General features: G+C 55.7%; 6 protein-coding genes and 3 long non-coding RNA genes across 19 annotated transcripts; 6 read left to right on the top strand and 3 right to left on the bottom strand.

Moving 5' to 3' along the window:
* The first annotated feature begins 3,095 nt into the window (after positions 1-3,095).
* LOC139074060 (histone H1.9-like) lies at positions 3,096-7,708 on the top strand. Of its 4 annotated transcripts, none has more exons than XM_070562205.1 (3): positions 3,096-3,235; positions 5,563-5,632; positions 6,926-7,708. In XM_070562205.1, exon 3 carries the CDS (start codon positions 7,078-7,080, stop codon positions 7,621-7,623), a length of 546 nt encoding a protein of 181 aa, XP_070418306.1. In that variant the 5' UTR covers positions 3,096-3,235; positions 5,563-5,632; positions 6,926-7,077; the 3' UTR covers positions 7,624-7,708. The 4 variants fall into 4 exon arrangements, with proteins under 4 accessions (XP_070418306.1, XP_070418304.1, XP_070418305.1 ...); XM_070562203.1 differs by having other exon boundaries at positions 6,865-7,708; XM_070562204.1 differs by lacking the exon at positions 5,563-5,632 and having other exon boundaries at positions 3,097-3,235.
* SGCA (sarcoglycan alpha) lies at positions 3,222-12,587 on the bottom strand. Its single transcript, XM_070562201.1, has 10 exons — positions 12,409-12,587; positions 11,416-11,535; positions 11,159-11,313; positions 10,914-10,986; positions 10,361-10,559; positions 9,753-9,915; positions 8,586-8,791; positions 8,327-8,353; positions 3,663-3,868; positions 3,222-3,400 (listed from the first exon to the last, which is right to left on the bottom strand). The coding sequence occupies exons 1-9, from the start codon at positions 12,443-12,445 to the stop codon at positions 3,688-3,690; spliced, it is 1,161 nt and encodes a 386-aa protein (XP_070418302.1). The 5' UTR covers positions 12,446-12,587; the 3' UTR covers positions 3,222-3,400; positions 3,663-3,687.
* Positions 12,588-21,718: 9,131 nt separating this feature from the next.
* On the top strand, positions 21,719-22,610 carry LOC139074059 (uncharacterized). Its single transcript, XR_011523374.1, has 3 exons — positions 21,719-21,859; positions 22,296-22,363; positions 22,471-22,610. It is a non-coding gene; the product is annotated as an uncharacterized lncRNA (long non-coding RNA).
* A 2,965-nt stretch (positions 22,611-25,575) lies between these two features.
* PPP1R9B (protein phosphatase 1 regulatory subunit 9B) lies at positions 25,576-41,828 on the top strand. Its single transcript, XM_070562196.1, has 10 exons — positions 25,576-27,144; positions 31,080-31,212; positions 32,533-32,653; positions 34,529-34,633; positions 35,701-35,836; positions 36,409-36,561; positions 36,672-36,725; positions 39,397-39,626; positions 39,959-40,055; positions 40,218-41,828. Exons 1-10 carry the CDS (start codon positions 25,762-25,764, stop codon positions 40,269-40,271), a joined length of 2,466 nt encoding a protein of 821 aa, XP_070418297.1. The 5' UTR covers positions 25,576-25,761; the 3' UTR covers positions 40,272-41,828.
* A 3,120-nt stretch (positions 41,829-44,948) lies between these two features.
* SAMD14 (sterile alpha motif domain containing 14) lies at positions 44,949-60,363 on the top strand. 3 transcript variants are annotated; one of them, XM_070562198.1, is made up of 10 exons: positions 44,949-45,753; positions 49,122-49,176; positions 55,365-55,526; positions 55,934-56,222; positions 56,980-57,067; positions 57,164-57,238; positions 57,344-57,503; positions 58,780-58,899; positions 58,986-59,141; positions 59,979-60,363. In XM_070562198.1, the coding sequence occupies exons 2-10, from the start codon at positions 49,165-49,167 to the stop codon at positions 60,132-60,134; spliced, it is 1,218 nt and encodes a 405-aa protein (XP_070418299.1). In that variant the 5' UTR covers positions 44,949-45,753; positions 49,122-49,164; the 3' UTR covers positions 60,135-60,363. The 3 variants fall into 3 exon arrangements, with proteins under 3 accessions (XP_070418299.1, XP_008518565.1, XP_070418298.1); XM_008520343.2 differs by having other exon boundaries at positions 55,365-55,531; XM_070562197.1 differs by having other exon boundaries at positions 45,400-45,753; positions 48,257-49,176; positions 55,365-55,531.
* A 1,613-nt stretch (positions 60,364-61,976) lies between these two features.
* On the bottom strand, positions 61,977-77,693 carry PDK2 (pyruvate dehydrogenase kinase 2). The gene is made up of 11 exons (XM_070562199.1): positions 77,435-77,693; positions 75,415-75,556; positions 68,685-68,756; positions 68,043-68,227; positions 67,396-67,485; positions 67,117-67,194; positions 64,888-64,964; positions 64,697-64,795; positions 64,409-64,516; positions 63,638-63,751; positions 61,977-63,033 (listed from the first exon to the last, which is right to left on the bottom strand). Exons 1-11 carry the CDS (start codon positions 77,550-77,552, stop codon positions 62,893-62,895), a joined length of 1,224 nt encoding a protein of 407 aa, XP_070418300.1. The 5' UTR covers positions 77,553-77,693; the 3' UTR covers positions 61,977-62,892.
* A 3,898-nt stretch (positions 77,694-81,591) lies between these two features.
* Positions 81,592-110,352, bottom strand: ITGA3 (integrin subunit alpha 3). 6 transcript variants are annotated; one of them, XM_008520347.2, is made up of 27 exons: positions 110,197-110,345; positions 109,552-109,759; positions 102,310-102,437; positions 101,905-101,984; positions 99,830-100,079; positions 98,022-98,108; positions 97,436-97,643; positions 96,775-96,971; positions 94,972-95,060; positions 94,721-94,857; positions 94,473-94,559; positions 93,445-93,512; positions 93,238-93,374; positions 92,492-92,641; positions 92,293-92,390; positions 91,813-91,960; positions 91,484-91,552; positions 90,818-90,897; positions 90,630-90,707; positions 89,992-90,094; positions 89,652-89,834; positions 89,332-89,454; positions 88,479-88,592; positions 87,535-87,633; positions 84,234-84,359; positions 83,728-83,870; positions 81,592-82,975 (listed from the first exon to the last, which is right to left on the bottom strand). In XM_008520347.2, the coding sequence occupies exons 1-26, from the start codon at positions 110,297-110,299 to the stop codon at positions 83,760-83,762; spliced, it is 3,261 nt and encodes a 1,086-aa protein (XP_008518569.1). In that variant the 5' UTR covers positions 110,300-110,345; the 3' UTR covers positions 81,592-82,975; positions 83,728-83,759. The 6 variants fall into 6 exon arrangements, with proteins under 6 accessions (XP_008518569.1, XP_070416761.1, XP_070416764.1 ...); XM_070560660.1 differs by lacking the exon at positions 83,728-83,870 and having other exon boundaries at positions 110,197-110,349; XM_070560663.1 differs by lacking the exon at positions 91,484-91,552 and having other exon boundaries at positions 110,197-110,348.
* Positions 99,444-109,097, top strand: LOC139073913 (uncharacterized). Its single transcript, XR_011523079.1, has 3 exons — positions 99,444-99,627; positions 99,838-99,953; positions 108,734-109,097. It is a non-coding gene; the product is annotated as an uncharacterized lncRNA (long non-coding RNA).
* LOC139073912 (uncharacterized) lies at positions 110,312-119,103 on the top strand. Its single transcript, XR_011523078.1, has 4 exons — positions 110,312-110,607; positions 111,204-111,319; positions 113,298-113,474; positions 113,991-119,103. It is a non-coding gene; the product is annotated as an uncharacterized lncRNA (long non-coding RNA).
* Positions 119,104-136,508: the final 17,405 nt, after the last annotated feature.

The raw sequence follows: 136,508 nt of genomic DNA, 5'->3' as shown, positions 1-136,508 counted from the left end.
ATAAGGTAGGGGCCAGCCCAGTGGAGCAGCGGTTTAGTGCACACATTCCACTTCAGCAGCCTGGGGTTCACTGGTTCGGATCCCAGGTGCAGACATGGCACCGCTTGGCAAGCTATGCTGTGGCAGGCGTCCCACATGTAAAGTAGAGGAAGATGGGCACGGATGTTAGCTCAGGGCCAGCCTTCCTCAGCAAAAACAGGAGGATTGGCAGCAAATGTTAGCTCAGGGCTAATCTTCCTCAAAAAAAGAAAAAAGAGAATGAGGCAGAAGGGGGCACGTGGGGCTGAGGCCAGTTGTAGGGGGTGCTCTGAGTCCCCATGTCTAGCAGGGATCCCTCTTGTCCATTGAGACGTGGTGAGGAACTGTCCAGGGTCAGGCCATGCATGGGGGCTGTGTTTAGGATGAAGGTAGAGGCTGTGCACTGCGTCACAATGGGCAGTGCTGGCTGTGGGACTGGAGGAGACAGGGTTGGAGTGGGGCGTGAGGTCCAGTCTCAGAGTGGAAGGAGGTGGACGCTGGGGACGCTGTGTCTATTTGTCCTCGGCTGTTGGGGGTGGGGGGGTGGAGTGTGACTCCCGGGTGGACTCTTACCCCTCAATGAGTCAAGGGGGGCTGGGTGTGTCCGTGCCCTCCCCATATGCTGCCAGGGGTGGCTGAGCATGCTCGTGTGTGTGCCCAGGCACGGCTCAGTGTCCTTTGCAGTCACGCCATCCTCCCAGCTGCTTGTCTGGGCCACTTCCTTCCAGGCTGGCAGCCAGGCTCCCGTGCGCTCCTTGGAGCTGAGCTGGGAGGAAGGCGCTGCCAAGATCCCAGGGCAAAGCTGGGAAGCAGAGGGAAGCGAGGGCTTGGCCTTGAACTCTCCCATCCCTGGCTGGCATGGGAAGCGCACAGAGGCCCTGCCTGGCTGCAGGGGGGTGGAGCACAGAGGCAGGGAGAGGGCAGCCCCCTCCTCAAGGGACAGGGATCAAGGAAGAGCCACCCTAGACAGCAGGCTGGCTGCTACGAACCTCCATTCTGAGCAGATTCTGTGCAATGCTTCGTTTTCACCACACGAGGCACCCCCAGGGACAAGAGTAAATCCCAATGAGAAGTCAGAGATGCCCTTTGGTCAGAGAACCCAGGTGGTTGGGGGGTGAGCACCTGCGGAACCATTCAGTCAACACATCTCAACAGAGATGAGCCAGCACTGGGCCTCCACCTGCCTCCAAAGATGCTTATGGGGTTAACTAATTAATGGATATGGGATGCCCCACAGGGAGGTGGGACAGAAGATAATGGCAGAAGCTTGAGCAATAGCTTCTTCACCCCCTTTGCCCAGAGAGGAGGAGCAACCCCCTTAAGAGCTCTGAGCAACCCAGACCTGATGGCCTGCCTCTAAGTGTTCCTTTGGAACATCTTTCCTGAGCGCCTGCTCTGTGCAGGCACCACGCCCCTGGGAGCACACAGAATCCTGTCCTCCTGGAGCACATCGAGGGCAGAAGCCAGCCCTGAGCAGCACCCATGCAGAGCATCTTCTCAGGAAGAAGGAGTGCTGTGCAGGGTGTCTTGGAGGCCGGGGTGGAGGGGGCTGTCTGAGGAGGGGGGAGGCCTCCCTGAGGAGCTACTATTTGGATGGAGACCAAAAGGATGGTAGGGAGCGGGGGAGTTGTGTGGATTTGGGGGCTGGGGGTTCCCGGCAGATGGAACAGCAGAGGCAAAGGCCATGAAACAGGAGTGTGCTTAGAGGCAGCATGGCGGAGCAGGTGAGGGAGGGGAGAGCGGGGTGGTGAGGTCAGAGAGGTGGATGGGGCCCGCACGCCTGGCCGGGGGCTGGATTTTACCCTCATGTGAAAGGAAGGCATCAGAGGCTTGAGAGCGGGAAGACAAGACACCTGGATCTTTCCTTTAAAGACTGGGCCTGGCTGCTGCAGGCATGGGAACCACTGGAGGCGGTGGCCGGGGTCCAGAAGCGAGGCCCTGGGGCTGGACTGGGAAGGTCAGATGGAGCCTGGGAAGTGGCTGGATTCAGGACATGCAATGAAGGTGGGGATTCTGGGGAGTGAGACAAAGGGGAGGGGGGTCCAAGGACAATTTGGGGCCCTCAGGACCCCTTGCCTACACAGCTCTGAGCACCAGGAGGCGGTATGCAGAAACTCAGCCCTCCTCGGGGATCCTTGGCACAGGAGGCACTTGCACCCCCCACCCCTGAAACAGCCCCCAGGCTGGGCCCTTGTCTCCAGGTGGTGGACACTCCCTGTGGGCCCCAATCTACACCACCCACACCCCAGGGAGAAGGGAAGATTGGGAGTCAGCCCCAGGACGGAGAGTGGTTCCAGGACCTGGCGGGTGCAGCACAAAAGGATCTAGAGGCCCAGGGCTGTCGGCGTCTTGCCTTTGTTAGGATTCTCTTGGAGTTGCCACCTGGGTCAGGGGCCTGGGCCATTAGTCCTTGCTCCTCTGCTCCCTCTCCTTTGTCCAGGTCCCCTCTGGGCCTTGGTCTTTGGCCTGTCCCCTCGAGGAGTCAGATGTGAGACCAGGTGTGGCTCAGAATGGCAGTGGATGGGGGAGTGGCCTGTTTTGGTTGTAGCCACCTAGGAAACAGGAGCTGGGGCCGCTCCCTAGCCAGCTGAGGTGTCCAGGGCTCACATGGACACCAAGCCAAGCTGGTGACACTCAGTTCAATGTCCAGGCTGTGCAGTGTCCTCCAGACCTCAGCTCTGTCCCTGGAGGAATGCACTGGAAGGGGGTCATTGAGCCTGGGCACTCAGGGTCCTGCCCCCCACCCCCTCTCTCCGTATCTAGATGGGCTCATCTCCCTACACAACTACCCAATGGGTTCCCCCTCCAGGGGATCTGGATGGGTAAGAGCCTGGATCTCCTGCCTCCAGGACCCTTCAACCCTCCAGAAGGCAGTGTGCAGGTGGACACGCCACAGTGGGATCCATACTCTGTGACTTGCTAGCTCTGTGACCTTGGGTGAGTCACAGATTCTCCCTGGCCCTCAGTTTCCTTGTCTAGAAGATGGGAATAATGATCCAGTAAGCCCTCACTGTTGGCGTGATGTGAGGATTAAGACCAGGGCCACATATGCATGTCGTTCCTTCTTTCTTCCAGAGAATTTGAGAAAACGGCAAAATGGCAGGAGTCCACAGGGCAGGCTGGCAGCCCCTGGCCGCTTCTGCAGGAAACAGAGGCAACAAGGCTCGGGTGCTCCTGAGAGGAAGGCGCTGGCAGCAAGGGAGGAGCAGAGCAGCAGGTATTTATTCTGGGCGACCCTCTCCCTGCCCCATTCCCATCTCTCTGCTCATTCCAAGCCTGGGGTCCGTCGGGCTGGGAGCCGGAATCAGGAGGAAGGGTGTGCCCGTGGGCTGTGGCTGCTCTGTGAGTAGGGAGAGAAGGGAGGACGAGGCCAGGGCTGGCACTGGAACAGCAGAGGGAAGAGAGAGTGGGGGCCTGTGAGGACCAGGCCTTGGTTCTCCTGCCTTCCCTACCCTGACTCTCTGACCCCAAGAGCTTGGCACTGGGGGGCATAGCCCTGGCACTGATGAGCCACCCCATTAAGGGGCAGGCAGGTCTGTGTGCCTCTTCCCTTGACATCCCCCATCCTCCACCACCTGCCCCAGCCTTGAGACGGAGGCCACCCGTTCCCAGAAATGAGGCTGGCACTGCCCAGCCAGACCCACCTGGGCGGGGCCTCAGTGTGGGCCCTCAGTGCTGGTCCAGGATGAGGGGCACCTGAGCGCTGTCCACTTGGGGAGGCAGCCGCTCGCCTGTGCGCACATTGAACATGGGCAGGGTGGAGAGTGGCCGGGGCACCTCTCGGCTAGCTGCCATCTGTCGCAGCTCCTCCGTGTTCCCGCGGATGGTGCAATGGTGGACCATCTGGATGCTGGGGCACAGGGCGGGCAGAGTCATCAGCTCTGGGAGTCAGCGCCCCCCTTTGGGGTTCAGCCTGGCACTCCGTCCGAGCCACCCTGCAGTCTTCCCCCGTTATGTTGAGGGAGACTCACACACAGAAAGCTCTGTGGTACCAGCTCAGTGCCCGGTGACTGAGGCCTGGGCTCTGTGTGTCAACAGCCTGGATTTAAAGCTGTGTGTCCTTTGCAAGTTGCTTAACCACTTCTCTGCCTCAGTTTCCTCAACTGTAAAATGGGGATAATAATAGAAGCTACCTCCCAGGATTGTTGTGGGGATTAAAGGAGAAAATGCAGGCTGAGTGTTTAGAAATGTGCCTGGCACGTGGTAAGAGCTCCCGAGATACCAAGACATGGATAGATATCCCCAGTGGACATATGTCTCCAGTGGATATACGACCCTCCAGTCCCTTCTGGCACTCAGCTCCCTCCGCTAACGCCCTCTCCCACCACTGAACTTCAGTCCTCCTCAGCTCCCCCATCCCTGAATCTGGCAAACACACTTCCTCCATCTTTTCCCACCTCCTAGCTTTTGCCCAAGCTGTTTGCTGCCATGCCTTGACCTTCTCATCTTCTGGCTCCTCAGACCTGTCCCTCGCTCCCTCCATACTTTGACCCCTCCCACTCCCACCCCAGTCGGCCCCCAGCATGGACCAGCTCCACACACTGAGTCCTGTCTCCCCATCTTTGTTTCAAACCAAGGCTCCTGGAGGCCAGCACCAGGCTCCACCCTCAACAGGCTGGAAATCCCAGCAGCTCTGAGTGGACTGGTGGCCACACACCTCAGGAAGTCCCTCCTGAGCTCTAGCCCGTTTCTCCCCAGAAGGTTCAGCTTCGTTCTCATTTGACTCTCTCAGTCTTGCTTTCTGCTGTCCAGGGGCAAGCTTTAGTTCATTCTGAGAAGTAGGGCAGCATAATGGTTAAGCATGAGGACTTGCTTTGGGTTTAAATGTAAATTCTTCTGCTTACTGGCTGTGTGACCTTGTGTGAGCTAGTTAACCTCTCTGTGCCACGATTTTCTCAAGTTTAACGCAGTTGTTACATGAATTAAATGAGTTCATTCTGGAAAAACACTTAGAATGTCTTCTGGTCAGCATGCAGCAAGTGGTAGCTATTATTCTAGGGAGACTTCAGTTACTATTATCATCATCAGTATTATCTTATTATAGTAGGCCCACTGATGAACTTGGCCTCCAGTGGAGGGATATTTCCAAGCTCTTTTGCATGAAACCACTCACATTTGTGGGCTCAGCCTGGAGATGTCCTCCCAGACTACCTGGCTGCTGGGTCAGACAGACGGCAAGGACTTTTCATTACCAGCAATAAGAACTGTTTTTTTAAAGGGGAGGGGGCCCAGGTAGGGCAGAAACAACCCTGCTTGTCACTGGGTTACTGGTCAAATAAGGGAGGCAAGTGGTCGTCACCCATGTCCACATCTCCATTAGTGGCACAGGCTCCAGCTAGAGCCTGAGAGATTAGACTACTGGAAGGACTTTCTAGCTTCCTGCTGAATGAGCCATGCTCCTCCTTGGGGGGAGTAGGACCAAGTCCCGTCAGGCTGGCGGGAGGAGGTGGAGTCACCCTCTAAGGCCAGGGGAGGGTCAAGATGAGCTCTTGATTCTGGAATTTGGCAAGCAGAGTTGTCCAAAACACTGTTTTCCATTCCCAGGCAAGGAAGGCTGAGGGGGGAGAGGAAGTAAGGAGCGTGTGGATGCCGAGGGCCACAGGCAGCCAGGCAGGTAATGCCCCCAGTGGAGGAAGGGCCTTAGTTAATGGGCCCCTCCCAGCCCCCGGCCCCACATCTGGGTCTCATTACTCTGGCAACACACACAGGTGGAAAAATGTTCTGAGGATGTTTTTCTAGAGCAGGAGCAGGAGCCAGACCCGCAGTGCTGCCCCCACATCCTTCCACATCAGCACTTGGGCAGACACAAATGGGCAGGCCTTCCTGCACATACATGCCTGCACACACACACACACACACACACACACACACACTCTCCACCACCAACATACAGCCTCTCCTCTGGCACACAGACCACAGGAGAGGCTCATTGGGCTGGAGAACTTTCTGACCAGATAGAGGTGAAAACAGGCAGCAGAATCACAATTTGCAGATAATTTGAAAAATGATAGACATTGAGCAAGAAAAAAAAATGGATTTTGTAGAAATAAATCAACACAAAAGTCAAACCAACAAGGGCCGATATTGTACACGGTAAAATTGGTTATTGATTCAAAACTGATGGAGGAAGTCGATTTTCCTGACACCATCAGGGCTACAAACCTGACCCAGAAAAGCTGGATGTAGTGGAAATAGCTGGTCAGAAGAGAATATCCACAATAGCACAAGATACAATTGATCAAATTTGGCACAGGACAAAAAAATTGAGGAATAAAATCCTCCTCGTAAAATTTACATAGAAAATCACTCATCCCAACACGAAAAAAATTCTATCTAAAAAAAAATGAAAACAGAAAAAAAAGCAAAGCCTTTTCATTGCTTTGTATAGAAAGTTGATCAAAGAATTAAGTTGATTTAAGTAGAGCAAGGAATGACATTTCTGTTCACTCTGGAAAATATATTCCCCACAAAAATTCATAAATGCTGGTATAATTCTGATTCTAAAAATGTTTGTATTGCTCAACCCAATAGGTTAAGTTGGTGGGGTCAACACAATGGGTTTAAAGCTGGGGTCTCAGAAGACCCTGGAATCAGTTGGCACTCACGCATATATGCCCCTGCTTGTGCACGCACACATCATATGGGTCTGCCTGTCTGGCCCACACGGCCACAACCCTTCTTCCCAGGGTACCTGGCATGTCAGATGCCCACACTATCTGGCATCTCCCGTCCGTCCCTCCCAGGAGGGAACAATGAGGCCACTATGACCCTCACAGGATTCTGGTGGCCTCACAATGTCCCCCTGAGGTCACCACAGAGATAACCTTACCATCCCCTATGCTCAAGGCACAAGTCTGCTGAGGCCAGCCGTGGGTGATCATCCTTGGTCCTCCTTTTGGCCACCCAGGGGAAGGCTGGGGCCAGAGCCCTGAAAGCAAGCCTCTGAGGGAACCAGGACCCAGGGCACACCTTACCCACCGAGGAGCACCCCAGTGAAGACTTCCAGCTGCCATCCTGGAGGTCCTCGTACCCAGTTCCCTTCACCCACCCCAGGGAGAGATGCAGAAAGACCCTTCGCTGCCACCACCATCTGCACCCTTGGCCTCAAACACCCCCCTGGGTGCAGGCCAGCAGGCCAGCGTGTCAGGAGCCCCTGGCAAGAGCGAGCCTGGACACCACACCTGCCAAACCAAGCCCAACATATCCAAGGTGATCCTCGGGGTTATGGCGGACAAGGGGGCGTACAGCCGCATATCCATGACCTCGCTGAGGAAGGCCGTCGCCACCTCCGGCTACAACATGACCTGCAACGCCTGGCGCTTCAGGCGAGTGCTCAAGCGGCTGGTGGACAAAGGCGTGCTCAGGCAGGTGACCGGCAAGGGGGCCTCAGGCTCCTTCTGCATCAGGAAGAAGCCGGCCTCCAAGTTCAAGCTCAAGGCCAAAAGCCGGCGGCAGCGGCGACAACAGTCTGGGCCACGCCAGTCTGGGCCACTCCGGCCTGAGCAGCGCCGGCCTGGGCAGCGCAGGTTGTTCCTGGGCTCCAAACAGGGGCACAAGCGGCCAGTCAAGGGGGTCCGCAGAGCGGCCAGATGCCGCCGCAATTAACAAGGCAGGCCGGGCAAGCAGGCAGTGGTGCCAGGCTTGCCACAGGCTCCGCGCAGCGGGAATAAAAGGAACCTGACTTATTTCACACCTGCCTCCTGGAATCTCTGGGGTTCAAGGGCGCAGGAGAGCGAGAGGGCTGGGTACACAGGAGGGGTGAGGCCACGGGTCAGGGAAACCTGGGCGAAATAAAGGCGAGATGGATTTGGGAAGGGCTGGAGGAACTGAAAGCATCCACAGACATTAGCTAGTCCGACCACATCACAAGTGGAGAAACTGAGGCCAGAAAGGGTCACAGTGATTGTGTGGCAGAACTGGGTCTGGAACCCAAGTGCCCGCCTCACAGTGAAGTGGGGGTGTGTGCATTTCTGTGTGTGTGCATGAATGCCAGCGGGAATCCTCTTAAATTGCTTCTCAACCCTTTCCCCCAGGGTGGCAGCAGATCCCCAAAGCCTGGCCAGGTCCCCTCCCCTGTCTCATTCTACTTAGGCTGTTCCATGGAGACCAGAAAATGAGGAGCCATGCCCTGGGATTTCAGGATAGGCCAGGCCCAACATCCACCCAGCCCAGGGCAGGAGCTCAGTGGCCAAAGGTGGTCCCATCATCCCAGAATAATCTGGTTTGTCTACGATGCTCATGAAGGCTGGTGGGTCCAGCTTGACAGCCTAAGGGGGCTCCCACCCGACCCCCAGCTTCCCCTACTCACTCAGAGGTGGCCAGGTCTCTCTTCAGCCTGTAGAAAAGCGAGGGAGGGGATTAACTATTATCCACAAGCCCCTCCTGGTGCCAAGCCGAGCAGGACCCAAGCCCTGAGCTGCCCAGCAAAGGGTCCCCCACTCCTTTCCTGGCTGAGGACCCCACTCCCTGAGGGGTCTGGGTCCCCACACAGCACAAGTGCCACAAGGAGTCCCACAGATTTGAGCACCAGCCACAGGGCCCTCCCTGCATCCGTCCCCCACACTCACCGTCCCTCCCGCCGGCAGCACATGACATAAGCCAGCAGCAGGGTGAGCAGCAGGGCCACCAGCAGAGGCACCAGGAGGGTGACCAGTGCGTCAGTCAGGAAGTCTCTGGCTGTGGCCTTGGTGGGCGAGCAGGACGGGTCATGCTCCAGGATCCCGTCACCAGGGGTGGGCACCTGGTCTGCAGGCTCTGGCACTGATTTATCCACCTGCTCAGAAAGTCCATGGCTGACCCAGGAGCGGCTAGCTGGACACAGAGACCCCCGGGGCACAGGGCAGGGGTTCTGGGGCCACTCTACCTATTGCCCCTTGCAACAACAGGGTTTCCTCCTGCCTGCCTCCCCCAGCTTGGGTGACTAGCAGGACAAGCCCGGGAGAGGATGGACTGTACAATGGTTAAGAGCACAGCTCCAGGGTCTGACTGCCTGGGTTGAATTCTGTCTCAGACAGTGCTTTGCTGCAATGATTTACGTCTCGGTGCCTCAGTTTCCTCACCTGTAAAGTCGGAATGCTAATAGAGGCACTGTCTCCTGGGGTGATTTGTGAGGATAAAACATGTTGATTGCATTGTACCCAGTGCGGAGCAAGTGCTCCAGAATGTGGTTGAGGACCAGGCCCTGGCTGCGCTGTCAGACACTTCACAGGACCAGAGTGCTCCGGGGTTCCCAGCCCCGGGAGTCAGGGTCTCCAGGGACCCCGGATTCCTCAGCCCCATATACCAAAGAGCAGTAGTGAGCGTCTTTGGCTTATTACATGGGGATGAGAGCTATCTGTTCCTTGTGGGCAGATTTGCTAGGTGACACGCTAGAAGGAAGCAGACAAAGCTGTCACTCAGAGGCCCTTGTTGGGGAAAGGGTTTTGGAATTGCCCTGTGGGAGAGACTGTTCTAGCCCTTGTGTTGGGTATATCTGGGATTTCTGAGTCTGTGTCTGTCTGGATTATGGACTCTGTCTCCCTCTTGTGGGAGAAGATGGAACTTCAGTGCGTGCGTGTGTGTGTGTGTGTGTGTGTGTGTGTGTGTGTGTGACAGACACAGAGAGACAGAGACAGAGAAAGCAGATAATCAGAGAAAGAAATGGGGACAGAAAGACTGGGATGGGAAGGGGGGTAGGGAAGAGACTGTGATGGGGCCACGGGACACCCCCACCCAAAGCCAGGGTCCCTCCTCACCAGGGACACATTGCACCAGTCAACACGGAAGTGAGGTGCCAAGGTGTCATAGCAGGACAGAAGTGGAGGCTGGCCCTGGGCACAGCGAGCGTGGCTGTCGGGGGACGCCACCATCTTCAGGCAGGAGGAGAAGGGTGAGGCAGAGCCCACCTTGATGTACACCCTGGGCCCAGATAGAAGCTGCCGTCAGCGAACTGGAGGGATGTCTGGGTGGGGCACTGGAGATTTGGAGGTTACAGGCCCATCCTGAGATCTGGGGTTATGTGAGAGGACACAGGAACACTCTAGTCTTCTAAGGGGTCTTATCCCCCCAGGATGTCCTTTAACGGATGGATCTTTCATGTCCTTGTGGGGCACCAGGAAGTGCAGAGTTCAGGGTAACTAGGGTTTGGACCCAGGAAGGGCAAGAGGGAGATGAGGGGCGGCCGGAGGGAAGTGGACAGTGGTGTGAAGCAGCGAGGTGCAGACGGGTGTGGTGAGGGTGTGCAAAGGTGGGTAAAGCCCCACCTGGAAGCTAGGGAGACCCATATTCTATGCCCTCCACACAGACAAAAGGCAAGCTGCCTCCTCCTCCTCCTCCAGGAAGCCCTCCTGGGCTGCATACCTACCCTTCCTTGCGGCCCTCAATGGGAAGAGGGACGCGGCCCCCACGGTCCAAGGCAGAGGTGATGTTGAGCAGCTGGAGCTCCCCGGGCTCCCAGAGCCCCGCCGAGGCAGTGAGGAAACGGCTGGCAGGCGACGAGGGCAACACTTCCTCCACGTCATGGCTGCGCACCAGGAACTCAGCCTGGTATGGCAGCGGGGGGCCTGGAAGGGCCGGGTTGGCACCTCAGGCTGCACTCAGCCCTGCATGGATCCTTCCCGAGCCTGACCCGACCCAAGCTCCTCCCCGCATCCCCCCAGACCCTTCCTTCCTCCCTAACACCCCGCACGCACGTCACGTCGCAGGTCCCAAAAGCTCTTCTCAAACACCCAGCCTCAATGACTCACCCAAGGCCCCAAAGACTGTCAGCAAAGCAGCCAAGAATACACCTCAGAGTCTTTCCAGAATGCCCTGCTCCCCACTACTCTCCAAGTCTCTCCCTTCCACACCCCACCTTCCAGGAGAGATCCCCCAGGACTGGTGTTGTTGGGGTGGGCGTGGGGTGGGCCCGGTGGTACCTTCAGGGTCCTCAATCAACAGCAAGAGCTTCTGCCGGGTGGTGTCAAAGCTGTCCCGATTGTAGGCTATGACCTGGGGGAGGACGGGGAAGAGGGCTGAGAGGTGGGGTTAGTGGAGAAATGGTGCAGCTGGGGCCTGCCAGGAAAGGACTGAGATGCCACCAAATTAGAAGCATGTAAATTATGTAAATGAACTTGAAGGAGCACACACATGTGACACAGCCCCGTGGGGTCCCTGCTGATACCTCGATGACCTGCTGTCCGCGATCTTCTGGTGTGGGGGTGCCATAGAGAAAGCCGGGGTGGTGGGGGCTGCGCTGGGTATAGCGGAGCCACCGGGGCAGGTCGGGGTGTCCCTGGAGGTGGGCGTGGTAGGTGACAGGGACGGTGGGTGGGACAGCTAGTGGAAGGGAGGAGAGGGGATTGGAGACACGACAGTAGCCTTCACCAGCGCGGGGCCAGGCACCCCCAGCTCCCCCGGGTGCCCATCGGGCCCTCTCACCGACATGCTCGGGAAGGTGCAGGAAGGTTTCGTGGTCCAAGGTGTGCACGAAGACGCGGCCCACAAGCGGGTGCAGGGTGGTCTGCTGGGTCTCGGTGTCCCCCAGCCCTGCCAGGAGACCTGTGGGGACCCAGAACCCCAAACACACGGACCAGCCTCAGTTCTGAGCAGGGGATAAGCTCCCCTTCCCAACCATGTCCCTGGTGCCCCTCAGGGACCAAAAGAAGCATGTGAGGGAGGGGGGCTCCTTTGCTGGCTCCCAGGAAAGGACAGAGAGAGGCCTGCCTGTGCCACACGCTTTAATCCATGACGAGCCCCAACCAGACCACCCCCCACTCCCCATTTTAGGCCCCTGTTGGGGTCAAGTGGGCAAGGACCGATGTTTGGCTGGAGGCGGTGTGGGGGGGTGTGAGTGAGTGTGGCGGATTTGGGGGGAGGTTCAAGCTAAGTTCACTTGGAAAAGAACCTCATGCTGAGTGTGTGGCAGGCTGGAGAGGAGGGGGAGAGAGTAGGAGCCTTTGGAGGAGGAGGGTAGCCATTCTGGGACCCCCGCCAGCCTCCTCCAACATACAGGGGAACAGGGCCCGCACTAGAGGCCACTGGGAGCCGAGCAAAGGGGATCCGGAGTCCTGGGAAGAGGATCTGCACCAGCGGCCCCCACCCTCCCAGGGCCAAATTTAGCCTGGGCCTGGGGAGAAGCCGTCCCGGTCAGCCCATTAAAGGGCCCACAGCGCTCCGGGCCTGTGCTGTCAGGCCCACCCCGACTAGGACACCCCAACTCTCAGAGCTCCCAGCCCCACATCCCAGAGCCCAGCTCCCAGCCCCAGTTCCCTGGACCCCCTGCCGAGCATGGCATTTATACCCCAAAGTCCTTCTGGCCCCTGCCTCAGCCCCCCAGACCCCTCTCTCGAGGAACTTCCATACTTCCATCTCATCAGCCCTGAATCCCACCCCCTCGTCCTGGGCCTCTCCCCTGAGAAGGCCCCAACTTGCCCACAAGGAGAGGAATCCAGATTACTGCTGCAGCCATGGCTGCCTCGGCCTGGCCTGGCTGCCCATGAGTGACAGAGACAGGAGCAGGGAGGAGGGAGGGAGGGAGGGAAGGAGGGAGGGAGGAACGGGGAGGTGTCCCAGAGCAGCTGGGCCCTGGCTTTAGCAAGTGGGCCCCTGTCCATCCCCACCCAAAGCAGGCACCCAATCTAGGCTGGACATGCTGCTCATGTGACAAGGCCCCTCCAGTCGCGCCCTCCTGGTGGCCAGAATAGGTTTCCTAAACCACCAACCTGACTGCCTCCGTTTCCCCTTAAACCCCTAATGGCTCCCATTGCCCTGAGTTCCCCTGCTGCTGCTGGCTTTCAGGCCCACCCTATGCCTGGCCATCCCGTCTAGAATCGCTTCTCTACCCACGCCCCCACATACACACACACTCACACTCACACTCACACACCACCCCCCATGCCAGGCTTCTGCCCACCTCCCTCGGCTGCCCTCCTACCTGTTATGCTCTCCTAAGTCTATGCACCTTTGCACAAGCTGTTCCCTCTGCCTGGAGCTCCCTTCCTGCCCTCGTCCGACTGATAAACTTCCACCCACATTTCCAGACTCAGCACAGGCATCCTCTCCTCTCTGAAGCTTCTGTCCTCCCCCAGGCCGCGGGGGCCCCTGAACCCCTGTGCACAGCACTGGGGGTGGACTAGGATCTTATTACCTTTGTGTCCCTGGACCTGGCATGGGGCCTAGCAACTAGGTGCAGGGGGCTGGGCGACCACTTCATTACGGGCACACGAGGGTGCCTGTTCACCCAGCCTCATCCTCAGACCAAGCACCCCACCTCGTGTAGCCCAGGTCTGGGAAGACAGGTAGAGACAGGGGAGTGGAAGAGGGGTGGGGCGGCGGCCACAGGCTTTGAGGCCTGCAGGCCTGGACATGAATCCCGCCTTCACCACTTACTGGATATGTGTCCTTGAAAGACTCAGTCGCCCTCTCTGGGTTCTGTTTCCACAACTACAAACTGGCAAAAATAGTGCTCGCCTTGGTGTCCTTGTGAGGAATCCACAGAATCATGAAGCCAGCACACATCTGTAAAGCACCTGCCACGGACCAGGCATGGAGGACACAGAGACGAGCAGACCGCTGCCCGTGTGGGGCTTGCCTGCTTGGGGTCATGACAGCTAACCCCCGCCTGCACCTACACCAGAGGTTTTATCTGTATTTAGAGAGAGTAACTCATTCCATGCCCATAGCAGTTCCATGAAGAAGGTAGTACTATTGTCCCCATTTTACAGACAAGAAAACTGAGGCACAAGGGTGTAGAACTTCCCCAAGGCCACACTACTGAGTGGCTGAATGCATATAAAGAGCTTAGCCCAGCGCCTCCTCAATCCATGACACCGCTGAGGTACTGGGTGCTGGCTGGCCCCGCTTCCTCTTTCTTCCTGCCTCTGCCAAAGGATCTGAGTCCAGGGGTGAAGGGGTGGGGTGCCCTTCTCTCCAGGGGCTGAGCAGACAGAGGGGTACTCTGATGCTCTGAGAAGGAGGCAGGGGCCCATGGATGCCACGGTTCCAAAATTCTTGGTGGCTGTGTGAGCAGCCCTCCTGGGCCTGGGGACAAAGAGTGCTGCCACCTCACCCCCATGAAAAAAGGCCCCAGGCAAGGATGTCTGGGCCCTGCCCTGAGGCAGGCCTGAGGGGGAGGGTGTTGGCCTGTAGACTGGGGTGACCGGTGGGCAGTGACTTAGTCCTTGTCCCTTCCTCTCTCTCCCCACCTGACCGTCCACCCGTCCCTGGAGAGCCAGCTAATTCCAGAGTCAGCATCCGCTCAGGTTCTCAGACAGGGCGGTGTTTGTCCCCGAGTCACCTTGGCACCCCTCTGCCTTCTCCAAGATGGAGGGAAAGAGGAAGAGAGGCTGTGGAGGCAGAGGGAGAGCCAGAGGGCTCGGGGGAGCAGGCAGAGGTGCCGGAGCCCGGTCAGTCGCCAGGCCTCAGCCCCTCCTGGCTCCATGTGATTCCTGCCCTCTCCCCTGCTGCCTCCCCTGCTATTTTTGGAGCCACCCACACACACCCTCAGCTGTCTTAAGGTGGCAGTGCCTGAACCCAGTGTCACCAGGCCCACAGCAGCCAGCCTTCCTTACTAGTCCTTCTCTCCCTCCCCAAAACCAAGGCAACCAGGGACTGTGCCAGGAGCCAGCTGGAAGTCCCCCGAAAGTCTCCTCTGGCCCTCCAGAGGACAAACAAAAGTATATAGAATACTCTAATGAGCCTCCATATATCAATCACGCTTCACCCCGTCAAGAGTTCTCACTCGTGGCCAATCTCATTTCATCTATACTCCTCTTATTTAATTCCCCCCCCCCACTTAATTTCCTGTCAATATTTCATTGTCTATCTTTGAAAGATAATGACTCTTTTTTTAAACATAATCACAATTATTATACCCAATCACATGATCATACCTTAAAGTTAAGAATAATCCCTTAATATCAGATCTATAGTGTTCAAATTTCCAATTTCTCATAATGTCATTTTTTTTTTACAATGTATTTGTTTGAATCAGGATCCACATAAGGTACACACACTGAAACTGATTGATAGGTCTCTTTTAAATCTCTTTAAATCTATGTTACCCCGCCAACTCTCTCGCTCTTTCTTTTTCCTTGAGGGAACCAGGTCATTTGTTGTGTAGTTTTCCACAGTCTGAATTTTGCGGATAGCATCTCTATAGTGTTTTTTAACATGTTCTTCTGACCTCTGTACTTCTTGTAAATTGCATTTCCTATACATTCTTTTTTTTTTTTTGAGGAAGATTAGCCCTGAGCTAACGTCCGTGCCCATCTTCCTCTATTTTTTTCATATGTGGGATGCCTGCCACAGCATGGCTTGATGAGCCGTGAGCAGGTCCACACTCGGGATCCGAACTGGCAAACCCTGGGTCACCGAAGCAGAACGTGCAGACTTAACCGCCGGGCCACCGGGCTGGCCCTTCCTGTACGTTCTTATTTCCTGTAAATTGTAGTTGGATCGAGAGTCCTGATCAGGTGTAGGTTCCATTTTCTTTGGCAAGACCGTTTCATAGGTGGTAGTGACACTTCTTTCATCCAGAGGCACAGCAGCCACTGGTACTCAGTGCCTCATCCCTCAGTTCTTTTTTTTCCTACAAAATGGTGATATTCAAATTCCATCGCTCCTTCCTTTATTAGCCAGAATAATTCTAGACAGAGAAACTGCCCCTCGCTTACTATCTGGTTACTGAGTGGAATACAGCGCATATAGGAAAGATGGGATAAACGCTTGATTCTGTTCTTGTATTTACCAATTTCCAAATAATGAGTTGATTCCCTAGCATCCTCCAAACTGTGACTAATTAGCTTTTTTTAAATTAGTAGTATAATTATAAATTTATGGCTTTAAACATATCTGATTGCTTCAATCCATTGCAACTAGTGTCCCTCCTGGTGCTACATTGTCCCATCTTGAGTGCCAATTTGATCCTCACCAGTTGGAGCATCCATCTGGGGGACTGGAGGGTCAGGTCTCTGCATCTTGGTCTCTCTCATCCTTGTCTCCATGAGCCCAGCCCAGGTTCCCGCGTCTCTGCTTTACTCCTGCTACCCCAGCCCCGCTCTCAGCTAGCTGGTTCTCTGTCCGTTATTTTGCCATCAGCACCTGTCTCCCCAGCTTTCTGCCTGATCTTGGCCCGTCAATGTCTCAGTTTAATACCTCTGGTCCTTTGTCCCTGTCTCTCCCCACCACAGCGAATGTTTGCTGAATGAATGAATGACTGAACGAATGAATGCATCATCTCCTCAACTCTGTCTCATTCCACTTCTGTCTCTATGAACCTGTCTCTTGATCTCTGAGGGTCAGATTTTCTTCATCTGCATCTAAAACGGGGGGTTATATATTGTCATGAGGGACAAAGGAAAGAGATTCTCGTCGTTGCGATCTGATTGTCGCATCGCCTCCCAGACTCCACCCACATATTTCTCCTCCATCCTCTTCGCCCGCCCCCAGCGCAACAACAAAGAGTGCGATCTGTCAGTCCGCCACAAGAGGGCGCGTTCGCCGGCTCCAGCCAGGACCTGCGCCTGCGCAATATTGGGGCGGAGCCGGGGGTGGAGGGGCGGTCTGGCCGTGGAGCGCCCCGCCTGGGGTTGCACATACGCGTCCGAAGTGCGTACTGAGCGCGGCGGCTGGAGGAGGGCGACGGAGGAGGGAACCCACGATCTATAGCTCCACCTCGTCCTCTTTTTCCGGGTCCAGAGGATGTTCTTCTAAACGGGCAGGAGAACCCGCGTGGAAACAGCGGGCTGGACACAGTCTCTTCCCATCATCTATATCAACCCGCCGACTTCCAAGGACATTTCCATTATTTCCCCACCCACTACGACATTTAGGGGCACCAGCCTGAGGACCTAAGTGTACCCAGACGCCTCCCCCGCCTTTCTTATCGGTGAACTTCAGCCTTCAAAGAGCTTCCTGGAGCCTCGTGCCCGCCCAAAGCCGTCAAACATGAATCTGAGAATGCCGGAGACAATCCCTCGCCAAACTTCGTAGCTTGCGGGAGAAACAGAGACGGGGAGGGACTATCTGAGGTCCCACAGCACAGTATTCTGCACAGCTAGATCTGTGGATGTGGAGCCAGAGCGCTTTCCACCGAGAGACTCCCTTTCTGTAAAGTGGGGGTAATAAAGATCAATGAGATAATGGAAGTGAAAGTGCTTTGTAAACTGTAAAGCTCTGGAGAAAGTAAGGGGTCTTTTATTTATTTATAACTGACAGTGCAAGGCGGTAGCTGCCCAGGGCCAGCCCACTGGCACAGCAGAGCTGGGAGAAGTCAGATTCAGAGGCCACCACTCAGTGATAGAAGGACGAGGAAAATAAAAGAAACAAAATCTCTGACATTTTTTGCAGGTGGAGATTATTTATATAGAAAATCCAAGAGATTCTACAAGCATGCTATTAGAGTTTTTCAGAGTTATCAGTAAGGTTGCTGAACAACGATTAACATCCAGATACAAATAAACTCCAAAATTCCACAGTGTTTCCATACCCTAGCAATAATTTATTAGAAATTGTAATATCTTTTTAAAAAAGAAATTATTCACAATAAAATTAAAATCGTACAGAACCCAGAAAAAAACTTGCAAAAGATATTTATGAAGAAAAACTATAGGCTATAAAAGGAATAAATGGAGAGATGTCTTAAGTTTAGGAATGAGCAGCCTCAATGTCATAAAGACAGCTCTCTTCATATGAATCTAGCGATCCAGTGCAAGTCCAATAAATATCCCAACAGGAGTTTTCAGAGAGCTAGGCAAACTGATTCTAAAATTCACATGGAAGAGCAAAGGACCGAGGAGAGACTAGACAATTCTGAAAAAGAATAAGCCCGTAACAGATACCAAGACTTATTTGAAAGCAACAGTAATTAAAACAATGTGGTATTAGTGCCGGGCCAGACAAAGAGATCAATAGAATAGAGTGCCCAGAACAGATCTAGGCATAAGTGGGAATTTGATTTACGACGGCAGTGGCATTGTAACTCGGTGAGAGCGAATAGACTATTTAATAAGAAGTGGTGTGACAATTGGCTTTTCATATGAAAAATCTTCACCCCATCCATAAATATTAATTCCAGATGGATTAAAGAACTAAAAGGGAAAAACAAAACTTTAAAATAATTAGAAGAAAATGTAGGCGATCTCAGGGTAGGAAAAGATTTCCTAGACAAGAGTCACAAGTCACAAAAGACTGATTGATTTTACTACATTACCCCCCCCCCAAAAAAAGGCTTTCTGCTTTAAAAATGACATTATAAACACAGCTAAAAGACAAGCGACAGCCTAGGTGTCAATGTTGGCAGCACATGAAACAGATAAAAGGTTAGTATCCAGGATATGTAAAGACCTCCTACAAATCAATAAGGAAAGCGCCGACCTTTTGAGTGCCAGATGGCGCGCTTTCCCCTCTTCCTTGCTAATGGAACATTGTTCTGACTCAGGAATCAGGGGTCTAGGCTTTGGGGGAGGTGCGACCTTTCCCAGCCCCCTCAGGTGAATGGTGATTGGTCTAAATATAGCATGATAATTCGGTTCCTCTGGTCCATAATTGGTTTAGGTATGGACATGTATGCAATTCTGGTCACCAAGATGAGAAGGGGGATCTCCTGTATGGCCTTTGGGAAAGAGACACTGAGAAGGAAGCATCCACTTTCTTCTGCCTCTGGACATTGTTGTCTGCATGAGACACCCAGAGCTGAGGCAGCCAGCTGTCTTGGACCACGAGGGGGCTAGCCTAAGAGGCAAGCCAACATGATGACAAGCTGATGGAAAGAACTTGGTCCTTGATGTCACAGTTGGAGTCTCCAAATTAACCAACCCTAGGACTTCTTGTGATGTGAGATAGTAAAATTCCTTTTTTTTTTTTTTTTTTTGCTTAAACCACATCTAGTTGGGTTTTCTATAATTTGTATCCAAAGCTGCAATAGATGGCAAAGGATGTGGACATAAACGATTTGCCTGGAGCAGACCCAGATGACCAAGGAACATGGTAAGATGCTTCACCTCATAGGCAGGGAATGCAGATTCAGATGAGATACCACTTCACACCCAGCAGATTGGCAAAAATAAAAAGTCTGACAAGAGCAGATGTTGGCAAGGATGTGGTCAGACAAGACGTCTTGTACAAATGCTGGTGGCGAGAGCATCAGTTGGTGCAGTCTCCATAGAGAGCAGCTTGGCAGTACTAGTCAAGTTGAAAGTGCGCCTACCCGACAGCTCTGGTCTTCTGCTCCTAAATATACACTCTAAGGATGGGTTCAGACAAGTACAACGGTGTTCGTTGCAGCCCTGCTTATTATAGCAAAACATAGCCACAACTCAAATGCCAGCCAGTAGAGGAACTGATAAATAAATATGATGAAATTCACATGATGAAATAATAAACAGAAGGAATCAAAGCCATATGTATCTACGTGGCCCCACTGCGAAAAACCAAAAACCGTGTCAAGTGAAAAAAAGACACAAAATGATACACGCAAGATGATGGTGGTTATATACATATGAATGATAGAGAAAGCATTGCTATGTGTTGCTTTATGAATATTTAAATATGTAGGGAAAATATGAAATTATGGGGTAGACTTTAAAAAGGAAGGAAGTTCTGACACATGCTACAACATGAATGAACCTTGAAGATATTATGCTAAGTGAAGGAAGCCAGTCACAAAAGGACAAATTCTGTATGATTCCACTTACACGAGGTCCCTAGAGCAGTCAAATTCATAGAAACAGGAAGTAGAAGGGTAGTTGCAGGGGGCTGGGGAGAGGAGGACATGGGGAGCTCTGGTTTAATGGGTACAGAGTTCCAGTTTTGGGAGATGAAAAAAGTTCTGGAGACCGATAGTGGTGATGGTTGCACAACAACGTGAATGTACTAATGCCAATGAACTGTGTGCTTAAAATGGTTAAAATAGTCCATTTCATGTTATAAATGTTTTACAATTAAAAATAATAATACAAAATTATAGACTATACAGGATGCATCTCAAATTTGTGAGAGTGGGTGTGGCAGGCAACGGGATTGGGGCAAAAGGGCTGCAGTGCAGACTCTCATGTTCTATTTTTTTTTTCAAAGATTTTATTTTTTTCCTTTTTGTCCCCAAAGCCCCCCGGTACATACTTGTATATTCTTAGTTGTGGGTCCTTCTAGTTGTGGCATGTGGGACGCCGCCTCAGCATGGCTCAATGAGTGGTGCCATGTCCACGCCCAGGATTTGAACTGACGAAACACTGGGCCGCCTGCAGCGGAGCACGTGAACTTAACCACTCAGCCACGGGGCCGGCCCCTCATGTTCTATTTTTTTTATATGAAAGAACTTGAAGCCAAAATGGCACAATGGTAGCATTTGTAAACTCTGTTTTATGTGATTCTCTGAACTTATTCTTAAAGAATCTTTTCAAACTAAAAGAAAAAAGAGTTTTCTGAAGTAGAGCTGCCCTGAAGTGGCAGAAGTTGTCCCCCCAACCCTCACCCCCAAGGTCACCTGAAATGCAAGGGGTGGAGTGTGGGAGACTGGAGAGCTGGCCTTATGGAGGCTGTATGTGTGCCAGGTGCCAGGCCAGCCTGGCAGAGCCTGGCGGTGCCTGTGGGGAGGGGAGCAGGCAGGGGCAGGATGCTCTTTTCCTTGACCCAGCACAGGTGAGGCAAAGGCTGGCGGAGGAAGGTGAGTCTGAGAGCCAGTCTCCTCCTCAGGCACCCACTGCACAAGACCCGGAGAGCAGATGAAAATTAGAAACCGTCATCAAAACATAGGAATGTGTATTATTAGCAGTTGGAACAGACAGTAGAAAGAGTTCTTCGAATCTGCTGATGACAAAATACATTGCCCAATCTTTCCGGTTATTTTTTTTTTCTTTGACCTCCCTGCATATCTTTGGAGCTCTCACAGCTATGGCTGTCTGCATTGCAAAATACATATTTACAGGCCCTCTAAGCCTGGCTAAATATAGGCTTTCTTTTAAAGCAAATGATGATTTGGAGAAATCTTTCCTCTGTCCTACCCTCTCCCCCTCCAACACACACACACACACACACACACACACACACACACACTGACTCCTGCTTGGTCTCCCTTTCCAAGTGGCACTAGAGTGAAGTATGGAGGGTGAATGACAGAAAGGGGGCAGAGCAGAGGGGCGCAGGCAGCAAGGCAGTCTGCCAGCTGCGGGAGGACCCCAAGGGACCCCTCTCCCTGCAGGGGCAATGGGGGATTTGGGACACTAAGAGGCAGGAATGAAAAATCCCTGGGAAGGAAGAGAAGGGAGGTCACCTTTACTCTAGGGATCATCCCAAAAGATCTGGAGGAGCCGCAGGCAAGGGATGCTTAAACTTCAGAATTCCACATAATAGGCCGTAGAAGGAAACAAGAGGCCCAAGGTCCCATGAAGACACACATAGAGATGCAAACACTGATGTCCATTTTTGGCCACACCTGCCCACACATGTGCACACATGCGTGCACACCCATACATGTAATCAATAACAGCCAACTCACCAAGCCCCTACTTTGGCCAGGAGCTGTTGTTAATGCTTTATGCGTTTAGAACTCGTTTAATCTTCACAACGCTATGAGGCTGGTACATTATCTCCGTTTCACAGATGAAGGAACTTGTTGAAGTCTCTTAGCTGGGAAGCAGCAGGTTGGAGATTCTAAGAAAGACTGTCTGGCTTCAGAGCACACGTTCTGCTCTGCTCCACACAGAGCAGGGGAGATCAGGATCGCTCATGCTCAGGAGACACAATCAGACATTCAAACTGAGCATTTTGAGGAAATTAGGCTTAGGGAGGGGAAATGACTGGCCCAAGATCACGCAGCAAATGAATGGAACTAGGACTCGATTCAGACCTTGTGACCCTTAGCCTGGTCTCTTTCCTCCAAGACTAGGTAAGCCACTTCCCTCTCCATGTCTCAGCCTTCCTCATTCCCCCTGGGAAGGGGTCAGCCAAGGGCCACTAAAGGCCCTCCAACACTGACATCCTGGATTTGAGTTCTCCTCTGTGTAAGTGTGTACACACACGCATGCCTTTCCAGCATCCTCATATCAACCCAAGTTCCTGGCAGAGAAGGACAGATGAAGGAGAGTGATGGGGGCAGGGACCACTGGCTCACCACAAAATGGCCGAAGGGCAGGGTCTAGGCCAGCCTCTGCTCAGATGACCGTGGCCACGGAAACACCACTTTCAGAGGCTGAGTTTCAAAGCCCCAGGGCTGGGAAGAGAAGCCAGCCTTGGCTCCCAGCCCGGGCCTGAGCCCAGGGTGCTGAGGGCTTGGATTTATCACAAATCAGGTCTCTCTCTGCCTTCATCACCTGTCTTTGCAGTTACACCTGGCGTTTAAAAACAGCAAGCCTTAAGGAAGAGTCCCAGAGGGCCCTCATCAAGTTTGCGGGTAGGTGGGAAAACAGGGAGGGGCTTTAATAAAGGACCTCCAGTTTTTTTTAGCAAGGACTGGGAAAGGCATTTCCTTTCCCACAAACCCTATCTTCTGTGTTCCAGACACTTTCACCTCAGTCCATCCTCTCAGAGCACAGAGAGGTTACCTGACTTGCCCACGGTCACACAGCTCTAGTAAGTCATGGGAGGTAGGATTTGAACTCCGGCAGTCCGGCTTCTGGGTCAACTTTGGGAACCACTCTACCCTCACTTCCAGGGCAAAGGTAAGAAAAGAACTTCCATTCAAAGACCACCAGGCAACTTGGGCATCCAGGCCTCCTCCACAAGGGACAGTGGCACGAGAAAGAATGGTTAAATTACCCTGGAGTACTGAACAGGAGGAGCTAGGTGAGGCCGCAGCCTGAGGAATAAACTAAGTTTAAATCCTTCCCTTTGGATGGGAACGAACCCTCCCAAATGTAGCCACCCTCCTGGCCCTCCCAGGTGGGATTACTGCTCCAGGCAGGCAGGGAGGGGATGGAGGAGATAACACCCTCTTCCCTACCCGTCTCACAGGCCAGCCCGGCTGGGTGCCTGACCCCAGGGAAGGAGGGACAGATGGTGAAGCGCTTATTGCTCCAAAAATCTTCTTCGGGAATTCTGGCTGGGGGTGTCGCTGAGCTAACCGGGAGCCTGTGAAATAATACTCCCATTCCTTAGTCTCAGCCCTCCAAGCTCTAGGCTGGCTCCCCCCTCCTGCACCCCAAAACACTTAAAGGGGTTTCACTCTTGGAGTCTCAAGAAAGGGAGACCCGAGCACCCCAATAATTCTCATTCACTCCAAGCTGCTACTGGAGGTGTTGTTGGGGGTCCCAGGGTCGCTGGGCCTCACAGCTGGTTCTAAGCGCCTCCTCCCACCCTTAGAAGCCAGCTTCCCCACCTGGCCAGAAGCGTGGGCACGAACCCCTTGGGCTGGGACTAGTTAAGATGACTCACCAAAGGGTGTGGGAGATTCTGGGCAGAACACTCAGGGGCCTGCGCCCTCCTCCAATGCACACAAGAGCTTCTGAGGACACTCTGCCCAAACCCCCAACCCCAGCTAGGTGAGATTTCTGTCTCACCCAAGCAGGGTTGAGGGGTCTGGGAGGGAGGGGGGGTTGTGTTCAAGCCCCAGCCTTCCCAAAGCTTCTTCTTGAAAGTGGTCTTCTAAGAAGGGTTAGGAGGGAGGGGGGGATTGAGGCTGGCTTCTTTACTCTGCCCCACCGCATAAAATTGGAGAGGGGTAAGTTCCCTGGGCATCTGGGCAAAGAAGAGGCAGGTGGCACTGGAAAGTCTGAGGTCTGGGTTCATTTCCGGCTCCTGCTCAGAACCTAACCCTTGCCTCTCCCTTAGCCTCGAATCACTAGCCTCAGGATCCAGTGGTTCCCGGCCCCTCCTTGCCCCAATATTCAGGATTCCCAGGCGGCTTCCCGCACCCCATCCCCCATGCTCTTTTGCACGTGCTAACCGGTTTATATCCCACAAAACGCACACACACCGGTACACTGGAGGGGTGGGAGGATTCCCTTCGACAGCCCTTCTAGGCCACGGGTAGGGGAGAGAGTGGGAGATTGGGAAGAGGAAGGGGATGGAAGGGAAGAGGGCGGGGGAGGAGGCAGAGGCCGCAGGAAGGCCCGAGATGCAGGAAGCAGCTGGGAGTGGGGGGGAGGCTTTGTGCCTGAGTTGTTCTCTGGGTCCTAGGGTCCACAATGTTCACCATTTTCTGGGATCTGTGGAGTGAAGCAGAGCATCTGGACCTGTCATGGTCTAGGGGGTGGACTTTCACTCCCAGCCCCTGGCAGCTGGGGCGAGGTAGAGGGCAACCCCAGGCTCTGGGTGTGTGTGTAGGGGGCGGGCGGGGATCATCAAAACAGCTTTCTGGGTTGCGCGGCCGGGAAGTGCAGGTCACTGCCTCCCTTCCCCCTCCCTCCTTACACACACTTGCACACGGTGGCCAGGATCTTTTTTTCTCGGATGAGACCCAAGCTAGAGCTCTCCCTGGTCAGACTTTGGCCCCAGGCCTCCAGAATTCCTCCTCCAAAACTCCTTCTTCCTGTTTGAGAAGCAAGAGTGCTCTAGTAGGGGCATGAAGACAGAGTTTCCGCCCCTTCTTCCAGCCTGGTGCAGAACAGGCAGGTGACAGGACACCCTCTTCAGATTTAAAGGGCAAAGGCCAGCTCTGGGCTGCCACTTGGGTGCTAAGGACCATCTTTCTCCATCGCCTTTCCTCCTCCAGCACAAGGCCAGCAACCCTGGGCCAAGGTTTCACACCTTAAAGGGTGCAAAAAGTTCCCAATGGGAAAGTGTTAAATGCAGATTCCCAGCCTTGCCTCTGAGATTCTGCTTCCCAAAGTTTGGGGAGGGCCCAGAAATTGGAATTTCTAAAATTTTTGAAGCACCCAGATTTTGATGCTGATGGCCTTGAACCACACTAGGGAGCTCAAAAGACCTTCAAGGAAACGACCCTTTGCCCCTCCCACTAATGTCCCTTCACGTTGGGGTGGAGAGGGGCCGCCCTCAGACCACTGTGGCTGGGTTGCCTCTCCCCAGTTTGAAACGGGGTGCGGTTATGTGGGTTGTGATAGCCGCCTTCAGAGGTCAAGATGGAAGGGCTGAAGAGAATCGGCCCGGGTCGAGGTCAGCGGAAGGCTGTCAGCGAGGGCAGGGCAGGGGAGGGGATACCTTCGGTGGAGGGGAAGGGGAGGGCTCAGACTCCGGCCCGGAAATCCGATCCCTTTAGGACCCAGAGGTGCCAGTCCCCCAGCGGCGGCGGCGAGAAGGGCAGCCGCTCGGTCTCGGGCAGCCGCCGCTCCGGCAGAGCCAGAGAAAGACCGAGGCTCGGGGCGCGGGGGGGAGGGAGGGAGGGAGGGTGGCGCGGCGGCAGAGCGGCCCGGGCCGGCCGAGCAGCCATGGGCACCGGGGTGCCGGGCCCCCCGAGAGCCAAGGCCCCCGGCCGGGGTGGGGGGCGCCCGGGCTGCCAGCCCCGCTGACACCGCCTCGGACGATGTGAGCCGGCGCCTCCGCCGCTGCTTCGCGGGCAGGGCGCGCGGTCCCACCGGCCCGGCCGCCGCTTTTCTCCTTTGGGTGGGGGCGACCGTACAGGCCGCTCGGGCTTTGGAAGAGGGGCTGGCTGTCTTTGGCAGCTTGATTGGGGGAGGCGACCCACACAGGGCGCTGGGAGGGTTTTTTTTTTTTTTTCTTTTCTTTTTTAAAGCAGGGTTAACTGTTTTTGGCAGCTTGGTTTGGGGGGGAGCCTAAAAAGGCCTTTCGGGGTTTCTTTTTTCGGGGGGAGGGGGCGGTGGTCCCGACTTGGCGAGCCGCCTGTTGGAGGGGGGGAGCGGGAAGCGGGGGGATGCGAACCCGGCTCCCCCCATCATGATGAAGACGGAGCCGCGGGGGCCCGGGGGTCCCCTCCGGAGCGCCTCCCCGCACCGCAGCGCCTACGAGGCGGGCATCCAGGCGTTGAAGCCGCCCGACGCGCCCGGGCCCGACGAAGCACCCAAGGCGGCCCACCACAAGAAATATGGCTCCAACGTCCACCGCATCAAAAGTATGTTCCTGCAGATGGGCACGACGGCGGGGCCGCCGGGCGAGGCGGGCGGCGGCGCGGGCCCCAGCGAGGCCCCGCGGGCGCCCGAGCGCGGCGTGCGCCTGTCGCTGCCGCGGGCCAGCAGCCTGAACGAGAACGTGGACCACAGCGCCCTGCTCAAGCTGGGCACCAGCGTGTCGGAGCGCGTGAGCCGCTTCGACTCCAAGCCCGCGCCCTCCGCGCAGCCCGTGCCGCCGCCGCACCCGCCGTCCCGGCTGCAGGAGACGCGGAAGCTGTTCGAACGGAGCGCCCCGGCGGCCGCGGGCGGCGACAAGGAGGCCGCGGCGCGGCGGCTGCTGAGGCAGGAGCGCGCCGGCCTGCAGGACCGGAAGCTGGACGTCGTGGTGCGCTTCAACGGCAGCACCGAGGCGCTGGACAAGCTGGACGCCGACGCCGTGTCGCCGACGGTCAGCCAGCTCAGCGCCGTCTTTGAGAAGGCCGACTCGAGGACCGGCCTCCACCGTGGGCCCGGGCTCCCCCGGGCCGCGGCCGCCGGGGCTCCCCAAGTCAACTCGAAGCTGGTCAGTAAGCGCTCCCGCGTGTTCCAGCCGCCACCGCCACCGCCCGCCCCGTCGGGGGATGCCCCAGCCGAGAAGGAGCGCGGCCCCGGAGGGCAGCAGCCCCCGCAGCACCGAGTGGCCCCCGCCCGGCCGCCCCCCAAGCCCCGGGAGGTGCGCAAGATTAAGCCGGTGGAGGTGGAGGAGAGCGGGGAGTCGGAGGCCGAGGCGGCGCCCGGGGAGGTGATCCAGGCGGAGGTGACGGTCCACGCGGCCCTGGAGAATGGCAGCACCTTGGCAACCACAGCCAGCCCCGCGCCGGAGGAGCAGAAGGCCCAAGCCGCCCTCGAGGAGGCGGCGGCGGCGGCGGCGACCTTGGCGGCGCCTGAGAGAGGGGTGGGCAATGGACGGGCCCCGGACGTGGCCCCCGAGGAGGCAGATGAGTCCAAGAAGGAGGACTTCTCGGAGGCGGACTTGGTGGACGTGAGCGCCTATAGTGGGCTGGGGGAGGACTCTGGGGGCAGTGCCCTGGAGGAGGACGACGACGAAGATGAGGAGGATGGAGAGCCCCCCTACGAGCCCGAGTCGGGGTGCGTGGAGATCCCAGGGCTCTCGGAGGAAGAGGACCCGGCCCCGAGCCGGAAGATCCATTTCAGCACGGCGCCCATCCAAGTAAGTGAGCCCCCCTCCCGCCCCCGCGCCGCCCCTGCCACGTGCGCGCCGTCGCCCCCGCCTCGCCAGCCAGCCGGGTTTGGCAGGCTGAGTCAGCCCCTGCCACCCAGCCCCCTTCCCAGAAGTTACCACCCTGAGGGGGGTGTGGGGGAGTTCCAGCTGTTTGTCAGAGGGGGAAGATTTTCAGGCCTGAGACTGGGGGTGGCCTGCCCTGACCTGCCCTCAGGTTCCCCTGCCTGCTGCCCCGCCCAGCGTTCGGGCCCCACCCGCCCTGCCCCACGCAAGTCCTGGGGCACCTGCTTTCTCGTCCTTTCCCAGACATTCTTCCTCCAGAAACTGGAATGGGTGGTGGGAAGGGGTGTGTGTGTGTGTGTCCTCAGGAAAGTCTCCCCACATTGGTCCTTACTCCATTCTGGGCGGGAGGGGTCAGCGGAGCTTAGAAACACCCCCTGCTTTCCCCGTATTGGAGCTGCTTAGGGGGAGGGAGGGAGAAGGCAGCAACTTCCCAAAACGAAGGTGCAGGGGACCGTGCAGTGGACCGCAGCCCTTCCTCCATCCTGTGTGTACCCCCACCCCAACTTTGCAGAAGTGAAAGAGGGAAGCAGGTCTGTGAGGGTGAGCTGGGCTGGGGCCATGTGACTGGGGTGGGGGAAAAGCCTGGGCTGGGGCCCTGTTCCGTGGGGTCTGTGCTGGCTAGCTCCCCAAGGTGGAGATGTTGGGTTCCAAAGGGAGCAGGCACTTTGTGTGGCCCTTGACCAGGCTGGGCCTTCCCCAGGGCTCAGAGGAGGAGGGGGTGGGGTTGGGAACCCCCCCAGAGTTCCTGGCAGCACCTGCCAGCCTTTGCTCTTGGCCACTCAATAGGACAGCCCCCCGTGGCCTTGACAGGTTTCAAGTGCTCTTGCCACATTCTCTGGGTCCCCTGAAAGAGGAATGAGAACTGTCCATTTTGGGGTCTCAGTTTGCCCCCCCACCTACCCCCACTCTTGGTGATTGTTTTGTGGGTTGTGCCAGTGCCTGAGATCCTCAGAGGGGTGCTGATGGGCCAGGGGACATCCCCTGGGAAGAAATAAGAACCCCAGACCCCCCCCCCCCAACTCTTGGCTGGCACATTCAGCCTCAATGGCCTTTCTTAGTGCCCCAGGCTCAGCTGTGCCCAGCGCCAGGTCCGCTGCATGGCGGTGTCCAGGCGCCTGGACTTTCCCTGGCCTGGACCCTGCCTTTAGCTCTCCCCAGCCAAACCCTCATCTGTTTGCTGGCAGTTTCCATAACTACTCCCAGACACTGAAGCTGCCCAAGTTTCCTCTCCCCTGCCCTGGTATCTTAACCTCTGGCCCTCTCCCACCTCCTGCCCCAGCCAGAGGCCTGAACCATGCTTGTTGCTGCCAGGCCAGCCCCTTCATCGGGCTATGACCTTACAAGTCCTTTCTTACCCCCTCCCCTCCTGAAGAGGATGGGATCCTGGCGGGAATGGAGGATTATGGTGTTTCTTAGGATGTTGAGGAAGCAGGTGGGGACCCCTGAGGGAGTCAGGAACCCCACCTCCACCACCACCACCAGAGATGATCCCCTCAGAGGCAGAGTTTGGTCCTTCAGTCCTGGGCCTCTGACTGTCTATATTTGACACCTTATCCTGATTTTTGTGTAAAAAATAGCACATGATTTGGAGCAGTGCTCCCCGACTCCCTGGTGACCGCTGCTCGCAAAGTGTGGAAGCCAGTGGTGTGTGGTGCTGCCTTGGTGTGTCTGACTTTTGACCTTGCTGGGAATTTCCTCCTCCCCACCCTGGCGGTGGGTCCCAGTTTTTCCCTCTCCCTGCCCCTGCCCTGCATTGATACCAAGTCCAGGGGCTTGTGCCCTGCCGATGACCCAGTTGTTGCCTTTATGGAGGCTTCTGCTGAGGACAGAGAACCCAACTTCAGATTGTCACCTGGGGTCGGGGGGCTGGGCCCAGGGCCCTCTGATAGGTTGGGCACATAGGGGTGGGCAATGTGAGGGGTGATCTGGGGCCTCTGAGCCTGAGGCCTGGGTTTGCTGCACGGGGCGGGATTTGACAGGCTGAGAAAAGAGAGGAGGGCAAAGCTCAGGACAGGCTGTGAGGGTGTTTGGAGGTCACAGTGTGTGTGTCACTGTACGCCACCACAAAGCCTGAGGGATGAAGGGACCCTGTCTGCCAGAGCAGAGGGTGAGGATCAGGGGACTCATGCAAAAGTGGGCCAAACCTCGCTTGCCAGGTCCAGGCTCACGCCAGCCTCTGACCTAGGGCCTGGGGCCTGTGTGCAATAGAGACAAAGTCACGGGTGACCCCCCACGAGGGCCCAGCTGGGCCCAGTCTCATCCTGCTCTGCCACTGGCTAACCCACGTGACCTTGGCAGCAGACCTGGCGTCTTGCACTATGTGCAGCCTGGGTGGCCCGTCCCTCCAGGGGGGCTTGGAGGCCGCTGGCCAGGTGTCAGGAGAACAGTCCCACCACTGCACAATTGACGATGAGCTTTAAGGGCCTAAGCTCCAGTTTCTCTGATGCTGTGAAATTGAGGGCAGTGAATTAAGTGACCACATAGGCTTTTCCCAGCTGTGCTTCTAATCCTAGGAACCCCCCACCGTGGGAGTGAGCCTCTGTGGTGGGGGCTGGGGGGTGACATGGAGCGAGCCCAAACAAAGGCTGGGACACAGGAGTGCCGCTGTCCGCTGGGATGCCCATGGGGCCTGTTCCTGGAGGAGAGGGGGCCCTGGCAGGGGCCTCGGGGGAGACGGTGCCCCACTCCAGCTCCTCAGGCCTCAGGCCCAGCCGTCTGAGAGAGCTGCTCCCACCCTTCCTCGCCCCCACTTGGCTCCAAATGGTGCCAACCTGTCGCTGCAGGCAGTGAAGCATGAACACGTCATGGGACCCCAAATGGTGCTCATTAACCTCCCATTGGGGGCACCCCTGCCTGGGCCCAGAATTAGGGCCCTGCCCTGCCTTCTCTCTTTCTGGAAGAGGGTCAGGCTGGGGAATTCCCCTTTGTGCTGAGAGACAGGAAGAGGGAGACAGGTGAGGGGTCCGGGGGACAACAAGGCAGGGCTGGCCTTAGGGTCCCCACAGAGTCTGGGTTCACTGTGGACAGTGTCAGAGAGGCTGCCACCTCCTTGCTCCTGCCAGATGGACCTCCTAGTGCGCTGGGAATAAGAGGCAGACCTCAGAGAGCTGCAGTTCTGGAGGGAGGCAGAGGCCTGGCCATGCAGGCAAGGCCATGGGGGCCTGGCATTCTCCCCGCTCCTGCCACCTGAGGGCCACCTCAGGTGGAGGGCCTGCCCTTTCTCCATTGAGGTGGAGGTGGTCCTGCCCTCCGCCGTCCTCTACCCCGGCCTCAACTTCACATTCAGGTTGCACTGGGTCCTGGGTGCCCCTCTGCCTCTCTCCATCCATCGCTCTCCCCTCCCCCTCCCTGCGTCTCACACCCGCTCCCTCTTCTCTCCCCATCTGGCATCCTAGCCATCTCCTCCATTCTTTCTCCCCTCCTCGTCTTCCCCTCTTCTCCTGCTCAGCCTGTTCCTTCCACTCTCCTGCCGTCTGTGTCCGTGTCCACCCTCGCCTCTGTCTCGCCCTCTGGGTCCTCGTCTCTCACTGTCTCTCTGCCCCTGACTGTTGTTCTCTCTCTGACCTGAGGACCTGGGTTGCTGAGTCTGACAGTTTCCCCAGGATTGCTCTTCCTTTCCTTCTACAGCTAGCCGTGCCCATGCAGGTTGGGGCTGCAAGAGAGAGTAATGGCATGAACTGGGCAAGGCTGCATCCCCTTCTCTCTTGCCCCACGGACTCCAGAATGAGAAGGGCCTTCGCTCTGAGCTGGGGTCATTGTGGGACCGGGGGAGGCCTATGGCAGGAGTGGAGCAGCCATGGGTGGCGCAGCCTGCCCTGACGACCTCCCCGTACCAGTTCTGATAAGCGGCCCCTCCCCAGGTGTTCAGCACCTACTCCAACGAGGACTACGATCGTCGCAACGAGGACGTGGATCCCATGGCGGCCTCAGCTGAGTACGAGCTGGAGAAGCGAGTGGAGAGGTTGGAGCTGTTTCCCGTGGAGCTGGAGAAGGGTGAGAGACCGGGACCAGGCTGAGCGGGGCTCCTTTCTGTGCCAGCTTCTGCCCTGGGCCCTCAGGGTCTTCCACAGGGATGACCAGCTTCTACCTCTGACTGGGCCCCAGTCAGCGCCCTACAGCCACACGGGCTGCAACCCTGTCATGCAGCTCTCTGTGCTTCTTCAGTTACCAGGTCCCTGAGGAGCACTGTGGGCTGCATCCTGGGGGTTATGTTGGCCATATCGTGAGGGGAGACCTAGGGGGGAGGCAGAGGTCAATGGAACAGTCACATGTAACTACGTCCTTAAGCTCTGTAATAGGTGCTGGGAAGGGATTGGGGGGGGGGGTGCTATAACAGCATTTAACAGGAGACCTGACCAGACGTGGGGTGGGGGTTCCCCAAGGAAGAGATACTTGAGTTGAGCTCTGAAGAGGAATTCAGGGGAGTATGTGGGAAAGAGAGAAGACAGGCTTGGCTAGATTTGGACAGTGAGGGGAAGTAGGGTGTGCACATAAGGCCTCGTAGCTGGAGACCATTGCAAGGCAGGGGAAAAGTATTCTAGAAAGACCACACCAGGCTGCCATGTGGGGAGAAGGGTCTTAAGTGGATGGAGGGAGACCACTGTGGTGTGGACAAGATGATGGCCATGCCAGAGGTGGGTGGCCTTGACAGATCCTTGGGAGGTAGAATCGGCAGGCTCTGGTGGTTATTTGGCTCTGGCAGAGGCTGTGAGGAGCAGGGGGGAATCCAGGTGACTCCCAGGCATGGCAGCCAGTGACAGTGCCATCCCCCCCTGAGGGAGTGGCAGACGGGAAAAGCCTGTTTGTGGGGGAACATCAGGAGTTTGGATGTCAGAGGCCCATGAGACAGGTTGGGGCCGCCATGGAGAGGGGAGTGGGCCTCGGGAAAGAAAAGCAGGAGGGCTTTGGTCACTGAGGCTGTGAGTATGGATGAGACTGCTTAGAGAGGGAGAAAACCAAGCCCATTGTGGCCGCCCCACCCCCACCCCACCCCATCCCCAAGGCCACCATACCCCCGCATCTGCATACAAATAGTCTCCTGCCCCTGCCTCCCTCAGCTACCCATTTGTTCTTTGGGCGGGGCAAAGGACAGTGAGTGACCCAAGGGCATCCTAGTTGGCTTGGCCAAGAGGAGATGGACAGAATGATGTCCTGTCCCCAGGTATGGGACATTCCCTAATAATAGGGACTGCTTTTTGAGGTGGGGCTGTGCCCAAGTGAAGGTTGGGGATGGGGAGGTCTCTCTGTTGCCTGCAAGCCCCGGGCTGGTGCTCCCGACCGCCTACTGGCGTCTCACTACCCTCTGTTCCACAGACTCCGAGGGCCTGGGCATCAGCATCATTGGCATGGGGGCCGGGGCAGACATGGGCCTGGAGAAGCTGGGCATCTTCGTCAAGACCGTGACTGAGGGTGGCGCAGCCCATCGGGATGGCAGGTACCGCCTCCCCTGTCCCCGAGCGACCGTCATCTGGGGTGGGCCACCAAGCCAGGATCTGCCACTCCTGGTGTTGGGGTCAGTTGTTCCTGGGGTACAGCAGTGAACAAAACAGATGGAAACCCCACCCTCATGGTGTTTGCATTCTGGGGTCCGAGGGTGGGGGCTGTCTGTAGGCATTGTGTGTCCTGGTTTTGGGGGTGTGTTGGGCCATAGTAGGCAGAGCACGCGTGTGGAGGCTGTGTGCCTGGTGGAGTGCTTTTGAGAATTTGTTTTTCCTTAGCAAATATCAATTCCCTGACTGTTGTAGGGCTGGTGCCAGGCCCTGGAGAGTCAGTGATGAGGGCCTTAGTCTCAGGGAGAGTGCTGTGTAGTGAGGCAGACAAACATTCAAGTGGACACACAGAAAATGGTGAAATGGAGAAAAAGTACAGGTGCCACGAAGGAATAAAACAGGAGGGCCTGACCTCTCTGGGTATGAGGGAAGGCTTCCTGAAGGAAGTGACGTTGGAGCTGAGACCTGTAGGATGAACAGGAGTTAGAGAGGCTGAGGGAGTGGGTGCGCAAGATGTCCCAGGTAGGGCACCGAAAGTAGGCAGGTATGGCTGGAGCCCAGAGAGCAAGGGGGATCCAGGTGTGTGGTGTGGCTAGAGAATTTGGTGGGGGTTGCCCGGAGATGAGGCTGCTCCTTGCATGCGTGCCTGTGTTTGGCATCTAAGGCTGGAGGGCATGAGTTCTGTAGGTCAGAGTATTCTAAGAGGGCTTCCTGGAGTCCTGGGCAGCCCAGTGTCCCCTCTGTGGGCTGCTCTACTGTGTGTATTGCAGCAGACAAGTGGGAAGGGCTTTAGGGCACCTCCCAGGTTGTTGTAAGTTGGACATTGGGGCAACCTTGAGGTGGTCTCTCCAAACCCAGCCCCACTCTGTGTGACAGAAGTGAGTGGGTGTCCTTGTGAGGGCTGAGTGACTTTAGGGTCATGTTGCTAGAGGTGAGATGGCCTCATTCAGGGGGCTTCTGCCCGCTGCAGCCCTAGTGGCATGGGGGGCAGAGAAAAGGATGGCGACTGCCCCTGCTCTCTCCCTTAGCCCTCATTTGAACTTTCCAGAGCCTCTCCCACGGTCGCCTGGCAGCAGTTGGGGGAGTGTGTGTGCATGTGAGAGAGCGTGTCCACAAGCTTATGCCCACATGCGGGGCATGTGGGGGTGAGCTGTTCACAATAAGCCATTTCCTCCACTTCCGTGGGGGAGCTCTGAGAGAAGGCCTGCAACCCCGGGGGAAGTGGGAGTGGAGGAAGGAGGTGGCCAAGCATCCCTCCCGCCCCTTCATCCCCCTGTGTGGAGAACAAGGGCTTCTGGAGCCACAGCTGCAACGTGTGGGGAGCTATGCCCCCATGTCAGGGTGAGGTGACCCAGTGGGACTGCGTGTGAACATGAGAAAGTGTGTTACGTGGGTCTCAGGCATTTGGGAGGAAATCTGTGAGCTCAGGTCTGTACAGAAGTATGTGTGTAAGAGGGCTGTGTGTCACATGTGTGCTGCGGGCCCTTGCTGGTGTGCATGGCCGTGATGAGCTTTGTGGATGTCACACCAATCTGTTGGATGTGATGGAGGAGGGGACAAGAGTGTGATTGTCACAGGAAGTGTCTCTGCCACCACTCCTGGTCCTGGAGGCTGCCTGTGTCTGCTTTGCTTGCCTGAGTCTCAAAGTCCACAGGTGGGTCTGGCTGATAGCTGATCCTCCGGCTCATGCATTTCGTGCAGGTAGACAAAATACCAGGTCCCTGTGGGGACTGAGCCTTGAGTTTCTGATGGGAGGGGGGCCACCTCTACTCCAGCCACAGTTCCCCTGGTGACCCCCTAACCAGTGTCGCTTCCCCTAGGATCCAGGTGAACGATCTCCTGGTGGAGGTGGATGGAACGAGTCTGGTGGGAGTGACCCAGAGCTTTGCAGCCTCCGTGCTCCGGAACACCAAGGGCCGCGTGCGGTGAGGGCTGGGAGGGTGGGGCGGGTGGGGAGTGGGAGCAGGCAGGAGGCTCGGTCCTCATCTGGCTACTCTGCCCACCTGCCCACACCCAGTTAAGCTTCTGGGTGGCCCAGTTTATAGAGGAGGTTCCACTGCCTCCCGGCTGGAAGGAATTGCTCTGTGCGTGTCCCTGCCTGGTGCCTGCCTTCCCACCCGGAGCCCCTGACTGCTGCTGGGCCCCCACCTGCACTTGGGCTTCAAGGCCCACCGTCCACCCTGCCTCCAAACTGGCCTCTTGGGCTTTTTCTCCTTCCCTCTTCCTGTTCCCAATTCACTCATTGAAGAACCAAGCTGTGCAGGGAGAATACCATCCAAGTTGGGGTTCCCCCACCGGGCACTTCATCCCTCCCTCCTCACCAGCCCTGTGTAATCCCAGGAGGACTCTCCTCCCTGGGCCTGTCAAGGGGGTTGGGTTTGAAGTGCCCTGTGTCCCTCTCCGGCCTAACATTCAGGGACCACTCCCTGTCCCCCTCCAAGAGGGGCACTGCCCCCCGGAAAGGGTGGTAGAGAGAAACAGGATGTGGGTGGCCACGGAGAGGAGGGGCTGGTGCCTGGAAGTTCCACTATTTCCTCTCCATCCTAATCTCCAGTCACCATCATCCTGCCCCTTCCTGAAGCTCAGAGCCTTGGAGCGCACATGAGACACCCCTCCACAGCCCCAGCCCTGCTGGGATGGGTCAGCTTCGCCATTGCTGCCTTGTCTTCTCCCACGTGGTGAGGGAAGAGCCCCTACACTGGCAGCTCCTGAACTCGTGTTTCCTGCAGCCCAGCCTGAAGTTTGGCTGACATCGCCCCTCCCCCGAAACTGGCCCTGAGGGCTAGTGGGCCTCTACTCTCCTGGGAAGGAAACACAATAAGGGCCCCCAGCTCCCCCATTCATTATTAACACTCTGTAGCCTCTGGACTCAGCCCGCTCGTTTCACCTCCCTTGGGAGGGCCTGGGTGTGGAGAGGGGAGCACCAGTGGGAGGATGGTGGCATTACCCAGCTGAGGACAGAGGCAGGGGGATGACGATGGTGCCCCTGCAGGTTTATGATTGGCCGGGAGCGGCCAGGCGAGCAGAGTGAGGTGGCCCAGCTAATTCAGCAGACCCTGGAACAGGAGCGATGGCAGCGGGAGATGATGGAGCAGAGATATGCCCAGTATGGGGAGGATGACGAGGAGGTAGGAACTCCTGGCCTGGTTGGCAGCATCATCGCCCCCTGGTGGCTAGATGGAACGTTACAGCCATCCCCTGCCTCTGCCACTTTCCCAGGTCTGGTAAAGAAGCCCAGAGCACCAGTCCCTATCCTGGGGGAGCCCTCAGTCTGAGGGAGGCGATGCAGGCCCTTCCTTCAAAGAGCCCCTAGTCTGAGGGAGGAGTCACACCCTCTGTCTTCAGAGAGCCTTCCTGGTCCTACAAGGAAAACACAGTTCCCTCAAGGAGTCCCCCTTCTGAGGGGAAGGCATAGCCCCTAACCTCAAGGGACCTAATCTGAGGAAGGAGACAGCTCCAGACCTCAGGGGACCCCGTAGCGTGAGGGGGAAAGCTCGGGCTGTTTCTTCAGGGGTCCTAGTCTTGTGGCGGAACTACCTGTGCCTTTAGGGGACCCCCAGTCTGATGGGCAAGGCATGAACCATACCGTGGGTAACACCCAGACTGATATAGGCAGACTCCTGCCGGTCCGAGCCTTGGCCATCAGGGCTGAGGGAGGCTGGGGAGGGCAGGGCACATGGCCTCCGTTCTCCCCTCGCAGACTGGAGAGTATGCCACTGACGAGGATGAGGAGCTGAGCCCCACGTTCCCGGGTGGTGAGATGGCCATCGAGGTGTTCGAGCTGGCAGAGAATGAGGATGCCTTGTCCCCTGTGGACATGGAGCCCGAGAAGCTGGTGCACAAGTTCAAGGAGGTGAGAGGAGGGGGGTCCTGGGGCGGTGGAGGGCAAAGGCAGGCCAGTGTCCTGCCCTGCAGCACTGTCTGCCCGCGGCGGAGCTGAGCACCTGCTCCTCTGACCCACAGCTCCAGATCAAGCATGCTGTGACTGAGGCCGAGATCCAGCAGCTGAAGAGAAAGGTAAGAGTGGGGGCGACCCCCACCCTCACACTGGCACATGCCGACACTTGGCCACCACCTACCACCAGAGGCACATACAGAACAAGCCACTCTAGGCAAGGGAGCTTGCGCTCTGGACCCATCTGCTCCATCACTCGCTGCTCTGTGCCTCAGCCTCCTTCCCTATAATATGGGCTAATAACAGTGCCAGCTCCGTGGGGTTGTTGTGAGGATTAAACAAGAGAATCCACGTAAAGTCCTTAGCATAGTGTCTGACACACAGTAGGTGCTCAATGCATAGTTGAGCTATCAGCTGTTACCCTGAAGCACACCAAGTCACACTCCAGATGTCTTCGTGTTCACACTGTCCCACACACGTCCTCTACATACAGGCCTAGTGATAAATGCACACTCCCCACAGGTACACACTGGCCCACACCCGCCTGAACCCCAGGCACACAGTACCCACAGACCCACTCACCAGACACCAAGGGACATCCCCTCCAGGCAGACATACCACAGAGACACTGGACCCACGTTTCTCGTGACACTACACCTAGTTGCCTCGGCCTGGATGTGCAGACCCCTCTGCGTTCGTCTGTTGTGAGACACACAGGCGTGACCGCCACAAAGGAAGAGTGTCACGGGACGTGCATTCTCACAGAGGGGCTGGTGCTGATGCCACCAGATGGTGACACACATGACATACACAAACACGCATATGGGCCATGCACAGACACCCACACAAGCAGGTTGGGTGCCAACACGCTCACAGGAGTGTAGATACACAGACGCCATATTAGAAGCCTGTCCTGGGCCCCTGCCGGGCCTGCACATTAGGAGTCCCAACTCCTGCGGGGCTTCCACTGTGGTGGAGAGAGGCAAGGGGACACGGGCCGTGCAGACATGGTGCCTCCAGGTACAGGCGTGTGTGCACTCCCACCTGTGGGTTTACACCCATGCACAGAGAGAGAAGAGGGTAAAGCTGAGCCTTGCAGGGAGGGTAGGGTTTAGGTGACTGAGGCAGAAGAAGGGCGTTCCTGGCAGGGAGACACGCGTGAGCTTGGAGGCTGGCTTTGGGAGGAGGCCCGCTGCCTGTAGCAGCCATTCCTGCAGGGGAGAAGCCGGAGGCAGAGCTCGTCTGGCAGGGTGGGCTGTGGCTTGCAGCATCCTGACTCCCCGAAGGACTCTAGCCTAGGTCCTGTGGCCATATGGTGGCCATAAGTGGGAAGGTCACTGTCTGCAAAGGAGGAGGGCGTGAGGGTGGGCAGGACTTGGAGGTTAGAGGCCCGGTGGTGTCCTGGCAGGGGCGAGCCAGGGCTGCCCAGAGTACAGGCCAAGGGTATGGCTGGGAGGGGCGGCTTAGAGCTGCATTTCTGAGGCCGAGATGACAGACTGCATTCCTGGGTGGATGCAGAGCCTGAAGGGGAGGGGTGAGTCAGAGGTCGTAAGCGTCTCTTGGGTGGCCTCTAGGTGCCTGGCACCGCTCCAGTCCCTGTGACGGGCAAAAGCAGACTTGATCCTTGCCCTTGCGCAGCTTAGAGTCCACACACCGATGACTGTTCCATTGCAAACTGACACGGGGCTCTGCAGGAGAGGACGGGGTTACTGAGCTCCTAGAGCAGACAGAACCTAATCCAGGTGGGGAGTGTGTGGGGCTGGGCTGTTGGAGGGAATCACAGGAGACTTCTCTGGGGAAGTGATACCATGAGCAGAGAGCCGAAGGGTGAGCTAGTGGGAAATGACGTGGCAAGGGGGAGGGTCGATGGGGGCATTCCAGGCAGAGGGACAGCATGCCAAAGGCCCTTGGCAAGAGGGAACGTGGTGAGTCTGCGTGTCTGTAGGAAAGCCCCTGTGGCCGAGGCACAGGGAGCAAGTGGCGTTTGCAGCCACTAAGGCTGGAGGGGCAGGCAGGGGTGAGGCTGAGCACTGGAGTGGCAATGAGATGCTGGCACCTTCTAACAGGTGGGCTGGTCTGGAAAGGAGGAATAGGTTTGTGCAGGTGGGGGTTGTGTTTGGGGCCTGGTGCCTATGAGCAGCTGGGAGACGAGGCTGGAGTTGGGAGCAAGGCTGGGTTGGAGCTGGAGAGTTGGGGCTCTGAGTGCATAGAGGTGGCGTGGGAGGTGAGTATAGAGAGAACAGAGGCTCCAGGACTGAGCTCTTGGGCTGGGAGGTCTGCACTCTGGCCTGGGAGCTGGGAGAGGAGCCAGGATTGTTCAGAAAGCCACAGAAGCAGGGACTAGTCAGCAGGGCCAGAGCTGCAGAGAGGGGCCAGAGGGCAATGGTGATCCTCACCTGCCCTGCTCTTTCATCTTCCACATTTACCATCTCACTGTAGCCTTTGTGAGCTTGGCAAGGCAGGAATCACTCCCATTTTACAGATTGGAAGACTGAGGCTTAAGACAGAAGTTGCCTTGCCTAAGTCACAGAGCTAGTCGGTGACTAACCCAGGCCTCCTGCCTTCTAGGAGTGTGGTACGTTGTCAGGGACCCTGGCTAGGATCTCTGAGGTGCCACCTCCTCCCTCTCTGGGTTTCACTTCTCAGGCTCAGCCAAGGAGAGTTAGTAGTTGGGGGGCACTGGGCTCCATATCTGCAGGAATCATCTCGAGACTCTGGCCCTGGTGCCGGGATGGGGTCCTCCTTGGCTCCCTCTGGCCCCCATCAATCCAGGGCTGCTCCTTCCTCTCTCAGCTGCAGAGCCTGGAGCAGGAGAAGGGCCGGTGGCGGGTGGAGAAGGCCCAGCTGGAGCAGAGCGTGGAGGAGAACAAGGAGCGCATGGAGAAGCTGGAGGGCTACTGGGGCGAGGCCCAGAGCCTGTGCCAGGCTGTGGATGAGCACCTGCGGGAGACCCAGGCCCAGTACCAGGCCCTGGAGCGCAAATACAGCAAGGCCAAGCGCCTCATCAAGGACTACCAGCAGAAGTGCGTGGCCAGGCTGGCGGCTGGGGGTCCTGGGCCCAGGGAGGACTGAGAAGCCTGGTGGCAGTCCCTCCTTGCCCCTAGCTGAGTAGGGAGGGGAGGAGCACAGAAGTTGGGGGGCCCCATGGTGGGGGTACCTGGGTTCGGAATGACTGGATGCCAGAGCCAGCTTAGCCAGGCCCCACAGGCTTTAGGGAGACCTGGGGCCTCCCACCGTGAGAGCAGGGAGAGGGGCAGAGCTGCCCAGGTGGAGCTGAGGCCCCTGAGACTCCCTGGATGGAAACCAGACCACACACCCTTACCCCCGCCCCCGTCTGTCCCCTGCCCATCCCCAGGGAGATCGAGTTCCTGAAAAAGGAGACTGCACAGCGCCGGGTTCTGGAGGAGTCGGAGCTGGCTAGGAAGGAGGAGATGGACAAGCTCCTGGACAAGGTAGGACCAGGGGTGCCCTGGGCCAGGCCCTATGGAGGGAGCAAGCCCCCATGGATCCTGGAGGGAGAGAGGGGGAGTCATCATGTGCCTACCACGGGGAAAGCCAGGGCAGCACCCATGCCTGGTGCCCAGGCCTGACCCCCTCTCCTCCTTGTTTTCTAGATCTCAGAACTGGAAGGAAACCTGCAAACACTGAGGAATTCCAATTCCACTTAACAGGAATCATTCCTAACCGGACAATAATTAATCCCCTCCCATTGTCCTCCCTCCCCTGTCCTCAAAACTCCACCCCGCCCCCTACCAGCCTGGGGACAGGTGCCCCGACTCCCCCACCCCTCCACCCCACCTCCCCCAGCTTCAGGGACCAGAGGGCCCATATCACAGGCCCCCTTAAGGTGGCCCGGGCAGACAGAGGTGGCTGGAAGGACGGCCTCCTTGCCCCATGGGGCTGAGGCACAGAGGCCAAGGGATGTCGAGGGTGGGCCTGGGTGGTGGATGGACACAAGGACCTGCAGACGAAACTGCCAGACTTTACAACCTCCAGCCTTTGTCTCTGGACTGGAATGGGGCTGGGGGCTTTCCCAGCATCTCACCACCTGGAGGCTGCTTCCTGCCCATGGGGCTCCTGGGTGACCCCTGGGCCTCTTGACTTGAGATTCTACCTTCTTGGCCCTTCCCCCTCCCCCCATCATTGTGCTGTCTCTGTTGCATTCTGACCCTCCCGCTGGGGAGAGGTTGCCTCCACACCTCCTCCCGTCCCTGTCCCTCCTCCTGGAGGGAGAGTCCACCCCAGAGCCTGGAGGCTGGGCCTGGCCCTGCACTGATTTCTCACATATTCTTCAGGAAAGGGGGAGAGTCCAGGGCATCTGGGCCCCAGCTCCCCCTTTCCTGGGGCAGCAGCCCTCAATTTCTCCTTGTGCCTCCCTTCCCCCAGGTGCCAAATAGCCATAACCTCCTCCTGGAACTGTTCTGTGCCCTCTGGGGTCCTGGTTTCCTGGCCAAAGCTGGGAATGCCAGAGAGAGAGGAGGTCAGCTTAGGAGGCCTGGCTGCAAGACCCCGGCCTTAGGCAAGGGGGACATTTCTCGCTGGAGAGCCAGGCCCTGCCCTGCCCTGCCCAGGGCCACACCTGGAAGCCTTGTACTAACATCGCAGAGACTCAGCCTCCCCCACCCACACTGTTTTCCAATGTTTTGACTGGAGGGCAAAATTTTACTACTTCGCATCTTTTTGGAGACCAGGGCTGCCCTGCTGGCAGCCTGCTTCCTAAGTGAAATTGACTCCGTCTCCCCACTGTAACCCCAAATTGGGGCTTGGACCAAGGGAGGTGAGACCCCCCCCCCCAGGTCCCCTCCCCTTTCAGAATCCATCTCTCATTTTGCCTCTTTCTCATGCCCCTGCCCCAGACTGGGTTTTTGTTCATTTTTTAACAACAGACAACCCCTAGCCCATCCGTTTGGCTTCTCCTCGTCCCCTGTAAATAGACCATGCCATCAATCAGTATTTCTCAGCCCCTCTTCCAGCCCCCAGACATGCCCCCACCCCCTGAGGAGCTGGCTGTCACAGTGCCGGGCCCACGCGCTTAGCCTCCTGCGCCCCGGCAGATGGAGGGGGCGGGGCCGCGGGGCGCTTCCGGTTTCTCGGCCGGTGGCCGCCCCTGCCCCGCCCTCCGCAGGACCGCGTCTCTGTATATAATATATATATGTATGTATTGTTCCCGGTTTTGTACGGACCATGCCCTCTGTCAGGTCGCCCCCATAAAAGCAGCCCCCAGAGCCTCGCTGCCTGGTTTCTTGATTCGCGGGAGAGGGGAGTTGGGGGAGGAGCAGAGATGCCTATCTGAGCCCAGTGTTCCCCTCCCACCCGTGCTGCCTCTGACCCTGAGGGGCTTTCAACAGAACTCGGTTCCCGGTTCCAGCAAACTTCCTCTCTGCCACCATAACTCCCATCAGCACCCATGCTCTTTTATCCGGTGCTCCTGGGCAGGGCTGGGGTTTAGAGAGTTCCTTGGGCCCATCACATTACTCTTTCTTTTGAGGCATCTGATGGAATTCAGTGGATGGGTTAACTATGGTAAGGTGAACCCCAAGTCCCTCCCCTGAGAAATCCTATAACCTGATGGGGATACCCAGTCCCTAGTCTCACAAGGCACCCTCTATGAGGTACGGAAATGATCAAAGATTTCCTGGAGGTGGCAGCTGGGGCAGGAGGAGTCATGTCAGAGCAGTTTTGTCCCCAGGGTCCTACAGGATCTGTTCCGTTCTAGACAATTCCTGAGGGTGGCCCAAGAAGCCTTAAATAGTCCTAGCCCTCTGCTTTGTGCAAGCAGGTCTGGTTGCAAACTCATCAGCTCTAATACGGAAGGGTTTGGGAGTCCAGATGCGTGGGCTCCAGGGACAAGCTTTGAGGAAGTCCTAGAGCGGGGTGGGTGGGGGTAGTGGGGCCAGGGCTTATGGTCATCCCTACCACCAGCCTTTCCTTGCTTTGGGTGCTGATGTGCGTCTGTGTGAGAGAACTGAAGCACCAGGCACTTGTGTTCCGTGGCCTGGCCCCCAAGGGGATTCTTATCTTCCCCTTCCTTCCTCTTGCCCTAAGGAATGGGAGTCCCAACATCAGGGCCTTGAAGGTCACCTTGGTGGGTACCTGACAACACCCAAGATGAGTGGCCTGTACCAGAACTCCAGTGACCGTCAGCTCCTGAGGCAGCCCCTCCCTTGTGGATGGCTCTGTCACACAGTCTCATTCTTGTAGAGCCAAATTCTGGCTTCCCATAGCTTCCCCTCAAAAATCATAGTCTACACCTCAGGGCCACATAGGACCCATCCAGTCCTGCTACCCACCTGAGGGTCACCTGGAAACCTGGGGATGGTGACCATGCCTCTCAAGGCGTCTTTTCCAAGTGGATCATCCTTGGGACACTTCAAGGAAGACAGAGCCAAGTGGGTGAATCCCAAGATCAGAAACCACCAAACCACAGGGTCACAGATCATGGCTCCAGAGTTAGACATCACTGAGGCCCTGTGCAGGAAACCTAGCCAAAAAGTCCCAGGAAGCAAAGTGGCCAGACCTTTCTGGGTGGGGAGTCAGACATGGGGGGTGTTGAGGGTTTCTGCTGGTCTGACGGGGTAAACAGCCATGTTGGGGTCCTGCTGCCCTCGTCTGTCCTGTGTATTAGGTGAGGGGCCTGTACATTGTATTTCCAAAAGGCGGGCCAAGTAGCCACCCAGGTTCACGCCTGAGTGTATTAAGGGGACTTTGCTGTAAGTTTCTGAAGCCTGAGATGTGACTCACCCATAGGATATGTCCATGTTTGGGGCTGTGTCAAGTGGCTCTGAGCAGGCCTCTGTAAGGCTTGTCACCTCAGCCCTGCTCTGTCACCTGCCCAGTTCTTAGAAGCTTGAGCAGGTTTGCCACAATCCTGACACTTCCCATAGGGAAGGGAAATCAGATGAGGGGGGTTTCTCAACACCCAGAGCTTGAGCATCACGAGGAACAGGGGTCCTCCCAGGTCCTATGGCCTAGCAGACACCCTCCCACAGAACCTGCCCCCCGCACTGACATTACATACCCATCTTCTCCCCACTCCCTACCGGACTATATAATCAATCCCCCCGACTCCAGCCTACCACCCAGATCTCACCAGATGCCTGAAAACCACATCCTCTTTAAAGACCCCAGACACAGCCCTGACTGGCTGTCACCCAGAGACACCACCCATCCCCAGATCCCCACAATCTAACCAGCACCCATGGGTGCCAGAAGAGTCTGAAGATACCTGGAGACCTCAAAACTCCCACAGATCTCCTCGTATACCTTCAGCCCCTAAAGACCATCCTGGCTCATTGTGCCACCTCTCACAGTCCCTCAGAGACCTGGGACTACAGACTTAGGCAGGCCATCAGGGAACTCGATCCTTACAGACTGCATACCTCTCTCCTGAGCACTAGACCCCCTGATCCAACCTCACCACCTACTCTTGAACAAACCACTTCATTCTTCTAAGTCTCTGTTTTCCTGTCTTAAAATGGGGGTAATAGAAACACCTACCTCGTGGGTTTATTGTGAGGGTGACACTAATGTGAGAAAAGTGCTCAGTACAGTGCCTAGCACCTCCGAAGCCATCAGGGTATGGTAGCTAGTTGTTATTAGGTCATCTTCCCTGGCTGGCCTGCCACCACCTCCAGCTTACCAGGTCCAAGTCTGATCTCATTGCTCCCCCATCCCTGCCGGCTCCACCTCCAGGGCTCCTGGCCTCAAGCCAAGACCTAGGTCATCCTAGACCCCTCCTTCTCCCTCCGCGTCCAGCCAGTCCCCAGATCGTGTCAGTTTCTTCAGTTCTACATCCTGAATAGTTCTCAACTTGATCTTTGATCCTCATGCCCACCGCCAACATCTGTCCGCAGCCTCATGAGGAGTCTCCCTTCCTTCAGGGGGCCCTCTCCAGTCCATTCTCCACAGAGGAGCCAAGGGGTTCTTCCTAAAATGCAATTCTGAGCTCCTCCCTCCTCTGTTACTTTTCCCCCACGGCTCTTAGGATAAACTGCAAGCCTTCCCTCCACCCCCGGCCCCTCCGCAGCCTCGCTCATCTTCCTCCCTTGCCCACGCACCCCGCCAAGCCCCACTAGCATTTGTACCCTGCCCTGGCCTGCGTGAGTAGCCAACGCATTACCTCCTCCGGAATCCTCCCAGATCGCCCCCACCTCCCTCGTCCCGCCCCCAGGCGGCGGGCGCCCTCCGGTGCGCTCTCCTCGCGCTGAAGTGTCCTCTGTGAACCAGGGCTCACGGCACTCGGGCTTATGAGGGCCTCCCCCTCGTCTGTCCCCCGGACAATGCCGCGAGTCCCGATGGCCTGGACCGGGTGGGTTCTGTTCCCTGCGGCCCCCTCAGGCCTCGGCGCACCCGACGGCTCGGTGGATGTCGGTGGAATCGATGAATCGGGGGGAGCCTTCACAGACCTTGCAGAGGAGGCGGAAGGCCCGTGGGTCCTGAGGCGGGGCCGCCTCGCTGGCCGTTCCCACCCACTGTGACTCCCGCGAGCCGAAGAAGTAGCGGCAACTCAGAATCCCCTCGCCTGGCAGCGGCGCGGGGCCGCCCCCTCCCTCCTCGGTGCTCCTGCCGCCTCCGCCCCCTCCCTCGCTCCATCCCTCCCTCCCGCTCTTTGTCTCCCTGGCGCCTAGCCTCCCCGCCACGCGCCCCCCGCATCGCCCCTCCCGGGGGACGCCCGCGGACCCCTGCGGACGCGACGCTAAGCATATCGGCCTGCCAGGAGGGGGCCCCGCGTCCTCCGGGCCTGTAGGCGGGGCGGGGAGGTGGGGTTCTCTCTCTCTCTCTCTCTCTCTCTCTCTCTCTCTCTCTCTCTCACACACACACACACACACACGCACACATACACGCGCGCGCGCGCGCACGCAGCATCCTCCCGTCAGGTCTCCTTGTCCAGCCCCGCCACCGCCTCCTGCTTCCTGCAAACCTTCTCCTTCTCTCCCCACACTCCACCCCCCGCCCCATTCCCTCTAGCTCCAGGACCCTCCTCGCCGACCCCCACCCCCACTCCCGGGATGAAGCGGATCGAGCCAGCCTGGAGCCCCCCGCGGCCGGGGTGACGGTCCCCCGCCCCTCTCCCGCCTGGCCCCCGCCCCGAGCACCATGGGCCTGAGGGGTTCCCGAGGCGCCGGACGCTGAAGATGAGTGATGCTGGAGGTGAGCGGCCGGGACCCCAAGGACCCTGAGGTGGATGGGGAAGCGGAGCTGGGCGTCACTAGGGCTCGTGGTGGGATCCCCGAGTGCGGTTGGATGGGACGAAGTCGACAAGGGCCTTTCTTCCCCTATCCCAAGGGGGACCGCACGGAACTAGGGTGTTGGGCTGTCAGGGGAGGGGGCGGAGATAGGATTGTGTCCCTAATCCTCTCCCTCCTGCCTGCCGCCTGGAGAAATTAATTTAAAAAAACTGCTGTGGGGGGAGGGGGAGAGGACTTAACTCCTTCTTGCCCGGCGCAGAGTTGAATGGATGGATTGGAGAGAAACTAGCCACCCGGCTCTGACTGGGGGATAGGGGCCCTGGGAGTGCAGTGGGTGCCCTGTCCTGCGCCCCTACCCCGTCTCCAGCGGCGCTTGGAGGGGGGATCCGACTCTTGCCGGCTGCCTCAAGCCTGGGCCTTATGGGAGGGGGCACTGCTTTCTCTAGCCCCACAACGGCCTCCTCCTACCCCCAGCCCCCTCTCCCGTCCATTCCTTTCCTTCCCCGCCTTTCCCGGTTGCATTTCACTCTTGGTCTCTTTCTCCTCTTCCAGGGCCCATTTCCTCCTGCCTGCCCCGCTGGGGGCCTCCCCTCTCCCTGCCCGCGGATTCTCCTTCCCTCCTGGCCTTCATCCCTTGGGCCTCACTCAGGGCTGCTGGAGCCCTGTCCTCAGGACTACTTGCCCTGGCCCCATTCTCTGTCTCATCTCTTTCTTCCTTCTCTCTGCAGCTCTGTGGACTGACTCTCCACCAACCTGTCTCTCTCTTTTCCTACTCCCCACTTCCACTCCAGGGCTTGTGCGTCCTTTCTTTCTCTTTCTCCTTCCCCTGGGTCCCAGGAAGCTTTGAGCTCACCGCTTCCCATTCTCCCAGAGAAGGGTCAAAGGTGCTCCTGTCTGGGAATTGGAAGCTTTGGGAGGAAGGAGTGGCCTGGTAGTCAGAGCCCAGACTGTGTGTGTCCAGAGGAACAGGTTCATTTCCGCCTTGTGGCAGTTACCTGGTTGAATGTGCATGTATGAGTATGTGTGTGTGTGTGTGTGTTTGTGTGTGTGTGTAGGAGTGTAAATGGTGGGGAGAATTCGGTGTCTCATTTTCCAAGGCTCAGCTTTGGAAGGAGGGGGTTGGGTGGGAGGGACCTGGTGACCTCCTGGATAATGTGCTTCGGACAGTGTAGCAAGGATCGCCCATACACACCCCAGGGACTTAGTTGTTGAAGAGAGGAAAAGAAACCAGCTTGTGCTGAATCAGGATGGATTGGGTGCTGGTGGGAGCTGGAAGCCCCAGCCTACCCCAGAGGGAACCTGAATGAGGACTCCATCCATATGAGGGTCTCCACCCTGGCCTGGGACCTTAAATAAAGAAGACATGGGATCTCTATTCTCAGGTAGTCTAAGAGAGGAGGCACCACTACTGTCCTCAGAGAACCTCCATTCTGATGGCAGAGGCAGTACTTATCTTCAGAGAGTCCCTCCCCTCATGGGGAATACTGGCCCCTCTCCTCAGGGAGCTCCCATCTGATGTCAGGGAGACATGGCCCAATTAGGGAATCAATGAAGTATGAAAAATCCCGCATTTCCCAGTGGTTGGGGAAGAGTGGATTTAGAAATTACGTGGACGAATGGGAGGAGAGAGGGCTATCCAAGGCGGCTGTCTGGAGGAGGTAGCAGCTGGGTCCTGGTTGGCTGAGGCTTTGTGGTTGAATGAGGGACTTTAGTTCATTCTTAGGGGCAGCCTCCCTTCCCATCTGGCCCTCCGGGATAGGAAGAGAGGTTCTAGAACTTCTTTGCTACTAGCACCCAGAGTTCAAGAATGGCAGGAGGGTTCTTGAAGGCCCATATCCCTGGCCCCTTTTCACACCTCATTTCCTGCTTTCAGAGGCAAGCATCCGTGGAGCCTGGGTGGAGCTGGTTTTGAAGCCCCCCTCCCTCGGCCCTTTCCTCATGAGCACCCCACACAACTGCCGATCATCACCCAGGATAGGGCCGAGGGGAGGAGACTGGAGTCAAGTTTGAGTTCTGCCTCTTATCTCCTGCATCCGTTTTCCCATCTGTAAAGTGGGGATACTGAGACTCCCAGGCCAGGCCAGCTCACAGTGAGATGATGTCTATGTAATAACAAAAGAGGAGAGTTGGAAAAGACCCCAGCAGGGGGCAAAAAAAACCCCCAAACCCTAGCTTTCCTACACCTGTCAAATGTGTGGTCTGGCCCAGTGCCCTGCCTTTTTCGTGGGGACCTGAGTGTTAGAAGTAACTGGAGATCAGGTCTCAGCCATGCTGTATGCTCCTGCCCCTGAGCTTCCCTGCCCCTCTGACCCCCAGGCCTTGGTCTAGGGCTGCTGCTATCCTACATCTGCTAGGAAGCCTGCCCCAATTGTTTCAGCTTCATAGATCCAGCTTCCCGACCCGCCCTCCCTTCTTGCTTCCCACAAAAGCAAACCAAACCCCTACCCATCCACACTTCTTCCCAGAACATACTTGATGCATCATAGAGATCTGGCTGTCCACTGTTCTGCTGAGTACTCCTCATACCCTCCTGCATCTGTGAGTCTCTCTAGAACTGTGAGAACTGTGAGTTTGTCAAAAACAGTGGCCCTGCTGATGGTGCCAGCTTCCTGAACAGCTCGTGTTCAGGAAGACAGGTGGTGAGCACACCCGTGATGGGGGGTGGGGGAGGCAGAACTGGGTGATGGATGGGAAGATGGATGGGTTATGGATGGGGGTGGATGTTGGATGGATGGGTGAGTGAATGAATGGACGGATGGGCAAGCAGGTGGATAGATAAGTAGGGAGGGAGGGAGGGGGGTGGATGGAAGAACCTGGGTTCTGGTCCTGATTTTGCCGTTAAGTTGTTCTGTGATCTTAGGCCAGTCATTCTGCCCTCTGTTTATTTGTAAAATCAGAGGATTGGATTTAATAATCTCCAAGATTTCTTCCAGATTTGATGTTGGACAGTTTATGATGATTCAAGTTTTTAGGGAATGCTGATGATGGAAAGGCCCAAGACAGTGAAGGGGAGAAGTTCAGTGACCCATGTGGAGGCGCACAGCAGATCAGCCCAGAGCAAGACCGCAGGACACAGCCTGGGTCTACAGCCTGGATGTGCTTCTGCCCCTACCCTTCTGCTCCTGCCTCCTGCCCCAACGCCCTCCCCCGCCAGGGAGAGGTGTGGTTCAGATGACTTCTCTTCCAGGGGGCCCGGAAGAAGAGTTCTAAGGGGAGGTGAGGGGCCAGAAGGCCCAGAGCAGGTAGCCATTGGCGGCTCCCTCGCCTCCGCCAACCTGAACCTTTCATCCACAGTCTTTTTCTCTCTCTCTCCTCGCTTGTCCTCCCCAGCTCGCTTGAGTCATGGCTTCTTCAAAGCTCCGAGAACCCGCGGATGAAGTTTTCGGTAAGTTCTGTTTGGCTCTTTCTCTAGCCAAGGCCACCTGGCATGTGGTGGGGGGAGGGGGTTCCCTTGGGGACTTCAGTGTGTGTATGTGTGTGTGTGTATTGTGACCTTCCAGCCTGATTCTTTGTCACTACTATCTGAGTGGACATGCCATTTACAACAAAAATAATAACAACCGTCCTCGCTTAGTAAGTGCTTGTCTCCCTGCCAGGTACTCGGCTAGCATCCCCACCTCACATGCACTGTATCATTTAACCCTTGCAATAATGCTAAGAAGAGTGCGCATTTTACAGACAAGGAGCCTGTGGTACAGAGTGGTAAAGTGACTTGCTTTAAAGATCACACGGCAGGTTGGTGGCAGAGCTGGGACTAGAACTCCAGACTGCCCAACTCCTTGCTCTCAGTCACTATGCCGTAGAGCTGTATCCCCCAGCACAATGACACACATTACCTCCAAGTCACATAAATAAGGAACCTCACCCTGCATGGATGTGCATGGAAATCAAAGGCATAACACACTCTCAGCCTCAGTACTCCCAGGCCGGCCCGTCCATGCACGCTGGGGTGCAGATACACTCTGGGGTGCATGCACACACCGGCTGCACCATCATTTACCCCCTGTAATCTTTCTATTGTGTGGACTGGAGAAAGACCACTCCACCTGACTGGGCAGAGCTCCCAGCATGCACTGGGTGGAAAAGCTGTTTCCCAGCTGGATTTGGTGGAGGAGTCAGTGAGCAAAGGCCATGGAGGAACAGGAAGGGAGAGGTGGAGACAGAAAGAAGAAGCTGTCTGAAGCCTGTAATATGTGCCGCCTTCAGGGCGGTCACATTTGTGCCTATGGCCTCAAGGGGCTTCCAGTCTCTCCTCCCTGCCTTCTCCTCATCTCTACCTTCCTTCCCCTCTCCTCCCCCCCTCCCCTGGGCACCTCACTCTCCCCTGCCACCACACATGCCCTGGCACTGCCAGGAACTACTTCCTGCCCTGGCCTCCCTAGGACCTGTGAAGTGGAGGGTTTGCCTCCAGGATGCCCCCAGCCCTGGACTGCATCTGGGCCTCAGACTCTGAGCATCTCCATCTCCACTCAGGAGGCCCGACCCCTGGCCTGACAGAGATGAGCTCCCCCTTCCCCAGCTTCTCAGCCTCCACTCCCCCACCCTTCCTGTTTTCCTTCTCCCAGACCTGCTGAGGTAGCTGGCTGCCTCGACTGCTTCCAGATGCAAAAGGCAATTAAATATTCATGACTTCCCACTGCCCAGGGCTGGGCTAACTCCCGCAGGGGGGAGAGAGAGGGAGAAAGGGAGAGAGGAAGAGAGGAAGAGAGAGAGATGGAGGGAGGCATAGAAGGAGGTGAGAGAGCCTGGTAGAGTGAAGCACGGGAGGAGAGGCTCGCCTCACCTTGCCTCAAAAACCCACAGACCCCTTAGGAGTCCCTTTGCTCCCTAGACCCTCCAAGGTAAGACCACCACAGTCTTGATGTGGCCCAGAGTCAGGAGCAAAGGGCCCTCTAGCCCAGGGTGGCTGGGCTCCACCTGAGTGCCAGAGGGGTAGAGAATGCTCATCAGCTCCCCCTCTGCACCCTGGGCCAAACCTTCTGAGCCTCAGTTTCCCCACATGTGAAACGAGGGGTTGGACTCACAAGTCGCTCCCATCTCTGCCTCAGAGGAAGTATAGCGGGCTTGGTAGTTACAAACTGAGCCTCCAGAGCCAGGAGCCAGACTGCTTGTAACCCTGGCCCGCTTTTTCACCAGCCGTATGCCTACAGGCAAATTAAGGCTACCCTGGGGATTCCTGGAGTCTCTTCCTCCAGGGTTGTGGGGAGTTTTAAATGAGCTAGTAATTGTAGAGCACTTAGAACAGTGCCTGGCACAGTGAGAGCCCCCTAAGTGCTAGCTATCATTATTCTGTGTTTCAGTCCCCAGTCCTTAGTGTCAGGGAGCAGGGGGCAGAGGGCTCCCTCGCCCAGCTCAGCCCCAGGCCTGGAAACTCTAGAAGTGAAGCAGGGGCAGTTAAGGCAGCAGAGCAGCGGTGTCGAGCCTGGGGTCCAAGATAGCAGTCCTCTGACAGGACCTCTTGCCTCTCCAAGCCACCACCCACGGTCCCTGGATGACTGCAACAGCCTCTCTGAGTCCACCCTCCCCCTTCAGCTTGACTATTCCCTTTCCTTGCAGGATGCACTGGTCCCTGGTAATCCTCAGACACTCCCCGCCCAAGGCCACACCATCCCCTCTCCTTAGAAAGCTCTCTCTTGTTCTTTCTACAACCTTGGGTCTTTATGGCCACCCAGACTTCAGCCTGGCCACCTCCTCTAAAGTGGTAGCCCCCCCACCACTCCCTGTCTCTTTTGTCCATTCCGCAATATTCCTGAGCTCCAGCTCTGTGCCAGGCTCTAGTCTAAACCCTGGGGAGACAGCACAGAACAAGCCAGATAAAGTCACTGTCCTTGTGGAGCTTGACTTCTAGTGCAGGGGCAAGCAGGGGGATGGATAATAAAGTGCACATAACTAAAGAAGGAACATATCAGACGGCGAGGAGAGGATTAAGAACCGGGTGTGATGGAATGGGGGCATCAGCACTGCGTGTGTCTTGAGTCCATCTCTGCCCAGCTGTGCACCGGTCCTTCAGTTCATCAAACATGACTGAGCACCTGCTCTCTGCCAAGCCTTGCACCAGGCTCTCATGGTACCCAGTGGACAGTGCAAGGCCTCCCCCTCTGCCTTGTGCAGACCCACAGGTGACACGCCTTGCCGACCAGATCATAGTGCCGAGGCTGAAGAGGCGCAGCTGTCCAGAGTGCCGGGAGGTGATGTACTGGAGCTGACAGCCAGGCCAAGGAGGGGTGGCAAGCGATGGAGCAGAGAGAGCAGCATGAACATGGGGCTGGAGGCGGGGAACCAAGGCAGAGGCGGGTCTTCAGGTAGCTGGGTATGGGTATAAGCAGGTCACTACTGTTCCCACAAGAGTAGTGCTTGTGAGCACTTACAAGTCTCAGGCATGATGGTGAAGCACTTCATATACATGATCTTATTTAGTGCTCACGACAGCCCTATAAGGAAAATATGCCATCTGGACCCCATTTTACAGATGAGGAAGCCAGTACCTAAATGTGAGTAACTTGTCCAAGGAACTGGAGTCAGCCCTGGCCGTTTGGCTGCAGGGCCTATGCTCCACACCGCGGAACCGGTGTTGTGTAAGAGCATGCTGTGCTCTGCTGTGCTGCACGGAGGAGGGAGTGTGGGAACATGGAGCGGTGCTCTGGGCCCCTCAGACCTTGAATGGGGGGCTGAGGGGCATGGACTTTATGTTGTTGGCTTTGGGACCCTCTCCCCCAACTGGGTATCAAAAGCAGGAGAGTATGGGACACAGTCAGAAATGTGTTCTAGAAAGTTTCTTCCAGCTTGTGCAAAGTGGGGAGGAAGGCAGACCAGAGGCAGGGAGCTAGGGATGGACGGATACTGAGGCCATGCTCTGGGAGGGTGGGGGCGGCGGTGGGCCACTGGTGAAGGCCTGAGCTAAGGCAGTTCAGTCCCAACCGAGAGGAGAGGCCAGGTCCCCGGGGATGAAGAAGGTAGATCAATAGAACTGTGTTCTTAAAATAATATTTACTAAGCACCTACTATGTGCCAGGCACCATGTGATGCCTGTGTGAGCACAGTGAACAGAATAGAGAAACATCTGCCGTCATGGAGCTGACATTCTAATGGGTGGAGACAGACAGTAAACTAAGAAAGTAAAATATCAAAAAAATAGTATGCCAGAGAATTATAAATGATACAGGCAATAAATAGGGGAGGGGCTCTGGGGTATGATAAATTGGGTGGTCAGGGAAGGCCTCAGTGAGAGAAAGCATTTAACCAAAGACATGAAGGAGATGAGGGAGAGAACCAGACACAAACCTGTGGCAAGAGCCTTGCAGGAAAAGCGAAGAGGGAGTGCAAAGGCCCTGTGGTGCAGGCTAGGCTTGTGTGAGGAAGAGCAGGCAGCCAGGGTGGCTGGAGCAGAGAAAGCGAGAGAGAAATAGAAGCTCAGTGGTAGGGGAGCGCAGACTGAGTCTGGAAGGCCACTGGGGGAACTTTGGCTCTTTTCTGTGTGCGATGGAATCACCAGAGGGCTCTGAGCAGAGGAGTGACATGAGCTGACACGTTTTATCAGGATCACTCTGGCTGCTGTGTTGAAAATAGACTGTAAATGGGAAAGGGAGGGAGACCAGCTGGGAGGCTTCTGTAACAATCGAGGCAAGAGTTGAGGCGATGGTGACCTAGACCCGGGAAGCTGTGAGTTCTTTCTCTCCTCTCCCCTTCCCTGCCCTCCCATCCTCTCCCCTCTCCTTCCTTCCTCTCCTCTCCTCTTCTCCTTTACTCTTCTGCTGTCTCTCTCTCCTTTCTCTCCGTATGCGTGCACACAGACAGTTTTTGGAAATCAAAAGTGGAGGGAATCTCAGTGTTTTCTATCACGTGCTCGCGTACTTATCACTCAGCCTCAGCAATCATCAACTCGTGGCCAGTCTTATTTCCTCTGTATCCCCTTCCACCCTCCACTCCTATTCCCCAGTATTGTTTTGAACCTAATCCAAAACATCATATCATCTCACCATAAATATTTCAGTACGTCTAGATATATTTCAAAAGTAGAGCTAACAAGAATTGTGACTGGATCGCTTTGTGGGGTGGGAGGGAAAGAGAGGAGTCAGGGATGACTCCAGGGGTCTGGCCTGAGCAGCTGGAGGATGGAGCTGCCATTCACCGAGATGGGCAGACTGGGAGGAGCAGCCTTGGGGGGTGAGGAAGTCGGGAGTCCAGTTTTGACACATACATTGAAGATGCCTGTTGGACCTCCAAGTGGAGGTGTCAAGTAGGCAGCTGGATACATGAATTACCAACTGGGTCTGGAGCTTAGGAGGACGGGCAGCTTGGAGCTGTCTGAATGGGGTGACTGGGTGGACGACGGGGCCTTTCACTGAGCCAGGGAACAAGGAGAAGCCAGTTTGAGGCAAGGTGGTGGGTTCATTTTGATGGGTTGAGTTTGAGTGCCTGGGTCTCTGACATGGCAAGTTCCCCGGCAGGTGCTAAGGTGCCTGGGCTTGGAATTCAGGGGAGGGGTCAGGGCTGGAAAAGACATAGGTGATAGTTAAGCCAGGAGAGCCACTGGGGTGGCTTAGGGGATGTGTGCAGACAAGAGAAAGAGGAGCAGGCGATGGGGGTTCCCGAGATCATGGTTGGGGCAGGGGGGAGTCGGGAAGAGAGGTCTTAACCCAGCCTGGGGTCTGGGAGGAACCTCTTCTGCCAGGAGACCCCAGTACCAAACCCAGAGATGCTGCAGAGTGAGGGATGCATGCTCAGGTGGAGCGAATGAAAAGTGAAACTAGGAGCAATAGAGTTTATGCAGGATACATTGGGTTTGCCTGCTCTTCCTCCATGTCCTCATCTGGGACCCAGCCCTGTGCCACTGACCCCAGGACAGGACAGGCTTCAGGGGCCAGTGACCTTTCCTCCCTGCTGCTGCCACCAACTTGTAGGGGGTTCCTTCTGCTCCACTTCAACTGCAAGCCCTCCAGATGCTCCGCAGTGCTGTCTCTGAGTGCAGCGCTGAGCATGGCACAGCAAGTCCCCAGCAGTGCCAGTCTTGGAGTCAGACTAGCCAGGCTCAAATCCTGGACCATTGCTACCTTTGCTCAGCTGTAAAATGTGCATAATAGCTGTCCCTGGCTCACTGGTTTGCTCTGAGTAGATGAGGTGCCATATGTACATTCTGGTGCGTAGTAGGCCCTTCTTCCGTGGTAGCCATTATTACCATGGTCTCCCCAGCCTCATGCCCCAGCCCTCCCCTCCACAAACCTAGTCTTCAATTGCCCCCACCAACTTCCGTACTTCCCATCATTGCATGTACCAAGCTTGCCACCCAGACCCAAGACCCAGCGTTGGTATTTCCTCTTCAGACCCATCCAAACCCATGTCCTGCTGTGTGTGCCTGGGAGAGCTTCCATCACACTGCTGTATTTACATGCTCTCGTGTCTGGCTCCCCCCGAGACCGAGAGACCCTGTTTTCCATCTCATCTGTACTCCCAGTGCCTGGCACTGGGAAACATTTGTTGAATGTCTGGGGTGTGAGTGCAGGTGGCCGCCTGAGGCGACCTCTGGGCTTGCTGTCCTCATGTGTCTGGTCTCTGCCCCCTCCACCTGGTTCGCAGACTTGGACTTGGCTGTGCCAGAGACCGTCAGACTGGACAGCAGTTTACACAAGGCCCGGGCCCAACTACTGGCCAAGGGCCGGAGACACCGGCCCTCTCGCTCAAGGCTTCGGGACAGTGCCAGCTCTGCAGAGGATGGTGAAGGCTCCGATGGGCCCGGAGGCAAGGTTGGGGCAACCCACCCAATCACATATCCCCACCCACCCTTCTGGCCCCTGGATAATCCCTCCAAATCGCTCTTCCAGGGAAACCACACCCCTAGGCTTCTGACATAATAATGCGCACAAATATTAGCTGCATTCACTTCTGGCTCATTTCATCCTTTCAAGGAAGGTGTTATCACCCCCATCGGTTCAGTAACAGTCATACAGTTAGTGAAGCAGGCGGGATTCAACCCCAGTTTGTGTGACTGAAAGCCCGGGCACCCCACGGCCCACGGGCACCGGGAAACCCTCCCTCCAGGCTCCCTGCCTTGGAGGCTCCCATGCAGTTTACAGGGTGAACCCGTTCCCAGACGCTCCGGGAAGCGGGGAGGAGGCTTGGCGGTGAGCGGCTGCCCCCTCCCCCAGGTGAACGACGGCTGCGGGAGCCCCCTGCACCGGCTGCGCTCGCCTTTGCACTCGGGCCCGGGGTCCCCGGCCGGGGGCTCTTTCTGCCTGGATCCCCCGGGGTTGCGGCGCAGCCTGGACGAGGACGAGGCGCCGCCCTCGCCGCTCACACGCTATCGGCCCCTGCACAACGCCGCCTCGCACGAGGGCCTGGCCGCCGCCTCCGGCTCACCGCCGCGCTCCGCACCCTCCTCGGACAGCTCGCCTAGCTTCGTGCGCCGCCACCCGCGCGCAGAGCCGCACAGCGAAGGTGAGCGGCAGCCGGCGCGGCGCCCCCTGCTGGTGCGCGCCGGGAGTGCAGCGGCCCCTCCGATCCTTCCCGCAGGGTGGGCGCCTAGGGGCAGGACTGGACCAAGAGGGACCGGGTGGCTTGCGGGGAGGTGGAGAGTAATCACCGCGGCTCATTCATTCATCAACTGAGCACCTACTATGTGCCAGACACTGTTGTGCACTGGGACACATAGGTGAGCAAACAGATGCGGCCCTTGTCCTCATGGGGCTTGTAGCTTCAGGGAGAAACAATCAAATAATTCCTTATAGTTTAGGGGGAAGCCAGCAGAGCATCCCTTAATTAAACGTGTAGTTACAAGCTGTAAGAAGTGCTATCAGGGAAACGTGCACGGTGGCAGGAGAGCATATACCAGGGTGAAAGGACCCAGGTTGGGAGCATGCTGGAAGGCTTCTCTGAGGAAGTCACAGATTGGAAGCCAAGATTGGAAGGGCTAGAAGTTGGCCAAGATAAAATTAACAGTAAATAGTAGTGGTTCCTACTTTTTCAGAGTGGTTTACGGTTTGTATACGGCTTTCATAAACATCCCATTAGGCCCCATGAAATAAGCAGGTGTTATTATTCCATATTTGAGATGAAGGAAACTCAGGTAAAGTGACGTGTCCAAGAGCCAGGTCGCCTGATTCTAAGTCAAGAGAATTTCTACCACTTCGTACTGGCACCTGAAGGAGGCAGGCAAGCCACCGTACATACATTCTTTCCTGCTCTTCCCTGAAAGATGACAGCCGGGATGCCAGCCCACCTGAGCCTGCCAGCCCCACCATTGGCCTGGATAAGAAGACTCGCCGAAAGTTCCTGGACCTGGGGTGAGTGGAGGAGGGACCAGAACAAAGGTGTGGAGCTGTGGGGGTCAGGGGCAGCACAGGGGCAGCACCGCCCCACTCCCCCCGCCCTCGCCACAGGGTCACCTTACGCCGAGCATCCACTAGCAAGAGCCGGAAGGAGAAGGGCAGCAACCGCCTGTCCATGGGCAGCAGGTAAGAGGCACCCACAGCGCCTCAGCACAGCTTCCGCCCCCATCTCCCTGTGGGTCCCGGCCCTTCCCTCAGTGCCCCTACCCATGCAGGGCGCTCTCTCCACAGGGAGTCGGTGGAGGCGTCCGGCAGGTCAGGGGGCTCCCCGTTTCTGCCCTTTTCCTGGTTCACAGACAGCGGCAAGGGCTCGGCGTCCTCCGGCAGCACCACCTCCCCCACTTGCTCCCCTAAACATGAGGGATTCAGCCCTAAGAAGTCAGCTTCCCAGGTGAGTCCATTGCCATCTCGCCCCCAGACTGAGGTGGCATGACGTCATACTTGACCTTGGCTTGGGCTGGGCTCCAGGCATTCTGGGCATCCATTTGTCCATCGATGGAGCCATTCAGTGATTCATTCATTCATCCATTCTCTGAGTTCCTGCACTCACTCGGTCACTCATTCATGTTCTGAGTAGTTGATTCATTGCCTGCCTCATCCATTCAACACACATCACTGACCACTGATTGCCCTGGTGTATACCCAGCCCGAGGTCACCTCGTTCCTGCTGACTATGCTACCTGGCTCCATTCTGGCCCCATGTCCTGTCTTATGAGCTGGGCTACCTGTGTGGTGGCATAAGGCTTGTGGGATATAGAGATAAATAGGACCCCAACGTAGCTAGTGCTCAGAAAGCTCACAGCCCTTGGGAGAAGTGAGACCGAGTCACAGAAGCAACAATGAGCGTTCGCTTATCCTCACACAGCACCCTACAGTTGACAAAGCTCCAAAGGCATGTTTTTGCTTTCCTCTCACGAAGGCTCAGTGAAGTAGGGAGGGCAGGCATGCTCTCCCCCACTGCACAGATGGGCAAATGAAGGCCCAGACAGAAGGGACTTGCCCACAGACTCGCAAGGAGTTAGCTGCCAGGTTCTAAGACCCTGAGCCCAGTGCTCATTCTGTGGTTCTGTTCCTTATGTGCAGCTGGGGCAGAGAAGATCAGGAAGCTGGGAATTCAGAGGAGAAGGAGACCCTTCTGACCTGAGACTTCCTTCTTTCCTCCCTCCTGGCATGCCTTCCCTTTCTTCCTTCTCTTGTGCTGGGGTCCTGGGGATACCACAGTGAACAGACACAGCCCAGGCCCGCATAGAGCTCACAGTGCAGGGAGGACAAGGACCTCTAACCAGGCACTTACAAGCCAGGGTGCTAGAGGCTATGGTGGGGAGGCACAAGGCAGGGACACCTGATCCAGCCTAGGGGAATCCTGGTTGACTGCCTGTAAGAAGCAACACCTAGTCTGAAACCTCCTCCATTCCTGCTAACTATTCTGCTTGACTCAGTTCTAGCCCCATGTCCTCCCAGAGGCCTCAGATCCTGATGCCCCACACAAGTCACCATGTCACATGTGCCTGCCCAGCTCCTGGCTCATGCATAGGGTGCACTGTGTAACTCCTGGTACCCAGTCCCTGACCTCATCTCCATCCGGATGAGGGGTGGTGGGTTGGGGAGACTCCCTTGGGCTTGGGGGTGAGCTGTCTCCTCAGTGGCATGCACCTCCCACTGTCTAGGAATCCACTCTGAGTGATGACTCCACACCCCCCAGCAGCAGCCCCAAGATCCCGAGTAGTTCCCGGCAGGAGGCCAAGTGTTCCTACCCCTACCACACGCTGTCCCAGTCTTCAGATGAGGTGAGCAAGCCCTGGCCTCTGACTCTGCTGGCTGTGCAAGCCACAGGCCACATGTAACCCCTCATTCTCCTTGGTCTCCGCCCCAGTTCCTGGATGAACCTCTCCCTGCTGTCCACCACTGGACCAGTCAGCAGGTGGGCCAGTGGCTGCACAGCCTCAATCTGGAGCAGTATGCTGCTGAGTTCGCCGCGCGGCAGGTGGACGGGCCACAGCTACTGCAGCTTGATGGAAGCAAACTGAAGGTGGGTCAGAGTGGAAGGGCCACGCCCCAGCTGGAGCCTAGGGCAACCTTCAAGGGTTGGGAGCTCCTCATCCTGACCTTTTCACTCCCTGAGGCCACTGCCCTGACCTCTGACCTTTAGGCAAGGTCCTTGACCTAGTCTTTGCACCCCTAGCACGGGTCACCAGTCTGACTTGAAACTCACGCCCAGTTCTTTGGTTTGACCTTCAAGCTCCAGCCCAAGTCTCCAGGTTGACCTTGACCTCTAGGACTACCATATTACCTGCCTCTTGACTCTAATGAGTCTCCTGGTATGATGAGAAGCCAGGCCTCTCCCCTGATCGCCTTGTCTGATTCTCAGTCTTGGAAACTGGTGATAGCGGGGCTGTTGGGGGGCCTCTGATGGCTGTGCTGGGAGGTTTCTGGCATTTCCCACCCTCTGCTGAGTTGTGGGGAACAGGTGATGAGGACAGTCCCCCAGGAAGCCGCTGGAGTGGGAGGGGCCTCAGCCACTGAGTAGCTGTGTGACCTTGGGCAAGTTGCTCCCCATCTCTGGGCCTCAGGGTGTTGGACAGGGTCGTGCCAAGGCTGAAATCTGAGTGGAGGAATGGGAACCAAGGGGGAGGGGGTGGCAATGGGCCTGGTACCCTCCACCCTGATCTCTCCCAACCACTGCCATTGCAAATTCTTGCCTTGAGGGTCACATCCATCACAAGTCTGGGATGTGTGGGCCACAGTTCAAGGAGGGAGGACACACAGAGCTCCAGAGAGATTTCACCTGGGGCACAAAGAACCCGGGGCTTGGGTTGGCCAGGGCCGGCGGTTCTCGGCTTTCCCTCACCCTCCATTCCTCCCCCAGAGCCTGGGGCTCACCAACTCACATGACCGGGCGCTAGTGAAGCGGAAGGTGAAGGAGCTGGCGGCGGCTGCTGAGAAGGAGCGCAAGGCGCAGGAGAAGGCCGCGCGGCAGCGAGAGAAGCTCCGGCGCAAGGAGCAGGAGGCCAAGAAGAGCTAGGGGTGGGCGGGGCAGGCACTGGTACCCGGGCACCCAGGCGCGGGTGGCCATGGGCTCGGCCGGCACAGGCCTCACGGGGATGCGGGGCCTGGACGCCAAGCTTGGGCTGGCCTGGCCCCACGCTCTCAGGGGGTAGACGCCCTCTCACCCTGTCACTCTATCTGGACCCAGATCCCCAAGAAAGGGAGACCCCAGGGAGAGGGCCCAGTAATAAATCCAATTTCAAGGACTCGTTTGGCAGAGTTCCTGGGAGAGGTGGCAGCTTATGGGAAGAGGGCAGAGAGCGGAAGCTAGTCTGCAAACCCAGAGGCACCTGGGTCAGTCTGACCCTCTGCCCTCAGGCCCCGCTGGTGCTGGGGCCCACAGTGAGCTAGAATGCCCGCCTGCCTTCCAGAGGCCCTGAGACCGGGCCAGGGTCCCAGGGCTCAGAGAGTAGCTGAGCACCTCGGCAGGAAGTGGATAGAGTTGTTCCTCTCCAGCTCTCCAAGGAGGCTGTGTGTTGGGAGAGCTCTGTTCTGCTCCCCAGGCAGGCTGGTGGGCACTGCAGCAACTTGCACTCAGGGTAGACTCCCAGTCTGCACTCAGCAGGAGAGCAGAGAGAGCAGCAGGTTATCTCACGCAATCCTTCAGAAGGGAGGGAGGCTGGAAACCTCCTCCTCCTTTCTCCTTCCCATCCCGTGAGTCCCAATGGTGAGATGACATCCATACAGGCCTGCCCCTCCTGGGGCCCATTCAAGGCCTGGCCGTTGACCCACTCTCCAGCCCAGGGCCCCCTTCTCCTCCTGCTGCTCCCTCAGAGGGCACCTGAGCCTTCTTGGGGATAGAGCAAGCTTGGGAACTGGTACGGACAGAGGACATCCCCTGCCAATGCCTAGGTGGTACTGAACCGGTGACTCCCCACCCCTGCCAGGCAGAGAGGCAAAATCTAGGAGGTCCCCTGGACGCTACTAGACTGGAACGGTTCATCGGCCCTCCCCCATCTGCCTTGGTTCCCGTTGGTGCCTCAGTGGGCTCTGGAACTGGCAGACAGTGCAGGCTCTGGTTTGCTGGGCCCCAAGGAGGGGTGGGGCCAGCCCCCTTGGTGGGGTGGAGCCCATGGAGAGACGGCATCTATCACTGTAGGCAGGGAGTGTTCGGGTATGGCACTGGCCAGCAGCTAGTCCAGCTTTGGGAGCATTGGCCAGAGGTACCGATGGGGCCAGGGCGTCTCTGCTTAGAAGCACCACACACCCCCATCTGCCTGGAGTGGTGGACAGGACCCTACGCACGCTGATTTCCCTCATTCCTGCCCAGCGCTGGGGCCTGAGGGCCACCCTGGTATAGCCAAGCCCCTGTCTCCCTGGGATTCAGCCTTTTACTTCTCTTGCTATATAGGCTGGGAGAGGGGCTTCAGAGGGAAACAGGTATGGGGGCACTGGCAGCATCTGGCCCTGGTGGGGGTACCGGTGGGGAGGCTGGATGGCACCCAGGTCCTTGAAGCTATCAGGGGCTATATGGGTGCCCACCTGCATGTGAAGGGGGGAGGCGGTACTCAGTTTACTTCAATAAACACTAATGACGTGCCATTGACCTTTCTGTCTGCCCCAGTGGGGGGCTGGGCTGGGTCAGGAGGCTCTGCTGTACCCCAAGTGTGGTGGGGTGACATGGCTGTCACCAGGTGCTGCACTGTCCGGTGTTCTGAATGGATGGCTTTATGGGGTGGGGTACTCGTGGTACACACCGGGCTGTGTCCTGAGCTGGGTGGGTGTCCCGAGCGCGTCATACGTTGGTCACAGGGACTGCAGCCTGCATGCACTTGCACGTGTGGATCTCCTTCCCCCCAGGAAAGCAGCCAGGCCGCAGTCTCATTCGATCTCTTTACTGTGGATGTCACTGTCACCATCACAGCCACTCAGAGGAGCACACAACTTTAACCCCCTGTGTGCTGAGGGGCAGGGTGGGGGAATTCAGGGCTACAAAACTAGCTATGTACACAGAGCATTCTAGGGAGAGCCACCCTGGCACACATGTTGGGCACAGTGGGAGCTGGGGTCTGGAGCTCAGGCGGGCTGTGTGGGCGTGTGCACGTGAAGACATGCCGGAGAAGGGCTGGGGAGGTGGCAGAAACATTGCTGGGGCCGCCTGCAGGGCTTTGAACCTCTGGGTTCTCCCAGGTTCCTCCACTTTAGGGGTGAGCCCCTGGTGAGAACTCCCTCCCTCCCAACCTTGACCTTAAAGCTCTGAGTGGAGGGAGAGGCTGCAAGACCAGGTCCCCAACCAGGGGTCCAAGGGTGCATCCCCTTTCCCACCCACTACCCTAGATGTAGGGGCATCTGACCCCTTCCTAACACTGACCCCGGACCAGGGCCAGGATGCCTGTGCAGGCTTGGGACTAAGGCAAGCAGGAACACATCCGCTTGGAAGGCCAGGACTATGGAGGGCAGTGAGGGAGATCTCGGACCCCTGGCAGAAAAGTGGCAGCCCTGGTCTCAGAGAGGCGACATAACTCTGGGATACCCCATCAGGGTGGAGACATCCCCCAATCCTCAGGCATCGCCCACAGAGATTGGACACCAGGGAGACCACCTAGGGGTCTCCATGAGACAGAGATTGGCACTTAGGGGTCACCACAGACTGGGCACCGCAGTGATTTTCACAGACAGAAGCTGGTCATCAGGGAGAGCCTCCCCCAACCTGGGGATGCTGGGGAGGGTCACCATGGTGGCCGGTCCTGGAGACCGCAGTCCATCCTCTCAGGTGCAGAGGAGTGGGGCGGCCCCTAGCTGACACGGTACGTGGACGTGTTCTTGGGCTCCGTGCTGGGCACACACCAGTCGCCAGCCTCCTGGATGGTCTGGTAGTGGCGCCAGGCTGACTTGTTGTAGACAGGCAGGCGCTCCACCGAGTCCGTGGACAGGGCCTGGAGAGCAGCAGGGTCAGCCTCTCCCACGTCCCTGCACCTTGCTCACTCCTCAGCAGACCACCCTTGCTGCAAGGTGGGCTGTGGTGGCCACCAATTGTGGCCCACACCTCTGACCCCATGTCTGAGTCAGCCCAGCCAGGTGCCAGACACTGGCTGTGGCAAGTAACCCCGGCCCAGGAAGACCCATGAAAGGGTCCATCCTTTCCACGTCTCGTTCCTCCCACTTAAGAAGGCTGCTCACTCACAGGGTCAGGGAGGGAGAGGGAGAAGCCAAGCTGTGTAACCTTGAACAAGGTCACTAACTCTGGGCCTCAGTACCCCCCTGAGCTGAAGGACAAGATCTCTGTAGTTTCCCTGCTTCCTTCTGGATCTAACAAGTCAGGGGTCCCCAGAACAGGGGTCTTAATCATGGACACGGACCCCCTGACATTGTCTGCCATGCTGGGAGTGTCTGGAGGGTAGGAAACTGTAGCTTTGCTCTGATTCTCTGAGTCTGGAATCAGGAAAGGACTGGAGGGATGGAAAGGAAACCTAACAACAGGCCAGTCCTGCCGCCCTGTCGGCAAACCCCGCAGCCGGGCTCTGCAGGCAGGGGCCTCACCTTGAGATAGATGACAGCGTCTGTCCCAAAGCCCTCCATGGAGAAGAGCTGCAGGTCCCCCTGGAAGTACTTGGCATAGAGACGGGAAATGGGGAGCCCGTACCCGAAGCCAGCCTGCAAGGGGACAGGAAGGGGGCGTGCTAGGAGGCTGGTGCTGGGCCTCCTGGAGCTGCAGGCACCCATGTGCTGAGTGTGGAGTGCTGAGCTGGAGTTGTGCAGGGGGATTCCCAGAACTGGGGTGAGGAGAGGATGTGAGATAGGGAGAGCGCCAAGGCAAGATGGGGTGTGGGATGAGGGAAGAAGGCTGAGCAGGTACAGGGGCGGCGGACAGTCAGCGGGGCAGGAAGAGGAGCTCGGCCCTGGTGGCCAGGGGGTCTGGACAGGTCACTGGGCTCCTCAGAATCTCTATTTCCCAAACTTAGCCCTGACTACTCCACTGGGAATGGGCAGGGAGATGTCAGCAGGTTGAACAACGCAAGGAGAAAGGTAAGTTTGGGAGGAGGGAGAATTGAGAAAAGGTGACAGACAGACAGACAGACAGACAGGCACAGATAAGTAGGTTGGGTGCAGGCTAGGGGGAGACCAGAGGAGCAGGGTGGCCCAGACCAGGGAGAGGTGACTGATGTCACACACAGCCGCCCAAGAACGGAGAGACCACGAGAGACAAGGAAACGAGAGAGGGGGAAGAGTGACAACTTGATGAGAAGAGAGGAAAAGACAGACAGGCATCCTTCAGGAAGTAGGAGGGGGACTGGAGTGAAGCCATCTCACCAGTGGGGTTCCCCCAGTGCCGAGCTGGGGGGTGGGTGCTGTGGAATACATGTAGCTGAAGAGTCGCTCAATCTTCCTCAAGGGGACACCCCCGCCTCGGTCACTCATCTGGGGGAGATGGGACATGTCAGGGGCTCTCCAGACCTCAGTTTTCCACACCCCCACACCCCTTGACACCCCTGACCCATGGTCTTCCCCATCCCCAGGGTCTTTCCCAAGCCCATCTCCTGACAGGAGGGACGTCTCCACCCCACTGCTCTCTGGCCCCCAAAGTTAAGGGTCATATACTTTGATGGACAGATCTTCCTCGCCCAAAGCCACCATGACCTTGATAGGTGGGAGAGTGAGGCTGGATTCGTGGCTTTCCACAGTTGCTCGCATGGCATTCTGGGGAGGGAAAGAGGTAAGAGATGAGTGAGAGAAGCCTAGCCCTAACCGTCCCCCACCCTCTATAAAGGACCATCTCCCAGCCTCCTCACCTTGAAGAGTTCAAAAAGCATGTGGTAGAGGTGGGAGGGGACATAGACCATGTGAATTGGCTGTTTGGAGTTGGTTGCTGCCAAGCAAGTCAAGACCAGCAATCAGGAAATTGTCAAGAGTTCATCACCATTCAACATTCATTCACATAGCATCTAGCCCCCAGCATTCAACACCCATCTATGTCCATCTATCTGTTCATCCATTCATCCAGCATTCATTCATCCATTGATCCATTCATTCAGTGTCCATTCAACCACTTATCTATCCATACAGAATCCAATTATACAAATGTCCGTCTGTCCATCCATCCATTTACCCATTGTATCCATTAATTCCTCTACCATCCATCCAATGTCCATTCAACCATCCAACTATGCATCTCTTCAAACATCTATCCTCATCTATCCATTCATTCATAGAGTACATCTCTCCAATATCCACCCCATCCGTTCTATTCATCCACTGCTTGTCTATCCATCATTCATCCATTCAAATAGTATCTATCCATCTTATATCCAGCCTACTAGCATTCATCTGGATACAGAATCCCCTGGAGAGCTTTTCACCTAGTGGGGAGGGGAGAGGGATGCTTCCCGGATGATTCTGACACCAGCATCCTGCTCCCCAAGAATCACTCTAGCCTGGAGATTTTCTTGGTGGTAGGGACTGTGTGTCTTTTCCTAGTGCCTGGCACAGAGCTTTGCATGTAGCAGGAGCTCAATAAATGTACAATGGATCAATGAATGAACGAATCTCAGGAGTGGTGCTGGGCAGGGGAACATAAAGATGAGCAAGATTTAGCCCAATTCTCGCAGAAATTCAAATCCAGACAGAGAAACACACAACTGACTTTCACATTCGGTGTTGTACCCAGAGCTGTGTGCCAGGCCCCGGGCTTGACTCTGGGGACACTGAAGCAAAGTGGCCTGTCTGCACCCTTTGGTCTCTGCCTCCAAGTAATTCAAACAGTGCAACACAGAGGTATACCTGGGACAGACGGGGGCCTAACTGTCTTGTCCAGGAGGTCTGGGGAGGCTTTTCGGAGGAGCTGGACTTAAACTGGGCTTAAGGGAAAATTAGGATGTGGGCAGGGTGACTACCAGGTACAGAGGCATGAGACATCTTGGATTTCTAGCACACAGGCTGGGGCTGGCTGAGGAGCAGGTGGGTGAGGGAAAGGATGGAGATACCTCCCAGGTCCCTGATCCTCCTTTCCTTTATATCCCTACCTCCAAGACATTTATCAAACCCACCCCCTTCTTTCCATCTCTGCTGTCTTCCCTTCCCCTTGCCTGGATTCCTACAGTAACCTCCAGTGGTCTTCCTGTGTCCTCTCCTGCCTCCTCCAACCTCTAATTATCTTTAGAATGCAAGTTGCACTCTGTCATTACTGTGCTTCAAACCCTCCAGTGGCTCCCAGTGCATTCAAAATCCCAATTCCTGTCCACGGCCCATGGGCCCTGATGCCGCAGCCTCTCTCTCCAACCTGTCATCCGCCACACTGCTCTTTCTGGTCCTTGACTACCCCATCCAAAGTGGGACCCCTGTACCCATTCTCTTGTATCCATTCATCCTTCTTCTTTTGGTCATGGACACCTCCCTCCCCTAACGTTTTAACTGGACACATGGGTGCCCAGCTAGAGACTAAATTCCCAGCCTCCCTTGCAGCTGGGGTGGCCAGGACTTAGGGAAGTGATGTGTTCTACGGCTGAGCCCTGCCTTCCATATCTTCTTTCCCCTTCTCCAGGCTGGAACTGAGACGTAAGGGTGGGTAGCCAGCTTTGACCATTCCACCCAGGGGCTGCAAAGAGGGAAACCTCTCCCTTAATTAAGCCCCTGTTATTTGGATTCTGGGAAGGCAGCCAAACTGATATCCCATCTAATATACCATTCTTCCCCATCACTGTCACGTTACCACATTTTATTTCCTTCCTGCCACTCATCATGATCTGAAATTATCTTGTTTATATTTATTTGTTCATTGGTTAAAGGCCCCATTCCCCAACCTCCCCAGCACCAAGAATGTAAGCTCCATGGGAATGGGGACCTTGCCTGTTGTATTTACTGCTTAATAAATATTTATCAAATTAATAATAACAATACAATAACTCTGCTTCTCCCCCATCCAGGTAACAGTTCATTTCCTGATTCCCTATCTCGTCTTTCTCCCCATATCCCCAGCCCTTAGACAGACATACACACACATCCACACAGTCTCGCTCACTCACCATTGATCTCCTGGATCTCCAGGTCAGGTGAGGCCATGTAATACTTGTCACACAGGAGCTTGGCCATGTCATAGGCATCTGAGGGAACAGAGGGGCCATTCAGGGAATCGGGTGGCCCACCCAGCAGGCAGTGCTCTTGGCACCGACACTGGCCATCACCAACATTAAATCCATGGGGATGTGGCCCCCACCCACTGGGGAATGGGTCACCTTCTGGCCAGGGAAGCTTGGAGGGGTCACGGGGTCCCTCTATAGGCCAGGCACCGTGGGGATGCTTACCTTTCACCACCTCGGAGACGTTGCAGTTGGGGTCAATGCTGCCGATGTGTTTGGGGTGGGCTGGGTTGGTGCTGCCGTCAAAGATCAGGGCTGCAGGCGGACGGGAAGGAGGGGGCTGTTGGCCTGCCCCATCTCTACCTCTTCCCCAGGGCTCTCCAGCTCTCTACCTCCATATTGATTGCCTCTAGCCCTAAAACTGCACCCCCTCCCCACCCTTGTGCCCTCCCTCCCCTGACACCTGACCCCTGACCCCTCCATCCCTGGCTCAGGCCACTTTTGGACCTTTGCAGGCTTGAAGCTTTCTTCTTCTCAGAGGGCTCATCCCACATCACATCCCACATCACATTCATTCCTTCTCTTTTGCTATACCGTTTAAACATAATTTTTACCATCTCATGTTTTAAATTACTTGAGTGTGAGGAATTCATTTAATTTTCGATTGGCTATGATTTCTCAACAAGCATAGTGAATACTCCTGGAATAAAAAACTCTAAACAACCTGTTTCCGAACGTAATGAGTTTTATGAATACTACACTGAACACTTTTTAAAAAGGTGACATAATTTGGCATTCTGTAGACATTTAAAACAACACATTTCAGCGTTGCCCTTGATCCCCCTACACCACCCCTCATGGCCCTGGCTCACTGTGCTGGTTGATGAGCATGCGGATGGAGATGCGGCTGAGGTAGAAGCGGTCCAGGAAGTACTGGATGTTCTGGTTGGAGACAGGGTCATCGCCGTAGGTGTCCTTGTACTCTAGCACGCCCTGCGCCATGGTGGGCACCACGTCATTGTGGCGGTTCCGGATGGTGACTAGGGCTTCAGCGAACCTGTGAGGAGGGGCAGATGTTGGCCCCCACCCAGTCCCAGTCCTGGGGACACCCTCAGACTCTCCCCGCTTCTGACCTCCTCTCCACGTGTCTTCACCCACTCACCCCTTCCCAACCTGATGATGGACACACAGCGCCCTCCCTACTCCTCCCGAAGACCACGCTGAATCTCCCACTGCTGCCTAGTGGCCTGGGAGCTCCCCAGGGATGGGGCCTGGCTCCCCCCATTAGACTCAGGGCGCACTGAGGACAGGGGCCTCCCTGAGAATGGCGGCTGTGCCTTTCCCACCAGACTTAGGCTCCCTGAAGCAGAGTCTGTTTCCTCCCTCAGACTGGATATCCCTGAGGGCAGGGGTCATTTCTTCCAGCCTACTGGCATTTCTGCCCTGGGGGCTATGACCCAGGGTGCCCCTTGCTTGCACCTGCCCTCCTGCCCCCAACCAGGGCCTTTACTCACTGGCTCAGGGTACGATGGTCCTCGGGGTCCTTGTCCAGGAACTCCATGATGTCCAGGAGACTCTGGACATACCTGTGTACAAGGGGTGGGGGTGGGGGGACATCGCCTCAGCTCCAGGCGGCGCCAGGCCAGGCCCCCTTTCCACTCAACTCGGCTGCCCTCATTCTTGTTCTGCCCCCACTGTGGGCACCACACAGAGCTGCACCGGTCGACAAGCTGTAGCACAATTTCTCTCACTCCATTTCATCTGTATGTTGAGTTGCCCTGACAACACAGCAAGTTATGCAAGAAAATCTCTAATTTGTTGGTCCCCTTAGAACACCTTTGCTTTGGAATGCAAGAATAGTAGTCTCGGAAGGGGCTTGGAGATGACAGCCTCACACCCCCGACTCTGGGCTGGGCGGTTCCGGGCTGGACACCAGGACTGGGTGATCTACCTAAGGAACTGGATTTTCAGTGGTGGGTGCAAAGGCCCCGGGGGGGTGGGGTGGGCATGCCCAGCCCTGTCTCTGGCGGAAGGAGGGGCTGCTGAGGGCCCTGAGGAGCTCTAGAACAGGCCCCATCACAGCAGGAGCATTCCTGGGTGAGGAATTAGCCCTACTGCACAGGCCCCTCAGCTGAGGCCTGAAGCAGCCCACAGCTGGGAAGCGCTATAATGTAAGACTGGAGTCTCCAGCGCGGCCGCTGTACAGGCTGGGGCTGCTCCAGTCGCTCAGCCCACCAGTCCTGAGGTGCCCTCTGCCCCGAACGCCCTCCCCCCTTCACCTGCCGACTGCCGATCTTCCTCCTCTGGCTTAAGACAGTAGAGAAGAGGGTGAGAGCTGCCTCGGGAGCCGGCTCTGCCGACTCCCAGTCTTGGCTTCTCCACTTCAAGCTGGGTGGCCCTGGCTAAGCTGTGGAACCTCTCTGGACCTGAGTTTCCTTATCAGGAAAATGGGGGGGCTTTTGCACCTACTGCTATTACTGTGTTTTGGTGAGGATTAATGTGACAGTTAGCACAGTGCCTGGCACACAGTGAGCACTCTCCAGACGCTTGCTTTTGTTATGAATAGTGGCTCAACATAGACAGCAGCTGAGAGCATCCTCTGAGCCCCCGGGGAGCACTTGACAGCCTCCTCCTGGTTGTACTGCTGTAGGCTCTGGATCACACCATATTTGGATGGAAGGAATGGGGCCGTCCCAGCCCTGGTGCTCCCGGCCTGCCTTCCCCACCCAGGCCCAGCACAGCGCCCGCAGGAGGTGGCGTCATCACTGATGGGGGGTTGGGGGAGACAGCAGGAGAGATCAGCTCTGCCCCTCTGCCTCCCCATCCCTGCAGCCCCAGCAGACAACCAGAGCGGCGCTTCTAAGGCCTCCCCTCAGTCTCCCTGGAGTCTGATAACAGCCAGCACTTACGCAGTGACCGTCAGTGCCGCCTGTGCTGAGGCTACACAGGGTCTGCCCTCTCCCAGCAGCCTGGGTGAGCACACAGTATTTTACCCTTTTGCAGACAAGGGAACCAGCTCAGAGAGGGCAGGTGACATACCCTGGGCCACACAGTAAGCAGTGGTGCTGGGATTCTAACCCAGGTCTGTCTGATTCCAAGTCTATACCACAAGGCCAGCTGCTCACCGTCTACACTGGTCCTAACAGTGACGCTCCTGATGTTGATGGTGTTAACAGCCAGCATTTACTGGGTACCAGCCTTGTGCCAGGGCTCTGCTCTGTGCTAACCTCCTCCCTGACTTTAACCTCCACGATTACCCTGTGGGGTGGGCACTACCGCTAGACCAGTTTTACAGACGAGGAAGTTAACGTGCAGAGCAGGGGTTCTCTCTCGCAGGCCTGTGGGACTCCAAACCCCTTGTCCCCTATCCATGCCCATGATACAGCTTCATGCTCACACGATTCTTGGAGGGAGAGGGGACGGGGGGCGAGGAGGTAGGTAGAGAGAGGAAAAGGAGGAGACCAGCTGGAGAGTAGGGGCCCTCGAACTCCCTCCCAAGACCCGAGGGGCAAGCAGGGAGGGAGCAGGGCAGAGCTGGGAGGCCCTGACAGGCTTGGCCCGTGCTTGGCCAGGAGTGGGGCACGGCCAGAATACCAGCACCCGGGGGTATGGTGAGTGCTCTAGCTGCTGGCATCGCCCTCTGTGGCTGCCTAACGAACCCTAGAGGGCAGAAACGGGGCCTGGGCACGTGGCCAATGAAGCAGAGCAAAGGGCACCAGGATGGACTGACAAGAGACAGCGCCTGGCAGCACAGGCATGGGAGAGCTGCCCGCCCCAGGCCTTGGGCTCCTGGCCCGTGAGGCAGGGTTGGAATCCCTGCCTGCCTCCCTTGCAGAGCCACTCCTTCAGGGGAGCGGTCTGGGCACACTCTCGGAAGGGAGAGGGGAAGACAGGGAGGACTCTTCCCAGAGGACCCAGACCTGGCCTGAAGCCCCCAGAGGCCTGGCACACCAGCTCTCACCCTGGGCCAGATCTTGGTCCTAAAGGAGAGACAACAGGGATGGAGTGATGCTGGCTCCTGGGCGGCCCACTCCTTCCAGGGCCAGAGAAAGAACTAGCCTTAGACAGGCAGCGGGGGCCCAACATGACACCCGAGGGATGGCCTGGGCCTACCGACCACAGCAGTAAGCAAGGCGGCCCAAGACTCCCTTGGTGAGATCTCGAGCTTCCTGCCCCTGGCCCAGGGTAAGGTGGTGGTCCCAAACCCGGCCTTCTGGGGCCTTCTAGCCAGTCCAGAGCTGTGGATTTGGGAGGCAGGAGGGGTGGAATGTGGGGAGAGGCAGCTGATGTGTGTGTGTTGGAATGAGTGTGAGGGTGACAGGGGAGGGGGTGCAGGCTTGTGAGGGAGCAGGAGGGAGTGCTGAGCAAGTGGGGAGTGTGTGTAAGTCTGTGCGCCTGTGGGCGTGTGCATCAGTGTGACAGCCGCTGGAGACAAGGGGTGTGAACAAGGTGATGGCACGTGAGAAGGGGAGAGATGAGAGACGTGTCCTGAGTCTGGAGGCCACTCTGTGGAGGGGTGGTGGCCAAGAGCCCTGAGCCAGGCAGACTCAGGTCCCATTGCTGGCTGTGCCCTAAAGAGGCCCCTGAGCCACTGAGGTCCTCGTCTGTAAAATGGGCTCACAGCAGTGGGCATTCTGCGGGGCTGTGGTGCAGGTTAGAAGAGAGGATGCAGGTCAAGTCTCTACTCCGATCCTGCAGGGGTGGCTGAGGGAGTGAATGGGTGCATTGGGCTAAAGCCCCAGCCTGTGCCTGGCGTGGAGCAGGCCCTGGGTGCCTGGAGCCATTGCCCTGGTGGTGGTCACTCTTCACAGGGTGAGGACTGGCTCCTGCGGGGGTGGGGGGCCCACAGGCTGGGGGAGTCCACACACCTTGCTGACCAGCAAGGGAGGTTCATGAGAAGGGGTCAGCCATCCTACCTCCCACCCCCTTCCCTATAACCCCCGCAAAGACTCTGTTTAGTGACAGGAGGGACTTGCTGTCATTTGATTCTACTCTGCAACTCTCACTCAACCCCCAGCTTTCTGGAAGCACATCCCACCGACTCTACACCCTCCGTCAGGCTCTTTCTCTGTTGAGAGGAGTCGAGGTTACCCCATCTGTGCTCCAGCAACAGCAGCTGTCAGATTTCTGTAGGGTGCATCCCACTTTCCCACTGACCTGCACTGGGAGATGCGAACTCTTTGATGCCAGGCCACTGTCCCAGCACTTTCCTTTCCCTCCAAGAATGCAGCCTGCAGATTACACAGCCTGGGCTGGAAGCCTGGCTCTCCCACTGACTTCCTGAGTGACCTCAGATAAGTTCCTTAACCTCTCCAAACGTCAGTTTCTTCATCTATAAAATGGGGATGGTAACGAGGCCTGCTTCGTAAGGTCATGCTGAAGGCGAAATGAGTTAATATGCGGGCACACTGAGAACAATGCCTGATACACAGCAGCCCCTTCAAGTCTGTCTGCTCCGTCATTGTCATCACTATTGGGATACGGTGTCAAAGCGAACCTCGGCCACAACCACATCACCTTTGGCCTGGAGGTGCTGCTGCCCAGAAGCGTAGGCACATCGCTTGTGCTTACAGAGTTCCACACAATTTCACAGCTATCAGGGGCACGTGCCACCTAGAAACAGAATGGCTTCCCATTGTACAGCAGAGGAGGCTGAGACTCAGAGAGACCATAGGGATGGCTAAGGATCAACTGTCTAGCAAGCAGTGAAGCCAAGCCTCAAAGTCAAGTATGCTGATGCCACACCCAGGGCTTTCCAAGTCCTTCCAGCCACTTCCAAAACAGAGTCTGGCCCCACCAACTCTGTCCAATGGAAATAATGCATCAGCTTTATTTAGAACCAGTGACTCTCCAATTGCCAACTGTGACTCTTGCCTAGAACCTCTCCCCAGGTGAGTAGAAACCCCATTAGCTATTACCACACATTAACCATGACCACCGCTACTAACAGCATCTGTTCAGGACTTCTCCGTTTTCCAAAGGGGAGGTTTTGCTCCTTACTCATCAGACTCTGAGGCTAGTGGCTCTCCTGCCAGGCTCCCTGGTAGGTCGTCCCCATCCTCTTGTAAAACCCTGCCCTCCTCCACCGCCTCCATCATCCAAGCCGGCAGGGGCATTCTCCCGGAGAAGGAGGTCTGCACTCTTTCACAGGTGGCCACCTCGTCCCTGTCAGGAAGTCCTTCCTGCCTTCAGACCTCCGTCCCTCCTGCTGCAGCCGATGCCCACTCTGTGGAAACGATCTCAGCAGGCTGTCCCTTCAGCGTGTCAGGACGCTCTGGCAACCCCTTGGCCAGCTCTCCTTTAAGCTGAATCATGCACTGGGAAATGTTCTCTCCTGCCTAACTTCACACCCTTCTGTTGTTGCTTGACATTGCTTACAAGCTTTGAGGGAAGACTAAGTCAGGGCAAGCTCCCACATGAGTAACTTATCTTCCGGAGGGGCTCTTGGGACGCCTGGGGGCGTCACGACAGTTCAGCAGCTCCCTGCCCGCCCTCCCCACATCCCCTGGCTCTCTTAGGAACACAATGTGCAGGGAGGGGCCTGGGAAGCCCTGTCCTGGAGTCAGGAACCAGCTGGAGAGGCAGCCAGGTCAATCAGCCGGAGAGAGCCAGAGGAGGTGTGGGGAGAACAGATGGCACCTTCTGTCTCCCCCTCATGACTTCCACAGCGCCCCATGGTAGGAACTGCTGGTTGGCTTAGAGGTCCTGGACCTCTGAGGGACAGGGCCCAGCAAGGGGTGATCTGGTTGGGCTACATGAAATTAGGCTCTGCCCTCCGTGCCCCCTCTCACCTTCACAGCTTGCACTAACAGCACTATATCCACAAACTCAGTTCTCGGACACCCCAGCCGGGCCCTCACCTGCCTCCACATCTTGGCACAAGTAGTTCCTTTGGTTTGGAATGCCCTTCCCTTCTTTCTAGGTTCAGGTTCACACAGGCACCCTGTAAGGCCAAGGGACACATCACCTCCTTTATGTGTCCACTGCAACTTCCCCACAACTTTCTGATGCAATACACACTCGTTGTGCACCAGCTATGTGTCTGGCCTTGTGTGTGAAACACTTTCCTTCCCATGTCTCGTTTAATTAGAATAAGTCATGCATATGCATATCCATGCATAGAAAAAATGCTGGAAGGGCACCAATAAACCCTTAACAGCGTTTGGTTCTGGGGGGAGGGTAGTGGTCAGTATTCTCTTCTATCCGCTTTCCCGTGTTTCCCAAACACAGAAGTGAGCATGTTATACTTCTGCGACTAGGGGACAAAACCCCAAGCAATGTTACTTTGAAATAATATTTTGGTTCTTACTGTAAGTAAAAGGAAACTTCAGCAGCTCACTAGTCCTCCCACTATCTTTGTAGCACTCAGTTCACCCTCTTCCATTCTCCCCACGAGATCACAGGCTCCCCGGAGCAGCTGCTTTTTTCCTGCACCTAGCGTGGCACTGGGCCAAAAGCAGGTGTGGATGCAGCTCGTGAACCAGACAGGAAACCACAGCCATACCTACCACAGCTAAAGAACTGGCAAAGATTTCCGCACAGGTGCCACTGAAGACAGACCACGATTAGCCATTTATGTGCCCAGTTACAGAGTAAACTCTTGTTTATTCTTCCTGTGCCCGGCCACGGGCTAACGTCATCCAGTTACTTAACCGGGGTCAGAGGTCTTCAGTGAACTTTGAGCCTTTCCCTCCGCTACTGCTGCTCTGCATTTTTGGTAAACTTTTGGTCTCTGCCCCTCCACTTTGGGGTGGGGACTGTGCCATCCTTGTGTCTATTTGAATGTTTTCCAACACCCAAAACAGTCTGACTTGTAGCTTGGATTATATAATTTGAAGATTTCTTTCTTCCTGTCTCTCTGTTTCCCACAAACTCGCCCCAGGTAAACAGTACCCAACAGGGGAAGGGTTTTCAGGACCAGGGCTGGTGGCGAATGCTGACATTAGTCTCTTTTGGGGTTTTGGCTAAGAAAACAATTTCCTGGGTGGATCCTGGGTTTCCAGAGAAAGGAAGGTGGTAAGTGTAGGGCTGTCCCCCAGACATGGAGGCTAGGAGCTTGGTCTTAGTCCCTGCTCTGGCCTAGCATTCCTCTTGACTTTGTCAGCTCCCTGGCCTCTCGGAGTCCCTGTGCTTCCCCTCTGTCCTCGCCTCCCTCAAGGCTGCTGGGAGCATGGGGACTCCATGTCTGAGCCCAGAGGCATCTGGCAATGGAGGGAGAGGTGTGGGGACCTAGCCCCTGCTCACCAGCTCTGTACCAGCTGCACCGAGGGGGTGCTGAGCACTCGGTCGGGAAGCAGGTTGATCTCCTTCATGATGTTGGCCAGGCGCACAGGCAGCTCCTGCCTGAGGAAGGTGAATGAGGTTTTCTCACAGGCATTGCTGGACCCTGGTGGGCGAGAGAGAGGTGAGCCCACAGAGCCGCAAACCATCAGAGCCAGAGGATATCTCAGGGGGCAGCTCAACTAAATCCTTCATTTCCTGAGGGCTCAGAGAAGGGACCAGGGGTACAGAGCAAGTCAACTGTCCTAACGCCCTGCAGTGCTCCGACCACTCCCCGCCCAACCCTCTGAGAGGCTGCATCCTCTCCCCATCCCCAGCTGACAGCTGAACCCTGCCTGGCTTCAACCACAGGGGACAGGGCGACTCCCAGGCCCACATGGAGCTGCCTCTGGCCTAAGTTACCTCACTTCTCTTTCTTTCCCTCCTAGGAGACACTCCCTCTGGGGAGGTTGATGCAGGTGGGAGGAGGAGCCTGGGGAGTCCATCCCTTCCTGAGGCTGGGCTCTGGCTGAGGGGAGCTATGCCTGGACCACCACAGTTACAGGGTCCCAGCGTCAGCTCTGGCCCAGGCCCTCTTCACCCAGCCCAGTCTTGATGCCCACTGTAGGGTCACCCCTGCATTAATGCCCACTTGTGAGGCAAACAGGGCCCAAGGATGGGAACACAAATACCTCGGTCCCTGGTCTGGCTTCACATGAAGAGGAAGTGGAGGACTGAACAAGGCCATGGCCCAGAGTCAGGAGACCTAGCTTCTAGGCCAGGTTCTGCTTCCAACGCTGCCACTCAGGGCATGTCCCCATCATGTCTCAGTTTCCCCCACTGTACTGCAAGTGGACCAAACTCTACTGTGAGTCCCACCCGGTTCCGACATTTCTGTAATGGGGGTCCAGTCTGGACTGGACATCTGCTGGTGGCTGGGAGTGGGCCCAGGAGGCTTTCCTACATGGAGGCAGCTCAAACAGGGCAGGGGGCAGGGAAACGAGTCCTGGAACGCGGCCCTGTGTCCTGACTGCCACCTCCCCGCCCCTTCCCATCAGTGACGCAGCTGTAACCTGAGCCAGCCACTGTCTCCTCTACTCTAGAGAGACCTGCACATCCCCTCCTAATCCCCAGCTGGCACCATGGAAATATCGTGGGGACAGACACGGCCCACACAATGCCTGTCTCAGTCACCACGCTGGCACAGCCTTGCTCCTGCTCTAGAGCCACCCCCACAACGCCAGTGGTGGGTGATCCTGGCCCAGGAACCCAGGGGCAGCCAAGGGTGGGTACAAGCCACCTGACTCCACCTCATGGTGCCCCAGACCCTGCCCAGCAGGGTACAGGCGGCCAGGCCGGAGCAGATTTGATCTTCAAGTGTCCTTGTCCACTGAGACAGCTGGGGGCCAGCTCCTTCAGTGGGTGGCCATACACTGGTCAGGGGCCTCTCTCCTTTTGGTATGTTCTGAAAGAGCCCCCTCCCCCAACTGACTCCTTGGTGCCCAGATCAGGTCTCCTTCCAGGAGGCTGCACCTCCCAACCCAACTGTAACTCTCCCACCAGCATCCACCACCCCCCCGCCCTCCCCCCCCCCCGACTCCCGCCCCGCCCCCTCCGCGTGTTTCCTCTCAGTCCCACACTCTTAGAGGTACCAGAACAAGCCCCATTAACCTTTTAAGCCTGGAGACACCCTAGTCCCTCCCTGCCCCTTATTCTCCAAGATCCCTGGCAAAGCTCAGGAAGACACCTTGGACCCCTCCTTCTCAATGCCCCCACTTCCCATCACAGCCCAGTGACAGTCTCTCCAACCGGGGTACCTTAACCCTTTCAGGCCCTGCCGGCCCTGCCTCCCGTTAACCCGTTCCTGCCTGGACCCTCCAAGCCCCCTGCCCTGTCACTCAGGGCCTCTCCTCCTCCGCGTTAATCCTTCCTTAAGAGACCCCTCATTCACCCCACCCAGCCCCCCGCGGGCCCCACGGCCAGCCGCCTCCCGCCCGCGCCGTACCGAAGTCCAGAAACTGCTTCATGGACAGCGGGGACGGGGAGAACTTGCTGAAGTGCTCGATGTACTTGGGCGCCCCTGCCAGGGACGCATTCTTCAGCAGCGCGCGGACCCAGCGCATGGCGGCGGCGGCCGGGCTCGGGCTCGGGCTCCGGCTCCGGCTCCGGCTCCGGCTCCGGTCCCCACGCGGGTAGCGCTGCCGCTCGGCTCGGCCCGGCCCAGCCCGGCCCAGCGACGCGGTCCGGCCGCCTCCTCCCCTCCCCGGCCCCGACGGCCCTCCCCGGCCCCGGCCAATCGGCTCGTCGCGCCGCCCCAACGTCGCCAATGGCCGCTCACAAACAACTCCGGGAGAGCCAATAGCGCCTCGCCCCGGCACGTGGCTTCCCTCGGGCCCGCCCCCTTAACCCCTTGTTTGCCCCGGCGGCCTGTTGTTTGCGAGAGGCCGCGCCGAGAGCCCGCCTCCCAGCCGTCGCTCCGCCCCCGCCTCCTGGGGCTGAGCCCGGGTTAACCCCTCCCTCCCCGGAGGCCCGTTAGGCCTCTGCCTCTCCCACTCCTTGCTCTCCGCGCTCCTCCCCGAGTCTCCTTCACTTGCGGTCCCCGAATCTGGCCGGGGAGCCTTCCACGAATCTCCTTCTCCCAAAGGGGCCTGTTTCACCTGTCACAATCCCTCCCTGCTCTCGCTCAGGGCGTCGGGTGGGTTCCCAGGCCGGATGATAGTGACTCGGACTGTGAATGCTTGCAAACTTCGGGATCAAGATGCAAGCCTGTGCTAATCCCTCATAGAGACGTGCAGCCCACCCACTTTCACGAGGATCCAAGCCGCTCAGGAAAAGGCGGCACTTTGCTTTTCCAGTTGACAAACACTGAGTCAAAACCCTAACTAACGACTTATGGCGCTGGAGGCCGCCGCTACCATCCGTCCTACGAGTGCAGTTTTCAAAACACTTTTATTTTATTATTCTCTAGCTCATTGGACCTGAGAAAGCAACCTTCTCCGCCCTGGGCTTCCTTAGAGAAAGGTTCTAAAAGGTGATTTGTCCTGGGCGCCGAGCCCGCCGGTCCCCAGCAGCCCCGGCTCTCCTGTAGGAACGTAGCGCGCCCTCTTGTGGTCAAACAAGGTACGTCCGGTCCTCTGACTCGCCCCTTTGATGTTTTGGCTCTTTGCTGTCGGGTCCTTGGCTGGCACTTACCAAGTGCCTAATATGTGCCAAGTTTTGCGCTGGGAACAGGGAATATATATAGGATTAAGACACGGTCTTTCCCCTCGATCATTTCATTTATCAGTTTGGGAGATAGCTACATAAGTAAATAAATAGTTCTAACAGAATGTGATTATGGCCAACACAGAGCCTGTGCAAGGCTTCACGATGGAAGGGACTCTTGGCTGAATGAATATTAACCTATGTGCCAAGCCCTGTTTGCATGCATTATGTCATTTACTTCTCCAGACAGCTCTATTGTGCTATTATTATCCCCATTTTATACATGAGGGAACTGAGACTCAGGGATCATTCTCAGTTGCAAATTTGAACTCATTAGTTCCCTGGCTCACAGCCTTTCAATGACTCCACTTCTGGCTGGAGCTTTTTCAGTTCTCACACGATCTGCTCTGGGTTAACTCTCCAGCCTCGTCTCTGCACATTCTCTGCTCAGCTCCCAGCCCCACTTATCTACTGCCTTGAACCAGCCTCCAATCTCCAAGCCGTTGCAAATGCTGTCTCTTCTGTCTGGATCGTTCTTTCTTCTCATCTTCACCTACCCATTCTTCAGGTCCCTGACCTTGCCAGGCTGGGTTATGGGCTCCCTCCAAAGGGTCCGTAGACCTCCTAATCTTAGCATCATTTTAGCTCTTATGACACTAAGGGGCGATCGCCTGCCCACTCCTCTGTCTCCCTCACTAGACTTTAAGCTCCAGAGGGCAGGGCTGTGTCAGTCTGATTCACTGCTCTAGCTCCAGCACCAGGCACATAGAAAGGAGAAGAGGGGGAAAAAGAGGGTGGGGTCGGCAGGGAGACAGGCCACAGAGGTATCAGGGAGGATCACTAAATATCCATCGGACTACCAGTTAGGCGATTGATGATGTTGGTGAGTGCCTGGAAGAGTATATGGTGTACTATATGTAAAAAGCCTAGCCCTGTGCCTGCACATAGTAAATAATCAATAAATGGCAGCTATTACTATAATCGTTGCAGTTAAACAAGGAAAAGGCCATAAGCTCTGAAGCTAGCGATAGGAGAGGGAAAGAGATTTCCCATGATTCTCCCCTTGGAGCTGGACTTCATAACGTGGGCTCTGTGCTTGACCAAAATCCCTTCTGCAGAGACTGCTGCTGGGCGGTAGCGGGAGTGGCGTGGTGTGGTCTGTCAGTCAGGCTTGGTTAGGTGATGTTGAGGTAACAGGACCCCCAGGTCCCCAAATTGCCCACTGCGTGTACATCACAGTTGGTGAGGGGTTCTCAGGGACTCAGACTGTGGGAAGCTTTACCTTAACACAGAGGTGGGGAAAGCAGAACTGGGAGAGTCTCGCCCAGCAACGAACCGCCTCAGGCCAGAAGTGATCACTTCCCTCCTGCTCACGACTCCGGGCCAGAATTAGTCACACAACCTCACCCAAGCAGGAGGGCCCAGGAAGTACAATCAATCATGTGCCCAGAAGGGGGAGAATCACCTTGATGGGTCCTGTTAGCGATCCAAGAGCCAAGACCCTCCAGGGAGCTCAAGAAGCTTGGCACTGCAGAGGGTCCTTTGATAAGTGGGCATTGCTGCATCTCTGGCATTATGTTTCTTTCATAAAAGTGTAGCTGCACCAGTCCTGAAAATCACTTATTTTCGAGTGTGTGTGTGTGTGTTTCTGTGTGTCCCCATCCAAGCACAGAGTCTCTCACGCACACACTCACACATGACGGGGCAGGGGGGACTGGGCGTGGGAAGCTGGCCAGAGGGATGTGTAGGTCCCACCTTTTTCTGAAGCAGGAAGTGGCTGCTTCTAGATTCTAGATTCTAGAAAATAAACTGGTGTCTCTGATTACTGGTTCTGGGAGTCTGGGTCGGGGCTGGGGTTTTCCTGGAGGAATTGGACATTCCACTGTCAATCAACCTGGGAAGGGGCAAACCCCAGCATGGAAAGTGAAGGTGGGTGGAGGAGTGGGGGAGGTGCTGGGCCCAGGACTCCATGTGAGGTGGGCTCCGGAGGAGGGAGTGGAGGGCAGTCAGCTGCCACGGTGAGGCAGCCTGGAGATGCCCAGGCAGACATCAGGAGGAGATCCCGGGAGAACAGCCTGGGCCTGTGGGCTCTCAGAGCAGGAGGATTTGCCTCTAGGCTTCTCTGGATAGTAATTTCCGGCCTTCATTGAAGTCTTGCCAAAGGTCACAGACTTGGGGACAGTTAACAGAAGCACCTAGGTCACAATTTAGGACAAAGAAGCCAAGAGGACAGCAGCCTTGCTTCATTCCCCCAGGCCTGTGTGGAGGGGACAGCCTTAGCGTGGAGGGGGAGGGGTAGGCCTTGGTCCAATGCTGTGGGCCCGGTACTGGAGCGCTCCTGGAGGGGCTGCCACGAGATGAGGGTTCCAGGTACCCCTGCCCAGAGGCTGGGGAATGGATACTGTGATTTTTAGTCTTTCCAGCCTTGGGTCACTGGTTCACCTTCTGATCTACTCATCACAGTACCTAAGGGTAGTGGTGGGGAAACTGAGGCAGAAAAGCAAGTTCTTATCTGAATTAAGCCACCTGACGAGGGCTCTCAGCTCTCCACCCTCTCACCCAGCTTCCCTCCACCATTATCCAGGACTACCTGTTTCTACAGCAAAGTAGGTCCTGTCTGTTCCGGGCCCTACATACCACCACCTCTACCCACATCCTCCCTCCCCAGGGCCAGAGCACTGTCCACCAAGAAGCCATTTTGGATTCCATCCAGTCTACCCAGATCTCTTCCCTGACTTTATGTTCTGGAGCTCAGTTACGTGTCTATGACCATTCCTTAGACTGGGGCATCCTAAGGGCAGGGGCTGGTGTCTCCTCCATAGGTCTTCACCTTCCCCGCCTCTAAGACCCCTGCACCTGGCTTTGTCCTTCTAGGGGTCAGCTAGATGATACTATTATCCATCAGACTGCACCGGGCTTGGTAAGGGGCTGGGGGTGGACTGAGGGAGATGCAGCGTGTACAAACCGGGAGCTGTTTATTGGTTGCTGTGAGAAGCCTATGTACAAAGAAGGCACGAGGGGGGAGGGAGCTCCCCTGCTACAGTACCGTGGAACTTGTGGGGGCTGGGAAGGGGGACTGCCAACAGGCAGGGCTCAGGAGAGGTCTTCTGGAAGCAGCCTCAGATTCTAGAATGGGCCTCAGGACTCCGCCCAAGGGGGAAGAGGCAGAGCCGAGTTGGCTCTGAAAGCCAAGGGCAGCCAAGACCTCCACTCCTAGGCCCGCAGCCCATGGTCAGTGGGGGCAGAGTGGGGTCTGGCCGATGGGGCAGGGTCAGGACTCCCTCCCTGTTCTACATTCAAGCGTCGCTCCCTCTGTGGTCCTGTGGGGGTCTCTCTGGGCCTTCAGAGGCCAGGGCGGTAGTGGTGATGAGAAGTGCTATCTCCTCTGTATCCTTCCAACATCTCCTTGGCCCGGGACCGCTCCCCTCCTCTCTTGAGGATTCCACCGTGCTCCCTGCGCAGTCCCGGTGCCGCGTGGCCAGGCTGTCTAGTGCTTGTCTTTCTTCGTCCCTTCAGGCTGCATTCCCGCTTGTGCAGGCTGTGGCCAAGGAGAGAGGCTTCGCAGAGATCCACGAAAGCAAGCCATCCCGGGGACTGTCTTTCTAGTTCATTCTGCTCTTGGGTCTGAGCATGCCCAGGTCCAGCAAACGTCCCCTTGAACAACCTCAGGCAGGCCCCCTGCTCCCTGGCATGGGTGCCCGGAGCTGCAGCTGGGGGCCCGGTGGGCTGCTCCCTGTCAGTAGTTTTAATCTCCAGAGTGGAGTCAATCCAGTGACTATGGCTCACGATGGGTCCAGTGTGAATAGGGATGTGTCACCACATTGGGGGCCTTTTCCTTATGGCTCTGGCGGAAGCCCTTTGGCTTGGTTTTGGCACATGCAGAGGCCAGGACACACGTGTCCACGCACCATCTGTAGTGCACAAGCACAGTCCACCAGCAGTGGGACCCACGTGTCCACATGTGTCCAGGACACATGGCTGTGGTGTGCTCGGCATTGCAAGGCCCATGGCCCCAGCCCTCCTCTGGGGAGCAGCCCGTGGCAGTATGTGCATGCGCTTGAAGAGGTGTGTGTGCCTGAGCCTGCTGGTGCCAGCCAAAGGCAGTGGCCCGTGTGGACTGTTGGGGCATAACTTATGATAAATAGTAGGGGACACTGGGGGAGCAGGGGTGAGATCAGGGAGGACATCAGTAGTATCGGTCCCGAGTCTGCCAGCTGGTCACCCAGTGCTTCTTGGTGGGCGGGGTGCTCCCTGGAGGCGGGTAGCGCTCTTCCTCCCGGATCCGCACTGCATGGTACTTGGGCATGATCCGGTAATAGCGGGTCCGCTTAAAGAAGTCACACTGGAGTTGGGGGCAGAAGAGGAAGGGCATCAGCATCCAGCTTATGAGCCACCAGGAAGATGTGCCCAGCGCCTTCCTCCCCCGCCAAGAGGTCCTCAAAGCCAGGACCCCTGACCCAAACACGCACCATCTCCCTGTGCTGAGACAGGATGGGGTTCCCCACCCCAGGCCCCAGAGGAAGGAGGAGTTGAGGAAGGCAGAGCGGAGAGGGAGAGGCAGATGGAGACAGAGGGGCAGTCGCCGAGATTGCTGACGGAATGGCTAGGAAGGGTGGCGGTCCACCCTGAGCGTCATGTTGGGAGGTATCAGTGTCCCCCCCGGAGGGGGCTCCCAGGAGGAAACGTGCTGGTTCCCCGGAAGAAGGACTCTCCTAGTCCCCTCCTTCCCTGGAGGTGGGGATGGGGTGTAGAATCACTCCGGAAACTTGTCTTTGTCCTACAGAGATGGGGCCTGACCTTGGTCTTGACCTTTCTCCAATCCCCAGAAGGCAAAGTAGTCATGGGGAAGGTTTTAGGGCTCCCTCTCGGGGTCCCAAGTCCTTGAGGGGCTCAGTGGGGAGGCTGGTGAGAACAGACACCCCAAGCTCTCCCAGGGCAGGGAGGGGACACAGACAGAGTGGCCTGCTCTTTGGGTTGATGCTGGGGACAGAGTGAGGTGCGGAGGGCCCATAAAGGAAGAGGAGCAGACAGGACAGAGTCAGAGGCCCCAGCCAGCTGGGGGGCTCAGGGAAGAGGGCCCGGAGGCAGCGTTACCCGGGTGGGCCGGGGGTGGGGGGCTGCCCCCCTCAGTAGTCGTCGGTCAGCCTCTCTGTCTCTGATGGCTGGCTCTTCATCTCCGCCTTCTGCCTCTTAGCTTCATACAGGGCGCGAGTGCGGGCTCGCTTGAAGAAGCCGCACTGCGGAGGGGAGGAGGTGGGGAGGGGCCATCAGGGGGAGCTGGGGGGTCCTTGCCAGCAGCACTCATGGACTGGGGCTTAGGGCTGGGGGCCGGGATGCCTGGGTCCCTGCCCCAGCCTGGCAGTGTGACCAGAAGCCAGAGCTCCTGGGTCCCCCTTTCCAGCTTGCAGGTCCCCCCATTAGCCCAGGCAGAAGCATCCTGGTGGGAGAGGTGAGGATGGGGCGGGGGTGAGACTGGAAGCTAGGGAGAAGGGTGGGGGTGAGATGGAGGTAAGGAATGGGGTGAAGGGAGAGTCGGTGAGGGTCTGCTGGAGGAGGTCGTGGAGAGGGAGTGCCGGTGGGTGGCGAGCTGGGCGTCCTACCTTCCACAGCAAGAGGATGATCAGCCCTAGGAGCAGCAGCCCGGCACTCACAGCCACAAGCACCAGCCACAGCTCGATCTCAGCCGGCAGCTCCTCCACCAGGTCAGAGTCGATGTCCACGGAGAACTGGAGGGAGAGAGAAGGGGCTCAGCCCTGTGTCGGCACCCATAGGCCCCATGCTCATTCTTCCTGTCCCTGCTGGGCCCAGGACCCTGCTGTTTGACCTACTGCCAGTAGGGGGCACTCAGGGACCGGAAAAAGCCCCTGCCTGCCACTGACAGAAGAGTCACCCATCCTCTGATTTCTCCTTGGTGTAGATCTGGCTCCAAAGGAGCAGCCTCAGATCTGGAGGCAGCCTGGAGTCTGGGTTTGTGACCCACACATCCGGGCTTAGGAAGCAGCTCCATCTCTGACGAGCTGTGTGACCTTGGACAAGTAATTTCACCTCTCCATTTCATGCTCTCTGATAAGGGGATCATAATGCCTACCTCATAGTATAGCAGAGTGGCCAAAAGCATGGGTTCTAGAGTCAGACTGCCTGGGTTCAAGTCCCAGCTGTGCTATTCACTAGCTGTGTGACTTTGGGCAAGTTACTTAACCTCTCTGTTGTTCATCTGTCAAATGGGGATTATGATAATAAGACCTACCTCATAGGTTACTGGGGAGAATAAAATGTGTTTAACATGACTAAATTGCTTTGAGCCATTCCTAGTTCACAGCAAGCACTCCATAAATATTTACAAATAAGACAAAGAATGCATAGCATATAGTACCATTCCTTTTCTTCCCCTACAATGGATACATATATATTTTTAATACATATATTTATATATTATTATTTTATGTATTATATATCTTTATATTATAAAACTATATTATATGTTTTTATATATAGAAAAAAATTTTTCTGACTATATATGATTCTTTCTTTTTTTTTTTTTTTGAGGAAGATTAGCCCTGAGCTAACATCTGCCACCAATCCTCCTCTTTTTTTGCTGAGGAAGACTGGCCCTGAGCTAACATCCATGCCTATCTTCCTCTACTTTATATGTGGGACGCCTACCACAGCATGGCTTGACAAGCAGTGCCGTGTCTGCACCCGGGATCTGAACTGGCGAACCCCGGGCTGCCGAAGCAGAATGTGTGAACTTAACCGCTGCACCAATGGGCCGGCCTTTGATTATTTCCTTAAAATTATTTTGATTATTATTTTTTAAAAATACAGATGATATAAAGAAAACTAAAGGTTCCCAGTAATTTTACCCCCTAGAAATAACCATCTTCAACATTTTGGTGACTCTCTTTCTACATTTTTTAGTGTATATATGAAACATCTATATTCTTTTCTTCCACGTAAATGGGATCTATATGTACCCCACACACTCTTCTGAGACCTGCGTCCTTTCTCACTTAATATCAGCCTCTTTCAATGTCAACCAATAAAGATCAACCAGTCTCTTTTGGTGACTGCAGAGTCATTGTAGGAAATGTGCCACAATTTCTTGAGCCCATCTCCTGCTGAAAGACATTTAGATTGTTTCCAATTTTATGTCACTATAAACAATGCTTTATTTTTTAAAACGATCTATCTATCTTTGCATACTTGTCCTATTAGCTCCTTAAGATATATTATCATGTGCTGGATTAAAGGAAATGTGCACTTAAAATTTTAATAGATATTGACAAATTCATCTTGAAAAAGAATCCATCAATTTATACTCCAATCAATAGCATTTCCTTCTACCTCATCAGCACCAGACAGCATTATTCTTGTCAATGTTTTCCAATCTGATAGGAAAAAAAATCTTGTTGCTCTAATTTTTCTTTCTTTTTTTTTTTTTTAAAGATTTTATTTTTTCCTTTTTCTCCCCAAAGCCCCCCGGTACATAGCTGTGTATTCTTCGTTGTGGGTTCTTCTAGTTGTGGCATGTGGGACGCCGCCTCAGCGTGGTCTGACGAGCAGTGCCATGTCCGCGCCCAGGATTCGAACCAACGAAACACTGGGCCGCCTACAGCGGAGTGCGCGAACCTAACCACTCGGCCACGGGGCCAGCCCCTCTAATTTTTATTTCTTTACTGTTGAGTTGAACATTTGTATTTCACCCTATGTACACCATCTATTTATCTTTATGCTGCCCTTTATCCTTACATATTACAAATATATACATCAATACTTTGTCATATATGCTGTAAACTTTTTAAAAAGTGATAGTCACGTGTTGCCCTAACGACGTTTCGGTCAATGACGGACTGCGTATACAAGAGTAGTCCCATAAGATTAGTACCATATAGCCTAGCTGTGCAGTAGGCTACACCATCTGGGTTTGTGGAGGTACACGGTATGACATTCACACAACAACAAAATTGCCTAATGACGCCTTTCTCAGACATATTCCTGTTGTTATGCGATGCATGACTGTGTATCAGTTGCCCTTTTAGTTTCTTCACCATCTCTTTGGCTGGATACAGATTTAAAATTTCATATAATCTAATTTGTCAAATTTTTCCTTTGTGACTTCTGAGTTTAGTAAAATAACTCCCTCTCCCCATACTTAAGGATTATTATGAAATTACTTTCTGAATTTTCTTCCAGTGTATTAGGTTTTATTTCCTATATTTAAATATTCAATGTAACTCAAACGTATTTTTGTTTATGGTGTGAGGTAGGGGTTTGTCTTTACTTTCCAAATGTGTTCTCCCAACACTGCTTAAATAAACTACCTTTCTCCATGGATTAAAAATGGCATCTGTATAATAAAATAAACGTCTATTCTGTCCCATTGATCTTCCTGGCCCTTCCTCTGCTACCTTAATTTATTCTCAAAAATGTACTATAACATATTTAACCAACCCTCCATTCGTCTCCTATGTGTGTCTCCTACATATCTCCACTTATATCCTTCTCACAACACATTATTAGCAATTTTGTCATATTTCTTCTTCCAGATGTAACTCAGAATCAAGTTTGGGAACTTTCTTTTCCAGTTTCCACAGAGATGGAACATCTTCGCCAAGATGTTGTGCAGATCAAATAGGCTAAAGCAGAGATTCTCAACTCTGGCTGCACATTAGAATCACCAGTGGGGGGACTTCTAAACGCACCAACCCCAGGGTCCCACCTCCACAGACTCAGGTTTCATTGCTCACGGGTGTACTCCGGCACCGGAAGTCCTCCAGGGGATTCCCATGTGCTGCCAAGACTGAGAACCACAGAGCTAAAGTGTGTGAAAGTGCTCTGAAAAGACGCCCTGCGCTCCCACGCCCTGGCCAGGCACTGCTGCTCCTTAACACGCTCACTCACCCCCACAGTCTTGTTCTCCATGTTGATGGTGGGGACGCTGGTTCGGAGGAACAGGGTAGCCCAGCTGGCCACCCTGACTCGGTCAAAGTCTCTGTAGTCCTAGAGTGGGGAAGGGGTGGGTCAAAAGAAGCAGCAGAAGCCCCTCTGAGCCTCCCTCCTGACCCTAAGCACCCCCCAGGGCACCGTCTCCCCCAACACAGCATCCTTAAGCAGCACCCCAGAGGATCTGACAGTCAGGCCTCTCCTCCACACACAGATGCACGTCATTCATTCATTTGTGCATCAGGTCCTGTGCTGGCTGCTGGGGACAGCAGAGACAATGAAGGTCATGGTCCAGGTCAGATCTGTGAGCTAAATCTGGCCCATCACCTGCTTTTGTAAACCAAGCATTTCTGGCCCTTGGCCACCCCCATTCATTGACATATTGTCTATGGCAGCTTTGTGCTACAATGGCAGAACCGAGCAGCTGCAACAGAAACTGCATGGCCCACAAAGCTGAAAAGATTTTTCATCTCGTCCTTTACAGAAAAGGTTAGGTCTAGGTGGCATGAGAAGGCCAGCACATGAGAGACCTCACTGCTGGTGAAGCGTCTGAGGGAGATCTAGAAGGTTGAATGGCAGTTTCCACGCAGGGATGACAGAGGGGGAGCTGCCATTCCGGGGGGAAGGAACGGCTGAGCCAAGGCACGGAGGTGGGAATGTAAAGGATCCATGACAGAATAACGGACACATGAGAGGTCACTTTGGCTGGAGACAAACATTACATCATGTCCACACACAAACACAAATTAACACTGACACCGGTGTACAACTTGTCAGGCCTAAAACATGATGCTTCACTGACACACACACATGCACACACATGCACCCCGGCCTCACCCTCTCCCTGTCGCTCTCCCGGCCCGGGCCACTGGCAGTGGAGACCTCCAGACCCAGGCACTGACCTCGATGAAGGTGCTGTTCCACACTCGTGCCTGCACGGTCACGTTGGTGATAAGAGGAGCCTCAGGAATGGGGCACTCCAGCCACACACAGCGGGTGAGGTCACTGCCACAGCTCTGAGGTGGACATGGAACACAAGACATGAGACAGTCTGGGTCTCCAGATTCTCCATGCTTCACCCCCTACCTTCGACTCCTCCCCTGGCTTTGTCCCACCCATGGCGGACACAAAGGGACCTGACCTCATCCCTTCACTCATGCACACTCCCCCCCACACACACACACTCATATGTTTAAGGCACATTCTCTGGGTCAAGCACATACAGGGACGTGGATAACATGAAATCTGATCCCTGCTCATGGAAGTGGGGCCCAATCCCCGGACCCCTGTCCCAACCCCCTCCCACACTGAGCCTTTGTTCATGCCCCTCCCTCCACCTGGGACACCACCTCCTGCCTCTCCACCCAGCTAGGCCTCAACTTGCTTTCCAGGCCTGGTCTCTCTCCCTTCCGACAGAGGGCACCCTACATCATGCCATCTCCCTGCTCCACCTTCATCCTGCCTCTCTAAGGTTCTGAGCAGCTATATCGCTCCCAACAGGTTGGGGCTTCTGGGAATAGAGCCAGTGTCTTCCTTTGGTCCATGCTATTGGCTACTCCCCAAGGGCAAGGGCAGTGGGGTGTCCTCTGAGGGCAGGGGATGAGTCTCCCCCCTCTTACTCGGGGCTCCTGAGGGCAGGGGCCACATCACCTCATCAGACTGGGGTCTCCTGGTGAGTAGCACCTATCTCCCTTGCTTCCTGCATCCTCCGGGTGTCTGGGCACAATGCTCCCCAAGTCCACCTCGGCCACTCACCAGCAGGGTCTCAGACTTGGCTTTTTTGGCAGCAGCCAGAGTGACAGGCGGGGGGCCCTGGCCTCCCCCTGGGTCCAGCTGTCGCCGCCTGCGCTGTGGAAATGGCGGTCTGTCCCCAAGGACCTGAAGAAGGAAGAGATTTGCTGGGAGGAAGGAGAGGGAGCAGAGGTGGAGAGAGGAAGAAAGGGCAGGGGGAGAGGCAAGCTCCCAAAGGGGCATGAGGGAGGGAGGGGAAGACACTAGCCTTTGCGCCCTGCGGTATGCAAATGAGATGCAACACAAATGAGATGCAATAGAAAGATCCCTGATGGTGTCCTTACAGAAAGAGTGAGGTTGAGAGGGTTGACGAGGTCTCCAGGTGGCTGGCAGGGCCAGGACCCATTGCCGTGGATGGTGATCGCAGTGGGGTACAGCAGCCATTTGCCATTGATGACTTCATAGGGCCATTCCAGCCCTAGGACCAAGGTCCCCAGGGCTGTCAGCCCTTCCCCCATGGAGCCCACCTGTGGGCACAAGGGGTGTCATGGCCATTGTCTCCTGCAAAACCACCTCCATCTCACCAACCCCTAACCCTCACACCCTCGGACCCCAGACCCAGAAGGAAATCCCCCATCATCCTTCCCAAGAGTCCCCAGCCCAGGATCCTAGAGGCCTCCTTACCTGGAACTCATACTTGAGAGGGCTTCCCACATCCTCCACAGTTTTCATGCCAGACTCGCCCATTACTGTCCCCCCAAAGAAGCTTTGTAGCCGGTGACTCACCCTAGGAGTAAGAAAAATGCTGGAGTCATCGGGGACAGGAGGGGCTCTGGCAGAGGGGGTGGGCACTGAGCTTGGTTAACTACAGCTCCTCTGACATCAGGCAGATGAGACAAATCCCAGCTCTGCCATGTTCTAGCTGTGTGGCCTCAAGCAAGTTTTTATCCTCTCTGAGCCTCAGTTTCCTCTTCTGTAAAGTGGAGCTCATAACAGTTGCTATGTCATGGGGCTGTTGTGAAAAGTCAATGAGATGATGTATATAAAATCCTTATCACAATGAGCTCTTAAGAAATGACAGGGCCACACCAACGCCTTAGCCCCAGGGTTGCCAATTCCGCCACTGCCACCTGGTTTGCAGGGGGAATAATAATAACAATAATGATAGTGATTACTGTTTTTCAGGGAAAGGATGACCCAGAGAAAGTGGAGGCCTGAGGATCCCAGGCCAAGAGAGGTGTGTCAGAGGAGCTTGGGAGACACCTTGGGGACAGGGAGACCCCAGCTCAGCCACAGCAGGCTGGTGGGGGAGTGGTACCCACATGCTGAGCGAGGCCTGGAGCGTGTAGTCCACTAGCAGAGTCAGGGTCACGGGCCACAGGTCGTCCTGGTGACTGGACCTGGAGAGGGAATGCAGGAGGTAGGGGAGATGTGTCAGCTGAGGCTGGGGCTGGGGGAGGCCCCAGGACACCTCAACCCCGACATCAACCGGTTTCTCAAGGTCACTCACGTGGAGAGCTGCAGCTGTGCCTGGAGCTCCCTTGTGTGCAGGGTCACCCCGATGACCTCGAAGGCGATGAGCAGCTCCATCTGCCAAGAGGGTCAGGGAGGCAGAGAGTGGGGCTGGGGAGGAGTGATGCCATGGGGGACAGAGGCCCTGAACACTAGGCTAGAGAGCTGGGTCTCTGGCTCCTCTTCTTTCTCCGCATCCACTTCCACTCCTTCACCTTCCTAGCCTCATCTTCACTTCCCTTTACCCTTTTCCTCCATCAGTGACACCTCTGCTACTTTTGAGTGTCATGATCTTGAATAAGTTACTAGAAGTTTCTAAACCTGTGTTTCCTTTCTGTAAATCAGCATCTACCTCCTCAGAAGGTTGTCAGAATTGTATCATATAAAAGAAGCAAAGTGTTGGGGTTGGGGCCTGGCACAGAGTCAATGCTGGCTGGTTTCCTCACCTCTGCCTGCTCTAGCTTTGGGCATAGCTCCCTAGTGGCCCCATTTTTCTCAGTCTCTGGGTCTCTCTCCACCCTCTACTGTATCTCCTCCTCCCCTACTCTGGCTCTCTGCTTCAAGGAGGCCCTGGAAGCAGGCAGGCAGAATCAAGAAGGATAAGAAGCTCATCAGAGGAGCAGCCTGGGATCCACAGAGCCAGGAAAGTGTGGCCAGCGCTCACCCTCTGGTTCCGTTTGAAGGGGTTCCCCAGCTCGCAAAGGATGGTCTCGTTGGCCTGGCAGGCCCCAGGCTGAGGAAGAAGACGAATCATGTCTGGGTGGTTAGGGTAGGGCTTCTCCCACCCCTCCCGTGCGGTACACGGTCAGAAGCCCTAAAGGCTTGAGAACTGGGTTCTCAAGACAGGTCTCAAGACACTGCAGGCACCTGAGGAGGCCCAGCCCAAAGGAGGGGGGACACATGGCAAATAACACATGTAAATGGCATGCATATAAGGATGCAAGTACGCAGTGGAGCCCTGATTGGGCTCTCAGTCGGGCGGAGGGCACTCACAGGGCGCACGGAGGACAGCAGCAGGGCGGGAGGCACCAATAGGGTGAGCAGCGCCTCATGGGCGTCTTCCCCAGCCCGCTCCTGGCTCTGGGGGTTGGTCACATTGATGCTCAGGAGCAGTTTCCGGACATCTCTGCTGTACTGGAGCCTGCGGGGGCGAGGAGCCCCAGACTGAGCGCAAAGCCGCGCCCTTGGGCGCTCCCCAGATCAATTAGGCCCTACCCCTTGGGATTACTAAGTGAAGAAAGCCCCATCTCAGGACAGCCAGGCCCCGCCCTCTAGTCTCACCTGGAGAAAAAAGCCCCTTTACCCGCCCCAGCCGATTAAAGTCCATCCTCTCAGATGTGCCTTTCTGAGGCCCCTCCCCTCAGATCTTACCGGGTCTCTCTGATTTCCCTGACAATAGGCTCCGCCCCTCCAATCCTATTAGCCAATGAAATCAGCCCCACCCCGGGCCCATTGGCGCGGCCCACAGCGCACCTGCTCAGCCGCTGTCCCTGCTCTGACACGAAGGCCGCTCGCATCTGCAAGTTGCTGTCGCACTTGTTGTCCTGCCCGCACTCCTTCTGGAACTGGACCTAGCGGTGGCCAGAGGCGTGAGGGGCCCACCACCACCGACAGCGCCCTCCCGCCCCACGGCCCTCCCGGCCCCCCGCCCCCGGCCCCCGGCCCCTCCCACCTCCGTGTGGTTCTCCAGAGCCTGCGCCTGGTTGAGGACTGGATAGGCGTCCAGGGACCGCGGCCCCAGCCGGGGGCGCTCGGGCATCCGCAAAGGTAAAGAGTAGTTCATGGAGATGATGATGGGACGGAGTTTGTCGCGGACGTTGTCCTGGGAAGGAGGGTGAGCTGAGCCCAGGTCTGCACTGCCCTCCTCCTCAAGTTGAACCCCCGGGGGGAGCTGAGCCCCCTCCACCCTGAAAACCCCGCAGTAAGGCTGAACCCGCTCTGGTCCGACCACCAAATTGACCCCCTTCCTACCACCTTGATCCACAAGCTAGGACCCGGGGCTCCTCCTCTCCAAAGATCCCTGGGGCGGGGGGCTGGGGGGGAGTGAGCCTCCCTTCATCCCCGGGGACCCCAAGTTGAGCTCTCCCTTTCTACCCTGATGTCTCAGAGAGGGGCTGAGCATGCCCCCCACTCATGGATCACTTTGCCCCAGAGCTGAGCTGAGCCAAGAGTCTCACACTCATCACTTTTCTCAGAGGTGACAAGCTCTTTGGCCCCCATCCCCACTCCGAGGGTCTCTCTCTCTCCTCTACCACTGCTGGGTGCTGTGCACTGTACCCCCTACAGGCCTGTGGCCTTCCAGGCCGACCTTGCCCTCCTCTGTCTCTGGGGAGACTCCAGTCCCTCACCCTTGAACTGGGGAGATAACCTCCTCCAGCAACCGTGGAGCCCATGTCCCGCCCCTTGCCCCTCCCTCACCATCAGGAGAAGCTCCAGCGTCTGGCAGCGCATCTCGGGCATGGAGAAGAAGCCGTGGAAGACAGCTGACTGGCTGCGCGCAAAGCGAAGCCGGGGTGGACGGCGGTCCCGGTCGGCCTCCAGAGTGTAGGCCAGGGCTGCAGGTGGAGGGGGGTCAGCAAGTGGCCAGGTGAGCATGCCCCCCTCGCCCTGCACCCCAGCACTCACTGATGTTTCGCCTGTAGTTGGGGTTCCCGGCACTCTGGTTGTAAGCAAAGCACAGCTCCACCTGCACACTGTTGGGGGGCGAGGGACATACAGGAGGGCCTGGTTACAGTGGGACCCTGGTATCCAAGCCCTAGCTCTCGCCCCTTTACTGCGCAAGGGGAAACAGGGCCCTTCAGGGGAAAGGCAGGGGCAAAACTGGGGAGTCCACAGAGTTGGTCTGGGGTGTCCCTGGCCCCTTCCTTCTCCACTTACATTAGAGCCATAGAAAACAGGGTTAGAGGTCACCAATGGGGAAACTGAGGCCCTGAGAGCAGAAGGCGTTGCCTGAAGTCCTTAGTCATTGGCCCAGCCCAGTGTTGTGCAGGATCCCCAGTCCAGCTCTCCTTCCACCACCCACTCCTCTGCTTCGCTGCTCTGTCTCCCTTTGCCTTCTGATCCAGTATCCTCATTCAAACAGAGATCTTGGGGTCATCACCATCATTATCGTCACCATCTTAACAACTAACATTTTTTGAGCACTTAGAGTGTACAGGGCACCATGCTAAGGGCTTTTTGTACATTATCTCATTTAATTTTCACAACAACCCTGTGAATTGGTTATTATTATTAACTTTGTTTTATAGGCAAGGAATTTGAGACTCAGATTAATAATTTGCTTGAGGTGGCTCTCTCTCCTTCCCCACATCTGTCCACCTAAGTGTCTCCCTCCCTCCTCCTCCTCTAGGATCTCACTCCCCAGAGCCCGCCCCTGCCACTGCAGTGGGCATAACTGGGATTTGAACCAGGCCATCCAGAGCTCCCAGTCCAAACCACCATGCCGTACTGGTCCTGAGTTCATCCACTACCTCATGCAAGGAATTTTGCTTTTTAATGAGGTTGGGTAGGGAGGGCAATGCTTATGCCAAGGATCAGCCCTCTCATGCTGGGATATCAGGAGTTGCCAGGGAAGGGGCTTGGGAGGCAGGGCCCCTCCTGGCCTGCCCATACATAAGGAGGAGCGGGTGTACAGAGCAGGGTCTGAGTCTCACCAGGAGGTGGCCGTGCAGAGTGCAGGGTCCAGCACAGATGGCCTGGCCACCAAGGTCCTGTGGAGGATGTTGATGACAGGCCGGGCCCTGCATAGAAGACATGCAGCTATCAGTACCTCCTGCTTGTCCCAGGCCAGGTTGGGGCTCAGGTTTGTGTGGACCTGGTGCCAAAGGTAGACAGACATGGGGCTCCACGCAGACAGGGCTGGGGGAGAGAAAGACCCCTATTCACCATGGCCCTGGCTCACCGCAGCAGCACGATGCGGTCAGACAGGCTCCCCACTAGCAGGTCTGGGTAGAAGTTGTCATCCACGTCCATCTGCCCACTCAAGGAATAGCCGAAGGTGGCCAAGCCAGGGAGTCCCAGCTTCTCTCCGTGGATTACCTGGGGGTGAGGGGAAGTGGTGAGGACAGGCTCTGGGCATGGGGCCCAGGGGGAATAGGGAGGGGGTGGGTGAGGGACAGGAGGGAAGGCCCCTCAGTCCCTGTCCGTCCATACCTGCTGGGGCTGTCTGAGGAGCCCCCTGGAGCTGCTGTGGTAGATGTACACTTTGCCCAAGCCCTCGAACGGGGCTCCTACAGCAATGTCTGGGGAAGAGAGGCAGGAGGGGTCACCCCGGGTACTATGGGCCCCACGTCTCTCCCACCCTGTGCTGCAGGCCACAGAGCCCAGCATGGCATTGACCTCACCCTGCCAGGCAGTGCTCAGACATCAGGGAACAGAGCTGTGCAGCTTAGGATGAAAACTGGGGCAGTTGGAAGCCCAACTGCCTCTTTTTATATGTGGGAAAGTAAGTCCAGGAGAGGGAAGTGACTTATCCAGAGTCACACAGCAAGTTTATATCCCAGGCAGGCCTAAACTCCAGATTCTTGATGACAGGCTGGTGTTTGTTTTCCCTTTTTACAGTGCCTTCCATCTCCCCACCAACTTCCCCTCGAGACACCTGGTTCTTCTGATGACATTGACCAGCAGGGTCACAAAAGCAGGTGTCTCCTTTGGTGACTTTACCAGGTAGTTATCAGGCTCTCGTCTCATTTAACCCTCACCAGAGTGCTGGGGTAGGTACTGTCCCCACTTTATAGATGAGGAGGCAGACTCGGAAACCCCCAGACACACAGCCAACCAGTAGAGATGAGGACATTGGAGCTCAGGTCTAACACGGGGGGCTGGAATGTTAATGACAACACTGTAACGAACGTTACTTGTTCAAATGTCAAGACTTTTGTCTTGACAAATGTCTGACCATTATTTCCACAAATAACCCCCAGATGTTTTATAATCTTCTTAAACTTTACTGAACCCCTTTCTAGTGTGCTGCTTTGGATCTGATAAGGCCCAGGTAAGCAGGAGGTCAAGCTTGTTGGACAAGTATGTAAAGGTCCTGAGTGGAAACCGGACGACTCTTCTTTCAGGAAGTGCTAGGGCCACGTTCATGGAACCTTCTAGCACCTCGTTTGGCATTTTAGAGGCTCCTCTGCCTTCCTTTTGGTCCTCAGCTGTGTTCTGGGAAATTGAGGATGTCAGAGGCTTCCAGTGGCTTCCGGATAAGCCAGGTGCTCCCGGGGCAACCGGGCTCAACCTCTTGATCTGTCCTTCTCCCTGACACCCCAGGTCTGATTGGTCCCCTAGTCCTGCAGAGCACTGGTGACATCCTCTATTCCGGGGTTCCCATCTCATCCCAACTCTTAACATCCCACACCCAATATATGGCATTCTTGATCTTAACACCCCCAGCCTTTCTCCCCATCATCCAGCCCACATCTCCCTCCAGCTCATCTTTCCAGGTACCAAGCTATCATGTCACATCCCTGCTCCCAAACCTCTGAACATCCCTCTACCATTAACCAAATAACAAGCCTCAGTTCTTCTGCCTGGATTTCAAAGCATTCACCCCCACCCCCACACTACCTGTCCAGCCTCATCTCTGACATGAACACCCCACACCTGCTAGATTTGGGCATGCCATGTGAGTGTCCCACACTTATGTTATACCCCTTCTGTTCCCCTCCACTGTGCACACTCAGCCCAGCCTTCAATGCCCAGGGGTACGTCTGCTTCTCTAGGAGGTCCACTGAGCTTGCCTCTGGTGGTTCCCTCTGCACGTCCTCTCTCTAGTACCAGGTAGTTATCAAGCTCTTATCTCATTTAACCCTCACAAGAGGGCTGGGGTAGGTACTGCTGTACCCACTGTGAGCTCCCCAGGCCTGGGCCTCATCCCGTCTCCCCTCGGGCCCTGTCAAGCCTGGTATGCAGTTGGCACTCAGTCACTGGGTGTGCTGGGGCAGGAGTGCTGGCTCATACCCTGGAATCCATCCTGGTTGATGTCACCAATGCTGGCCACGGAGAAGCCGAAGGCGGAGCGACTGGGGCCGTGAAGAAGGAGGGAGGGGTGGGCAGGAAAGGAAGTGCCTGCCTGGTTCATGAAGACATAGATGGCACCCCCTACCTCCTCCTTCCGCTCAAAGTAGTAGGGAGCACCCACCAGGAGGTCCTGCCACCTATACAGGAGAGGAGAGGGAAATGGAGTGTGGTGTCAGCCCCCAACATGCAGCATAGCTCTCGTTTAGCAGGCATAATTGTGCCAGTGTACACGGCTGTACAAATGGTATCTCTGGGCACAGGTTATGGGAAAGACATGGAAATGGCAACATGACCCATCTAATAGACAGCACATATCATAGAGAAGCCATGCACGCACAGATCACACCCAAACAGCCTGCATCCACTAGAGCCATAATGACAGGCATAGATACGGAGATGCAGGTGTCATGCAATTGACATGCAAATACCCAGAATCCCATAAATCTGATTACAAGTCAATACACAAAATTGACTTGCAAATCCCTGCAAACAGCATGCAAACAAATGCACAGTTGCAAACTTCCATTTCTCTGCCCTGGCTTGGGCAAGCCCGCCCGCTTCACCATTCTCCTGGCCCCAGAGAATGTCCCTGGATTCTCACCCATCATTGTTCAGGTCTGCCAGGGCAATGGCGCTGCCAAAATAGGCGCCCACCTGCGTGCCCTCCAGCACCTGCCTCCTCCGCAGGTCTCCGCCTGCCTCCTGGCTCAGCAAGAAGACAGCACCCATATGTTGGTGCCGCGGGGCACCTGTCACAATGGTGATGTCCGTGGGATGCAGGATTGCGCTGCCCACCTGCACCGTGTACCCTGGGATGGAGGGAAGGTGGTCAATCGAGGCCCCAGTAAACTCTATCCCATTCTACTCTGGACTCATCCCTCCAACGCCCCCCCCCCCCCATTATCTATTTCTCTATTCCAAGTTAGGCAAGAAAGGGGACCCTGGATGCCCAGCCCCCACTCCTGCCTGCACACTAGACCGTGAGCTCCATGAGGGTAGAGACTTTGCATCTTGGATGCATACAGGTGGTGCTCAACAGGTGTGTGCTAGTTGAACTAAATGCCACTAGTCACAACCTGCACCCTGGCCTCACTCTTCCACCAGGCACTGGAGTGAGAAGGCCAGCGTGCCAGGGACTGAGCCCCTTCCTCCTCTACCACCCAATGAGCCACCACAACTGCACTCACCAATGTAGAGGTTTCCTTGGTCCTTGGGCTCCTTGTAACTGTATTCAGACAAATCCCAGTCCTTCCGCTGAATCATATAGCTGTTTCCTTGACAAGGATTTGGGGAGGGGGTATAAGTCACCACTCCTTTTCTCCACCATGTCCAGGGCCCCCAGATGAGGATAATAATAACCCTTTTTATTTGTGAGCATTTTGCCATTTGTGGACCACTTTCTCTACACTTTAACATGTGTGTAAGTTAGTATGATGGCCTCTGTTTTGCAGATGAGAAAAGCGAGGCTCAGGGATGGGAAGCCACTTGTAGAGACATGGCTGGAATCGGTCATCCAGGCTCCTGGATGCTAGACGATGTTTCCCCCACTCTAGACACGGAGGGCAGACTCCACGCCATCATCTCTTCCTGGTCCTGGCCCCAGACTCGGGCTGCCTACCTGTCCCCTGCTCCCCTGGGCTGCTGCTAGAGAATATCTGCAGCCCTGGCATGGTTCTAAAGGACCAGGGGGTGGGAGGCAGGACCAGAGGAGCGAACAGAGGCCTCAGCCTCACGTGAGCCCAGAGCTGTGACTATGCCCCAAGCTACCTGTCAGTCAAAAGAAGGAGATTTGGGGCTCCCTCCACCTGTTGATTCTGCAACAGTAAGTGTGTGGTAAGGGGCGAGAGGTCACTGTTGCTACAACCTGTGTGGCGGAGAGAGGCGGAGACGGAGGGAGTGTGAGCCATCAGACCCCTGAGAGGAGGTGTGAGCCATGGTAGTTACAAATTTGGGTCTTGATACAAGGAAATACTCTGCAGCCCCCTCAAAAGCCTGCCCTATATGTATGGACATGAAACAACGCTCACAATTTATTGCTAAGTGAAAAGAGAAAGTAGCAGAACAGCCTGTTTAGTGTGATCCTGCATGCGTGTATTTTTAAAAAAGATATCTATATATTCTAAAATAAGTCAGGAGGATCCACCAAACGCTTAGTAGTAATCACTGGGAAGTGGGACAAGGGAGATGGGTGGGGGGGACACTTTTACTCTTTATTGTACCAAATCCTACTGTGCCATTTTGTAGTTGTACCAGGAATACGTTTTATTTTTTTCAAGTAAGTTTTTAAATGGTTACGCTGGAGTCAGATGGACCTGCATACCAATTCAGGTTTCATAACTTACTGTTGGCCTTGGGCGATTTATTTCACTTCTCTGAGGCTCAGTTTTCGGTAAAATGGGTATAATAATCCTTGCCTCATAGAGTATTTTAAGGTTAATTAAGATAATATGTGTAAAGCCTCCGGCACATAGTTTGTTGTTGTTATTGCCATCAAGTTGATTCCGACTCCTAGCAACACTGTGTGCAGCTGAGCGGAACCCTGCCCAGTCTTTTTGCTCCATTCTCTCACCTTCCTGCACTTTATCAGACAATGCTCCACTGCTATTCATAGGGTATCATGGACAATTTTTCTGGAAGTGGGTAGCCAGGTCTTTCTTCCTAGTCTGTCTTAGTCTGGAACTCCGCTGAAACCTGTCCACCATGGGTGACCCTGCTGGTATTTGAAATACTGGTGGCAGAGCTTCCAGCGTCACAGCAACATGCAGCCGCCACAGTATGACAACCGACAGACAGGTAACGTAGTTCCCTGACCCAGAAACAAACCTGGGCTACAGCAATGAGAGCACCAACTCTTAACCGGTAGCTCACCAGGGCTGGCTCTGGCAAAGAGGTCCTGCCTCTTCTGCCCTCTGGTGTGGAGGGTCTGGGCCGGGTGTCCCAGTGGCTAACCAGGGTGGTGGTCCTTGCTCCTCCTCCCTTCCCCCATGGTCCCCACCTTTCCAGTTGTAGGCACCAGGAGCGCCGAAGTACACAGTGTTCTGGGTGAAGCCGCCGCTGGTGCCCAGCTGGCACATGCCCGTCTCCAGGTAGTCGGTGTTGCTGTTGCACATCTCGTTGTGGTAGGTCTGCCAGTCATCAGTGGGGTCCAGCTTCAGGTCGTTGCCCCGCACATAGCACTTGCCCACCATGCGCCGCTGGTCCTCCGACCCCGACCACAGGACCTGGGTGTAGCGGTGGGCACAGACCTGGGGACCCCACCCCAACACACATAGCCTGAGCACACCGCAGGGACTTAGGGCCAGCTGTCTCCTTGGCCCTGTGCACCTCTGGCTTTGCGGGAGAGGACTTAAAAGGGGTCTCCCGGCTTTCCATCTTCCCACAGCGATGGCTGGACCTGCCTCTCCTTTCCAGAATTCAGAAATCTGCTCTGAAGGTTGGGAACTTTTTGGAAGGCCAGAAAGTACCGGATTCGAGAGTGGCTTAGAGATCTTGGCAAAAGGAAAAGAGGAAAGAAGGAGGGGATGTAGGGTTCAGGCTCTCAAGTCTAAAAAGAGTTAGATACAGAGCAGATTAAGGGACTTGCTCCTCTGCTGTTCACAGAGGCCCTGTCTTCATAATGAAGAGGTTATTAAAATAACAACAGCAATAACAGTAGCAGCAGCTAACACTTACTGAGTGCTTGCCGTTAGCCAGACGCAGCTCTAAGCTCTTCACATACTAACTCTTCTAAGCCTCTTAGCAACCCTATGGAGCAGGGACAATTATTTCCCCCATTTTAGATAAGGAAACTGAGGCCCAGAGAACCTTGTCTTTGAGTAAGCTCTCACATCTAGAGAGAGGCAAAGAATATTCAAACCAAGGCTGTTGGCTCCAGAGTCTGAACTCTTTAGCACTAGGCTGCGCTCCCTCTTGTAGCTTCTCCAGCGCACTGGAGGTCTCGATAAATAGTTAGTTGGCAAATCCATCAGAATAGGGTATTTGTAAAACAGCCAGGGGCCAGGTGAAACCCAGAACCAGGCTGAGTTCTTGTTGGATTGCTTTTTGTGTCCCTTCCAGCTGTGAGCCCCACTAGCCCTGGGTCAAGCCTGTCCTGAGTCACTGCTAAGTTTCTAGTGCTACCACAGTACGTGGCACATAGTAGGTGCTCACAAAAAATGTGTGGCACACAGTAGGTACATGGCACAGAGTAGGTGCTCACAAAAAACTTGAATGAACAATGAGCGAGCAGACAACTGTGGAAGGATCTAGAACCGCCTTCAATGGAATCCTAGACCCGTACCATCCATAACAGGGCTCTAGAAAACATGTTTCAGTGAACTGGTGCAAACCCAGAGCTTAAAACAGTGTTCAAAGGTAACAGAAGTCACAACGGTGATGACCATGGGGGTGACGATTGATTGGAAGGGGGCACACTTTCTGGAGTGATGCAAATATGCTATTTCTTTAGTGGGTGTTGGCTACACAGGTGTATAATTTCTCAAAACTCGTTGAAATTTAAAATCTGTACATTTTGCTGTATGTAAATTTTACATCAATTCAAAACATTTTTAAAAATATTGTCCATCTGGGACTCAGAAATTGAGACACCAGGGACCAGAACTGAAAAATGTGGGAAGGAAGTGACAATTGTCAGCAGGGAGTGGCCCCCAAACCCAAGCTGGGTAAGCTGGGGTCAGCAGGGCTGCGCCTCTTCCGCCAGCCAGCCTCCCAGGAAGGAGCAGCCCAGGCCGCACGCCCGCCCGAGGCACTCTCTGCCCTTTCCTCCTCCAGTTCCCTCGGCTGTTCCCACGAAGGGTGAGCAGCCAGGAGGAGGGGGGCATGGGGCCAGGAGGAAGTGGATGATTCAACAGGACCCAGGCCATGCTGGGCCTCGGGAGGACAACAACACCCTGCCCCCCGAGGGCAGGACCAAGGGACACACATGTCTGTGGAGACAGCCACAGAAATGGCCATTTGCAAGGTCCCAGCTCACATACTGAGGACTCCTCTCCTGCGCTCTGCTTCCCTCCCCAGCTCCTGGGAGACGAAGGAGAGGGCTGGCGGGGGAGCCAACAGTGAGTGCCCACTTACCAGGACTCTGCCTGCAGGGCCCTGGCTGGCCACAGTCACTCCAAGCCACATGTCCTCAATAATGTGATGGGTAGGGTCACCTGTGGGCATGGGAGGGATCATGAGCCAGGGCATCTCACCCCATCTTCCCAGTGCCCAGATACTCCAGAGGGCAGGGGTTGGTCCCCCTTGGACCCTCCACTCCAGCAGGGCAGCCCTCCCTTCTCCCCTTCTCTAGCCCACCGTTCATCTGAGCTCCCTGAATCCCATATGGTCCCACTCTCCTCTACAGCTCCCTCTTCTCAGCTGGACAAAAAGTGACTAGACACTGCCCAGGCAAGCCTGGTATCTCCTCCAGGTCCTCTCTGTGCTACCCCCTTCACCAGGCTCCTGACCCAGCACTGAGCCCCAGCACCTTCCTCTCACTTTTCTCCTTGATGTCCATCCGCTCACAGTCGTCCTTGTGGGCAGTGAGTGGACACAGGTACACGGCACCGGTCCGGTTGGTATAGCCATCAGGCACGGCGAGGTCCCGGGGGGCACCAGCCAGGAGCCTGGGGGGCAAGGAGGTAGTGGGGCCTGGGCTCAGACTCCCCAAAGCCCACTTCAAACAACTTGCTGTTCAACATGCATTTACTGAGCGTCTGCTCTGTGCCAGGCTCTGGGATCAGGAGATGATGAGTGGATCCTAGCCCCTGCCTGCCAGGAGTACCCAGTGCAGAGGAAGGCAGGTGAGGAAGCGGACCCCTGTAGTCAGTGCCTCATGAGAAGAAAGCAGGGAGCAAACCAGCCCAGACTCAGCATGGAGGGCAGTCAGGGAGGCCCACAGAAGAGGGGGCCCCAGGCGGAGTCTGAGGATGATGACCAGGGCTCACCAGGTGAAGAAGGAAAGGAAGGGCACTTTGGGGAAAAATACGGTATGTACAAGGGCCAGGAAGCATGAGCAAGCAGGGTGACTCAGGGATCAGCCAGCCCTCGGTACCGCTGGTGTCCAGGAACGCGGGGAGGGACAAGAGGGCAGGGTGGGGAGGGCCTTGGGGACCCACGGAGGGATCTGAAGCAACGGAGTGACTTGGTCAGATCTGGGTTTTGGAAGGAATGCTTTGGCCTCTGAGATGAAGGTAGACCGGAAGAGAGCAAGACTGGAGGAATCCTGGCACGGGGACCAACTTCTGGGGGCTCGGGGAGAACATCTGATGGATGGGGTGGAGTTGTTGTTGAGGGCCTGAGTCCTTCCTCTCTAAGCCATCTGAGGACTTAGATCTGGGAGGCCTGGGCCTCTAAGTGACCTGGGTGATGTTTACCCCCTGCCACCACAGGTACATAAGGAATGAGGTACGGCTGGGTACCTGACACTGGACAATATGGCCCTCGGGCAGAGTTCTGGATCAGATTGGGGGTGGGCAAGGATTATCGCCTTGCCTCCGGCTGGCCCATCTTTAGGGACATGGACTGCAAGATCCTACAAGTGTGCTTAGTGCCCTGGCAACCCATCCCATTCCAGAGAGGTGACTAGAGAACCAGAAGGCAGGGTGTCAGCCTTGAAATATCTCAAAAGACAGTCCTTATACCACCAGCATCAGAAATCCCCAGGATATTTGTTAAAAAGGCAAATTCCTCAGCTCATCACAGACCATTGGAATCAAATCTGGGGAATGGAGCCCTGGAATCTGAATATTTAACATGCACCCCAAATATCGTGCATTCTGATTTGAGAAGCCAGCTCTACCACCCCTTGCTCTCCTGGCATCATCTCCCTGTAGCCTCCCTGCCAAGAACTCCTCCTGGATGCTGATGGACCAGGCCTCCTGGGTGGCAGGCATCTCCTAGGTACCCCTCCATCTGGTCCCAGCGACACTCTCACCCTGAGGCTCCCAGCTCAGAACCTGGGCTCTGGGCCTCCTGCCAGAGTCTGAAAGTGTAGAGCAATGGCCCCACCTGCAGCTCCTGCCTGGGACCTGTGATGAGGGCTGCAGGGAGTGGGCAGGGTAGAGCCTGGGCATGCCAGGGCTTGGGGTGCCTCCGCCCACTGGATGTCAGGAATGCACTGCCTGAGGGTTCCGGGAGTGGGGCGGGACCTCCGCCTGCGCCTCACAGCTCAGCTCAGACCTCACCCTGGGGAAGTGTTCCTGGGGGCAGGGGTGCAGCTTCTCTATGTGGAGCAGTCCTAGGAGTGCCCGCAGGACCTGGCAGGGGGCCAGTGTGGCAGCCAGGCCTAGTTAGTCACCCTCTGTCTGGGCTGGGGAGGGTGCTTGGTGAGTCCGCTGCCTGACCACCTGTGGACGCCTGTCCCTGGCATGCCTGCCAGGTGAGCCTAAGAGCCTGGGTCTAGGGTTTGTTCTGCTTCAAGGGGCAATTTCCTTGCTCTCTCTGAGCCGTGAGTGCCTCATCTGTAAAATGGGGACAGCCGCTGTCCCACCAACCTCCAGGGTTGTTAGGGGAACAAATGGGTTCTTCTTCAAAAGGCCTTTCTGACTATGAAGCCACGGCCCACCTGACCACTGTCGTTCTGATTTCTCGTGGCAGCGGGCCTGGCCCTAGCACACTGCCAGGCCTCCCTCCAGGAATTTCTGCCCTATGAGGTTAGAGAACCTGGAGCGGAGGGCAAATAGCAGGCTAGTTCAGTGTTCAGAGGCAGCACAGGATGGGACAGAAGTAGCATTTCCATGGCCTAAGGATAGCAAGCAATCACTAAAGTGAGGGTGGGGCCCCCCTCTGGCTCTGGCAGCTAGAGGCATTCTAAGGTGGGAGCTCAGATTTGGCTGGCGGTGGAGGCTGGGGGTTGGCTACAATGACCTTGAAGGGCGAGTCCAGGCCTCAGTGGGCGAGGGGTCCCTGGGGAGCCCAGGTTGCATTCCAGGGCACGCAGTGCAATGGAGGTGTGGCTGCCCAGCTGCTGCCCTGCCTGAGTTGTCAGGGCAAGAGGTGGCTGAGGAGCGGGGTGGCCTCATCTCAGAGGGAGTGAGCTGATGGATCTTTCCTTTTAGCCTCCTGGGGTACCTACTGAGATGGCAGAGCTGGGTATAAATGGCAATTGGATTGCAATAAATACCCTTCCCATCTATACCCTCTAGGCCCTCGCCCCACACGTGCCCACTGATGGATGGTGAGGCAGGGCCAGCGCCCTAATCCCAGCCCCACGTCCCACGCCCCTCCCTCCCCAGAGATTCCACAGGGAGCCCCCCCCCCACCCCCCTGGAGTATTTTTAGCTCTTACTTGGCCTGCTCAGAGGCCCCTTAAGGACCTCTGGCTCCCAGCCCGGGATCCAATGGGTCTACAGCCAGAGGACTGTGAGTGGATGGGGGAAGGCCGGTGTGCAAAGGGTTAGGTCCAGCTTCCAGCCACTGGCCAGGTGTGGGAGAATCCAGAGGGTGGAAGAGACCTCAATGATATGCAAATTTACATGTAAGTTAATATGAAAATTTAAATGTAAATTAATATGCAAATGAGCACCTCTGCTCCCTGCTTTTGGGTCTGGTCCAGATCAGAGAGTCCAAAAGCTGACCCCTCCCAGACTGCCATTGAGCCCACCCTCCTAGCAGCTGGGCTGCAGAGGGGTGTGGATGGGGCAGGGAACCCCTCTGGGAGGTAGAGGATGGGTGAAATGACCTCTCAAGTGCTTTCAAACAGCTGCCTCTTCACTCTTGGCCCCAGTCAAACAGCTCCTCCTGGCCTCTGGGGAGACCCCTGAGCTCCAAGTTCTGGAAAAGCACTTCCTCACCCCTGCCCCATCCCTCTTCCCAGGGGGCAGTTCAAAGCTAATGGAACAGCCAAGTAGAAAGCAGTAGAGTCGGAGGAGGCTGGGGAATGGGGCCCAGGGCTGTCAGGGCATCAGGCTGGCTCACCCTAAAGAGAAGAGGCCCCCCTGGGGTGGGGTAATGCTCAGAGAAATAGCCTGTAAGATTCAATGTCCCAGACTCTTCAGGGAGGTGCTGGGGGGGCTCCAATGGGAAGATTTCAGTTAACTTGGAGGGGGCCAGGGGGCCCCCATGACTTACTCCCCCACCTCAGGCCGGGAAGCAGGTTGGGGAGGGGCTGTTCCAGCTCTGAGCCCCCAGGTGGAGCGGGGACAGCTCTCAGCTGCTTGAATCCCAGCTCTGTGCCAATCCTGCTGCCCGAACTAGCCATCTCCCCAGAGGCTGCTGTGGTGGTAGCTGACACTGCAGCCCTCCCCATCCTCCCTACTTCTCCTCACGCTGCCCACCCAGCCCCCTCTGCCCTCGGTGACTCAGCCCTAGAAGCAGGGCAACAAGCTGGAGGAAGCGAGAGAATGAGAAAGGATGAGAGAAAGAGGCCTCGGCCCATGCCTCTGATAAAAAGGAACAAGGCGGATTTTCTCATTTCTTCTCCCTCTCCCTGGCTCCTTCGTATTTTTTCCATATTTGATCCCTTAGGGCATTCTTCATGTCATCTAACTTCAGTCCCTCTTGCTGCAATGGACGTCCTCTTCCTCCTTTGTTTAGCTCTGACCAAGCCCCTTCACTTCTTTTTCTACAACATCAGGCTTCCCCTACCTCCCGCCCAGTTGAAAGCTCCTGGGCCTGGACTGGTCATTGGAGAGAGCCAGAGGAAAAGGACACTAGGCACGCAGGTCCTCTGCCTGCATCCACAGCTGCTATGCCCATTTCCTCTGGCGTGAGCCTTGGAGGCTGCCAGGAGCCTGTCCTGCCCGGGGAAACATGTTTTAGGAGAGCACGGCAGGGAGGCCTGCTTCCTGCCCACCTCAGGTATGACCTCATCTTCCAGGAGCCGCAGCCACCTCCGCCCCAGGCTTCCAGACACTCTTATTTCCAAGAAATGGCGAAAGGGAGAGAGGGCCCCAAAGGTGTCTCCCATGGCCCACAAGGTCAGGCCAGACCAGAACATCTGGATTCCCAGGAGGGAATGACAGAGCAGGTGCTGGGGGCCGGAAGGTCAGTGGCCATCTCCCAGAGGAACTGTCCCTCTGCTTCCCCAGGCTCCTCATGCATCTCACCAAGAAGGCCAAAACACCTTGGTCCTCTGCCCTGCTCTTCACCCCTCACTTCCAGAGACTGGACACTGGGGCCTGGGTTGGGGTGAGCCTCCAACGTCGTGGACAGGGAACTCCAGTCCAGAGATGTGTGGGATGGGGAACAAAGAGGGTCCACATCTGGGTTTTTAACCATTTCTGAAATAAGACCTTCTTTGAGAATAAGATGAAAGCATTGCTCTCCCCTCCTCCTGCCCCCAGAACAATGCACAAACACGCAAGGTTTTGCGTATACTTTCAGAGGTCCCTGCATCTCCTGACAACCTTCTATGAACCCCGGGCTAAGAGTTTGTTCAGGACCATGAACCCTCCCCCTTTTCCAGAGGGACTTTGAGGCTGACAATATAAGACCACAACTTGACTTGCTGGTTCCCCTGAGCTGTGTACTCAGGCAGCTGTTCACATCTGGCTACACAGCTGGCTGCAGCTAAGCCCAGCTGGCCCAGCTGGCTCTCCCAAAGGGCCAAGGGGCAGGATTCAGTGAGAGGAGGAGATAAGCCAAGATACAGAACCACCCCTGGGAAAGACTGAGGATACCCAAGACAATGACCCAGAACTCTATCTAGAACTACCTGCTCCTCTGAGGTTCATTAGTTTTAGAACCTTCTGGACTCTTAGCAGGCCTAATGCCATCTCTAGCTGCCCTGGAAGGAAAGTAGAAGCCCTCTGCTCAGCCATCTTGGGTGAGGCCATGGGTAGTAAGGGTGGATGCAGGTCCTGGCTTCAGCAGGAGAGCCCTCAGCTGCTCCCTGGAGAAGCAGGCCTACGCAAAGCATTGCACACACATCATCTCATTAAAGCCCCACTATCCCTCCATGAAGAGGGTGTGTTGCCCTCCCCCTGACACATGAGGTGATTAAGACGCAGGTATTAGTGACAGATCCAAGATGGGAGACTGGCAATGGGACTCTGGAGCCTCTCCTCTCTCCATGATGCCAAGTTGCCTTTTATAGGCCAACAGAGGCAGGAAGGAGCATATAGATCCAGGTCCAACCCTTTGGGGAAAACTGGTCCAGAGAAGGGGTATATTTTGCTTAAGGTTGCATAGCAAAGCAGGGGGTAGGGGGTGGCGGATGTTACAGAATCCATTATTTACTCCAGCTTTCTATTGCATGCTTGCTTTTCTGATGTCTTTACACTATGTTGCCTTATATCATGCAGACTCAGCATTGAAAATCTGCAGATCTTTTTCTCGGCTGGGGCAGAAAGAGCACCAATATAGAAACTTGTGCTGATGGCCACTTAGGGTCTCCAAAAGAGGGAGGGTTGGCCGAGGCCAGACCCCAGCTGATGGGGTCAGGCTGGGAAGAGCGTGGTGGCCCTGGCCTCTGCAGAAGCTAGATGGAATTGAGGCCAAGTAGGTAGGTAGACTGGGCAAGGGCTGGGCCAGCGGGGCAGGGGCCAAGGCTGGGGCAGAGTTTGGACTTTGGACATTCCAAGCTTCCTCAAGTTTCTGCAGGCACCAGCCAGAGTTGGGAAAGGTTTCAACACACCATTAATCTGACCACGTCCTCTTGCTCAGCAGGGGTAGACACCAGGTGGGGGCACATGTATGGTAGGTCACTCAGCTCAGAGAGGTAGATGGAGCCTGCCTAACCTGTCCTAACCACCGTCCCTCCTGGGGCAGCCTCACCTCCCCCAGCTGCTCTCTTCCCCTACCTGCTGACCTCAACACACTGAGCCCATGGCAGAGAAGCCTCTGAAACCTGCACATGCCCCTCTGGGCATGAGTGTGTACGGGTGGGGGGGTAGGGGGAGTGGGGTTTGTGACACAGCAGCTGGATGCAATCTCCTTCTCCTCTCCCCCCATGCCTAACTCTTCCCCCTCCTTCTTGCAGCTGTTGGGGAAGGAGAACAGAAGAAAGAGAAAAACACCATTTCCCTCTTCAAACCAAAACAAACACACTCAGGGTTGAAGATTCAACATGAATCTGTGGAATGCAGGGAAGATGTCTGGTGGGAGGGCAGCACTGCTGGGGGCTGGGGGCGGGCAGGAGACCAAGCAGGAGTTGGGACAGTCCCTCCTCTCTCTTCTACTCCCCCATCCTCAAGAGGTCAGTGGGAGTGCCTGGACAGCTCCAAACGCCCAGACTCACCCATCACCTCACTCGCAACTGCCAAGCAGTTGAGAAGGCCCTCCAGTCTGGCTCTGCATGGGGTGTGGCTGGCACGGCTGCAGACTAAATACGAGGTGTAAAGGCTGGAATGGGCTTAAATACATATGCCTATAGGTTCTTCCCAGGAAAGGGGGAAGGGGGACCCGCTAGGTGTTTATCTTGCAGCTTTCCCCAGCTCCCAGCCCTGGAGAGAAGAGGGATTCCGTAGGTATTAGGTTCACAGAATGGGAGGGGGCTCAGACCCCACTTCTGTTCTCAAGAGAGGTTTAAAGAGCTGAGGGCCTGCGTCTAGACAGGTTCTGCCCAGGTCAGCACTCGCCAGTGATTACTGCCCCCCATCCCACACCCAATCCCTCCATTTCCCGCCAAGCCTCAGCCGCAGGAGGGTTGCCCACGTCCCCGCCCCCTTAACCCTCGTTCACAAGAGCCGGCGGCCCGCGGACCTGGAAGCCAGCGGGCCCGGGGCTGGGACTCAGCTCCAGATCCGCACCCTGCACACACATTCTCTCTCCCACCCCACCCCTGGCAGCCTCACTTACAGGTAGCGATGCTGCAGCTCCGTCTGCCGATGGAGGGCGACCGAGTAGCCGAAGAGGCTGCCCGGGTTCTGGGCCTCCTTCACCACCAGGAATCGGGTGTCCAGGTTGAAGGCGGAGGCGACGCGGCCGCCGGCGGCCACCATCAAGGCGAGCGCGCAGAGCATCGGGCGCGGGACGCGGGCGGCGCGGCTGGGGCCGGGGCCCATGGCTGCAGGCGGGAGCGGCGGCCCGGGCGAGAGCACGTGAGGGCGTGGAGCTGGGAGTGAGGACCTGTTCACCTGCTCCCCGCGCCGCCGGAGGACACTCGGGCCGGCCGCGTCGCTGAGCCCTGTCGCGCTGACCAGTTTCTGGCTCCCAGTCCCCGTCAGTTTCACGTCCGCTCCGGGTCTGCGCTTTCAGATTCCCCTTGGAGGTCTGCAGGTCTATTCTCCCTCCTGCCCTGCTGCCGGGTCACCTCCCCACCGCCCCAGACACCCTGCACTCCAGCTAGTCCCGGCCGCGCCCCCTTGGCCGCACTGTCGCCTTCGATCCGGCCTCAGCCGCGGATCTCGGCAGGCAGACCGGTCGACCGCAAGGAGGACAGCAGGGAGCGGTCCCCCCCAGCGCGCGCCCCGCCTCCCCACGCCCAGCCCCGCACCTCCCCACCTTGCGCGCCCAGCCCAAGCTCCGCTTTCCTTCCGGGGAAAGAGAAAAGGTCCCGGCTCCGCCACCGCCTCTTAAAGGGGCAGCAGCGCCCCTCCCTCCTCATCCTCCCTAAACCGACTCCGCCCTCTCCCCCAAACACCTGTCGGGAGCCCCCAAAAGCTTGTATTTCCTCTCCCCGCCCCTTGCTCCTCCGGAGAAGCGTTGCCTATCGAGCAAGATGGATTGGACGGGCGGGGCCGTGGGTGGGATTTGTCTGGCCGCTTTGCTGCGGCTGCTACTGCTGCTGGAAAGGCCATTACAGGCGCGGCCACTTCTGCCGGCCCGGCCCGAGAGCCCCGGCGTTGTCGCATGTGGCTGGGAACGACACTCGCGCACCGCTGGCTGGAATGCCCGACTCGCCTCTGCCACGCTGTGAGTCCCTGAGACGCGGCTGGCGGTCTCTGGGCGTTCTTCCTCGCATTTGGCCCCTTTGCTGTCCCTGTCGAGATTTGCTTCTCTTGCCCACCCGCCCCTACCCACTCTGATCCAAGCTAGTAATGGTGCCTCAGCAAAGCCAGGCACATATTTAACGGTGGTGATAACCAAGTATCGCTAATTGTAATTAGCAACACGACACTGTTTTCCCCAAAGGGCTGCGCCTTCTGGTATCCCTTGATGTGAAAGTGAGTCCTTTCTCCTTAGAGTGCACTGCGTCCCCAGTGAGCTGGGCCCAGACTGTACCCATTTCTTATCCGATCTTGCCTTCAGGGCCCAGCCCAGCAGAATTCCAAAGGTCCTCTCCTCCCACCCAGGCTCACACTGAGTGTTTGAAGACTGGGCGGGGACGTCAGCCCCCACAGGTGTGTAATAGGTGGCACCAGGTGGCGGCAGGTGGGCAGGGCCCATGGTTCTGGTTACCCGCAGAAGGATGGAACTTCAAGAGGTCACTATTTACTCACTTGCGTCTCACTCAGGTTTCCCTTATTGCAGCGTGAAGACCCATTTACCCTGAGCATTCTTTTCTCTAGGCTAAAGGAGCTTTCTTATTTGGGTCCAGGAATTCAGCCCTCAGCGTTCACTCCCTTGAAGTTCCGTTTAGAGCCCCTACTCTGAAAGCTTATAAGAAGAAGAAAACTACCGTTTAGTAAGTGCTTCTGCAGCAGGAATTATGCTAAGCGCTTTACAAATATGTTGAATTAAATCCTCAGAACAATCTTTGAGATGTTATCTCTGTTTTAAGATGAGAAAACTGAAGCTCAGGGAGGTTAAGCAACTTAGTAACTTGGTGAAAGCCACACAGCTCAGATTTTAATCCTGTGTTATCTGATCCGAGCAACCTTCTTTTTTTGAGGAAGACTGGCCCTGAGCTAATATCCATACCCATCTTCCTCTACTTTATGGGTGGGACGCCTGCCACAGCATGGCTTGATAAGCAGCGCATAGGTCCCTGCCTGGGATCCGAACTGGCGAACCCCGGGTCGCCAAAGCAGAGCACACAAACTTAACCGCTATGCCCAGGGCCCTTCCTGACCACTTAGGCTAATAATTAACATTTGTACAATTCTCAGGGTAGATCTACGCTTGGTGAGGCCTAAAGCTTGTACAATTTGGAGCCCTCTTTAAGGAAAAGAATAAAGAACTAGGCATGCAAAATTAGACTCAGAGCCTGGAAGGGGACTTGAGCCAAATTTTACAGCTGATGAATCATTTCACGTGCAGACTCTCATTTCATCCTCCTGGCCTCCCTTTGAGGTTCAGATTAGCATCCTCATTTGACTTATGAGGGAACCCGGATGTTCCAGGTCACGCAGCTCATAGGCGGCAGAGCTAGGACTGGAAGCTGCTGACCACAGCAGTGTCTTTAAGGGACAAACTCCAGGCAGATGTTGGTCAGACAGTCAGACGTACCTAAACAAAACCAGCTGTGATAACAGCGTTTTCTGTGGTGTTTGTGGAGAGGACACTCATCCCTGTCTGTCTTTACAACATTTTTTCCCAAGCCGTGGCCCCAGAGCCACCTAGCCTCTCTCCGTGGTCCACCTTGTGGCCCAGAGCCTCCAGGGGTTAGGCGATGTCTGAGGTCAAGGAACAGGATGCTGACCTGGATGGAAGTCACCTTGCTCTCCTTCTAGCTGGCTGCTGGGTCCTCCACCTTGTTCCAGAAGAAGGAGAGACAGACAGGGCTAGGAGCTCAGGGGCCGGGGTGGACACTCAGTGTGGGCAGGGGTCCTGCCTGAAATAGCTGTGAGAGTCCTGTGATGACAGATGGGCTCCATGCCAGGCACTATCTCTATGGCCATCCCAAACAGGAATGACCAGCATGTCCGATCCCAGGGCTGGGAGCAGGAAAGGGATGGGGGATGGTTTTTCCACTCCAGGGGAGTATCCAGAGGGAATGTGGGAGCGGGAGCAGGGGTGCCTGGTAGGGGGAGGACCCAAGCTAAGGAATGTGGGGGAGTTTCAGATCTGGGGGAGTTGGAACGGGGGTAGAGGGAGACGTGGAGACTGGAAGGGTCTCTGGGCTGGAGAGATGCCGAAAGAGAAATCTCAAGTTCATGCCAAAGGTTCAAAATCCTCTGGTTTCAGTGACATTATCATCCGCAGCTTCATCTCATCCCTCAGTTGACTTTATCATGTCAACTCTTCCCCATGGAGAAGGGACCCACCTAGAAATGTAGACACAGAGAAACAAGGGCGTGTGAATAACATGTGTAATGAGGAGTCTGAGTCCGTTTTTTGATGTTTGATGGCTGACAGCTTTGAAGCTGTCACCTCTCCCTCTTCCCCGTGTGCCTCACACCTGGACAAGCTGACAGGACAGCCTGGGCACCCTCCTTTGGCATCCCTGAGAGATTCGAACCGTGTAAACCCCTTCCTGCACAAGTGTACACCCTGACCTCACTCCCTAACTACAATAAAAACCCAGGCCAATCTCCTTTCCTTCCTCTCTCAAGCCATTTTGGACCCGCTTGAGAGGCCAGCCCTGCTCCCCTAGAGACCTCAGTTATCTAAATAATAAACCGTTTCATACCCTCTTGGTGTGTGTGTGGCATCATCAGCCTTGATATTGAACCAAACCGCAGATGACCATGATGACATGCAAACTATGGGTTCTGCTGTAGGATCAGGAAGGCTTCCTGGAGGAGGAGTAGCTGGACAAGGGAGAAGGAGGAGGAGGAAGAGGAGCTAAACAGCTAGCAAGAGGAAGCTTTGGGAGAGAAGAAAGCGGAAGAATTGGGGCCGGGTTTGAGGTGAAGTTTTCCCGGTCGCAACAATGACAACATCAATATTCTATAAAGGTAGCTTCCATTTATTCATTTCTGGCTGGGGACGCACCAGCCTTCCTCTGCCTGCCTCCCCCGGCGCACACCGCATCTCGCTCTCCCAGAGCCCCAGACCACACCACTTGCTCACTCACTTCTCATGGGAAGGTCAGCGGGTGAACATGATGTGCACAGGCAGCTGCTGGAGAGAGAGCGATGGCGTGGAATTGTGGTGTCAGGGGAGTTGAATGCAAGCTATCTTCTGCCCTCTCACCTTGGGCAGGTTACTTTCCTCCTCCAGGCCTCAATTTCCCCTTCTGTGAAATGAAATGGCTGGAGGAAATCCATCGTTCCTCCTCTACCGGCATCCCTGTGTCCCAGGGCCCCTAATATTTGTTGAACTAGGTGGACCAAAACACTGCTAACTGAAGCGAGACTCAGGTCCCTATCTCTGACTTGAATTGAAAATGCAGATGACTGAGGAGGGAGGGAGGAGGGGGAAGCGGTGACGCGTGAATGTGTTTATCAGATTTCCTTTCTTCTGTGACCCAGATACGGGGCCAGCGGAGGCAGGCGCCTGGTCCCGGCAACTTCCCTGGCTCAGAATCTGTCAGCCTCAAGCATTCATCGACAACCTGCTGTGTACCAGCACAGAGCTGAGAACCGCCAGGGGTGTCAGAGATGAACCAGAGCATCTTCAGGAAGCCGGAGTTTCATCCTGGCCTCACATTCTGAAAGCTCTCAAATTCAAACAGCCTAAACCCACATTGCATTGTATCTAGGGCTGGTGCTTGTGCGGTCACGGGATGGGGGTGTTTGAAAGAATATTTTGGCTACCATAATTTGGGCAAGGGGTGAGGTAGGCTGAGCAGGGACAGGGGCAGAGGGAGGGAGGGAGAGGGTGAGTGAGAAGGAGCCAGGCCACTGACTTGACTTGGACTCCAAGTACAGGTGTGGTGGGGTGTGCCAGGGCTGGGAGAGGGAAAGAGCAGAGGGGGCAGGCCTCAAACATCAGGAAACTTCCCTGCCAGCCAGTCCTCCCCCCAACCCCCCATCTTTCTAGTTCCTCCAACCGTCTCTGTAGTGCCCTCGCTGCCACCCGTGGCCTGGCCTTGCTGCACATGCCCTAACCTCCTGGCTGGGAGATTAGGACTCTGGTGGGCTCTACAGAGTTCTCCATCTCTTGCCAAGGTGACCCCTTCAAGGTTGAGAGGCTATGGGGGCCCATGTGGTAGCCCCAGCTGAGTTGAGTCCCCAGTCCTCAGGGGCCTTGCTATTTCCTAGGGAGATGCCTTCTTACTGGCAGGGTTCTGTGCTCAGGTGGGAAATCCGGGCAGATTGGGGGCTTCATCTACCTCCCCCGCCCACCCATACTAACTCCCTAAAGACTCTGCTGGGGGTGGAGGGCCATGTGTGGTTATCCCTGGAGAGCTCCTGCATATACGTGGGTTGGAATGTGTGTTTGTGCATGCATTCACACATGTTTGCCTATGTGATGACATGTCTCCAAATGCTTTGTGTACATCTGAATGTGGAAAGGGGGCCGTATTTACTGAGCACCTACTGTGTGCCTGGCCCTTTGTGTATGTTATCTTCTAACAGTCCAAGGAGGTGGAGCTGTCTCCCACTTTACAGCTGAAAATGCTGAGATGACCAACCTCCACTACGTGCCCCCTACCCACCCTGTGCCCCCAGTCATCTTGGCCTCTGTTCTTCCAGGATGCCACAGCTTACAAGTCACATGCTCTGAGTGGGATCACCTGTCTGCTGTCCCTGGAGTGAGGATCCCATCCTTGGGTCATCCTGGCCCCTTCCAGCTCCCCCACCAGACTGAAGCCCCCTCCCTCTCACTGAAGCCTTCTCTCCGTGGGCACCAGCCTCCTCCGATGGGCAGACCCAATAGCTGTCTTTGGTCCTTTGGCCCTGGCCTCTCTAGGGTGACAGCAGTTACCTTGTGGACTGCCCTCTGCAAACGCCTCTGCGCCCTCTCCTGGTCCTTCTTCCTGACTGTCCCTTCCCAGCACCCTCGCCCCCTTGGTGAGACTCCTCAGCCCACCCTGGGCTTCCGTTCACATTCCTTATCCCTCTGTCTCTCCAGACCACCCCCTGTGCATTAGCATTCTCCTGCATGCTGGGAACACGGGCCCAGGCTCCTCCAGGCTCCAACCTTGAGGTCCAACTCTCACGAACCACCTCTAGCTGGCCGCCCACAGGCCCCTCAGAGTCCGAGTGTCCAGAACGGGCTCAGCATCTCCCCCTCATCCCTATAGCCTGCTCCCCTGTAATGGCCTCTGTCTCAGTGCCTCGACCCCAGCAGGATTCCACGGACACACCGGGGCTGGTCCATGCCACTTGACCTTTGCACATGCTGGTCCCTCTGCCCGGAATGCCCTTTACCCCCTTGTCCATTTGGAAAATATCCACTTGTTCTTCGAAATCTTTCATGAATTTTCTTCCTTTACCCTTTCCCCCTGCACCCCTGCGTGTGCACACACACGTAGTCACTCTTGAATCTTCCATGCCTTGCGCTGACTTGTAGCCTGGACTTGCAGTGTGATTATAGACTGGCAGGGCTGTGACATTGGACAAGTCCTTTCACCTCTCTTAGCCTCAGCTTCTCACTATAAATTGGACGTTAACATACTAGACTCACAAGTTTGGTGAAAAATAGCAGAACTGGGACCCAGAAGTTGCCCGCTAAGTGGTAGATGTGCTCAATGTTGATTACACCTGTATTTCCAGCATGGGTGACAGTCCCTCACACACAGTAGGTCTTCAACTACTGTGTATCCAGCTGAATTCAGTTGGCCACATACTCTTTGTGGCCCTAAAAAAGGAAACCTAGTTGAGGGGAGTGAGAGGCCAGCTCCGTCTGGTAAATATCCTCTTGCTCCCGTCCCCTCCCCCACCGCGGGATCCCGTTGGGACAAACGTGTTGGCTCAGTGGCTTGAAAAGGAAAGTCAGAATTCTGAGGCATGAATCGCTGTGCCCACTGACTCACTTCCTCCTCCCCGCCCGCCTTGGACGGGCCGGAGCCCTGAGTAACACAGGTTGTAGCCTCTCCCCAGCTCTCGCCCCGTCCCAGCCCCCCAGCCTCTCACTGCGGGCTTCACCCCTGAGCAGCCAGCAGCGAGAAAAGCGGTGGAGCCAGTCACTGCCAATTTGAAATCTGCTTGCACGTTTCCGAGAGCTGAGGAGTAGACTACAGGGCAGACTGGGGGAGGCACAAGCCCTGCTGTCAGGACCCGAGTCCGCTGTGAAGGCAGGGCTGGGTGTCCTTGATGTGCGAGGCCGCACAAGTTCCCTTCCTCGTAATGGCCCTCTCCTTCCCTGCCCAGATCACAGAAGTTCTCACCATTGGGCAACCGCCGTATGACTTAAGGCCTTGTCTCCTGAAGGTTCCTCTTAAAATGTAGGGAGCCCTACCTGCCGGGGTAGCTCATGCGCTCCTTGGCAGAGATGGGGCAGGATGTTACAGCATCGCCCACAGAAACCAGGGCCCTGGGGTATAAATGACTCAAGCAGCCATGAATGCTGGGGGAGGGAGGGAAAGGGTGCTGGAGGGGAAAGAGCTGGGACAAAGAATAACTCGGGGTAGGGGGGGTGGGCAGGGGTTCCAGACGGGAACTGTTAGCATGAGGGGGCAGCAAAGAAGGAGATTTCACTTTCCTGTGAAATGATCCTCCGGGGTCTTGGCCTTTTCCCTCTGGAGGTCCCCTTCCCCACCTTGTCCTGGGCGTCAGGGACTCCTCTGAGGGGAGGAGTCTGATGGGGCTTGGGAGATGTCAAGGCCATTCCCTCAGTGTCAGAACTGCTCTGGGCAGAGACCCTGACAGGCGTGGATCCCAAGCAGAGTGATGGCATAGCCCGTCTGACTCTTGAGAAGGGAGCTTGGGGTGGGGATGGGGGAGGCCAGCCAGATGCATTAGAGGGCACAAGGGGGTGTGAGATGCAGTAGGCAGGGCAGTGGAGCAGGGGTCCCAAGCACAGCTGGCTGGAAGGGACACGCTCAGGAAAGCACCAGGGGCGGGAGTTTGGGCTTCAGTCTGCTGACAGAAAACTGAAGGGAACTGATGGGTTCACGCCCACCCTCCCCTGTGCCCCCCACCCCAACTCTGGGAGTGAGGTGACCACCTTTGTGGATTTAAAAGCTTCCTCTGGTTAGGAGTCAAGGAGACCCATTGGGGGCCGATGAGGGGATGGGAATGAGAAGGAGTGAGGGTGTGCCTTAAACTGGAGAGATGTAGCAGGACCTGAGAGATATGTGGGCGAAGGATGTGGGCAGGAGCTGGTGGCTGCGGGATGCAGGAGACACGGGAGAGGTCAGCAGCAAGGATGGCCAGTGAGTCTGTGGGACCTCTATAGCCTCCGAGGTGGAGGTGCAGGTCTGGCTGGCAATCTGCCCGAGGCCCCAGGACAGGGATGGAGATAGACAAGGAGGCCAGAGCGCAGGAAGGCCCCCGAGGTGGTGTTCCTCAAACCCACCAGCAGAGGGAAATTCTTTGAGGCCTTTCCCCAGGAGAACCAGCCATGGCTTTGATGACCATCAGGCCATGTTAGCCTGGCTGCACGTGGTCAGTCTGGGCCCACAGCAAGCTCACCCAAGATAGACCCCCAGGACCCAACTCCCACAGGCCTCTCACCACCTGCCCCTGGGCTCCAGCCCCTCAGCTCTGCCCTTTCTTCCTTCCAGCCCCTTTATTGTTCTAGCTCTCTTGGTGACCCCAGTTGAACCTCAGGGGCCCCACTTCATTCATTCCAGGCCTACCCTCCTCTCTACACCCGTAGGTACCCTGAGAAGACCGCAGAGCACTGTACACCCACCCTCGCCACCGATGTACAGACGTGATTGGGCCCTGGCCCCACCCCAAGCACTGGGGCCCCCCACCCAATGCACATGACCCTCTAACTCACCTCTGGTCAGCTCTGAGCCTCAGTTTATTTGCAAAGAGGTCATGATCATGCCCAATGCTGGGGATGGTTGGGAGGCTAACTGAGATCGTACATGGGGAACACCTCGCATCGGGCCACACACTGTGCCCTTCCCTTCTCCTCCCCTAGACAATTGTCACCTGGCCTAGGAGGTCCTCCTATTTCCCTCCAATCTGACCCCACTCAAATACAACCTTGGATCTCTTCCAGAACCAAACCCAAAGCCCAGATCTTTGGTCTGGGGCTTGAGGTCCTCCATGACTGCCCTGCTTACCTTCGGCCTGTGCCTTCCAAGCTCCCATCCTCGCCACGCAGCCCCAGCCCACTGGGCGGATCTTAATTCCCCAAATGCCTGCTCAACCCTTTTTCCAAGGCCTTTTGCCTGCAAGTATTGCTCCAGCTTCCTCCTGCCCAATGACAGCTCCCCTTCCTTCAAGGCCAACTGAAATCCACCATCTTCCCAGGCTCCCTGGGTCTCAACGGATGCTTTCTGTCCCAGCATAACTGTGTTTCTCCGTCCAACAGAGCATTTGTCACGTTTGGTCAGATGTCACTTATCAGCTTGAGCAAAGCTGCTTAAGCTGTCTGTGCCTCAGTTTCTCTCTCTGTAACATTGAATTAAAAATTGCACCCTAATCATACAGTCATTGTGGACAGTAAATAAGAATTCGCACAGTCTGAATTGCTGTAACAAGAATTGCAGTAAATAAGAATTGCACGGCCTGCCATGAAGTAATAGCTCAATACGTGTTATTTTTGATTCGGATGAGGGTGGGGGTGGGGGTGGGGGTGGGGGTGGCAGTGGCTCTCGCTCCCCCAACAGGCCTGTCCTCCAGGAAAAACAAGCTTAGACCCCCCTCTCTCTCCACCCTGCCAATAGCTCCTACTACACTGCTCTGCTTGGAATGGAGGTCAATGATGTACATCAAATTGAATCTCATCCATTGAAAAACTCACAAGGCTCCCTGATGGTCCCCTGGGCCCCATTCACTGTGGGACGTGGGTGTGTCTATGTCAGAGAAATGGACACCCAAGAGCTAGTGGAGGTGTCAGCACCTGGGGAAGCCTGTGATAGCGTCCCCATTACAGAAGAGCCCAGTTGGCCTTACCCAGGGTTCAGACTGGGAGCCCAACACAGGGATGGGGAGACAAGGGAAAGTGGGCATCGTGGAAGACTTCCTGGAGGAGGAAAATGGAGAGAGCTGGCTCAGAAAATGGATAACAGTTTTTATTGGGCGTCTCATTGTGCCAGGCCCTTTATGTATACCATGTCCTTTATTCTTCATGACAAGCCTGTGAGATCAGTCCCATTATCCCCTTTCCAGAAGAAGAAATGAAGGGCCAGACTGGCAAAGTGACATGCCCAAGGTCATGCAGCCGGTGGGGGAGCAGGATTCTCCTCTGGACCTGTTGGGCTCTGAGGGGAGGGCCCAGCTGACAGACAGCTGAAACTGAGGACAGTGGGAGAATTCCAGTCCCAGGCCAGCTACCCACTCAGCCAGGGAGGCTGTGGGCGGGCCGGAAACAGCCACCAGAAGCCAGGGGCACACGGCAAACAGGGATGCCAGGAAATGAACCAGACCTGGGGCCCTTCCTCCCGGCCCGCCCTGTGCCCCTGGCCGCCTGCCGCCTCCCATTCCTGGCGCTCCCTCCAAGGGAACAGAGAAAGCTGGACCGGAGCCCAGGGGATGGCCCTGCGTGGGGGGCAGGGGGGGACCAGGAGGGTCTTGAAGCCCAGGAATAGCCCTGCCAGGCGCTGTCTCTGGGGAAAGAGACAGGGCAGGGTCCCTGGGTCTAGTTCTGTTTGCCTCAGGTTGGGGCCAGGCACAGAGCAGGACTGAATGAACGTGTGCTGAATGGAGGCGCAGTGAGGCATGCTGTCGAAGCTGCCGGTAGGAGTCGGAACTGGTCCTGACACCGTCTCTGCCTCAACTTGTGATGCTGACCGAGTCGCAGAACCTCCCCATCCAGCAGATTAAGATGTCATCCTGGAATGGACACGGCCGCTTGGTCCCTTCCAGCTCTGACGATGCAGTTCTATTAATTCTTTTACTCACTGGCTAACTTGTTATTTCAGTGAAATGCATCGTAGAGCTCAGTAAATATATTTTGGTACCAAAGAAGAGGTAGGCAGAGTGGCGGTGATAAGCAAAGGTGATGGGAGGGTAGTGATTTGTGAAGAGCAGTGACTCTGGAGTCGGATGGCCTGGGTTCAAATTCTCCCTCCATCACTTGCTAACTGTGTAACTTTGGGCAAGTTACCTAACTATGTTGGTTTCCTCACCTGTAAAATGGGGGTAATAGGAGTCTATACCTCCTAGAGCGAGTGTAAGAATTAAATGAGTTTATACAAATAAAGTGCTTAAGAAAATGTCTGGTACATAGCAAGCACCCAGTAAATGTGCTGTTATAGTGCTGTTATTATCTTTTAGAGGATAAGCGAATTTCAGTAGGCAAGATGTGTGGTGTGTGTGCATGCCTCTCTGTGTGGGGGGATACGGTGGGAGGAAGCATCAGAAGAGCATATTCCAAGACACGCAGGCTGGAAAACCTGGTGCAAGTCTAAGGAACAGCAAGAGGCTAGTCCCGATAAATTGGGAAGAGGCGAGTGCAGGCAGATGGTGAGAGGCCTGGGCCGGGCTAAGGAACTTGGACCTGATCTGGTAGGTTGGCATTTTCTAATTGATGTTCCCTGGAACACGAGAGTTCCATGGCACGCTACTATGTTTTGTAAACATACAAGGTTGGGCGGGGGGGAGGATGGGAAGGAGGACTGGATAGCCACATGCAAGAAAGAAGTTGGATCCCTACCTCAGATCATATACAAAAATTAACTCAAAATGGGTCAAAGACCTAAATACAGAAGCTAAACCTATAAAACTTTTAGAAGAAAACATAGGGGCAAATCTTTGTGGTCTTGGATTTGGTAATGGATTCTCAGATATAACACCAAAAGCGCAAGAAACAGAAAAGAGGTGGTACAGCGGTTAACTTCGCACATTCTGCTTCTCGGCGACCCGGGGTTCGCCGGTTCGGATCCCTGGTGCAGACATGGCGGCACCGCTTGGCATGCCATGCTGTGGTAGGCATCCCACATATAAAGTAGAGGAAGATGGGCACGGATGTGAGCTCAGGGCCAGTCTTCCTCAGCAAAAAGAGGAGGACTGGCAGCTGACGTTAGCTCAGGGCTAATCTTCCTCAAAAAATAAATTAATTAATTAAATTTTAAAAAGATACAAAAGAAAAAGTAGATAAACAGAATGCTACAGTCTGAATGTTTGTATCCCCCCCACAATTCATATGTTGAAATCCTAATCCCCAAGATAATGGTTTTAGGAGGTGAGGCCTTTGGGAAGTTATTAGGCCCTGAGGGCAAAGCCCTCGTGATGGGGATTAGTGTCCTTAGAAAAGAAGCCCCACATGCTCCCTAGCCCTGTCCATCATGTGAGGATACAACAGGAAGTCTGCGACCCAGAAGAGGGCCCTCACGGACCAGGCTGGCTCCCTCATCTTGGCGGTCCAGCCTCCAGAACTGTGAGACATAAACTTCTGTTGTTTATAAGCCACCCAGCCTGTGGTATTTTCTTATGGCAGCCCAAGTGGATTTAACTTCATCAAGATTTAACACTTTTGTGCTTTAAAGGACACCTACAAGAAAGCGAAAAGGTAACCCATAGAATGGAATAAAATATTTGTAAATCATATATCTGATAAGGGATTTGTATCTAGAATATATATAGAACACTTACAACTCAAAAATAAAAAGATAAATAATTCAGTTTAAAAATGGACAAAGGATTTGAATGGACATTTTGCCAAAGAAAATGTACAAATGGCCAACAAGCACGTGAAAAATAGTCAACATCATTAATCATTAGGGAAATGCAAATCAGAACCACAATGAGATACCAATTCACCCCCACAAGGATGGATAGAACTAAAAAGTCAGTAAGTGTTGGCAAAGAGGTGGAAAAATTGGAGCCCTCGTGTACTGGGAACGTAATATGATGCAATTGCTCCCAAATATAGTCCAGAATTTCCTCAAATTGTTAAACATAGAGTTCCCACTTGACCCAGGATTCCATTCCTAGGTGTATACCCAAGAGAAATGAAAACATATGTCCACACAAAAACTTGCACATGAATGTCCGTAGCAGCATTATTCATAACAGCCCCAAAGTAAGAGCAACCCAAACGTCCATCGGCTGATGAATAGATGAACAAAATGTAGTCTATGCACACGAAGGACTATTATTTGGCCAGATAAAGGAATGGAGTACTGACACACATTACAATATGGAAGAGCCTTAAAAACATTTTGCTGAGTGGAAGAGGCCAGTCACAAAAGGCTGCATATAGTCTGATTCTGTTTGTGTGAAATGTCCAGAATGGGCAAATATAGAAACAGAAATTAGATTAGTAGCCGCCTAGAGTTGAGGAGGAGGAATGAGGGGGGGGCAGGTTGGGAGTAATAACTAAAGGGTATGGGGTTTCTTTTGGGGATGACGAAAATGTTCCAAAATTGACTGTGGTGATGGTTGCACAATTCTGTGAATATACGAAAAACCATTGAATTCTACACTTTAAACGACTGAGTTGTGTGATACGCGAATTGCATCTCAATAAAGCTGTAAAAAGAAAACGCAAGGAGGGATGTGAATCTATCATCAAATTCGCTTGGGAAATGCTGGGTTAAGGAGGAGATGGTTTGCTTTGGGAGGTCTCTGGGCCGACATGTGTTGGCAACTCCTGGAGTGGGTTCGAGCATGCAGCATTGCCCCAAACTCTGACCGTGGAACTCTTCAGAGGAACCTCTCCCAAAACGCTTTCTACAGAACACAGTTTGGCAAGCTTGGCTGCCAGCAATAGGGAGCCACGGAAGTTTCAAGCAGGGGAAGAGCCTGGCTAGAGCTGCACTGAGGGAGGAAAGGCTGCAGTGGGGAGGATGGAAGAGGAGAGGACAGCCTAGTGGCTTGGTGCCAGCGAGGTCTTCAAAAAGCATTTGAATAGACATTTCTCCAAAGAAGATATACAAATGGCCAAGAAGTACTTAAAAAGATGCTCAATATCATTAGTCATCAGGGAAATGCAAATCAAAACCACAATGAGACAACGCTTCACAGCCACTAGGTGTACAGGCAGGGGTGGCAGGAGTCTGATCATGGCCTTTGGGAGACCACCCTGCCCCTCTCTCCGTAGTTCCAGGAAGGGGTGCTTCTCCATACCCTGGGCTCCCTAACCCAAGCCCTAGGGATTCCCAGACCCTCCCTGACCCAGACAGGAGCCCAGACAACCTTGGGGCTTCCGGGGAGGATGCTGGGGGCTCTTATCCATCCCAGCTGTGTTTGTGTCCCGCTTCCTGGAAGTGGGATGGGCACCAGCCTGGCAAGGCTGGAAGGGGTCGGGGGAGGGCACGAGATCCGGGAACCCATGAGAACCCAACGGGGAGGGCAACAGCAGGTGGGAGCAGGTTGGCCTGACCAGCGCCAGGCAGGTTGGAGCAGGGGTCTGTCCGGCCCCAAGTACATTATTGCCTACACAACATTCCTTCCCTCAGGCCGTGAGAAGCACCCCCAGAACTCAGGGCTGAGAGGACTTGGGGAACCTGGCCTTTCAGTTTAAAAGTCTTAGTCATGATGGTTAACATTTATTGAGTACTTACTGTATACTCTATTCCGTGCTCAGTGCCCTGCGTGCATTATCTAATCTGATCCTTGAAACGATCCTGTGAAGTAAGCACTATTATTACTCCCATTTTACGGATGAGGAAACCTAGCCTGGAGGATTGCAATAACTTGCCCCAAATTGCTCAATAAGACAGTGGGCCAAGGGAGTCTCCTGAAATGAGGTTGGATATGAAGTTGTTGACAAGGGAACAAGGCAGGAAGAGCACACACGGCTGCCTTCTTCCCCGCCCTGACCCCAGCTTTTCTGTGTCACAGCCTCCCTGAGGCCCGGGGAGTGGGGGCAGGGAGCACCCTGAGACTGCTTCAGCCATCCCCCTGCAGCAGGCAGGCGGCGGTCACCTCCAGTTCCCAGCTGCCCGTTGTGGGAACTGCTCAGAGACTTCCTTCAAAAGATGTCCTTGTTGTCTCCATCTGAGGCCATGGGAGGGGGGAGCGTTGAGGACTGTGTGTCCCCCGCCAGCCTCCTGGTAGGGCAGGGAAGGGGACCCCCAAGGAGTTTCAGAGCATCCACCCTGGGCTGAGCCCTTCCAGACAACGTGACAGCAGGCAGACAGCTCTCCAGGAGGGGGCACAGGAGAGCAGGGTGACGACTGCAGTTAATTTTCCAAAGGCCAGACAAGGTTTATTTCCATCTCATTACCAAGTACAGGGGTCCCTGAAGGACAGAAGCTAGATTTCAAAAGGAATATCCACCAGCAAGGGATTCTGGACCCAAGAGAGAAGGCTTGGTGTCTCTGGGCTGCAGCTGACCCTGGCCAGCCTAGAGACAGGGGGCTGGCTGAAGTGGTGCTGCCCTGCGTAATGAAGGCAGGTTCCTGTCTGTGACCAGACCTGGTCGAGGGCCCAGTAGGCTGGACCCCAAGATCTTTGATGCTGATCCCAGCTTGGAGGCAGAGGATGGACACCATGGCTTCCTTCTCCCACAAGCCTTCTGTGGCTACAGGAAGGAGGCGGCTGTGTGGGGAGGGGCAGGCACCATTCACTCCCCAAATGTTTATGGACAGTATTCCTAACGCTGGGCCCAGAGCCAAGGCCCTTTGGTCAGGCCGTGGCTGCGTCCATTACTCTTGTCTCACTCGGACAAGCAGGCCCTGGACACTGCGAGGGGAAGCGGGAGGAGGCGGGAGGCTGGCTCACCCTGCGTGGGGGATGGGAGCTGCAGAAGAACAGTAGCGCTGCCTGCTGATCCCTCCCACGGCCCACCCGCCTGGCAGGAATCTGGCTGCTTCCCCAGGGCTCCGGGTCTGCTCTCAGCAGAGAGGTTGGGAAACTGGAGGAAGGGAGGGGGCCTTGCCGGCTCCCAGGATGGGAGTGGGAGCAGTGTCTCTTGTCTCCCTGGCTCAGACCATCCAGCCCCCTAAGAGCAGGGACTCGCCCAGGGCCAGGCTGGGTCAGACAAGCTGCTGCCTGCCTTACATCCTGGGCGGGAGGCAGTCCCTGGAGACAGAGTCGGCAGGAAAAAATAATCAAAGAGCTTGACAGGGGTGGGGGTGCTGCCCTGGGCCTGTCGACGACAAGCAGCCACCTCCCAGAGCGCACTGTCACATCACATACAGCAGCCCTTAGACACACACCCAGAACTACCCATGGTGCAGAGAGGCTGGGGCGGGCCCCCAGAAAGTTCACATACTGTTTCTAGGCAGAGTACAGGGCCAGCCCTGGGCAGCAAACTCCCTCTGGGCTAGGACACGAGGGCAGCCCTGCTCCACTCCCAGGGGCGCTGCCCAAGTCCTTTCTGGAGCCTTCTCCCTTGCCCCCTCCTTTGCCTCCATCACCCCACTTCCGGTCCCTTGTTCTGTCTCCCTCTGTCTCTCCAGCCCCTCTTTCCTCCTCTTTCTTCTCCGCACAGACAGGCTGGGACAGGAATCCAGGTGCTGCCCACCTAAGAGAGGTTTGGTGGGAGGAGGGGGGCTATGCCAGAAGTGGTTGTGGATCCTCCCTGAGTGTTGAGGGCCCAGACCCTCAGCTTTCCCTGTCCCTTCCAGTCCCCACCCGTGCCCTAGGAGGTTTGAGGTGGCAACCTAGGAACAAACAGCATCTCTCTCCCTCTTGGTGTGGTTTAAGTAGCCAAACTTGAACTTCAGCCAAGTGTCTCTGGACCAGGTAAACACCTGCTCCCCTTTCCTCCAGGGCCCCCCTTTCCCAGCTGCCCCACCCGCCCCTGGGGAGGCCCCATTCTGCCTCATGGCCAGTGTGGGAGGGGCTGTGGGCCTGAGAGGTCCCAGGCCCCCTGGGCAAAGGGCTCCAGTGCAGGAGGGGCCCTCGGCCCAGTCACGGTCCCTCCTCCCCCAGACCTGGCTTCCCTGGCTGGGACCGGTCAGGGGAGCCAGCTGGTCCTTCCACACCTTTTAGGGGTTCCCAGACAGGACAGCAAGGGCGGGTCCGCCCTATATTCAGGTGTGTGGTGGGAAGTGTGGCTCTCATAGGAGATCTGAACTCCCCTTCCCAGCTCTCCGCTCCTCCCCTGTCTTCTCCCCCAACCTCTGGAAGGTCCTCCTGCCTCTCCAGAGCTCCAGGGCTCCCTCCCTCAAGTGATCTTCCAGGTGGAGCTCACCCTTCTCTGGTTGACTCAGACAGTGCTGGTGAGCACCTACCCCACGCAGAGCCCACATTTGGCACCTTGGGGGAGACCCAGAGGAGCCCCCACCCCTGCGGCTCAGATGTCAGTCAGCGTTAGGTGAGGAGACAGGCAGAGCAGGCCCCCCACGCAAGTTTGGGGGCTGGTGTGGTCTGTGTTCTGGGAAGTTGGGGGGACGGGGGTGAAGGTGGGGACAGCCTCTCTGATGAAGCCTTCCGTGAAGGCTTGCTGGAGGAGGCGGCATTTGGAGATGGGCCTTGATGAGGAGGGTCTTATCTCTTGGGGGCTACGGCCGCCCCTGCTCCCCTCTCCCTCCACACCAACCTGGAGCCCCCTTAACCACAGAAGCAAGGCATGCTCCTTGCCCAACTGACAGCTCACCAGGGTGCTGCCTCTTCTCTGCGGCTGCCACCTTCCAAACACCCCACCCCCATAGCTTCCCAGGAGCGTACCTGGTATGTGACCGAGCCTCATCTGTGCAACAGAGATAGTAAAACGCTGCGGTTTCCTGCTGATGGGCTGAGGTCATGCTGGTGACAGCTCCGGGATAAGTGATGTCCTGTACCATGGGCCTCCGTAAACGCCAGCCCCACGGGGAAGCAGCAAGAGCAAAGAGTGCAGAGGATTGGCGTGTCCAAATTGAGAGGGCAAATGAGATATTGGGGCTACTGTCCTCCCCCGCCACTGCCCACCCTCCCCAGAGCTGCCCCCTGATTTGCAAGGGAGAGGGTCATTTGTTTCCAGCTCCTCAGGACTGGCTGACTCTCTCCCTGGGGCCTGCATTTAACTCCTTGTTTTTTGGGGTCAGAGTCCTTCCACCCAAGGACAGGCCCAGATGGGGAGTTCGGAAGGGGGGTCTCTCCTTCAAGCTTCCAAACGTCAGTGAGGTGAATCCCCAAGGCCTCCCCCAGCCATCTCGGCCTTTGGCCACTGCTCTTCTCCACGTGGCTGTGTCGTGCTGGCTGAGAGGGACTGCCCTTCTGCAACCCTGCACCAGAGCATGAAGGGGCTGAGGGGAAGCTCGCTGGGCAGCATGGGCCTGCACCACATCCAATCTCCCCGCTCGCTTTACATGCAACCCAAGTGTCAGTAACCCAGGACCTTGGGTTCTCGAAACTTCCAGGCCCACCCTTCGCCTCTCGCATTAAAAACCATCCTGGGGTTTTAAGGATGAGCCCCCACCCCGAGGGTCCTGGATGCTCCCCTCTCCCTCTGACTTTCGGCTTTTGTGAAACTCTCCACATCCTCTCTGTCTGTCACCTGTGAGCTGTCGGCTCTGGACTTTGTCAGCCCAGGTGCGGAATGCAGTCTCTCTCTCCCTTTCATTTGTCCCTAAATACTATTCCCCAAGGCAGTGAAGGTGGGGGTCATTCCTGAGGGGTGGGGGTGACGGAGGAGGGAGGAGGTCAACTTTGCCACCCATCCCCGAACATCAGACACGCTGGCTGTCAAGCGCCGCAGCCGCCCTCCCCTCTCACGGCCGTGTTCTCACCTCACCCAGGCTCTGCCCCACATCGACTTATCTTGTTGGTTCCCAGTCTCTCTCTGTCTCTCTCTCTGCCCCCCTGCCCCCCCGCCCCGACATCTCTCTTCAAGAATTCTCTCCTGAAAGCCAGAGTGCTCCAGGTCATTAGCTGGAGCCACACTTCTCCTCCTTTCGTGTCCAAAGAGAGCCCAGCAAAGTGTTCCCCCTGGCAGAGCTCTCTCCCTTGGAGGAATTCTGCTGCCGGCTCTTACAATAACAAATGTGATTTTTTTTCTTCTCATTCCATACAGATGGGGAAGCTGAGCCCCAGGAGAGAAAGTGACTTGCCCAGGGCCTTACAGAGTGAGGAACAAAGCAAGAAAAACAACCTAGGACTTTTAACTGCCGGTCTAAGAGGTGTGTGATTGATTGTAATGTGAATGTTTTATGGAAGTGTAACAGACAGAAAAGTGTGTGGGTTCTCACAAAATCAACACACCTGTGTAGCCAGAACCCAGATGGAGAAATAGGATATTTCCCCCATCCCCCAAACCCCCTTGTGCCTCCACCCAGTCTCTTTCGCTGAAGGTAACTGCCATCCTGACCTCTACCACCATAGATTAGTTTTGCCCGTTTTGGAACTTCCTATCAACAGAATCATATAACAGGTGTTCTTTGCGTCTGGCTTTTTTTCGCTGGACGTTAAGCTTGTGAGACTCTGTGCGGTTTCTTGCGGTCGTAGTTCTTTCCTTCACGTTGCTGCCGAGTATACCATCCTCTGAATGTGCCACGCTTTATTTATCCGTTCTGCTGATAGACCTCTGTTTTTTCCGGTTTGGGGCTGCTGACAGCCGTGCTGCGGTGAACATTCTCATACATGTCTTTTGGAGCATAATGTCTGCTTTTCTGTTGGATCATGCCCTGAGGTGGCATTGCTGGGCCAAGGGGGCTGAATATGTTCAGCTTTAGTTGATGCTGCCATAAAGTTTTCCAAAGTGGCCATTCCAGCTTACACTCCCACTGGCTGGGTACGAAAGTGCTACGTGTGTCACATCCCTGCCAATGTTTAGTAGCATCAGTCTTTTTCATTTCAGTTCATCGAGGTTTTTGCATTTCCCTGGTGACTGACGGTTTTGAACACCTTTGCATATGTTTGTAGGCCATTTGGAAAGCCTTATTTGTGAAATGCCTGTTCAAGTCTCTTGCCTATTTTCTACTGAGTTGTCCATCTTATCCCTATTGATTTGTAAGAGCTCTTTATATATTATGGATACAAGTCTTTTGTATTGCAAATATCGTCTCCAACTCTGTAGCCTTTTACTTTCTTAATGGTGACTTTTGATAAACAGAAGTTCTTCATTTTAGTGGAGAATAATTTATCAAGTTTTTTCCTTTATGACTAGTACTTTTGTGTCCTGTTTAAGAAATCTTTGCCTACTCCAAAGTCATGAGGATATTCTATGTTTTTTTCTGGTTGTTTTACCTTTTATATTTAGATCTACATTTTCCTGGAATTTGTTTTTTGGTATGGTGTGAAGTAGGAATCAAGATACTTTTTCTTCCACATGCATGTCCAGTTGACCCAGCACCACTTGTTGAAAAGACCATCCTTTTCCCAGTATAACACAGCAGTATCATCTGTGTCAAAAATCAAGTAGCCATTTATGTGTGGCTCTGTTTCAGGGCTCTCTGTTTTGTTCTACTGGTCTATCCTTGCGCTAATACCACACTGTCTTAATAGCTGATGCTAGAAGTTCTCCAGTTTTGCTGTTCTTCAAGAGTGTGTTGGCCATTCTTGGTCTTTTGCATTTCCATAGAAATTTTAACAGCAAAAAAGTAGTGCTATAAAGAGAATCTCCAAACACACACACACACACACACACACACACACACACACACACACATACCACATTCCTGCTAGGATTTTTATTGGGATTGTGTTGACTGTATAGATTGATTTGGGGAGAATGAACACCTTCACGATAGTGAATCTTCCAATCCATGAACATGGTATATCTCTCCATTAATTTAGATATTTTGAAGTTTCTCTTACCACTGGCCCCGTGGCCAAGTGGTTAAAGTTCCATGTGCTCCACTTTTGTTACCTGGGTTTGTGGGCTCAGATCCTGGGTGCAGACCTACCCCACTCATCAGCCATGCTGTGGAGGCATCCCACAATACAAAATGGAGGAAGATTGGTACAGATGTTGGATCAGGGCTAAACTTCCTCAAGCAAAACAAAAGGAGAGGAGGATTGGCAGCAGATGTTAACTCACAGTGAATCTTTCTCACCAAAAAAAAAGAAGTTTCTCTCAAAAATGTTTTGTAGTTTTCTATGTATTGAGTGATCTTGTACTTTTTTGGTTAGATTTATTTCTAGGTAGGTAGTTGATATTTTTATGGCATATAAATGGTATTGTCTTTTTAATTCCTTTCCCTAATTGTGCATTGGTAGTATATTGAAGAACATCTGATTTCTTATACAGATCTTGGATGCAGTGACCTGGCTAAATTCACTTATTTATTCTAATAGTTTGTATATTTTTTGGATTTTCTCTGTGTACTATTATGTCATATAAATATTGGCAGTTTTATTTCTTCCTTTACAATTCTTTTTTTTTTTTCTTGTCTTATTGCTCTGTCCAGGACCTCCGGTGTACTACTGGATGGAAGTGGTGATAGTGAGAACCTTTTCTGGTTCCTGATCTCAGGAGAAAAGCTTTCAGTATTTCACCAGTAAGTTTGATGTTGGCTCTGCTTATGTGTGTGTGTGTGTGTTTGGAGATTCTCTTTATAGTACTACTTTTTTGGACACATTTTTCTAATAAGAGAATGGTTGAGGGCCTGGGGTGGGGAACACTGTGGGAAGGGGACCCCTGGTTGTGGTCTGCTCCTCTCTCAAAAAACAAAACAGACTTGTCTCCCAAGGGGGAACAAGTCCGTGATGACTCTCCTCCATGTCTTCCAGCAAAACCTGGTCAAAACTTTATTCTAGTCTAGAAGGTCGCTGGAACCACCTGTCTATTCCTGTCATTCCTCGGGAAAACTGAAGCTCAGAGTAGGTTAGTGACTAGCCTCAGGTCACACAGCAAGTTAGTGGCAGAGCCAGAATTAGAACTCGAGTTTCCTGGATTCTAGCCCCCTTCCAGCTGCTGCTGTATGGTGAGGATTTGGGAGATGGCCAGAGGACAGAGGGATATGCATGTAAGTGTTTTAGGAACAGGACAACTTTGTCCAAGTACTGGGCCCAACACCCACAGATGCTGTCTAAAGAAGGTGGGCAAAGAGCCCCTCCTCCAGCAAGAGAGGAAGGGGGCCCAGGGCTGGGGGAGGCGGGAGGCAGTGGAGGAGCTGGCCCACGCTTCCAGTCCTGTGCGCTCAGAAGGAGGCTTTGGGGACCTCCCTGCCAGGGCAGGCCTGGACCATCAGCCTGGGAGGGCTTTAGAGCCCAAGGACTCGAACCCCAGGATCCCAGTGCTCTGAGGGGTGGGAGGCGCCCATGGCCAGAGAGGGCAAGTCCTGGACTCAAAATACACAGGGAGATGGTGCAGAGCCAGGGCCAGACCAAACCCAGAGATCTTGGATGCCTAGGAGAACAGGAACAAAGGCCCTGCAGAAAACCCCGGCCTGGTCCCCCCACCTCCTACCACAAACTCCAGGAATGGCAGAGAGGAGAGGCTGAGAGAGAGAAGGGAAATTGGAGGGAAAATAAGGACAGAAGAGACCAGAAAGGATAAGGAACTAGACACGAGGTCCAAGGTGTGAGGGCCTGGGAGGTCCACAGGGGACCTGAGCCTGGGTCAGGGGTGGGGGCGGGGAGAGGATCTGGAGCAAATGAGACACAGGATATTGAAGTCAAGCAGCATTCTCCTCTTCTGCTCCCCTGGCACCCCCCTCCCCCCGCCCCCGAGAATGTTTGGAATGTGATGAGCTGCTAAGATCGGGACTCCCACTCCACCTGGCATGGAGTACTGGTGGGGGGGTTACTTATCAGAGGGGGTTTTCTTGGGGCTGGGGAAGTTTTCAACGGACATAATCCTAATGGAGGAACTGCGTGGAAGGTCTGAGGGAGGGGTGCCCCTCACGCAGGGCCAACGGGCCGGATGCCAGGGCCATGAGCATGGCCAGATGCTTTCCAGCTGAGCTGCACCGTGAGTCAGAAGGCACGGGGCCTGGGTTGAGGGAGGGGGTTCCCAGTTGCCAGGGAAGCCGGGGAGGAGGAGAAGGGAGATGGAAGCAAGGCAGAACAGTGGCTGGCATGCCTCCAGCAGCTAGTGCTCCATGGCTGATGGCTGAGGAAGCCATCTGGGGGCCCTATACAAAGAGTGACCAAAGTGGATGCTACCCCACCCACCCCGGCTGGGTCTGGAATCCCAGTGCACAAGGAGCAGACAGGCTCCTGTGGTCCTCTTTGAGGTGGGTCCAGGGGGCCCTCTGATCGAATTCAGGGCGGTTACTGGGCACATGGCCCCTCTCAGATGTGTTCTTAGCATCCAAGCTTTCCCCTGACCGCCCTGCTTTCCCGTGGATCTGTGGGGCCTCCCTCCAGAGACCTTAAAGTCTTTGCATAGCTGTATTCACTCACCTGCACTGAGTGACTCACCCACACTTGTTGAGACCCACTGTGTGTCAGGCACTGTGCAAGGTCCTGGGGCTTCAACAGTGAGCAAGCCAATGTCCCTGCCCTTCTGAGGCTGTACCTCAGGTGGGGACAGAGTAAGCAGCCAAGACATCGATGCTTCCAGCACATGGGAGCCCAGTGCTCCGGAGGTGAACACTGGCATGGGGAGCCCGGGGTAGGGGCAGGAGCAAGGCTTGAGGAAGGCAGAGGGGTACAGCAACCCCAAGGCCCCCAGGACATGGGCCTGTCCAGGCGCCTACTTTGTGCTCTCTGGGTGGACATTTCTGAGAAAAGCTGCCAGAACAGAGCAGAGGGAAGGGAGGAAGAGGGGGAGGGGGAGAGACTGGTGGTTTGAGGTTGGGCCTGGTTGGAGGAGGAACAGAGAGGGAGAAAACCTCAGCCCCAAGGGCCACTGTGCGGCTGCACCTGAGACCCGCTGCGGGTGACCTGAGACCGAGGCGGGAGGCGGTCCAAACCTCGCTCAGGGCCCACTGCCCGTTGGCTCGTGCTGCAGAACAGAGGGCAAGGGGCACCATCCCCTGTGGCTGCAGTGGGAACCCACCCAGGCAGCAGCCTGCGCCACAGACACGTGGCTGCCAATGTGGACTCTCCATCTGAGTAGACAGGCGTTGTGCTAGGTGCCTAGGACACAGACCTTGTCTTGCCCACTTGTTTCCTCTGCACACCAAGCACAGTGCCTGCTGGCACATATGAGGAGTCCAAGTGCTTGGGGAATAAAAACCGTGAATGGATAAATGATGGATGAATAAACAAGTCTGTCAACCAATCTGAGCTCCCAGCAGCCAGAGTCCTCCTTGTTAGAAATGGGCGGGCCTGCCACCTGGTGGCAATTGAGGTAACTGCAGCCCAGGGTCAGGGCCCAGCACCGCCCTTCTCCAAAAGGCCTGCATTGTACCCACTGGTACAACGGACCTGGATTGAACCCTGGATGTAACCGTTAAGACTGATCCAGGGGCCGGCCCGGTGGCGCAGCGGTTAAGTGCGCACGTTCCGCTTCCGTGGCCTGGGGTTCACCGGTTTGGATCCCAGGTGCAGACATGGCACTGCTTGGCAAGCCATGCTGTGGTAGGCATCCCACATATAAAGTAGAGGAAGATGGGCACAGATGTTAGCTCAGGGCCAGGCTTCCTCAGCAAAAAGAGGAGGATTGGCAGCGGATGTTACCTCAGGGCTAATCTTCCTAAAAAAAAAAAAAAAAAAAGATTGATCCAGGGGCCACCTTGTCCCTCCTCCTGCCTCGCGGCCACACCAGCACCCTCAGCAATTTTTCTCTTATTTTCAAAAACCTCTGAGGAAAGAGATTCCTCCCTCACCTTTGCTCCTTGGAAAATCCTACCTGTGGTCTGACCTTCCTGTTTTCTTCCTACGCCCTCTTGTCCTCAAGGCGGAGAGAGGATGAGAGGACACCCCTCCCCTCCCCCCGACAGGAAGGTCAGCCTGAGGAGGGGCCAGGCCCTGGACTGGCAGGAATTCTGTCTGTCTGTCTGTCTGTCTCTTCCCCTACTTCTAAATATACTAACTTGGTTGCTTTGTGCCAGGATGGGTCGTTCGCTCCTGCGTCTCAATTAATACGAGGAGACTTGGCCTCTTTCTCTTCAGAGGAAGGAGGGCTGATTCCAGGCTGCTTTCAGGGGCCTGGGCCACCCCAGTGGGCGCCAGGGCCCAGAGCCACACTCTGCCATTCACCCCACAGAGCAGGATGCTGTGGGGACCCACCAGGGCCTGCAGTGAACTCAGCAGGTCTAATATGGGGAAATGCCTGGCCTGGAGACAGGAGTCTTTGCTGTGTGATGTTGGGCAGGTCATGGCCCCTCTCTTGGCCTCAGTTTCCCCAGCTGTATAATTGGGGGTGCCTGTGGTTCTGCCTCTCCATGCCTGGCTGACGTCCACAGCATTTCTTTCCTCCACCCATAGGCCCAGTTTCCATAGTTGCCTCAACGCTTTCCACTCCACTGTCCTCCTCTTCACCCTCCAGGGCCAGCCACAGAACAAATGGTGACTTCTCAGATGTCTCCTTCTTTTGGTCCCTGTAAAGAGCATCCCAGGTGTGGCAAAATCATTGGTTGCCTACCCCTGACATCCATTCTCCCCTTCCTCCCCACCTTAATTAGGAGCAGCAGGGGTCTCTAGAGCCCTCAAAGGGGAAGTTCATGAACGACCACAAGCCTGTCCCTTAGCAGCAGGTGCCAGGCTGCACCCAGGCCGCTCTCTCCCCCAGCCAAGGGCCATCGTACGCCAGTGTCCTTCACACGGTGCTGTCTCCCAGTGATCCCCACCAGTGCCTGGGGTGCCAGAGCAGTGCTCAGTTCAGACACGTGGGCCCCACAGCAGCTGTGCCTGGCTCAGAGGCTCAAAATCTCTCACCTGAGTGGCTCTACCACCTGCCTAACCACGGGAGCGCAAACCCAGGCCTTGGGGCTGGGCAGCGGCAAACGCCTTGGCTATCATCTTCTCTCTTCCCCATTTCCTATCATGAAACAAAACCCCCCATGCTTGTTCTACCCACCACTCTCCGGTTTTCTGGGGAGGCAATTAACCTCCTCCAAGTGTCCATCTTCCAGGGCACCAAAGCTGCTGATTGACACATGGCGGATCTGCCAGGGCAGGGACCAGGAGGGCCGAGCCTCTAGGGAAAAGGCCTCAGGGAGCCCAGCTACAGAGAGGCAGGGCAGACACGGGTAGAATAATGTGGGTAAGTGTGTTTTGCAAACTAAAGTGCTTCTGATCTGCTAAGGAAGTGCTATTCCTAGTAAGTTCTTATTGTTTCTTGGCCCAAAGGGCTGGGAAGTGATGAGGAGTCCCCGTGGCTGGGCTGAAAGAGGCTGGATTCTGATCCATGGTAGCTGTGAGCCTAAAGGGGGAGTCGAGGCATGGAGAGCGTCCTGGGAATGGGGTGGGAGCGTGAGACTGGAGGGCGGAGGAAGGGCCATGGGGCCTGGGCTGAGAAGGGAGACTGGTCAGAACCGAAAGCAGGAGCAGGTCTCGCTGGGGATGAAAGCGAGGGTGGCAGTTGTCCCTGAGTGCTGGGGGAAGTTCGTTCCTGTAGTTCAGGATTTGGTAAACTACAGTCCACAGCTACAGCCAGCCAACCACCTGATTTTGTAAGTAAATTATTTTACATGTTATCCACAGCTGCTTTCTTGTTGTAACAGAGACCACACGGCCTGCAAAGGCTAAAAATTTTCTATCTGGCCCTTTACAAAGTTTGCCCACCTCTGCTGTGGCTGGTCTGCTGAGTCATTCGTTTAACAATTGAGGAGCACCTATGAAGGGCCAGCCCTGTGGCTAAAGTCACGGAGATGGGGGACAGCATGCCCACCCTCTTGACACTCCCAGTCCAGAGGGAGAGACTGGCAAGTAGAGAAACCACCTGTCTAAGCACAGAGGCTTTACCCCAGGAAGCCAAATTGCCATCAAGTGTGATAGTAGACACACAATCAAGGGCACCACTGAGAAGAGGAATGAATGAGTACAAGGTGCTGCAAGGGAGGGAAGACAAAAGCACAGAGCCACAGGAGCCCAGAGGCGGGGCTCTCAGCTGGGGGACTGGGCTGTGTATCATGGAGGGCTTCTTGGAGGTAAGCTTGGTCTTCAAGGATAAGAAGGATTTAGCACTTGAAGATGGAGGGTAGACAGTAGGAGAGTGGTGTGCTCCAAGGCAGGCCCCCGAGGAACGCACGGCTCCTGGCAGGGCTGGAGCCCCGGAGCAGGGCAGAGCAGCAGGACCAGAGCCTGCAGGGCCGAAGTGCTGTTGCTGCGGGCTTG

Source organism: Equus przewalskii, chromosome 10 (genome assembly GCF_037783145.1).
Source record: "Equus przewalskii isolate Varuska chromosome 10, EquPr2, whole genome shotgun sequence".
Classification (NCBI taxonomy): Eukaryota; Metazoa; Chordata; class Mammalia; order Perissodactyla; family Equidae; genus Equus; species Equus przewalskii.
The sequence above is the reverse complement of the archived record's forward strand: the minus strand, read 5'-3'. Positions and strand labels throughout refer to the sequence as shown.

Excerpts from the sequence above, each read along its gene's own strand:
- LOC139074060 (XM_070562205.1), top strand. The coding sequence starts at position 7,078 with ATGCAGAAAGACCCTTCGCTGCCACCACCATCTGCACCCTTGGCCTCA.
- SGCA (XM_070562201.1), bottom strand. The coding sequence starts at position 12,445 with ATGGCTGCAGCAGTAATCTGGATTCCTCTCCTTGTGG. Across the intron at positions 10,560-10,913 it reads GTTGATTGAGGACCCTGAAG|GCCCCCCGCTGCCATACCAG; the intron begins GTACCACCGGGC and ends CGGCCCTTCCAG. Across the intron at positions 8,354-8,585 it reads TGCTGCCGGCGGGAGGGACG|GCTGAAGAGAGACCTGGCCA; the intron begins GTGAGTGTGGGG and ends GCTTTTCTACAG.
- PPP1R9B (XM_070562196.1), top strand. The coding sequence starts at position 25,762 with ATGATGAAGACGGAGCCGCGGGGGCCCGGGGGTCCCCTCCGGAGCGCC. Across the intron at positions 34,634-35,700 it reads AACACCAAGGGCCGCGTGCG|GTTTATGATTGGCCGGGAGC; the intron begins GTGAGGGCTGGG and ends GTGCCCCTGCAG. Across the intron at positions 36,726-39,396 it reads TCCAGCAGCTGAAGAGAAAG|CTGCAGAGCCTGGAGCAGGA; the intron begins GTAAGAGTGGGG and ends TTCCTCTCTCAG.
- SAMD14 (XM_008520343.2), top strand. The coding sequence starts at position 49,134 with ATGGCTTCTTCAAAGCTCCGAGAACCCGCGGATGAAGTTTTCG. Across the intron at positions 49,177-55,364 it reads ACCCGCGGATGAAGTTTTCG|ACTTGGACTTGGCTGTGCCA; the intron begins GTAAGTTCTGTT and ends CCTGGTTCGCAG. Across the intron at positions 58,900-58,985 it reads TGTCCCAGTCTTCAGATGAG|TTCCTGGATGAACCTCTCCC; the intron begins GTGAGCAAGCCC and ends TCTCCGCCCCAG.
- PDK2 (XM_070562199.1), bottom strand. The coding sequence starts at position 77,552 with ATGCGCTGGGTCCGCGCGCTGCTGAAGAATGCGTCCCTGGCAGGGGCG. Across the intron at positions 75,557-77,434 it reads GAAGCAGTTTCTGGACTTCG|GGTCCAGCAATGCCTGTGAG; the intron begins GTACGGCGCGGG and ends CTCGCCCACCAG. Across the intron at positions 67,486-68,042 it reads CATGCTCATCAACCAGCACA|CCCTGATCTTTGACGGCAGC; the intron begins GTGAGCCAGGGC and ends GTCCGCCTGCAG.
- ITGA3 (XM_070560660.1), bottom strand. The coding sequence starts at position 110,299 with ATGAGGAGGGAGGGGCGCTGCTGCCCCTTTAAGAGGCGGTGGCGGAGC. Across the intron at positions 84,360-87,534 it reads TGGAGAACAAGACTGTGGGG|TTCTCCGTGGACATCGACTC; the intron begins GTGAGTGAGCGT and ends CTCTCCCTCCAG. Across the intron at positions 82,976-84,233 it reads TCATCCTCTTGCTGTGGAAG|TGTGACTTCTTTAAGCGGAC; the intron begins GTAGGACGCCCA and ends CCCCAACTCCAG.